Consider the following 144179-nt stretch of genomic DNA (forward strand, 5'->3'; position numbering starts at 1 on the left):
CTGCTTTCTGGTGTATGTTTGCATGACTTTTGACTTTTGGAGGTACGTACATTTCACATTGTTTTCTAAACACGATCCCAGAGCATTACTTTAGCGCTCTGTGAGCAAGACACAGCCAATATCGCAGACATTTTATCAATGCAAAAAGATACAGTATAGGTTAAATAACAAGATGGACAAGGACTCAAAAAGACAGATAAAGAAATAGATGGTTGTATAAAATGTCCATATTAAACAAACTGTAATGCACAAATATAAACACAACCTTTACTTCTATCATCTTCTCTGTAAGCAAATTCCAAACCTCCTCTGTAAAATTGCTTCCTCTGGTAAGTGTTGCTGCAGACAGACCCATGAAGGTCGCTGACAACCCGCTTTGGGTACATGAGGACACAAAGCCTCCTGCAAATGCTAAAACTGTAAACCCCAGTCTTCAGGTACATCAAACTAGTCTATTACTGCTGCAGCTGCAGCCAGAGATACCCCTGCTGCTTCTGAAATCCCCACAATGGAAGGACCCAGACCCAGTACATGCAAAACTGACTGTACAAAGTCTAAGACGGCTCCACCCAACACCATGGCACCACCCCAGATTTTAAACGCTCCACCACTTTTCCAAGATTCAAATAAAACCACTCATTTTACAGCTGCCGTAATGTGGACAGTTAAAACTCCAACAAAAGGCCCTCCAGTACAGCACTGTGTGTACTGCCTAACAAGGGCAAGGTAATGATTGGTTGATTTGCAACATTAAACATATTTGTAATGAAAAATGCCAGTGAAATAGAACCTTTATTTCTTTTCTGGCAATGCAAGAATACTAGGATGACATATGGAAAACAAAAAGGCAAGTTTTGATTTTGTTGACACAATAAATAAAGATAAAATAAACACCATTATAGGAAAGTCAGCTGGTTTATGAGTAACATCCACATTTTGAAGGCGAGCAACAATAAACGCACAAAGTAGGGATTTCGCTCCATTAACAACAAACACTTTCATGCTGTAACTGGAAATAAATGTCAGAGAGCTCCAGTCCCAGACCCAGATCGCACCCAGCAGCAGTGACAACTGTCATGCACACCGAACCCGCCAAAGTAAGAGCTTCTCCTTGTTCTGTTTTACTCCACTTTTAATAACCAGCTTGTATGTTTCTAATCCAATAAAGATGCCTGGTGGTAATAACCACAATGAGGAAGACGCAGTGAATTCTACCATCAACAGAGACACGAAAATATAATTCATGTTGTCACTATTGTTTATTGGTGAAATCAGATGCCCTCCACGTTCCAAAAGGACCCGAATGTCCTTTATGAAGATTTCCAACTGGTTCATCAGCCCAGTGTTGCCTGTCAGGATCTCCAGAGAATGAAACAGAAAGATTGCTGTCTGTCCCAGAATCACACCTCCTGACATCAGCCCAATGCAGAGGGTGGAAATTAAAGATGCCTGTCTTGAGGACAAGAGGATGACTTAGTGCACATGTGTCAAACTCAAGGCCCGCGGGCCACATGTGGCCCGCTACGTCATTTTATGTGGCCCTCTCCCCCCCACCACCGTTTTACAGCCCTATTGATTGACTTAAAATAGGTTTTGAGCACGAATTGACTATAAACTACATCTCCCATAATGCCTTCAGATTCTTACCAGCCAACATTATGGCTTCTTGCCACTAGAGTGCAGCAGAGTCACCTCAAGCTGATTATTAATTTTCCCAGCGAATAAAACTGAAACATCGACAAGCTAACAAGCTAAAGAGCGAAGTTCCGTGAAGTTTCAGTCTCCTGCCCCCTGATTTGATGCCGCAGCTTCGACTCCATGCAGCTCGTGTTTTGTCCATGTTTGGAAGCACCTATCTGAGCGAACAGATGTTTTCAATAATGAATTTAAACAAGACCAAGCACAGATCGCGCATTACTGACGAAAACCTACCCGCCATTTTGTGGATCGCCACAGAATAGAACTAAAACCAGACATCGACGAACTGACCAGGGGAAAACATTGGTAAGCACAAACAAACTAAATTTAAATAGAATGAATGTAAAACCAAAACTCAATATACTGGAATATGCATATAGTTTATTGATTTTGCTTGTTTTGTGTTTATTTACACAACACAACACAATGAGGATGTGTGAGTTGGTGACAGGGTGAAGAGGATCAGCTTTGTGTTCAAGGACAGGCAACATCACCTCATTGTTTTGTTCTTATGTGACATACATGTTCGTTGTGTAATAAATAACGAAAAAGTTTTGTGAATGAAGTTGAGAGTTAATATCAAAACTTGTTTTTATTCTTTGTCTGCTTATCTTTAAAGCAGACAAAGATTAATTTTCCCAGGGAATAAAACTGAAACATCAACAAGCTAACAAGCTAAAGAGCGAAGTTTAGCTGAGCAGTTTAAAAATACTGAGCATATTTTTAAACTGAGCAGTAATTTTGCATCCATGCAAATGTAATATTTAAAACTTGAATACATAAAATCAGTCATTTAACAATATGAGGTGTTTAATTTATTTTTAACATTGTATTTTAATACATTTATGCTAGGGTTGCCCAAGTCTAGTTTTCCAGACCTATCACTCTGCAACTTTAGATGCGTTCTTTCTCTAACACACCTGGATCATAAACTCATTCATAGGCCTCTACAGAACTGAGTTGCTGCTAATGAGGGAAGTCAACTTTTTGTCTGGGGTACGTTTTAGCAGGGACGCATCTAAAAGTTGCAGTCTGGAGGACTGCACTTGGGCATTCCTGATTTATACCGTCAATGTGGCCCTTTGAGGGTGGCCAATATGCTGAAGTGGCCCTTGGTGAAATTGAGTTTGACACCCCTGACTTAGTGCATATTATTTTCATGGGTACAGCTGATCACAAGCCAGTGTGTCAAAGGCAAGCATTTATTGTACACAATATTGTTCATCAACCTGAGTAATACTTCAACAGACATACACAGTCTCACACTTTTAACTTTCTTGAGGAGAACCAAGAGGACAGTTCAGTTTGTCTGTCAAACAAACAAATCCCTTTCAGTCACATTATTATATTTATTAGAAAAAAACCTTTTTAATTTGCAAATAATTAGCAGACTTTCTTAAATGTGTTTGCCTGTTAAGGTTGATGATTTCTGTTGTTTCATCTGGTCTGCACAAACTCTGTGCTTTGATCAGCTAAGATATTAGACAAACATACAGAGATAACTCAATTATCCTTAATTTACCTTATCCTTATCCAAAAGAACGGAGGTTCTGCGTTGTATCTGCACAAGTCGACGAGGCGGACTCGGCCCCGGAGCCTGTGCATGCGAAGCATTCTGAGTTGTTCTGTTTTGAGGAATTTTAATGAATCTGAATGTAATTCTGCTGTCTTTTTATCCTTAATTATCCTTTATTTGGTGTCTCCAAAGCTAAAAAAAAAAAAAAAGGTGATATTGACATTTCCAGTAAAACAAAGTCTTAATCTAGATCTGAGTTAAATATAAATAATTTACAGTGTCTTGCCAAATTACTCATATCACTTAAACTTTTAAAAGTTAGATTAGTGTGCAGAGAAAATGGCCTTCTAGTGGTCACTTCCATAAAGACTCCTGTATTTTCATAGGATAAAATATAGGAGGAAATACAGTCAATGTAAAAAGCATCTCTTATGTCTCAATATGGTGTACAGCAGCTAACATGTTGCTATTAGAGTGACTTAAGCCCATTTTGCCCTGCAGGGCCCGGCCCGGCCTGACCCAGCTCTGCCCGGCCCGGCCCGACCCGACCAGGCTTCAAAGCTGGGTCCGGCGTTTTTGCATTAGCGCTTCCAGCCCACTTCCTGAAACCCCGACAGTAAATGATACAAATCAGTGCTGTCCATTGCTGCTCCTATTTTCAACCCTTGGAATGATGTTGGGCCATCCTCGACTGCAGACCAATATAAAAATGTTAATGGTAGAAGTTTGGTGTGCCAGTACAAATGTCTGATTCAAATGGACAGTTATTTTTAGAATATTTTCTAAGGACAAGGTTTACTCTGGCAAGATAAATTTTCCCACATTGACCATGTTTTTGTTTTTCGTTTAATTTTTTTAGTAATAGGACTCTTGGCTCACATTGAACTCCATCAGGACATGTGACTCACCATCTGCTAAGTGGACTTTGCTGGCAGGGTCCTGCACCTTCAGTCTCATGGTGTTCTCAAGCCGAGTGAACAAGTAGCAGGCCGGCAAAGAGAGGTAATGTCTCTGGACTCTGCGCAATTCTTTTTGATGCATCTGCCTCGGCTGATTCTGTTGTTCATGTAGCAATGACTGTGCAGGAAAGACTCAGAGCGTCGTCAAGTCATGGCAACGTCTGTTCATTCAGTTTTAGTTTTCTGTATTTGGTGAGTAGCTGCTTGGACAGTTTGGTATTAAGCACAGAATGTACTTTTAAAGAGTTATGTCGCCCTCTACAGGACTAAAGGTAATAAGCAGATGAGCCACCTGCTTCTTCTAAACTCTCTTTGAATGAAATCTCTTTGTGATTTTTTTTTTCAAACCTGGTTGAATATGAGTGCACGTTGGATGTTGATTTGGATTTTGTGGGCCTTGGATCCAACTGACCCTGCCTCACTGTGACTCCGCCCACACTCTGCTCTGATTACTGGTCTCAATGGGTGAAGCTTCACCTCCATCCTCTGAATCCATATCCTCACACAGGATAACATTACTCACAACTTTTCTTCACTAAGCTGTTTACAGCCACTCATAGGAGTGTTGCACCTTGAAATACTAAATACGATAAGTTTAGCAGATGTGCAGTTCCGCCAGGTGTTTGCTAATTGTTGTTGGCTAGTCTGAAGGAGCTGAATGAGGAAGCACAGGGGCACTTTGTGAGGCGGAGAGCTTAAGAGGTGTGAATGTGCAATCATGTCATTTAAAGTCTACCACTTGATTGATTCCTTAATTGGATTTCATTGTAAAAATAAAAACAGACAGGGGCTGCACGATGGTGCAGTTGGAAGCACTGTTGCCTTGCAGCAAGAAGGTCCTGGGTTCAATTCCCGGCCCGGGGTCTTTCTGCATGTCTTCCCTGTGCATGGGTGGGTTCTCTCCGGGTTCTCCAGCTTCCTCCCACAGTCCAAAAACATGACTGTCAGGTTAATTGGTCTATCTAAATTCTCCCTAGGTGTGAGTGAGTGTGTGTCTGTCTCTGTGTTGCCCTGTGACAGACTGGGGTCCTGTCCAGGGTGTTCCCCGCCTCTCACCTGACACGTTAACTGGAGATGGGCACCAGACCCCAGTAGGGACAAGGGTGTAAGAAAATGGATGGATGGAAATAAAAACAGACGAAAATATGCATAGAAGTTAAATATTCAAAAACTGAGATATCAAAGGGTTTAGTCATACGAACATAGCTTAATGGCTTGTGACTTGTTAAAAGTTAAATGAAGTTTGTAGATTGAAGTAGGCAGAAGCAGTAAGCAGTGAAAGAGTTTCTGCAGAATTTTGATATATTTTAAAGATTTTCAATGTATTTCATTGGGAAACAAAGTTTAAATATTTAAAATATAATAGCTGAAATTACCAGAAGATGTAGCGTAACTCTCCCAAATGAAGCTGAACATTGTGATTATATAATTTGTTGAAATTAGTTGAAGTATGGTTAGGTTTTTAAGAATCATAAAATGTATGAAAAGAAATTCTCACTCGAAAGTATCAGTATTGGAATAGTTTTAGTGATACTGGTCCTGCATTTACTTAGTATCAGATCAATGCCAAGATATGGAATATAGCACATCAGGACCACTTTGTGTTTGTCTCATGAAATCAAATGGTTTATTATCTGTTAAATATTTGTTTTGGTATTTCTAGTCTTCAAAAACAACATGAAAAGACAGAAGTTTCAATTTAATCTGTAACCTAATTTCAAGCTCAATTTAATATCTCAGTTATGTGTTAATGTTAATACAAAATTTACCATTGTCAAATTGACTCTATGTGGAACACCAGGCAGAAGATGGCAAACAATTTGTCCACAATCCTTTCAATCCATAAAAGTTATGGTGATATAGACAAATATACACGTTCTGCGTTTGGCTCCTCGAGTGTAACTTTGTGGAAGTTACAGGCTGATAAATAAATTAGACAGCTCAAAGCAAAACAATACCTTCCACATTCTTTTCAGAGGAAATCATAAGACTCTAAATTATCATCACAGAGTGTGGAAATTCCACAAGTTCGTTGGACTTTGCCTTGTAGACTTGTCTGGACTGTGATTGGCTGGTCTGCCTGTCAATCATGATCAATGATCAACCAATCAGAGCCTTAATGTGTTGGAACTTTCTAGAGTTACAGGTGTTTTTTGTAGTAGCTTGCAGTAGTTCAATAGTTAAGCAACTGTATTATCAAAAAGGAATTATAAGTGTGATATTTGCTGATCATTTTTGTTTTGTTGCATCAAGAATTGTAAGTTGAGCGGCAATAAAAGGACGCCACATCTTTGAACGGATGCCTGCAGTTTTTTCAGATACAAATCACCACGCACTTTAGTTCACACAGCAAACCTAAATGGATTAAAAAAGCACAACGTGAAACTAATTAATTTAGATATAGTTTGTCACCTATAAAGAAACGTGCCATGGCCAGTTCTTCTGTTTATTTTGCAGTTTTTTGTTTTCATGTAATTTAATGTAAACAAGCTACAGGGAGCAAAAATAGTGAAAGTAATAGTAGAGTGGTAGTTATATGAAAGATTCCTCATTAATCTTGCTGTATAGCAAAAACTATTAAGTGCTAATATCAATGATGCATAGATCAACCTTTGCCCCAACACCCCATGTCCTCCTGTTACTAGTTGTCACAATAGACCTGTAGCTCTTTAGAAGACAGTTGATTATTTATACCACAAAGCTTTCTGCAGAGGCAGCTAGAGGCGCTGTGGTGGCTGGAAGGTTAGTTTGCAAATTTGCTTTGTATTTTACAACATAGTCAGTTTACAATTTAAAGGAAGAAAAAAACTTCTTGAAACAATTCTGACTCTGAGAAACAAGTTTTTTCACTGCTGGTAAACATACCCTGTTTGTCCCCATTCTTCACTATCTTTTGTCTTTGATGGATAGATGATCAGATTAACTGCAGAGAGTCTGCAGCTTTGCTGACAAAGTCTGAATGCTGATAATCAGGTTTTGTGTGTTGACCATGAGCTGTGGCTACTAAATAGTTTTATAGAGCCTGCAAGGTCTGTAATACTTGCACTTTTGGTATTGATCCAATACCAAGTAAATACATGGCTAGTATCAGAATACCAATTCTAGTACTGATATTTTTTCTTGAAATTTTATTATGTTTTTTTTTTTTGTTTTTTCTTTTTACAGATTTGACTTCAGATTCTGATTATGATAAAATACAGGGCAAAGATTTCAGGCAAATAAGTGTTTTTTATTTACTAACTACTATACAAGAAGGAAAATAAAGTACTGCTCCTTTTATCTTCTACTGCACACAGCAGTGTTACTGTGAAGCTGCATTCATTGGGTGATTAAAAAGATTGTATTTGAAAGAAAGCAGACATTTTGAATGCAAATCTTACAAAAGTATAAAATCCTGCTCTCACAATAAAAATGTAAGCTCTGGATATTTGGCATTTTAATTTTACATATGCCATGGAATGAGCTCTGTCAGGAAATTCCAGTAATTTGATCAACGTAGTAAAAGAAAAACTGCAAAAAACAATAATGATCTCATCACCCAAGTATTGATCCAATCCTAATACTTACTTACCTTGGTATCTATAGTTTAGATTGATACATCCAAACAGAACAATAAGTCTATAGGTGTAGAAAAATAGATTCTTCTAAAAACATCATGGTCACATTAAGTGTTTATTGAACATTTTTGAGAAGGCTTGTTTCAATCACTACATTTTGATTTTGCCTCTTATACTATCATGGGGATAGTTTGTTGGACACAAGAAAATATATACAAGTTTATGCCAATAAATTATTGTGCTTACCTAAATTAGAAGAAACAAGTAACGTTATGTAAATAAGCATAAAATTAATAACATAACCACACAAAACAATGCAGCTCTGGTAGATGTTTTCCAGTTAGGAGCTCACATGTTTACAGAGGGACTCAGTGACGTAGCTTCCTGAACATGCAGCTGTGCATGCAAATACGTATGGTGGCAATTGCAGGCAACTGCATACAAAAATAAGAAGACATAACAGTGCCCTCTGCTGGCAAAACTAAGGTAAAACAAAGAGGAGGAAAATTGCTGCAAAAAATTACTAAACATTATAAACCTTGGAGAAAATGTAGAATCAGAACCAAAACATGAATGTAAAATTGATTTAAAACATTGTATTCTGTTTCAGTCATTTCAGATGTCTTACACTGGAAATGATATTTGGTCGCTTCATAATTACTGGATTATTCTTAATAAAACGGCTCTGAGTGTTAAGGTTATCCCGAGTTATCTCTGTAGATAAGCTGCTATTAGCTCAGGTTGTTGGAGGACAAACTGACCTCACTTATTTCTTCTTTTACTGCTCTCTTCAATTTGCTGTTATTTCAACTGTTAACTTTATGTTTTGGCTCAGTTTTTTTCTCTTCAATGAAAGACTTTTGCCATATATATGTACTACATACTTATATTTTAGTATGTGGGAATTGTATTAATTTCACTGTCTGAGTTATAAGTTATGAATCTATTTTTAATACTCATGTGCCTTGAAATTGGGTCTCAGGGACAAATAAAGTTGTTTGAATTGAATTGAATTGAATTGAATTGAAGCTACATCTGGCTGGAGTTCTGTTTGGCTATGATACCTTCCTGGATGAGAGCATTTGCTGAGATGATGAATGAGATGTTGTATCCTGAAGGTGAAGTTCTGGAGGAGAAGGGTCTGTATACCTGACCTAAGTTCGGCAGCTGGTGGTGTACTCTTTGTATTTCTTGTCTCATGCAGGCAGAGGGCGGAGCGGCAGGTGAGTGGAAGGTGAGTTCTAGCAGTGGGTGTCTCAGAAGACTCCTTGGGGGGCGAGAAACTAAGAGGTCAGCACTGAAGACAGCAACACTTCAAAAAACACCTCTTTTGACCTACCTAACCTACCTACCTTACTGTATAATAAAAAATCTGCCGATGGAACTAGTACTTTTCAAGAATTATTGTTATGTGTTATGTATTCTGCAAGCAAAAAGGTCCAGGTGTTTTGCTAAGTTGGATGGTTGCCAGGGGTGATGAAAGGATTTCTCAAACGTGCATTAAAGAGTCAAGGTAACAGTCCATGTTTCTGACGAGGGAATAACAATATAACATGATGTAAAGCTCAAAAAAGTTGATTTTACATAATACTGCGCCTGTTGGACAAAATCATATAGCTGACTAAAAGTTACTTGTAAGTTAGTTTTGACCTATTTCAAGTGTACTGAGATATTTGTACTAGGCTCCTGCCTCAGCCAGCCTTTAGAGCAGGCTGCAGGTTGGAAGCTGCCATAGCTGCTGACACACACGGACACTCACCCCCACACACCCACCCACACACACTGGGTCTGTAGAAGTTGGCTTGCCTTTATTAATTCAAGCATTTGTTTAGATAATTTGATCTGGATGTTTCTGGGACTCTTGTGGGAACATTTGTCCGTTTGATAGGTGGCTTCATTGAGGCCACCCAACATGTGGAAAGGACATCTGTTAAGGTAAACTCAATTGCTCTCCACCCCACTATATTTTCAAAGGGATTTAGATCAGAGGGACACACAAAATGATCCAAATGAGACAGGTTGTTCTCCTGGAAAAAGTCCGTTCTGAGTCAGGCAGTGTGAACAACAGAACTGTCCTGCTCACAAACCCAGTTGTCACTGTACAGATAATGTAGCAGGGGGTTGTTTTCTGGGGTTCCACACACCCAGTCATGGTTTGAGCTGCCCGCACAATCTGAAAACTCCAGAAGGATCTGGATGTAGACAGTCATTAAGGTTGTCATATGGCATCTATTCTCTTCAGAGAACATAACTTTCTTTGACTTTTCAGTGTCTCAGTGTTTAAAGACATAAAAAAACAAACTTTTAAGATGTTTTCTCTTCTCTCAGATGCCATTTATGATGACATAATAGAGTCAACATCAGAAAGATGTTCATTTTGGTCAAAATTAGCTTGACTTTTCATGGACACCCAATCAGGTCTTGTGACTCTTTTAAGGTAATCCATGTTTGAATCCACCATTGATTTTTTGATACCAACTGTCCTACTATGTTCATACTCTGCAGCGATGGGTGATTGTGAGGCCTTCTTTGTGAAGCTCAACAATCCTGCCACATTCAAAGGCAGAAATCTTTTTGTCTTTAGCATCATCAGGACACAACAGGATGAATCAATGTCAGAATATGACTTTAGTTGGAGTCGAAATACAGTTTTCAAGATTTTCCACCAGCGTTTGGTGCCTGTTCCCTGTTCCTGAATTTTGCAGCAGGGCATGTGAATACTTGTCATTCTTTCCTGTGCTGATCAGATGTGATTCTCCATTCTTGTCTCATCTGGTCATAAAACTCTGTCCAGAATGCATTTGGCTTGTCCATTTAGGCATCTGCAAATGACGTTCAAGCTTATAGATGTTGACCCTGGAACAAGCGTTTCTTTCTCGGTTTGTCTTCCTCTTACTCCATGTTGATGATAAACTTGCTTAGACGGGGAAGAATTGCAGTACTGCTTCAGCAACTTTCAGTTTACTAAGACACTTACATTCTCTCATATACCCTTAATTCATCTGTAGTTGCGTTTTCATTACAAATGTGCACAAATCTTTGTTCCACTAATGTTGGAAAAGGACAATTTTGTAATTGTGGTGTTTCCATTAAATAAGAAACACAATTAAAATCACATGTAAATAAGCTTTTTTATTTAAAAACATGCCATGTCTTCCTACTTCTTCTACCACTTCTTGTCATCTTTTTCGCCTTTTCTGCCAGTAGTAACATCTGTTTGCTGATCATGTGATTTGTGTGATGCAGAATAAGTGTTTCCATTGCAGTTGTGTGAAATACACTAATTTTGATACAGCTGAAAACCCACCTCAGCCTTGCACAAAAACTTTTTATCAAAAAAGTTTTTTCCAAATTGGCATTAAATAAAATAAAATTCTTTTTGTAAATCCATTTTGCACAATTTTATGGCTAATAGAAACACAGCTACTGACTGCAAAAAGATCTTTGTGTGATCTTTAAAGTCAGTTTGTCTTTTCTGTTTCTTTGGAGCTGTTGATTCCATAGTTTAGGAATGAAGAACAGCAATAAAACTCTTACTGTTCTTAACTAAGCATCCAAACTGAACATCAAGACACAAAAGATGACAAACACAGCAGTCAACCTCACAATTCAGTTCAAAATCAGACTTTAATCAGGTCAAATGACCGTAAGTGGAGGATTAGCCTGGAATGTGCACACACAACAAGAATCTTCAAGACAGATGGACATGAGGACAGAAGGAACGCTTAAGGAGGAGGAAACAATGAGAGCAGGGTGGAATTCATAAACAGGTGGAAATACGAGGACAGACTGACTGGAATAGAGAAAACAAACAGGCCATGCTCACAGGCTTCAAAACGTAGAGACTGAATTCATAGAATCCTGTAAAGTCTTGAGTCTGTCATGCAGTTATTACAGAGAAAATATGGGCAACGCGGCTGACTTAGGTCAGAGCACAAACCAGGTTGTTGTATTTTGAAGAATTTCGCTTAATGGGTCAAAGGTTCATGAAGGTAGACTTTGAAATTAACCCAGTAGATGTACACATCACAACCATGCTATAATACTTGTAATATAATAAATTCATGTGCAGTTTGGCTTATTTCTGAATCATATTTTTATTTTAGATGTAGCAGAAAGATCGTTTGATGGACTCAACATTTTTGTTTTGTCAGAATATTTAGAATTACATGTATACTATAATGACAAAAGTATTCACTCATCTAGTTTAATAGATGAGACTTGATCCATGGGATTTAATATGAACAGTGACATACAGTAGTTCTGTATTCATCAAACATTACAATAAGCATAATACAGCAAGGAGAGTGCTGTTGTCCTGGAAACAGCATAGAATAGAATAGAAATATCATTTATTGTCCCATAATGGGGACATTTCTGTGCAACAGCAGCAAATAGACTCACACTAAAACAGTATAAAATATATATTACCAGAATAAACATACTGTATAGTAAGGGCACAATTTCAACATAAATAAATGTAGCTATAAAAATACTCCAGTCCAGAGGAATGTGCAACTGAGGTGGTTCATTTAAAAAAGATTACAAAATGCCAAACTCAGGCTTTGCGTAGTTTGTTCAACATTGAATTTATTTCCTCACTAGAAACAAACTCAAACGGAATGTTAAAATCACAGTTACAGAGAAAAATAGACTAATATCCAAATACAGCACTGCTACTGTCTGTGGCATTTGACCAGCCCCAAATGCCAAGAGTCTTTGTAATGACTTTCATGCAATAACACACTTTGTATTGTGTCAAAACAAGTTCACCTAATTTCCCTGGTGTGATTCTGTGGTGCATTAAAGTAGAACTCACACTGGAATTTTCATAAATAAAAACACCTCCAAAGTGATTAAAGCATCAAATGTTGGCAGTGTATAATTCAGAAGGCCTGAAACAGTAGAACCATTTGGAAATGGTTCTACTGTTTCCAAATGGTTTGTTTTAACAAACAGAACAACTTTAGTTTGAAAGGAAAAAATTATACAGTATATATAAAAATCTGGTTTCAACTGTATATACATGTAATACATATTGAGGACAATAGATGCACAATATCCTTTACTAAGATGTATATGATTTATATTTATGCAACTTGACCTCCAACCAGAGGTTAGTAGAGCAGCTAAAGATTGGACTCATGTAAGAGTTAAAAATGTATTTGTTCTTTATCCAGTGAAGCAACTGAATAAAGAATTGGTTCATAATACTGTTACTTAAAAATAATATTAACAGGTAGAAGTAAAACGCATGGCAGAGTAAAACTGCTCCACCATGTAAAGTTTTTTATTCAAAATCTTAGCAAATGTTATTACATTTAACTAGTTACCCTGACTACAAAACATAGAAATTATTTCTGGAAGACATGTCCAGATGTTTTGAGTCGGATGAACCATCACCAAGTTGGATGAACTTGCTGAAATTCTTGCAGTGCCAAAACATTCAGCAAGTGGTAAAGTTTTATTTTACCACTTTCTTTTTTCTGTAAACCACTCATGAGAGAAAATTCCCAACATCTCATGAGAGTGAATGACATTTCAACTTACCATTTCTACTAAAGGCTTGAATTGCCTGAACAACCGGGTGTCTGGTTCACAGAGGAAGGTGTGCCAGAAAAAAAACAACAAAAAAAACACTTAAAGGAATGCTCAGGAGTTAGATCATGAACAATAACATGTAATCAACAAATAAAAAAATCACAACAAAACAGTCAAAAACAATATCCATGTCAATGTCATTGCCCTGTGTACCTGCTGTTCTGCACATCACCGAGTGGAATAAGGCGTGTCAGCTGAAAAGTAAACTCATGGTCCTATAATTATTGTTTACGTCAAACACAGACGAAAAAGAACAAGGAGATTTTGGCTACAAGTTGGCAATAAGTTGCCTCTTATTTTGGAAACAGTTGCAGCCAGCCCTCTGAAGAAGTCAGATTACAAATTTTAGGGAAAGAATTTTCATCTTCACTGAGTTGAAACTTTTCTCAACATTTGATCTTGGTATCAAACAGAAACTTTGATACCATATATTCTCACCCTTCTCTTGTTTGTTGGCACATTTACAGTAAACAAGGAATTTGCAGCGGATGTGACTTTACTCATACATAAAATATGAACTTCCCCTTTTTGCTGTATATCAACACGGAAGCAATAACAGCTGCTTTATTCTCACCAAGAAGATATAAAGTTTCCAAATACATTTAATGAATTTTGATGAAGATTTTCTTTTTTGCTCAGTATGTTGTGTTTTAATTGAGCCAGTTTAGGAAGATACAAGGGCATTCCTGAAGCTGTATGTATTTGTTCTTACATCACTGCTTTAAAATCACAGCTGGTGGTTTCCAGAAAGAAGAATTGCTGACATTTTCTTTTAAAAAGGTCCTATGGATTTTTGCAGAGTATTTTCTGATCAATAGTAACCCCATTGCTGGTGTGACTTCCAGGCATCACAGATGATCTTGACTCTGGAATGTTGCTGTGCGAACAAGTTTGGCACCTCCTACCTCTGACTTAGATAAGAACAGGCAGCATTGTTTCTTGTTTGCTCTTTGCCGTACCTGTCTCTCCACCTGTGGATTCTCTTAATGAGAAATAAGGATAAGATACTAGTTGCTCACTTGGATGGATGAAAGGTTTTCTCAACAAGAGAGACAAACACGAAGAAAGAAACTACAACCAGAAGAGAAAAAAACTGCCATTCTTTTCAAGCTTCAGTATGTTTTTATCAAAGCAAGAGGATCAGCTTGCCCAGGAGCTGAGCTGTCCCATCTGTCTTCAGCTCTACAATGATCCAGTTGTTCTACCCTGTGGGCACAACTTCTGTCGAGCTTGCATCTCCAAGTCTGCTGACCCCACATACAGCGACAAAGAACCTCTACACTGCCCAGAGTGTCGCGAGACCTATGACGGCGTCGATACCCTGCAGAAAAATGTCAAACTTTCCAACATTGTCGAGGGTTTCCAAGACTCTTCCCAAAACATTTATGAAGAGATCCTGGATGTGATCAAACCTGCGAACCCAGAGGCAGACAATGTCATTTTCTGTGACCAATGCATAGATGACAAGACTCCGGCGGTGAAGACCTGTCTGAAGTGTGAGGTGTCGCTGTGCTACAGGCATCTCCAGAAGCACAACGAGAGGGAGTCCTTCAAGACTCACTCTCTGGTGGAACCTCAGAAGGATTTGGGGAGCAGGGCCTGCCCTGACCATAACCTTCCACTTGAGTACTTTTGTTCTAATGACATGAAGTCTCTGTGCATCACATGTTTGGAAGGCCATAACGAGAACCACGACGTCCTCACCATCAGTGTGGCAGAGGAGGAGATGAGACGAGCCTTGGAGAGCCGTGGCAAGGTAGTTTTTTATGTACCTGATTACATTTACTGTGTTTAGGACGCAAGAACTAGCAGATTTACACAAGACAATATATTTATTATGTACAGGTGGCAAATAAAAAAAAGGACAATGTGAAGTTTTTTTATGGTGTTCTAAGGACATTACCCTCGGACATTACCCTCAGTTCAGTGGTAAACACATTAGTTTTTATAATTCTAATGACTACTCTGGATTTTTTATCAGATTGCTGAGTTGGAATGACAAGAATATTCTGGGCAGAGATAAAGGCAGGGTCACATGGCCTCTATGAGGTTGGGGGGAAAACTCCTGGTCCCAATATGGTACACACGCAGTGTTTTGTAAAACATGACTGAGAACAATGCAAAAGCAGACACAACAGGTTATCGTTGATGAGAACAGTGTGATCACTTCTGACAAGTCATGCACAGTTCTAGGTTCTGCATGACTGCCTTAAAAATGCCAGTTGATCTTAATCTTTATTCAGTGTAGAATAAACACATCTATTAGAAGATATCTAGAAAAGAACATCAGTGTACATCCTTGGACTTGTTCTATGCTGTGCAAGAAAGTTGCATCCTGTTTTTCCAGATTCTCTTTCTGTCCATACGATGTAAATGTCAACACATTAACTGCATGTCTGCAGGTGGTTTCCAGCCGACTGCAACTGACAGAGTGCCTCCTTCAGAAGACACAAGAGGACCAGGGAGCCTCCGAGGCTGTCGGAGATAAAATGGTCAACAAGGCAGTCTCACTTATGGATAGTATGGCTTCAATAGTGGACAGGTAAGGCCCTGTATATTGATAGAAGCTTAAAATGGTGCTACTGTACATTAGATCTATTTAAATGCTGAACAAAAGCACAACACCAATGCTGGATTGGTATAAATTGGTGACTATTTACTTGTTGTCAAAGAATCATTGAACTTAGTGGCTATAAGAAATGGCCACTGTAATGGAGGCATCTGCCAACATGGATTCCAGTTGTGCGAATCCCATATGAAATTTCTTCACTGCCAGCTTTTCTAGGAAGGAATACAGTAAATATATGCCTTCAGAATAAAAGCCAACAGCTTTCAGACATGGTCAAACCAAAGTTGTAAACGTTTTACTGACCAAATGATGACGACATCCTCATGGTCCTCAGAATTTAAAATACTGCAGGCACTCACCACAATAAGACATGTCTTAATGTTACGTACAGGGTGAGAACCAATCAACAGGCTCAAAACAAATCTCACGGCCTTTTGAAGAAACTCATTTACACAACTTTGAGTGGCTATTTTTCTGCCTTCAGGTGTTAGCTAGCTGTGCTGAAGCAGTAGCTCGTTAGTAAACCAGAACAACTGGTGATTTGGTTTCAGGTGAGTTATTTTTAGCACAGTCCTGCTCTGCAACAGTTCTAGAGCTTATATAATTTTTAGCATTATATAGTCATGCTTGTAAATATCAATATATTTTCATATATAAATGAAAATATATGTAAAACAAAATAACAAACTGCATCCTCAGCAATCTTTACTCTTGCATAAGCTCAAATTAAAATGATAAATTAAAATGGCAAAGAAGCATGATGATTTCTGGATTAAGAGTTAAATGTTGATGCCAAAATTACTTTTGAACTATTAATGACTTGTTAAACTAATGCAGAAATACAAGACTAAAACATTTTTAGGACAGCGTTTGTGTATCAGCTTGCAGTGTATTCTGGAGAAATGACCTTTTGCTTTCACTTTAAAATGAAAGAGACCTTGCATTACGCAATGTACTGATTTGTCCAATTTACCGTGAGTACATCTAGTCTTTAGCTGCTGGTAATAACTTGAGTAGCAGGTTTAGCAAGTGACTTTTGTAGAAAAAAAATGTACACCCATCTTGGCACTTCACTAATGTGGTTAATGACAGTGATACAGTGATCCACCCATAAACCTTTTATTAGTTAATTCAGCAGACAGTAATAAGGAGGATTTAGTTACTTGATTTTAAAACTTTTATATAACATCAGGTGGTACAATCTTGTCAGAATGTTGGTGTCCAGCTAAAAAGCACGCCAGTTTTCATTGAGTTTTTCTTTTAAAATACTAATGTAAAGTGAAAATGACAACCTATTGGTGACATGACATTTTCAGGTTCAGGGAGCGACTGCGTTTGGTTTTGGAGGAGGAGAGAGGGCAGCGGCGCAAAAGCTGGCAGCTTGGAGTGAGTGCATTGGAGGAGCAGCTGCAGCTGCTGCAGGAGGCCCAGAACAGTGCATCCGAGGTGCTCAGCGAGACAGACACATGCGCCTTCATACACAGGTACAAACATAATCTGTCCTACATTTTACTGAGTGATTCTTACAGTGTCTTGCAAAAATATTTGGGCATTGGGGGGCATTGCCCGCCCACAGAGTCATCCGTGCCCCCCCTGGACTGGAAGCTGTTTGTTGTTTTTACCTTAGAATGGCCAACTTTCTGTTATTCCAATATCAATTTGATACAGTAGGGGCTTCCTCACTTCCCATATCTGTGCCCTCTGTCACTGTTTTCAGCAGTTAAAACTGTTTAATCTGTTGTTAACACGTCGTAACCTGTTTTTCCGAGCCGCCTTTAAACGCAACATGAGCGTTACTACGCTCGCGCTGGGTTTACACCTGTGCGGCTGCTGTGCAGAGCTGCACAGGTGTGTTAGAATCATGCGGCAAACCAGCAAAACGCAAAGAACTTTGCACAGTTTTCCCAACAAACTAACCGACTGAGTTGAGTAAAGCTGTTGGATGCAGGTAATGTTAGCTAAAAGATCACTAGCTAATAACAATACAGCACTTTAAGCTTGTTAACAAGTAGCCTGTAGACTACTGATGTAGTTGTCTACGTTCAGCTACGTAGATTCATTTTGCCCCCCCCACCCCAAAAAAAAAAGATAAGTAGATGCCCCCCCTGTTAAACTCGTCTGGAGCAGGGACTGTTTACAACCCTTAAGTTCCTAATGTGTTTTATTGGAATGTCATGTGATAGACCAACATCAAGTAATGTATCACTGTTAATTGGGTGGACAATACTTTTTTTTTTTAAAGTTTTCACAAATAATTTCTTCTAAAAATAGTGCTGAGCATAAGTTTTCAACATTCTTTAATCTAATATCTCATTCTAAAATCTAGCCCAACCAGCTGTGGAGTCTTGCGTGTTAACTCGACAACTACTAGTGAAGCACCTTACCTTAAACACTGTAAACATGTGAAAGAAGATACTCTAGTCAGATGAAGCCAAAATTGAATTTTTTGGTTCATGATGATTCTCAACTTGAGACTGACCAAAGGGAGTGATCGGCCCTTTGTAGAAAAAAATATGATGTATAGAGGAAAACAAACACTGCACATGACTCTGAGCACGTCACCACTGTGAAACATGGTGGTGGCAGCATCATACTATTGGAATGTTTTTTTTCAACAGGGACAAATAAGGTGTTCTGGGTTGATGGGAAGATGGATAGTGGTAAATCCAGTGCAAACCTGTAAGAAAACTTGATTTGATACAGAGGCGGAGATTTGTATTGTGGTTGAATGAAACATGCAGCCACAACAGCAATGTATTGTTTTAGATAAATATAGACTTGAAAATTGTGGTTCCATCTAGTCTGACTGAACTTGGTTTATTGCACTAAGAAGAGTTGTTAAGATTCCAGTCTTTATATGTGCAAAGCTGGGAGAGACAAACTTCAAAATACTTGTACAATTTAGTTGTATATGCTCTGAAAAATAGTTTCTTGCAGAAAAAGATATCTATGTGTGTGCTTATTAAAAGTCTAAGGTTTTCATGCATATTTTTATTTGCATTATGACTGGATATGATATAATTTTCTTTTTTTTTTTTGCTCATCAGATTCATGATGATTGAACAGAAAGTGAGAGATGCTGCCACAGGCAGTCTTCCCAGCACGATTTCCTCAAAGGTCGACCTGAACACCAAGCGTCTCCAGACAGACCTCAAAACCATCGACTTCCGCACAGAAATGGTCCGTCTCCTTGACACCCTTCACATCCTGCTCAACCCTCTGGAGGTCACATTCAACGTCTGCACTGCCCACCCCTGCTTGTTGGTGTCCAACGACCTGCACACAGTCAGATGCACCAGCTCCAAGCAGTCCTACGTAGACCACCCGGAGCGCTTCCTGAGTGCACCTCAGATCCTGTGCAGCCAGGGTTTTTCCACAGGCACGCATATCTGGGTGGCAGAAATGGGCAGCAGCTGCATGTGGTCCCTTGGCGCGTGCTACAAGACCATCCCTCGCCGTGGAGACCACAGCCGCCTGGGGAACAACTTGGTGTCCTGGAGACTACAGTGGAAAAACGGCAAGCTAACTGCGTACTCTTCATCTAGCAATGCTGGGCTGGGAGAGACGTTCCAACATCCATCTAAGATTGAGGTTGTGCTTGACTGTGAAGGTGGAACCCTATCTTTCCACACTATCCAATCACGCAGAGAACACCTTTACACCTTTAAGACTGTGTTTAAGGAGCCAGTTTACCCAGCTTTTAGTATCCATTCAAATACATCAGAGTCTTGGATCACTTTACAAAGTCAGATGTGACACCAACATTTGGTCTGTAACTTTCCCTGTGCATAGATATGTTTGGGGTATTCCTGTTTTTAGATCTTTATTCACACTTTTGTTCTTACTAAGTTTGTTTAAATGTTGACATGTAAGTAACTAAAGTAGTCCAGGTTTTCTCCCGGAAACTCATCAACCCAAACTAAGTGTCAGAAACTGGAAGTTCATGTTTTACTTTTTCATGAAAACACTAACGATGGCCTGCCTCAAAAGTGGGGTTTTGTATTCCTACTGTTCACCATCACAGATAATTTACTAATAATCAAAAAATTTGGAGAGGATAACATCCAATATTTGTAATGGAAACTCCATACTTTATTCCAGATTAACTTCAAGTTATTCACAAAGGTGTTTTTTTCTCATCTGCACATCAACATTTGTCTACAGTCAGCTAACGATAACTGACCTTAACAGACAGGTTGATCTATGCCTTTGTTACAGCCTGGCTGGATTACTGCAGTCTCTGTTGGAGATTTCCAACAGAATCCTGGACCAGATCCAGCAGGTCCAAAGCTCATTCCTTAGTCGACTAACATACACTAAGCCTTACCAACATATCACCCCCTGTCTCCCAAATCTCCACCGGCTGCCTGCCAAATACCACATCACTTACAAGATCTTCTCACCTGCAAATCCCTCAGTGTCCTAGGCAGTGGGCACCTGTCAGACCTTCTTCAATCAAACACACTGAGTCAGACCCAACAGTCCTGTGTGTCATGTGTTCATTTTCTGTCGCTTGCACCAACCTCTCTCTCATCTGAGTTACAAGATGCTCTTCAAAACGTTGTTTGACTTTACTCCTTGAGTTTAATTATGCACTCTATGTAAAACATCCCTGAGTTTCTTGAAAGACACTATGTAGATCTTAGGTATCATTGTTCTTATTACTATACAGTTTATATAAAGTAGCATGACTATTAAACTGACATTATTTAGCATTTTTATTTAATCATACAAGATGATGTGTGATTGGTTTACAAAAGCAGTCGTGATTATGATGTTTTTGTGGAGTACATGCAGTATGACACAGGTGTTTTGTACTTCTTACATTGTTTTGTTTAACTTCGACCAGGTTTCCTTTATGTGATGTAGTTTCTTTAAGCTAAGTGCATTTCCCCTTTGATTTGATTTTTTATTTTGCATACAGTAAACAGGAGACCGCTGACATTTAGCATAAGACATGTTTTGTGTTTGGGGTACAAATAAATTATTTGACACACAAAGTTTGTAATGGTTGTGTCTGTCACTGTCTTTGCCACTGTTGCGTAGAATGTATTGTCACATTCTGAGCCAGCCTGAGGTATAATTAAACTTTGGGTGTGTTGATCACATGGCCAGTTTGAGGCCAAAAGAACCACAATTAGAATTTACAGCTGGTTTTCTTATTTGAAGCCACTCCTATCTCTACTTGAGTTTTACATGATGTACAGATTCAAGTACCAACATATGAATAAACTCAAACACACCACCATCCTGACTGGTTGCAGGACAGCCCTCTAATATCTGTCTTAGTCCTTACACAACCTTGTTCTGGCCCCAGTGACATGTATCTTTTGCATAATTGAATTGTGACCAGGTCTTAGTTTGAAAAAAAATATTTAAAAGATTTAGTTAACTTATTTGTTTCTTTCTGAAACATGTAACATTAATTATTTTATGTACAGTTTAAACTTTATTTAACTAGTCCATTGGTAGTAGAAAATGCTTCAGGTTGGTTACACAAATGCATTTGGAGATACATGAAGAACGCTCCTCAAGCTAAAAAATCTGTGGGAAACTCAGACATAATTGAGCAGCCGAGTTCAGTAACTGATGACTGATACACTCCAGTAAAAGTTAACTGTAAGTTTTTGATTAAAAAGATAAATTTAAAAATCATTAGGTCATCAAAAAAATCAAATGTTCTATAGTTTTGATTGGCTTAGCTGGAACTGGGTCCCTGAATGAGATTCACCATCAGGACCTCATACAACGTTCGGCCGCCCATGGCCATGTGCAGGCTTTGCATGAATGAACTGCCAGTGGGGTTGCCAGGTTTAGATATAATCCCGTAAATATCAAACATTAATTTTACTCAATGAATTATACCTGTCGGCAGTTTGAAAAAAACACGGATGTCCAGTTAAGTCGCTTCTTTGGGTTGATTCATTTGTGGGAATCTATCCTCCAGGTTTGAAACGCCACAGAGAACGGAGGATATAATACAGAAAACTGGCAACCCGTACTCCCATCTGTCACACATTCTGTCATTGGGCAGGACACAAACACTGTTTCATGATAGCGCCAATATTCAGCTAGCAGCTAAAAAGTAAGGTAAAAGGGGAAAGCAGGAGGCATGGGCTCGGGAGAGAGTACGACCAGGAAAGTATCCTTCGGCGTGGACGATGAAGACAGAGTCAGGATTCTCCGCGGGATAAAGGTGATGCTAATTTAGCTAGCGTCCGATAAGTCATGCTGACGATAGTTTAATGCTGGCCAGCTGGAAGCTTGTTGCTCCAGAGCACATACACAACAAACCCTCAGACTGTGGGGAACGTCAGGTGTACCACCTGTGAAGGAGGATGGAGGAGCTGTGAAGGTGGTGGAGCAGGTTGATTCACGAGCCCTGGAGGGTCACTTTTCCTCTTCGCCAGACTTCATTGGATACAAGAGGGCCGTAGCAGTTCAACGTAATTATTCGCAAACTAATTTACGTAGCCGATGGCCAATTCAATGTGGAAATATGTAAGGTATATAGATAACATCGGCTTAAAACCGTTCTATCTAGACTAATATGCTTTACTTTCTTATGACACCTTATTATTTTGAGCGTTGTAGTATATTTACCAATTATGATGCGAAATGAACGTAAAGTACGGTCACTATTGTAGATGAACTTGCGTGCTGCATTGCTGCTTTGTCATGAATTCATTTGAGAAGTAAATGTCATCACAGCCTGTTTTGTATTTCTTTTGAGGGCTTAAAATGATTAGTTTTTGAATGGAGTTTGGTGAAAGGCTTAAGCACAGCAGTGCTGCATTCGAGGGCGAGTTTGCGTGTCGGAATTTTACATTATAATTAACCACAAGTAAGAAAGGACGGTAATTTTTGTGGTACATTGTGGCAAGACGTTTGGACAAAGTACAATGTGCCATTTGTCCTTTTAGTTGCTTTGTATGTCCATATTCCTGTTTTAAACGTTTCTTTTGGCTTACCAAATGAGACTCAACATTTCACGTGTTCCAGTCATGTTTGTGCAAATACCTATTTTAATGTAACTACTTAAAAATACTACACTGAACAGTAGTTTTTTTAAAACTACTGTTTAGTTGTTTAAAAAAATTACTGTTTTTTTTTTTTTTTTTTTGCTTTGACAACAAATGTAAGCTTATTCTCCTCTTGTTAACCAACATCTTCCACCCAATTTGTTAACTCACAAGCATCTGCGACCAGAATTTGTCCGTGCTGTTTTGTCCAGCCAGAGTTTTCTCTTTGGGGTTGTTTTCATGCATTTGTGGGATCACAGCAATTGATGCATTAATATTTGATTATTGTTTTTAAGACTTATTTCAGAATTTAGACTAACGACGCACTGGAATTTAAAAGATTCTATCTATTTCAGGAGTTAGGTTTTCTTAAGTTGTCCAAAAATATCTGTCAAGAGCTAAAAGTCAAAGTGATAACTGTGTTTGCCAACTCTGGCTGCACATTCAGATTTAATGAGTCATAGAGCGTGTCAGTGAATGGCCCTGCCCTCTGCGGTTTTATGTGTAGCTATGTTTAACCGTTTCCCATAGAAACATCCAAACGGCTGTATTAGTGGGACCTGGTCTGTATTTTCAGATTTAAGTTGCTCTGACCTGTTTCTCTTGAATAAATCTGCACCAAATATTGTGTATTATTGTTCCATATTATATTATCAATGTTTGTTGATTAAGATATGAAGTTGTTTGTAGACTGTTAGTTTGTATGCTCCATACCCAGCTCCTAAATGTCTCCTCTTTCTCCTGGCAGCTGTCAGAGGACGTTCTCCAGAGGATGAGAGGAGTGGCTAACATTCCTCCAGAATCCTCCTCTTCAGCCACAAGTCCTCAGAAAGAAAAAGGTAAAAGTTTGACTTTAACTTTTTGTTAGCAAAAGATCATATCTGAACTTTACTCTCTTGTTCATGTTGGACTTTAAAATGGAAAAACTTCAGAGTGTTCCGATCATTTCTAATTATAGCATGAAGAAGCAGAGTGTGTCAGTAACGAACTCTTGAAAACACAAACACACACACGCCCCCCCGCCCCCCACACACACAGCCACACACGCCCACACCCACCCCTAAATTCATATTTATAATATGAATCATAAATATGAATTATGCTCTTCAACATGTAGAATTCAGTCTTTGGAGCTTAATGCTCACCAGAGAAAGTACTGCATTGCTGAATTGTCACCGTTTCTCATATGAAATGTTTGGCTTTGTGACCAGGTGCCTCTCGCAGTGCCAGCTCAGCCTCTCAGGCCCAGCAGAGCCCCCCTCACCGGGCCCCGCCCAGCAGCAAGTCCGGGAAGACATTCGCTAAAGATGAACAGAGAAGGTGGGTAAGACGGTCAAATCCAAAACCCATTTATTCCTGGTACACAAACGCAGCATTGATGATCACATTTAGCTTTATGTATTGTCGCTACTCACTTATTAGTTGCCTGGAGGAGATAATGATGTCTTCTATTTAGTCTGCAGTCAATAACTTATGACAAGACAATTATTGTCCTATTACAAATAAAAAAATCTGCCAATGGAACTAGTCCTTTTTTCATCAATAATAAGGAGTTATTTAATCCTATCTTATTTTACTTCTATATCTTGCTGGAAAGTTACTTGTAACTTAGTTTTGTCTTATTTTAGCTGTACTAAGATATTTGCACTAGAAACTAGACCAACAATCCTTGGTAAGATTTTCTGCTTTTGCAGTGTACCTATTGTTGCTATTGACATTTTCTGCTCCTTGATAAATTATTGAAGTAGTTTTATTGCCTGTCACTGGTCACCTGTATCTAATGGGAAAATGCAGACTAGAACAATATGGAATATTTCCATCTTTAAACCAATCTGGACAAATACTTAGGGAAAGGAATAATATCCAATTTGTGGTTATGCATATAAAGCTTGACCACTGTAGAAATATCTTTCATTCATTCATAGTAAAATGTTATAGTTACATCTTTGAAAAAAGCTCACAAATGGCCTGAACTGTGAATATTTGACTTGCGGAGACATCTCAACCATTTGAGTGTAACAATAATAGTCAGGATTAAACATTTGTCAGGTCGTAAGAAAATGGAGCCTTTTCTGTAATAATTTATGATTTATGTTGTAATTTGTATTAGGTATGAGCGGCAGCAGACGATACTGAAGGATGAACTGGCCAAGATGGCAGAAAGAGAGAGGGAGGCAGCGAGAGAGGAGCTGGTTAAAACCATGAGCCGAGAACGACAACAAGCACGAAAGGAAGCAGAGAAGGCCAAAGAATTGGTACATACACACACATGCACGCACGCACCCCCCCACACACACAACAACCTCACAATGTCTCTCTTTGTTGGACACACCTTCTCAATCAAATCACAGTACCCAAAGTCCATCCTCCTGAGAAATCTTTCCCATAGTGTAATCTGTCTTAGAATAATTCTTTACTCAGAAGATAAAAGAATTCGAACATTTGACACAGATCCTCTCTGTCCAATCAGGCTGAGATTGAGCCTTTTTTTCTTTAAAGGTTTTGTTTGCTCTAGTGGCCTTTATTTGAAAGTAGTTTGACAGGAAAGCGGGTAATGAGAGAGGGAAGACATGCGGCAAATTTCACCAGGCCGGTAATCGAACCTGCGGCTATCGCCACGAGGACTAAGGGGCCATGGTTTGCCCCTGCACCACCACAGCATGTTAAAATGTATTATTTTCTTTCGTCTTCATTGTTCTGACTACTTTTTTGTACCTTATTCTGTAAAACACCGTACAGTTAAATTAAAAATACTTCTATAATCCTAGAAATAAAGTAAATTAATCAGATTTCATAATAATTGAGATCATCTCTGTATTATTTCAGTTTCTATAGAAACAAAAGTCTTGGTTCTGAGAAAAACATAAGAAGTAGAAGGTACTTGTTGTCTTTTCTGTCGCAACTACCAAATTTCTCATTGATATTAATTCTGCAGATTTACATGTAAAGTGCATTATAAATAAAATGTTATTAATAGGATATCCTGACATCACCACATTCAGTAGGAAAGTACATGTTATTTATGAATGTGATGGATTTCATCCTAGAACAATCACAGGGATAACCTGTAGGGGGAGCTGCTGTCTTTCATTTGCAGGAATGCGTTTTTAGTTTCTGTTCTCCTTTTTTTTCTTTTTCATTTTTTGTTTCTGCAGAATCAAGGTTTTACAAAAGTTCAGTGGTGTAACTGTTTTAAAAAAAAACTAATTAACTTGAGTGTCTGTGAGTTGGAGGAGATATGCTTTTGTGGAGTCAAGTCATGATTCAGTTTGCTGTCTTTTTTTTTTTCTCCAGCCAAATTGCAAGTTGGAGTGTTTTGTACTGACACAAATTGCTTCTCGGGTTTGCATTTGTAATTTCCATGGTGATACTCACTCTGCCTCACTCCTCCCTTCTTATCCTCACCTATTTCCTCCCTGTTTCTTTTCTATCTTTTCCTTGTCACCGTGTTCTGCCTCCCTCATCTTCTTGCTTTTCTGTCTTTCTTTCTCTCAGCCCCCCCCCCCCCCCCCCCCCCCCCCCCCTCCTTACCACCTCCATCCTCCATCTCCTTCTGTCTTTTTTTCTGTTTTCTATCCCAGCCCATCACTCTCTCCTTTCTGCCCTGGAGACAGTATTATCAGCGAAGTGCACGCGGTAAATTGCACCCTGAGAGTTTCCTGGGGTTGCAGATAGGAGTGGGGCAGCCTTGGAATTATAGTTGTGGAAAGGGGAGAGCTTGTTGTACACACCAGTTGGTGCCTTCATGTGACTCTCTCGCTCCCCTACTTCCACCCCCACCCTCTGTGTTGAGATGTGCTGTAGTGCCCGTCTTATCTCCACTCTAACATACTCCTACTTCTAATAAAAAGCCTGCTGGAGGGATGGCGTGAGCAGAATGACCGGTTGTGCGGACTGGACGTCCTTATGCTAAGGGCTCCTTGTAATTACTTTGTCCTGTGCCATGAATGCATATATGAAATGTGGGTAGATTTTTTTTTCTTTCATATTTTTAACTCATTTTTTATGAAGCCGGTAGCAGATCAGAAGGCATTTATCCTCTGGAGATCCAGTTTCACAAATCGGATCTTTTAAATCCAAGACAAAGTCACAAGAAAGTAGAATTTTTTTTTTCTCTTCCAGAGTTTCAAGAACAAAATTGCATCATTATGTTCTTCCAAATCCTGATTTTGAAGGTCTTGGAACTTGGTCTTGGGTTATAATTCGCACAGAACCTTTTTCCATGTGTGCTGTTCGAGAACAACAGGAGAGAACCAATGAAGACTTTTTAGTAGTTTTTATGAAGTATGAAATGTCTTGGTCAGAAAGAAGAAATTCGTCTGTCTGTGAGTGGTATTTATTTATTTGGTTGTTGTATTCTTTTCTCTTTAGAAGAGTTATGTCTTTAAAATTACAACACATCCGGGAAGTATGCAGTGCTACCCACATTTTATGTACATGTTTAAATTGTGTTAAATTCACCAGTTTTCTCAAAATTGTAAAAAAAAAAAAAAAATACATTCATGAGAGAAGGCTTCAGACTTTTACATGAGTAGCTTCCGTCAGACTTTTCTGTCCAGTTTTCAAAGTGTGTTCAGTGTTTTATTAGCCTGTCATGGGCCAGTTTCTTGTCTCAGGGTTTACCATGGTTTTAAGAACCTGCTATCTTAAAAACCTTAAAAATGTTCTGTCATATCGCTCCTGTGGTTTAAAGTCCCTTTAATAAAATCCTAGAGAAAGTTCTGGAGCTTGGAGCAGTCACCGGTCTGTTCCCTGTCTCGGCCCACTTACACTCATTTCTCATTCACATGAAAAGAAGCTGTCTTCTTCGAAAGTTATTTGCTGAGAGCTAAATTATACTGCTTACTTCTGTTGTCATCACACTCCTCTAAAGGTAAAGTTGGCATGCTAAAATCCTAGCATGGTGCAAGCTAGCCAGCAAAGCCTGACTAATTAGCCTGCTAATGTTAGCTTTCAGTGTTGCTCTGTGAGCAGCAGCATTAACAGTTAGCTGTTATAGTTAGCCACAGAAACTGGACATTTTACTCAATGTTATCATATCTCTTGCCTAACATTAGCAATTAGTGCAGCAGCTAGCATTATAAGTTAAAGAGAATGGTCTTTATGTGTTCCCTAGAGAATGTGGGCACTTTGTGCTGAGATCGACTAAAGGCTGCCAACATTTCTAAATCCAGCATGTTTCATAAGTAATCACTGTGCAGTAGACCCTATTTAAAGGCTATGTGGGAACTTCTTTTAGACATGACTCATTAAGTCTAGAGAGCTAATCCTAAATTTGCATGTAGATATTCTACAGTGTTTAGAGCAAGCTAAACTGCTGAGTCCAAATGGGGTTCTAACTTAGAAATCATTGTATGATGTTAACATGTCCCACATAAACCAAACTAATTTTGTAGAGCCACGATAGCCACAATAATTCAAAACAAAAATTGATGGTGTAAGAGTGAAAAATGATAATGTATTTATGCTGGATGAAAACAATTCTCATTTTAAACTTGCGTGTCATTAAGTCTTTTAGCTGTAGAACAGGCAGCAAACTCGCAACAGGCAGTTTATCAGTTTGACAAGATCCAACATTCAGTCTGTTTTCAAAAATGAAAAGTCATAAAAAGTGTTTCTTGTCCAGCATAAATCATAATTTAATAAAAGGAACAATATTTTCTCACAAACCAGATATTTGCAAAATGAAAAATACATACAAGTTGTTTTAAATATACATTATTATTATTATAGCAATTATGAAATACCCTGCTCATGTAGGAAAGATTATCTGAAATAAGTAAGTCATTTATTTCAATTCTAGCTCATTTCACAGATTTTGTGTTTTATTATTTAGTATTTTTTGTCCTGGCTAAGACAAGCCTACACCTAAACTTGTGATAAACATATTAAAATATATGTCAAGAAAAATACGTCTTTGGACCATTTAGTCAATATTAAGACATATTCACTCTGTCAACATTTAAAGACTTGAAAGTGTTGCCATATTTTCAGTGAAACAGGGAAAAGTTTCAGCAAGACTGACCATAAGGGAAGATTGGAAACACAAGCTTCCAGATGATTGAGTATTTACTATATAACTGGGTGGAAGAAGGATTTAAGGATGAAAAAGATGTGACTGAACATTTTGTGAAGAGTTGGAATGAAGAATATAGAGGAGGCGAGAATGAATTGAAAGAGGAGATGACACACTTTTCCTCAAAAGAAGGGAATGAACCAATGGATGAATAAGAAGTCTTTAAAAGTAATTTAACGTTTCCGAAGCATCAAGAGGAGGTGGAAGAGATTAGCGACAACGGGCGCCTGAAAAGGGAAGGGAGTACCTATTTGTAATGTTTCTTTAGGCAATTGGATTTCTAAAGGAAGAGGGTATTGCTATATGATTAAAAGGAAATTTGCAAGATGATTAAACATTTTGCACCATTAGGAGTTGCTGGAAAAGACTGACAGGAAGGAAGGGGGAGAAGGAGACGGATTGATGGAGCAAAATCTGAAGCATCAGACAAATAACATGAAAAGGATGAAAGGAAAGAGACTGACTGAATAAAATGACAGATGGTATAACTGTCAGAGAAACCCAAAAGGTTAGCTTCCACTTATTAACAGATGTGGATGAGGGAGCAAAATTGAATATTATTATTAAATATTATATAAATTTAAAACACCTCTTTTTAAAATGTCTGTGGGATGTAATCAAAAATGTAAATCTCTGGTAAGGATTTAATTAGCTTCTGTATTTCTTCCCATCTAAAATGGCTAAGATTTGGCATATGCATGTCACATCTGGTGCACATGATGAGAACATTACTTGAGATTTTCAAGGAGACTTTCTCTGTTTAAGCCTCTGACATTTAGTTTTGATGTGGTCCAGACTGTTGAATTCAGAGTGAACACCATGTTAATCTGAAACCTTCAGAATTATGATTGGAATTAGGAGTCTGGTAAGGGATTAAAAATATCTCAAAAGAATTTGATCCAGATCTGTTTTTGTCTTTTTTTTGTAGTAAGCAAACACTTTCTACACTTTTCCACTTACAGACTTTGAGTCTGTCAGTATTACCCTTCAGTCTTAAGGCATTGATGATGAAAGCTATCAAAAGCTTTTTGAATGATCAAAGCAGGTGGGTGTGGCCAAGCCTCAAAATCTGACTTCTCACCATGGAAGATGAAATTGCAAAAATGTCCACACACAAAGTTGTAGCTGACAAACTTTCTGTCAAGATGAAGTTGAGTTATGACAGACTGGGCTGGGTGGGTGCATTGAATTTTGATATCTCACCATTCCCATATGGTTGGCTCTAAAAATGCCATTTGCAACAAACAGAATAAGAATATTTGTCAACCTACAGTCAGATCAGATCAATGGGACTGCACTATAGCTTGAATCAACTGTGTGCTTAGAATGTTTATTATTGAATATTGTGGATTTGATGTACCTTCCTGTTGCATCAGATCTACACCAAGCCTATATAGTGACTTGATGACATTGCCCATAGGCTGGGTTAAAGTAAAAAAAAAAAAAATCACATATTTCTGTGGTGACAGTCTGTATGTTTCAAACCATCTAATAGATGATCATTTCAAACGACCTATTCCAAATACTACATTGAGTCTTCAATAATCCTTCACCACAGAATAGCAGGTGACTACAACTTCCTTCAGAAAGATTGGATTTTAACTGAACTGAACATAATTTTAAAGTCTTATTTTAATTGCCGCCGAGTGGCTACATGCGTGTAAGGCTCACTAAATGAATAAAGGTGGCAATGAGGAAAATTCATAGTAGTGAGAAAGCCTGGGTGGCATCTAGAGCAGGAGCTCCTCAGTGCTGCTTGACTTGTTTATATCTTTTGTTCAGTGAATAAACTGGGTTAATTTTTGTTGAGTGGACAGAATCTTAATACAGTGTATTATTTTATCCACATGACATTCTGTCAATAAAATGTTTTTTGGGTAAGAAACTTAAGAAAGGGAATAAGTAGCAAAGATTTGAATTCACCCAGAGTCAGATCCCTTGTTACTTCACTATGTTTTTTTCTTCTTGTTCTTCCTTGTGAAATTGAAAAGCAGAGCAAACAGAGTTTATCCTTGAGTGCTTGAATAAAAACGAGAGGTGAGGGGAGAGAGAAAACGCTACAGGTGACTCAGTTCTTTCCGTCCCTTTGTGGATGGGCGCTGCTCTGAGTCACAAGTCAGAGAGCCAGACAATGATGCGAGGCGTATGCTATTTACTGGCTTCCTCTCTTCTTCTCTCCATCACTTCTTCCTGTCTTTTGTTGCATCCGCATTGAACCGCCTGAACCTTTCATTCCTCCGTCCTTTTCTGCATCATGAGCCAAGGACCTCTCCCACTGCGCGGCTCCCAGAATGCTCTTTGTTAATGGCAAATCTTTTGCAGATTAATTTCAGAATGAGGGCAGGGAATAAGAGAATGAGAAGAAAGGAGGCAAGCCGAAGAGAAGGACTAAGAAGGATTTTCTCTTTTTTCCAGTGTGTTAATGGCCTTTGGGTGCCTGTTGAAAGCAAAAGAAGGTTATAAGTCACATTAGCATATGGTAAATTTCTCTCTCTGTTCTCGCAGAACAATTAGGAAGCCTATTTTATTAACTGCCCTTTACCTTTCTTCAGATGGAGCTTCAGCTAATAAAAATGTCATCCATGCTTTTTTTATGTGTTTGAACTTGTTTTGTCAAGCATAATTATATGCACTGCAACTCCTCGTTAAAAAGTCCATTTAGGATTCTTCAGTTGTTTAATGAAGCTATAGCTTTTTCAAATAATAATTTAATGGTTAAATAATAATTTAACAAAGCAAGTTCGCTAATTGAGTTCAAGCCTGGTTTAGGGTTTTTTGGATTAGTAGAATTGACATTTTTACTAACCCTAACCCTAGCTGAAAATTGTGGAGTGCCTTTAGTCGACAGCAGATGGCAGCAAAGCCACGTCCCAGTCTTTTTTTTGTATTCCTCCCTTTCCTTCCAATACTTCCCTCTGTTCTGATCATGTATGTTATCAGGTGAAAGATAAAGCCTGAAATGTTCCTGGAATGTATTAATGTCTTCTCCGTCACCTTACCTTGTACAGTAACCTTTTATTGCCTGCATTGCTTTCATTCTATTGTAATTGGCCTTGGACTGACACAGTGTCATGTAACTTTGTGCCATAATGTTCAGTGACATAAAATAGATGCTGGCGTTCTTTGTCTCACCTACGCTCTTACGGCTCGTGAGAGTACTGCTGTATTGTTACACAGGAAGTAATTAGGCCCATTTGCAACAGTTGACTGAGGGGGTTTTCAGTCTTCACAGAGGGCGCCTTTGAATTTCCAGACTTTGTGTTTTAGTTTCTCTGCAGCTATTAATGAGTCTTGAAATTCTGCAGAATCATGGGCTGTTAAAGTTGGGCTGAGATGAAATGAACAAGATCATCTTGTTGTTCATCAAGATGATCTTGTTCAAGAACAACAAGATTATTGTTGTTCTTTTATTTAACTGAAAATAATCCACTGATATATTTCGATTATTTAACCAAAAATAATCCACTTTTCCATTTTCAGTTTAGTCAGCGGAGAGTTTGTTTAATATTGATACAAAGTGTCTATAAATTACACCTTTTTGCCTCAGAAAGTTCAGAGCTAGTTATCTGTGGAATGCATGCTAGCATGGCTTACTTCTAACCAAGTTTGTTTGGTTTTCACCTTGCTTTCTTCTGAACACATGCAATTATTTCTCATTGTTTGAGATGCTGTTTGTTAAATCATCTTGTTGACTTGTAAAGCCCTAACCCTAACCCCTAACCCTAACCCACTTAGCAGGATACTTTTCTGCCATAATGGTAGCAACATCTCAGTAACAAATCATTATTATGACTTTTGAAACAATGGCACATGTGTTTTAAGGAGCTACTTTTCTAACGTCCTATTGCAAGTTAGAAATAGGAAGTTATTTACAAACTAACTAATATTAGTTTGCAATATTAGTACAAACTAATATTAGTAGCTGCAGTACTAATATTAGTTTGTACATGCACAATGTTACTTTATATTTAGTCTTCCTTACCTTTGCTCTTGGGGTTACGACCAATCAGCAGCAAGGAAGATGCATGGCGGTCTTAGAATGATTACAGCAGCTTCCCAAGCTGCATTTTTCTTCACATATTTTATATACCTTCAACAATAATATCTGCCAATACTGATCAGCAAATAGACAAGGGTCTAGCCAGATGTTTCCTCTGATTGGACAAACCTTCATCTTGTGTTTTTACCTGAAATCAAATAATCAGTTAAAGACTCTCCGGCTGATGGAGCGACATTGTTGTGTCTCCCTAACGCTCTAGAGAAACTCATTCAGTCTCTGGTTGTGAAACAGCTGCGTTGAGACACACGCACACACACAGAATTGATACAAACAGAGACAGATGGGACACGCTTCATTATAGCATTACATATGAGCTGGTGAATTGCTTGATGTTTTATCATGTACTCCTCAGACTGCTTATTTAGTTCGACATATGGCAGCACGCTGCTATTATGCCGTTTAGGTGAGTGAAAAAAAGGTCAAACGAGCTGTGTATAGCACATGTATTCTGCTTTCATGTCAGTCAAGAACATTTAAACACACTAGAGTAATTTTAAACTGTGTATGCATGCTATACAAAGGAAACTACTAACAAGTGTCTCATTTTACAAATGGAAAAACGTTAGTTTTTAAAAAAATTATTATTATTTTTTATTTGGCTATGTGGCATTAGAATCCAATCAAATGGCTTGGACCAGAGGGAGTTTTCATAATCAATGAAACATTAATCAGTAATCTGATGTGTAATGGCTGTAAAATGTAATGTCTCAATTGTTGACTGTGTTCTATGACTTGGTATTTTTGTGTTTTTATGATGTAAAGCAAATTGAAATACCTCGTTGCTGAAATGTGCTATGCAAATACAGTTTGATTTGATTTATTATGTTATCATAACCTTGTGAAAAAATATTACTGTTTCAACATAACATTCAATATAACATGCTATTTGTACAGAAATCTGTAAAAACAAAACAAACAAAAAAAACCTATTTGCTTTTATTTAAAACAGAAAAGCAACCACTATTCCTACTGCTGCCATAAATGTATTGGTTTTTACAGTTGTAATAATCATTTATGTTTCTGATATTGCTATTAGTATTACTGTGAGTGTTTGTTCCATGGGTTATTATACTTTTTCCTAGCAGACTTATATTAGCTGGCCAATAAGTCAAACTATCTGCTCAGTTAGCTAGCTCTCAGTCAGCTGCTTGGCAGAGAGTGAGTAGCATTTACACATTATGACTGATTGTGTTTCTTGTGATCAGGAAAAATTTCCAAATAGTCCAGTGTGTCTATTCTGTACACTGGTCACTCTGGTAATTTCTTTGTCATCTTTTTAAAAGCATTTTATACCGTAGGAGCAGCATGACAGAAGAGTTTGGACATTTTGACATTGAAATATTTAAAGACGTCGTATCTTGATAGCATTAAATGACCCATGCCTAATTTCACCACAAGTGTCATAATATTGATATTAATGAATTTGAAAGGACAATTTTGACACATCAACTAGCTGGTTGGTATCTGCTAATGGCACAAGAGTTAGCATCTGCCCCAGCTTACTGGTGCTAATCTGAAGGATTAGTTTTTATGGAACATTTTTAATCATTTTAGGTTGAAAATCATAATGATTTTTTACATGGTGAAACCAGAACTGGATAACTAGATAATTCTAGATGGAATAAAAATTCTTGAAAACACATTTTGACATTTACAAAACCAAAAAATATATTTTTGAAAACCAATATATTGGTAAAAAAGGAAGAACTTCAGTCCTTTTTATTTTTGGCATTTGGACCTCCTGTAGAGTATTTCATCCTGATTATAGATTAGTTAAAACTCAGAGACCCGTATTTGTAAAAATCTTCCATCTTGAGGTTTCTTAGATTTCTACCAAAATATCGCTAAAATCTCATCTTGCTTTGTTCTTAAAAACCTAATATCTCGTCTAGTGAACAGGATGCATCGTTACATCTTATTACATAATAGTTACTCGCCCCTTAAAATAATGCAGATTTTTTCAGGCCCATTTCAACATACTGATTCAGGATTGTTGTGCCAGGCATTTCTGAGAACAGCCCACAGAAAGGATCTCGATTGACCGATTTTGCTGATTTTGCTGCCATGTCCATTTAAGCCAAGGATTTGGTTGCACAACTAATCTTTTTTTCTTCTTAAGGGTAGCTTAGACGGAACTGAAACAGATAGCACATACTTATAGGCATATAATTGGGAGGAAAAATATGTACGAAAAGTCAAGTGTGATAAAGAGGAGAAAAGGAGCCTGATAAGACTTGGGGAAGGAAGGGAAATGTTGAGGCTGAAAGATGAGATGGCAGCAGTGGCATTGAAGCAAATAGCGTGAAGAAGGTGAATGACTGGCTGGATGGACGAGGAGGAAGAGGAGGAGGTGAAGAAGGCTGAGGTAGCAGATAAGCTTACTGTTGTATCAGTAATTGTAATCTGCAGAAGCTGACATGGGTTTGCATGTAAAGCCATTAGGGTGACTGTGTGCACAAAAGCTCGTTTTCTACAACTGCAACATCTGATAGGGAGGTGAGACGACCTGAAAAGTAGAAAAGGAAGGCAGACAGCAGGGGAATTTTGATCTTGGTTTATGTTTTAAGTTGGCATATTATATATATATATATATAAAAAACATTTTTGAAAGATAACTCTTCATGGTTCAGTTTTTATTTTCAGAACGTGAACTTAAAGAAAGCGTGCATGTTTTACTTGTCTACATGTTTGTGTCATTGTGTGCTTCATCTCTGCAGACGAAGAGCAGTTAAAGACAGGAACCGTACGGATGAATAGGAGGAGGAGCAGGAAGGAAGGAGGAGGAGAAGAGGCCGGTGGCCCATTTTATCCCTCTGTGTTTTCTGTGTAGCTGCCTGGCTGTAATTATCAGTTCGATTATTATTGAGTGCTAATTCACTGCCTCGCCGGGAGCTATGTGTTAAATAAACGCAGCCGAGTAAATAGATAGTGGGGCAGAAAGATGCAGTGGGAGAACAGACTGCCGCTGCTATCAGATGGCATCACAGCACACAAACTAGCCACAGGGGAAGAGGGAGATTTATTGGTGTATATTAATACGTGTCTGTCCCATGCCATACTCGCGAGCCAAAAACATTAGCGTTCTGTGGCCATGCGATGTGCTGATGATCCGTTGGACAGTTTAACATTAACGTACTGACGCTTTCGTCATCAGTTCCTTCTGGACTGGATCTGGTATTTGGCCCTCCGTAGCTGATATCACTGTGGCATATACCCGGCAGACACGCAGACTAACAACTCAACCATCCACCATCTGTTGTCCCTACAGCTCAATCTCAAAACTGCTGCATAGTATGCCTGTTGTAGATATGACTTTCTGCAAAAAGATTGGTTTTGCCTTTCTGAATTCCTTATGTTTGTATCTTTAGTTATGGTCTTTATTTTAAAAAAGGCCAAAAACTCTTGCTGAAAACAGCTCACAAGACCTTAACCAAATTGCCAAATGAATCTCAGTCTTATTGTGTTATTTATTAATTGAAATGCTTAAATTTTTGACCATGTCAAGTTTTGAGGGAGCAGTTGCTGCATAACAAGGTTTCTGCTGTTTTAAACAAAGACAAAGAGATTACAGACTTAATATTCCACCCTGTCTGGAGTGTCACTAAAATTGCAATCTCAGGTGAATGTAAATATTTATCCTAAATTTGAGATTTTGTTTTCTCTTTTGAAAGACTTCCAGCATTTCCAACCCCTGTTATTCAGTGACTGAGGTTTGAAGCTCCAAAGCATAAAACAGAGCAATGTGGCTGTACTCTTTTTATCCTTCCTGTTGTCTCCTCAAAATGTCTTGATCTGTCTCCGCAAGTCACAGAAAATGCAGTATTCTATTATTTAAAAGTGACTTAATTTTTTAAACAGGCAACTTTCAGTCTTCTTCTCTCAGTAAACGCATCCTCACAGAACAGTGTTATCAGCAAAATCTGGTAGAGCTTAGGTATTGAGAGTTTGCCAATTGGAAAAGATCATCAGATTGTAGAGCTTTGTAACTGAACAGTCAACATTCAGGAATTATTTAGATGAAAATCATCAATTTCAGGGCACCAACCTGCCTGGTGAAACCAGCTCCTCGTTCTACACTATTTGCTTTGTTCAGACGGCCTGGGGCTTTTGCTGCTACTGAGAAACTTCACCCAGTCCCTAACGTTTGCCCGTGATGTATGTTATGTGCAGGTTCAACCCTATGAAGCTTAAAGGAAATTCCCTCACTGTAAACAACCATTCTCCACTCCAGGAGAGCAGTGTCGCTCTGAACGAGGTGGCTGCTAATGTCAATGGCTGCTAATGTTAATTCAGTATCAGGAAGCGTGACCAACACAGACCGACGGCTTCGTTCACTTCCCCCACTGCCATTGCTAAAGCAACAGGCAGACAACAAAACAGCGTAGAAAATCAACGTTGCTGTTGTCATCTCCAGTTTGCTGTTTGGCTTGGTTAAAATTCTACCTAAGAAATCCAGAAATCCCAGACTGTGCTGTGAAGTGAGATTTGAATCAAGTGGAATTGCACAGGAACACAATAGCTAGGCTAGTCACCAGCTAATTTCTCTGTGCTTTTCTACCCCCAGTAGACAACAAGTCTTGGAAAACAATGAAATCGGCCTAGTAGGGACACTTTCTGGTGCAAGCTTTGCACCTTCCTTAATGCCTTAGTATAATTTAATGGAAGCATTGCAGCCTTTTTCCTTTTATGTAATGAAAATTATGATATTGTACCTTGTCTGTTGGAAACAACAAATAGATTTGTTTTAATATTTACAGTCTAATGGCATTTCTATATTTCTTTTTTATTGTTTGTCATTGGGCAAAACACAATGTGAAGCACTAGAACAGTTGCTGTACACAACTTACCTCCAATCCTATGGATAGGTAAACCTGTTCAGGTAATCCTCCTCTGGTGTTATCATGTCACAGTTAATAAACTGCATGGCGAGGACTCTGGAGACTGATGTCAACATCTCAGAGGTTGCTAGGGCCACGCCGCCGTGCAGCTGGTGGCGTGACATTTAGACAGCTGCAGCCAAATCAGGGGGAGCAAGGAATGACCAAGCAGCGCTGACACACGTCCCACTGACTCCTTCCACATCTAATTAAGGACATACCCCAATATTATTCCCTTGCTATCTGTCCGAGGATTCACATACTTTGAAAAAAGCATAGTAATTGTTTTAGTCATATATTTGGATATAATGTTTGACTGTATTTTTTTAATATGGTGTTGCTAAAGGGGCAGTGTATGTGTGTATATATAAATATATAAAGTATGACTTAAAAGAAATCTAACTTTTTGGGCTTCTGCCTTTTTAAAAACTTCGGCTCCCGGGAGTCATCACAACATGACTCCTTTTACAAGTGTTGCTCTGAGAAGTAGCTCCTATAATGACCTCAGCAGATATGCATCTCTGCCAGGTGTTTGCTAATTGCTGCTGGCTAGTCTGAAGGAGCTGAGTGGGGGAGTCATGGTGGAGAACTGCACTGTCAGGCGGAAACTTGGAAACTGCAGCTCAGAGGAGGATCTTTTTCCTTGACGGCGCTGCTTGGTCCTCCCAGGTTTTTTGTGCAGCTGAACGGTTGCCATGGAGATGAAAGTATTTCTCAGGCATGCATGAAACAATCAAGGCAACACTCCAGGTATTACAACATGTAAAGTTCCAAAAAGTGTGATTTTAAATACCACTGACCCTTTAATCATTTATCAGCTCACTAGTTAGGGTTAGTCTTTTTTAATAGATTTTAGTTTATTTGCTGCATACGGTAAGTGTTCCTCATGGGGCCACTGTGGGGTCTCCGTAATTCTTTGCAGTTTTTGGCTTGTTTAATATAAAACCAGAATAATTCCAGGTAACAAGTGAGCAGATTTAGTTTAGCTGCCAGATGCTTTAACAGATCCTGCTCCCACATGCTCTCCCTGTCTCATTCTAATTCTTTTTCTGTCTTCCTTTTGTCATTTTTTTCCCCGTTTGATATTTGTTACCTGTTAGACATGTCTCCCGTTATCCTTCGTCGTTTTCATTCTGACTTTCTTTCACTCACTCTCGCTTGATTTTTGTGTTTCACACTTTTACATATTTTCCTCCCCATCACCGGCTTCTAAATAGATGCTTCAGACCTCCAGCTGTGCACTGAATCGATTCATATGCAGAAGAAGCCTAAAGAGGGAAGGATATATGGTAATGCATTTTTGAGCTAATCTGCTGTTTAGCTCATGGCTACTAGCTGTTGTATTTAATTAGACTTCATGTTAATAACATGAAGTTGCTTTGCTGTTCTGTTTCTTATATAATTTGTCGCCTTAATTTAATATCATTTTTTTCTACCCTGTTTTTTTTGTACTCAACCTATGAGACTTTATTTTTCAATAATTTAGAAGAAAATTCAAGCAAGAAAAGTCATTTTGTACCCAGTGTGACAGCAGTGCAAGTCTGATTACTTGTGTAAAGCCTGTGTGAGGTATGAATTGTGATGTGGTTTGAGGCAAAACAAAAATGGATCCTACTTTTTTTGTTTGTTTGTGTGTGTTCTGCTTTGTGATTTAATATCTCAGCAAATTGCTTTGCTTTGTGGTTGGATTGAGTAAAATAAGCTCATTATGAGTTTGATATCGCAATTAAAAAAAAAGCATTCAAATGAACAAATACCCCACTCTATCACTCAGTAAGATTAAAATTTCTCTGTGGACAGTTAAAAGCTGAGTTGTTAAGAGAGCTGTGAAACCTATCCTTTTTTTAGATTATCACTTCAGTGGGTTGCAATAAGATAAAACACTATTTATCTATACTGTATATCAAAACTCCAAAGGGAATTTAAAACATTCTTCATGCTCAAATGTTGATTGAGTCTCATTAAAAAATACTTTAACAACACTGACTTTTTCCTCAAGATACTGGCAGGGAAAGCGTACATGGAATGACATAACCAAGTTGCAGGCATAGTGTACAGAAACATCTGTGCAGAATATGGACTGGAAACCCCGAGATCAAAGTGGGAAACGCCTCCAAAGGTGGCGGAGAACGCCAGAGCTAAGATCCTGTGGGACTTCCAGATCCAGACGGACAAAATGGTAATGGCAAACCAACCAGACATTGTCGTAGTGGATAAACAACAGAGGAAAGCCGTTGTCGTAGATGTAGCAATACCAAGCGACTGCAACATCAGGAAAAAGGAGCACGAGAAACTAGAGAAATACCAGGGCCTCAGGGAGGAACTGGAGAGGGCCTGGAAGGTGAAGACCACAGTGGTGCCTGTGGTCATCGGGGCCCTCGGGGCAGTCACCCCCAAACTGGACCAATGGCTACAACAGATCCCAGGAACAACATCAGACATCTCAGTCCAGAAATGTGCAGTCCTTGGCACAACCAAGATACTGCGCAGAACCCTCAAGCTCCCAGGCCTCTGGTAGAGGACCCGAGCTCAGAGGATAAGAACCACCCACGGTGGGTGAGAAGGGAATTTTATATATATATATATATATATATATAAATTCTGTCACTGTAAAGTAACAGAAAAAGGAAAAAGAAAACATATTTGCTAGATTTTCTTACAGTATATTGAAAATGTTTTGAACTACAATCTTTCTGCACCGTTACATTCATAATATTGTATTAACTACATTTTTTCTGTTCTTTTCTATCATAAGATAAAATAAAATATGTCTGGGTGTATCAAGCTCAGCAGATACGTACACTAACAACTGCAAGAAAATGTAATAATTATACCATAATTACCACATTGTGGTATAATGTGGTAATTGGTAGCTTTTTCTAGACGATTTCTGAGTTTTTTGGCAGAAATTTATTTCTTTAAAGTCCTGTAAAGTGGCCCTAATATGCCGTCATGGCTTTGAGCTTGTAAGTCCAGGATGTCCTCCTCCGCCGTGCGTTGGAGTGCTTACATGGTGTGATGCGTTGTGTGTAAAGTCACGCCTGGCCGGCCGTTATCTACCGCAGACTTGCAGGTCCCTGAAGGGACACAAGAGGAGTCATCTGATTCACTTGCAATTTCTTCTGTGACTGCAAATTAAAACTGGACCAACACAGACGGACGCAGATAGGAAGGGAAGTTGTTAATTCCCCCCCTGCCTTAATTAAATCTGCTCTTTTTCTGCCTAATCCTACCAAACAGATACTTTTTCCAGCACCTTAAATGAACAAAAAAAAGCAATTTGATCTTCTTCTCGGTTTTAACTTGCAGCAGCTGCCTCGAACATCAGAAACACTCTTGCTCTTTGCCGCACTTATGTTTATGAAACACAAACGATTGGCGCCGATTTGATTTGGCGTTCATCAGCTCTGTTAATGATGATGAATCTCGCTCTGTGTGTGTGTGTGTGTGTTGGTGTGTGTGGGGGTGTGCGTGTAGACAGCCCTCACCTCAGTTGCTCAGCTCTGCCTTTCAGTGCCACTGTGTTCACCGTAACACTAGAGCTTTCTAAATATTGATTGGCATTAATTTCCTCAGAGTACCAGATGTGCAACTTTTAGTACGTTAGGGTACTTCAAACAGTGACAGGCTGTCTGTATAAGAGATGCTGTGAAGTTATTATGTTTTCCTCTATATGGAGTTTTCAGGTGTGATTGAAAACAAGTTAAAGAAAAAAAAGACCCCCAAAGCATTCAGTGTTGATGATGAGACTTTGTAGGAACGCTGGACTGTTCAGAAAGCTATTTATACGGTACGGTTTTATGTGGAATGTAGCTGTAATTGTGCTGATGATTTGCCCATTTTTCTTTTCAAAATAATCCCAACTCTGTCTGATAGGAATGAGACTTTGCTTCACATTTCCATTTTCAATTAGGTCTTGACTTTGATATGAAAATACATTAAAATGCCATGACATAAGTCACTATAAATTGTAATTCTGGTTGTAAATAGGGGTGCACCAAAGGCCAATCAGTAATCTTTAAAAGAAGTGATTTTGGCTGATGCATGTTTTTTGTGCTGAATAAAGTCATAAAGTCACATATTTAGCAACAGTGAGGTGACTACTGCTACCCGTGTGACCCGGTGGGCAGCTGTGTCAGTCAGTTCTCTCTTGACAGAACAAAAGGGGACAGTGACTGATTTTCAGACGTTTGCAGAGGTAGACAAGATCGTTTTCATATGTAAGCATTGTCTGTTCATCTGTACCCAAAATTAAGGAAATTATGGCCAATGGATGAGTGCCCCCTAGTTTTAAGTCTGTTGTTTTTGTTCTACTTGAAGGTAATTGTTCACACTCGTCCCAACTCTCTTGAGAATTTGGACAAACTGAGGACATTGGCCATTTTTGGGCCAATGTTGTCACGTGAGTAATACTTGCAACCAAGTTTTCTTTTAATGAAGAAAAAAATTAAAAGGCCTTTTTTTCAATGCACAACTGTGAACTAAGCATGCAATTTTTTTTAATTTAAAAGTAGTCAGACTTTTTCTTCCTGCGAAGGGTTGTGTGAATCACTGTAGGTCATCAGCTTGAAAAGGGTTTGGCATTCTAGCTTCATTAAAATTAAGACATCAAGTTTGCAAATTATTTTGGGGGAGGGGGGCAGAGAGGACAACAAAACATGAAGAAAATAGTTCATTCTTGTAACATGATTTGGGTCGTTTTTTCAAATTTAAAATAAATGAATTAAATCAGACTTACATGCACAACAGTTTGTTTTTGTGTAGCTGTGTTCCTTTTTACTGTGAAATTAAAAACGAGTCAACAAACCATAGTCAGAAAATCCATTTTGTATTGTACCTAATATTTTTCAATGTAAAAACATTTAATTTGTCTGTATTAATTTTGTCCTAATTAAAAATAAAAAAAACTTTATCTACCTCTACCAGCTGTACTGAGGTGGGCCGAATTTGTATCGGCAATTGGCTCTTAATTATGGGTATTGAATTAAATGGAGCAGAAATTAAATGCATACCAAGAGTTTTTAGTTTATTTTTATATATGTATATATACATTTTGAATATCCTTTTCCTTCAACTTCACAGGAATGGTTTATCACATTATTTTGCAATAAAATACATTAAGGTTTCTTTTTCTAGCATGCCGAAGTGTTAAAAAATTAAACAATAATAAAGCACTAAAGTCTGAACTTTTGATGGAATTGTGATGAAATGTATTTCACTTTTTCTTTTTTCTAACGTTTGTCTTGCATGTTTAAGGAGTGTAAAATATATCACAATCAGTGTAACAAAAGCTCCCAATTTGATGTTGTTTACACACATCAAAGATTTCAGATAGATTTCCTCATTGCAATCACCTTAACTGCTCTCTTCTACAATCAGCGCTTTGTCTACGCAGGTACAGCGAGGCTCGTGTGGAAACTCTGAGTTAAATTGTTTTGCAAAGCAACAAAAGCTCCACAGTAAATCCCCTCTGTAATAGCAACTTTTTCAACTAAAAAATAAAAAGTCATATGCAATAATAGCCAGAAATTACCATGTGATATTCTTTACACATGTCCAAAGCCCGTTTTGTTTCTGATCTTGTCACACTCACTGTAAGAACAGGAAAACCAGTTTATGGGAGGACCAAAGCTGGTTTCTATTTTGCTGAACAGGTTGGCATGTTTGAAAATGGGACTTTTGCAGATTTTAGAGCAAAACAGTGGAACGCTTTTTGTGAAACATTATGCTCTGTCACATCTATGAAGTATGTGTGTCAGCAGTGATGTATGGAAACTGGATGAACTGGGTTAAAATGACGCATTGCAAATGCCTGAAGATGGCCTAACTGTCTTGGGATGAAAGTTCAAACCCTTTCAAACCATCAATAAGTGCTTAATTAGTCAAACATTAATCAGTAAATCAACTGGATGTCCCTGTCATGCCAACTACCCCATTAATAAGAACACTAGAATATTTCTCCAGCACACGTCTGGATAAATATTCCAGATTGTATGGTTTGTTATACTAATTTCCCTTGTATTGTATTTAATATGCACAACCCAAAAGCTGAAATGTGTGGCAGGCAGCTTCCTCTCACTCCTCTTCTTTGCTCTTTCTCTACCACCGTTTGTAGTCTGCAGATGAGATGGAGGCCATGGTAAGCTTCATGACAGTCCTGCACTGTTGGCCTTTTCATCTTTGCCTCAGTCTTCTTTTGTTTCTCATCGTCCTCTTCAACATGTAGGGGGGCTAGACAGGAAAAAAAAAACAAAGAAACTGCTTTTCATAATACGCTGATTGTAGTAATTGTCAATGATTTCTGTTGGAATGAAAATCCTTCTGGACATCTAGAGGAGTAAAGTATCTAGAATTTGGAGCATATTTGGGTAAAATTCACTTAATAACTGATCAGTTTTTGGAATCAAATGAAGCCCCTCGCTGCTTTTATTTCTTCCTATCCATCTTTCTTGCTTATTTTGTTTGACCTTGCTCTCTTTTCATGGTTTCGTGCAACATTTCCAAGTATGTCTCCATATTGCATGTGTACATTAAGGACTCTTCTTTAAAAAATTGAATTTTCCCTTCCTTGTCAAGTGTCCTGCATGCTTGTTGAATGTTTATCAGCATTCTTTTGCAGATGTGCTTGCTTTTGTGAATCTATGTGTTCCTTTTCAGCGCAACAGGGTGATTGTGGCACGCATCCACCCACTAGAGCGCACGAAATAGATGTGTAGAGATACGCTGACCGATAGAGACGGAAGCAGAAAAAGCAAACTTTTGATTTGAAGGTTACGGCTTTTTTCTCCCTTTGTGGTGCGTGGATTTCCAGCGTGCGGCCATGCTGTAGAGTCCAACCTCTGAGAAGTCATTGACCATACATAATCTGTTGGAGACCTTGAATTCAACAAAATGCTGGATGGAAATAAAAAGTGCATTCTTGCAAGTAAATGATTTTTTTAAGGGACGTTGAAGTATAATTTTTAAAACCAGCAGTAACATGAAAGGAAACAATGTTAATCCGCTGCTGTGCATAAAGATCTGCCAGGACACAGACCACACTGGTATTCAAACCATATTCTTTTACCGTAAAGCCCAGCAGTGAATATGAAACATTTAATACAGGATATTACATGGATTTCCCTCACTGAAAGTCTCTTGATGCTTTGGCTTGATGCTAAAACTATAGCCGTAAAGGTAGAAACATACTTATGACATTTCTTCTACCTTGTCAGATTTTCCTACCATATCACATCTAGATAGCTGTGTCTATCAAGTGATGCTATCTTAGGAAGCTGCTAGATCAGCTGTTGAGGCTTGTGAACGGTGCAGTTACGTCTCTTTGTCCTGGTAGTTGCCACGGAGATGAATATAAATGACTTTGCAGGCTGACCTTCTTGGTGTTACTGCTTCATGCAACACGGCTGCCTCTATCAACCTGGATTTACACACATTTTTTCATTTTTAAGAGTGGATGACAAGGAAGACCATCCATGTTCATTTCTGCTGTAGTTCTAGGACAGTTTCCACGCTGGGTATTAATGTCCATCAGTTTATTTGGGGTTTGAACTATTATAATAGTCAGTCTACTGTAATTCTGTCCTATCATCATCGTTGTTCTGGAGCAGGCGGTGTTAGTGTGTAGAAAAACCACATCAGTGAAGGATCTATGATCTATGGCCTGATTTTCTTTCAAAGGTTTGTTAATGCATGCAAACATGAAACCTTCGAATAAATAATAAAAATTTGATGGATTCTGTCAGAAAGCTGAAATGGTTGTCCTGGGGTGTTTCAGCAGATTAATGACAGGATATGATCAACAGGTTAATGGTTCAGCAGACACAAAATCAACCGTCTTCCAGCCTTCAATCATCGCACAGTGTTTTAGCATCTTTATAAAGTTAAATTGTTTGATTTAGAAAAATACTTATTAAAAAAGAACAATTGGGAGTCGTGAAATTGTATTCCAGCGTTACACTATGTTTCTAACAATAATTTATTGAATATTAAATCTGCAAAACAACAGATTCATTATCCAGTAAAAAAATGCAGATAAGGACAAAATAAATGAAATCAAAACAAAACTTTATTGTGTTTTGAACCAACCGCATGATACCCACATGACCTTTTCCGATGCCTTTTCAGCCGACCGCTCTGTCTCTGTGTGTATTTCGCTTGCAGGCTCAGCAGCTCCAGAAGAAAGACTCGCAGCTGAAAGCGCTGGATGCCTTCTACAAGGAGCAGCTGGCTCAGCTGGAGCAGAGGGTACGACATTCACACATGTTTCACAGACCTGCAGAAACCTGCCTCGTTCAGAAGCGTTCACAGAAACCCCGGCCTGCTGTGCTGAGCAGCAAACCTCAGAAGAACACCGAAAATCTGGACAGGAAGAGCTGTTTCACATGTGCACATTCCAACAGATGCATGATCAACTGTAGTCACATAAACCCAAGGTCAAACAGGCTTTTTGCATTTCTGTGTGCAAACGTACTTGCATGTGTAATGATTTAAAGGATTCATGCAAATTTTCTCTACAGCATTATTATGACAAAACATCTGATGCATTGCTTGTAGCCTTCCCAGTGGGAATGTTGAGCTATAAGCTACACCAGCAGGTTGCTCCACAGCATCCATAATAATAAGCTTTATCTCCATTAAAGATGATTTTGTGCAGCAAAGAAAACTAAAGCGATAAATAAAATGGTCTGAAACGTTCCTCCTGCCCCCCAACGTGAAAAACTACTGTAGAGAACGTTTAAACAAGCTTGTTCATCAAAATAGGTTCCCAACTAAACATTACATGGAAGAAGTGACTCCCTGAGGCCTTTCCGGTGCGATTCAACAGGCAGCAGAGATTGAAGCCAGCCGGAGCATCTCCGGAGAGCCTTTACAAGACCTTCCATTTCCTTTCATCTTCCGTTTGACATTTGCCAGGTAGAAAAGGTGCAGTTTCAAGTCAAGTCTCAGTCTCACCAGGCACCATGCGGAGAACCTTTACAAGGTGCTCTCCGGGGAAAGCTGTCTTCCATTTCTCAAATAGAAAAGACCTTTAAAGGACATTATGTTTAAAACCTAAGTATTGTGTTCTGTTTACCCTGGTTAATTCAGGCCTGTTCAGCATCCAGAGTAAATGGAGAGTCTGTGTTCTAATCAGCCAGCTGTCTTTGGGCAGACTCCTTAACTTCAGTACACCAGTTAATTTTTGTAGTTACCTTAGAATAAGGGTGCATTCGCAGCAGCCCTGTTTAGTCCACATTAATTGAATTCAGGTTGGTTTGCTTAGAAAGTCTGGTTCGTTTGGAGAGGAGTGAATGCACTATCGAACTCTGATGAGGACTGAAAAAGCAAACTACTTGGTCTTGGTTTGGCTGAAGTGAACTCTGGTGCAGTTTGTATACATATGTGTAAGCAAATGGACTGGAGATCGCTCCAAAAGCAGGAAGCAAACTACAGCACAAGGCATTGTGGGTCACTAGAGCCAAAATAAATGCACTAGTCTCGCACTGCAGGGAGGGATGGCTGGTCTTTTACTACAGACAAAAGAGAAATCCTACAACCGCTAAAATCTGACTCCATTTCTGTTTACATTTTGTGAGGAAGGAAGTTGCGCTCAGTGTCTTGTTCAGAGATTTTTGTGTTGTTTCCTTCAGTGGTTCTTGTTGCAGCACCACCACAGGAGAGGAGGTGAACAGGTTTTTCAAAAGGTTTGGATCATTTGTCAGTGCAGCGTGAAAGAGAACTACACCAACATAAAAATGTAACAAATGCTCCAATTTTGGCTCCCCACTGAACCGAGTCTACTGGATTATTGTGTGAAAACTCCCTAAAATACATAAAGCATCAAGGACTTTATGTGGTTTTAAAACTGTATTTGGGTAACTGTTAAATCTAGAGGCAACATAAGCTGTGTTTTCATTAACCATAAAATTGCAAAATTGAAATTACCAAAATACATTTACGTAATAGAAACAAGGCAATTTCTAAAAAATGTTTTGGTAAAGTTTTGTAGAGCAGCTGGTGGTGTGGAAAACACAGACCACAAATCACTGTGGCTTGATAAGATGTGGAAAAACTCAAAGAAATATTTCCTCCTTTTGCCACATCCATGCTTATGCAAAGGCAGAGTCACATACAGGTCTTTGGTGTCATGCGGGCGGCTATTTGTGTTCATCTCATTAGTAACAGGTTGGATTTAGAGAGCGAGCCATTGGCTGGCAGGCTGGCATACGGGTGGCACAAGCTGTGTTTGCCATGGAGCTCAGGATGTTTGCAGACAGACCTCTCTGTGTGGCTGTGTGTGTTAAGATGGAGTGAGATGTTATTTGCCTAAATACTGTGTACTCAGGTGCACATGTACAGTATGGGCAGATTCATGTATCGCTCTGAGCGCTCAGTTTGTTTGCAGTCATGGATTCCTTCGCTCAAAATGCAGCCCAGTCGGTCCCGGACACTTCATGGTGAAAGCATTTTCATTTTATTTAAAATATATCAGCTCGGGTTGAAAACAATGTAAAATCTGTACCAATATAATCAAAGACAGTGTATGCTCTGTACTGATCGTTGCATTGTAGGCATGGGACTTTTTCTGATAAAGATAAAATATATATAGTATGACAATGGTTTCACTACCCCAAAAAAAGTAAGAAATTGATTCCAGTCCATGTATCTGCTGCAGGGTGGGCTGGCGCCCGTCTCCAGTGATCGAGAGTCAGTGTCCACACTGGACAGGTTGGCAGTTCGTCACATTGCATCATGGCAACACCACGACAAACAGCCGTGCACACATGTATCTGTTCCTTAGGGAAATTTAGAGTAACCAATAAAGCTAACAGTCATGTTTTACCTGGTGAGAACCTGCAAGATGAAAATGCCTACATTTATATGGATTTTAACACCACTTCAAATTTTTTTGTATTGATTATATTTTAATGTTAGCCAATTCACAGATTACAAAAGTTGGGAATGAAACAAGTTAGGAATGAAATGGTGCTTTCAGCCACTCTTGAGTAGGGCTGTAATTCATCGACTACCTCGATTATTACAATTTCTCGAGGCAAATTATCTGCCTCGAATCTTTGTTAAATTATGTTTTAATATTCAGTGCCAAGTGTTTCGACCGGATAACTGATTGTTGCACCGTCAATGAGTTACTGAAGATTGCTGGCTGTTGGCACAATGCAGAGGGACCAGATGTCGCCTTTTCCCGTGTCCAGTTTGTCATGTTGGGGACGGAGAGGCTTCCTTAAAGCATCTGGTGTGATGCGCGGAACACAACAGCCTTTCTCCAAGAGCTGCTGCTTTATTCTTTTTATTATTAAATTTAATACAATTTCAGATTTTTGCGTAATTTTTGTGTAGGTTGACTTAAAAAATGAGCTGTTATTACTGCAGGTCAGTTTTCTAAGCTACAAAAAAGTAATTGTTAGGGATGCAAAAATATGGAAAATTTGGGCTGATATTGACATCCAATATTAATACTGCTATTATGGCAGTATTTACCAATGTTTCATTTTATTATTATTTTTTAAATAATCATCAGAATAATCAATAGATGACTCGATTACTAAAATAATCATTTACAACAGCCCTACTGTTGAGCTATAGAGGTCTGTCTTAGATTACCAATCAGATAAAAGCATGTCTGTTTTAAATTTCTTACTCCTGATTTTCTCGTGCACTGGTGTTTTTATGAGGGGTCGACATTTTCTAACTTCCAGGCCCCACCATTTAATATCTAATTCCTCCTTTTTTCTCTCCTGTTTCTCTCACTGGTGGTCTTGCTGTCTTTCTGACTCTTTCGCACACACTCCTGTCATAATGGAGCGTATTTTGAAGCTTGTGGAAATAGAGCGTACAGAAAGAGATAATAATCCTCCTCCAAGTCTGACAGGTTGCTTGACAGGCTGTCAGGAAGGCCTCTTCGAAGAGCACTGGAAATATCTGCACACTAAACACACATCCACTGCTTTCTTCCAAATCAAACGCAGTGGCACTCCTTTTATTTGTGACCAGGCAGCGAGGGGGCTGGTGGGGATTCCTGCATGGAAAGGTGCAGACACTTCCTTATTGTTGAGCTTCCAACATTTGGGAGGTTGTTGTATTAACTACCATTCTGTTCCAGCAGACGTCTTATGCTAACCTTAAATCATGTCTTCATTATAAAATGAAGAGATATACATTTTGGCGGCTTATCCTCCCACGCAAAATTGAAAATTTAGTGCACATCCTCATGTGAATGTGTATATTTATGCATATACTGATGACATATTGCAGATATTGTGTGATCCCGACAAGATGGAGACATTCTGGCCTTTTGATCAATACCTCGAGTTCCCCGCACTCCCCCTCCAAAGCACCATATTAAAACTTGACTTTTCTGCTGTGTTGCACTTTCTTATGGAAATGCACCCACTCTGGGCCTTATGCACACCAAGTCAAAGTTGAACGCTTTCATCCCGTAAAAAGCTATCTGCTCAATATGCTGCACCGAAAGCTTCGGATCTGCTTATTAGTTTAGCTTGTTAGCAGCGTTTCCACCGAGGCTGCACCCCATCTGGAGATGAAGATATGAGTTTCATAATAAGTTAATGGTACTAAACATTGCAGAGCTGCTGCTGACATTCCTGTTGCCTCATTATTTTGTCCTGGGCTAAAGAAGTACTTGTGCATTCCTCAAACGGTGGTAAACACCCACAGTGAAGTCTCTGCAGCAGCCTTTATTAAAGTCTGAAGAGTCCAGAAGAAGGTGCTGAGAGACAATAAAAAGCACTTGAAAATTATTTTGATGCTAATGTGAATTTGTACGAAAAATACCTTTCCCAATTTTGTCTGCTACCTTGTGATGCACTTACACACACCGTTCAGGCATAACATTATGACCATGATGGAAAGTGAATAATACTGTTATCTCTTCATCTCAGCGTCTGTTAGTCGGTGCAGCAGCTGCAGGGATCATGTCGTGTCGGCCAGGTGACAGAGTTTTTCCAAAACTTCCTCTTCTAGGTGCTTCAAGTCTGCAGTGTTGTTGTTGATTTCATCAAATCATCAACTTTGTGGACTTAGGTCCACCCAAGCGTTTTGCACAGCTGAATGGTTGCCATGGAGATTAAGATTTCAACACTCCAGGTATGTTTATGATGAGGGAATAACTTTATAATGTTATGTAAATGTCAGAAAAGTTCATTTTATATAATACTGGCCCTTTAAAAGCATACTAAACTCTAGATCATGATCAGTCTTTTCCGTACATAGTAGACTGCTTGTTAGTGGGCCGTTTTCTCCATGGTTACTAATGATTAGACCTGTACCTTCTCCATAAGGCAATATTTGAGTGCTTACTTTAGTTACTAAGTAAGTAAGAAGATTTTACTAGTAATCTCCTTACCTAGTAAAAATGTTCAGTGTAAATCTGATTACACAGAGGGCTGCCAGTCCTGATGGCTGCTATCCATCGGCGTAGCTTTCCTCATCAAAAGGTTTACAATAAAATGACAAGTTTGGTTTGTAAACCAAACAGTAAACCGCGCAGCGCGCTATGACAATATTTATGGTATCAAACAGTATCAAAAGCTGTTTTGACGCCGTCATGGCTTTCTGAAGAGCGTGGCGTGACGTCCAAAGGGATAGTAGGAAGAAGAAGCTTTCAAGCCCTCTTCCCCATTCTGATGCTCCCTTTGAGCATCAGCAACTTGTTTTCACCAAGCCTAGACACATGAATGGACCGAGTTGCTGAAATGTTGCTTGATGAGTGCAGATGTTTACATGACCTTGAATAGCTACAGTACTTTTGATAACACAGTGCAAGCATATCGCGCAGGACGCAAAACAACATAATGACACAAAGACATAGTGTGTGCAAACATCAGCCCATGTACAGTAGAGGCCAGGGTCGAAGTGAAAAACTCATTTTGTGTTGTTCAGTGAGCGCTGCTGCTGCAGTCAGGTCAAGCAGAGAAAAGGAGGGTCTGAGGGGGTTAAAAGCCTCTACACACCTTTAGAACTGTTTCTGAAAGATCAAAGAATGTGTGCATATGTACTGTAAATGAGAGGGAGAGATGGAGGAGGAACACAGACAGGAGAGTGAGAGAAATGAGACCTTGAGAGTTTTTGGATCTGCCTGAAGAGCATCATTTGTTCAATCTGAAGTTTTCTCCCAGGTTTCATCACAAATCTGTTCATTTATTGGTTTTTGTTCTTCCATAAGCTTTTATATTAGGAACCTCATTAGTATTCCTCTCTGTTACCTGTGTGACGGTCTTTATTTTGTTTGACTGGTATGCCTTTTTACAGTAATTGCAGCAATTTTTGATGAATTCCTAACATTATTAGAAATTAACCGAAGAAACAAATATGTCTAATTGGTTTAGAAACTGGGGGATCCACGCCAGATTTCCCCGTGTATAATATTTCAGAGGCGTGTTCCTGTAGGTGTAGGTTGGTTGCAAACATGTGTAGACAGCTGGTGAAAATTATTGCTTGCAATCATAATCAGTGGGGAAGCAGAAATCTGTTTGGCTATTGATGGCTGATGAATGCAAAGTACAGCTGCTTCCACCTTTTCACATCTAACGAGCTTCTTGACTCCCTGTGTCAGTTTTGTTCTTCTCTGGCTCTACGTACTTGTTTATAATATTCCACGCCTTTGAATTTTCCTCCTTTTTAAGAAGTCTTAGCTGTTAATCAGTCTTTTTAAGATGCTCCACTTATTAGCGTCTTTTTGTTTTTCCCCAAAGCGCGTCAAAAACCGCAACACTGTCACGTAGTCTGGAGTTTGAAAGGGAAATGGATAAATGAATACCCTTATGGGGCTGCTGCAATGCTAAATGCTTTCGTGTTTAAATACATCGTACAGGAGAACAATGACACTTTAGAAAGGAGTAAAGGGTGGAGTTTATTAGTTTGTTTGTAGGGGTAAAAGAAGCAAAAAAATACATGAACAGACATTTCATACTACTTACAGTATAATGGTTAAATGTTATGCTTAAATTAGACAATAATGGGGTGCAGGTGGAATATTATTTTTAGTCGATGCATCAAGGGAACAAAGATTTAGATCTAGGAAACATTTCTAGTCTTAAGCATTTTATTGATCAAAACATTTGAGTGCCTCTAACTTGGCTAAATGCTGGTGTCATTTAGCCAAGTTAGCAAGTTAGCATTTAGCCAAGTAATTCAGCTTCCCATGCTGCATTTGCTCTTGAATATTTTAGATATGCTTTCTGAAAAAAACAAATAGGCAAAATTTTTCCTGATAATTTGAAGTTATGTTCCACAGAAAAATCTGCGAATCTGCCAATACTGAACCATGAATAGATAGAGCTAATTGAGTTGTATTGACATTTCATGCAGCTACATTGTAACTGGTTTGTAGCACTTCAAAGTGCAAAACAAGAAACGGCATTAAGAAACAAAAAACACAGTAAGAAATTTACTGAAAAAGATCTTAATCAAGGCCAGGATGGAAAAACAAAACTACAGTAAGTGTCAAGAGAAAGACACAATGCTACATCTGCAGAAGACTCTTAAAGACCACAAACATTTCATTTATTGCTTTTTTTTCTTATATCATGGCCTGAAATTGATGTAGGTGTTTGGAGCGTAGGATCCTTAGTATCAATGTTTGGACCAAGTAAGTAAAGTTTATTTATAAAGCGCTTTTCACAGACATAAAATCACAAAGCGCTGTGCAATAAAAATCAACCTTAAAACCATACAAAACATAAAACCAACTGAAGAAACTCAGTAAAATCAAGAGATTAAAGCCTCGGAAAATAAAAATGTACTTGTGGTGCAGACCTTCAACTACTTTAGACAGGCGTCTGTTTAGTACATTATCAAATATCTAGTTACTTAACACACAGATGCAGCTCTGTGTCGAATAATGGTGAAAATTCACACTGTACTTCCTTGTGGTTCTGTTCTGAAGGAGCATGTATAATCAACAACAAAAGTAGTCTGAGCACGGAGCCCTGAGGTGCTCCTGGAGTAACTTAAAACCAAGAAGGACATCTATGAATGATTTACATGAATCAACTCAGGTCTGCCTATAGTTAAAACCTGGTGAAGTTTATTTAATATAATCAACGCCATGAAACATTGTAATCTTTTACCAAAACAGGAATCTCTTTATTTTACATGATTTTTTTCATTAATATTTTCACATATTGCATTTATTAATTCAATTTATACCCATAGCTTTTACTTTTTCTCCTCTTTTTTTATACTACCTGCCTTGCAGTGCTTTCAGTTTTATTTTTCCTCCACATTTTTCTTTCCAAGATGGTGCAGTTTGCTGGGTAAATATTTGGGGGATGCTGCGTGTTGAAAGGCCTAAGCTCGGGGGATCTGCAGAGGAGAGGCTGCAGTTGTTGTGGATTAGCTGATTGTTTTTTCATAATACCACTGCCGGCATGCACAACTTTTGGTCCTCACCAGACACACTGCAAAGGCAGAAATCTTGATTTTTCTACAAAAAAGAATAAAAATGTATGAGTAATGCAGCTTATCAGTGCCGAGATTTAGTTTTACAGCAAGGGACTGGAATTGCTAAGTCTTATTCAGGTTGCATGTAGAAATCTTCAACATTCTGTTAGTTTTATGATAAAGAAATGCTATTAAGTTGAGTTGTTTTGGTCTGTAGCCTGGAATGAGGGAAAATGGAATAGAGAGAGATTAAAGAAAGCAGCTGTAGATGAGCAAAAGAACATTTCAAGGAAACAAAATAAAAGGTGGAAATGAGCAAAAGCAAGGGAATTATAAGATAAAAAAATGTGAGTTGTTTTTAAAAAGTGAATATTTCATCTGATATGTTATTAATGTTGTTTACTGGGCAAACACTTCCACTTCAGGGGTTCTTTCTGCGCAAATCGACAAAAAAAATGTGATGTGTTTATTTCCCTTCTGCCTGTTCAAAAGACAAACAAATGCATCTCTCTAATAATCTGACTAACAATCATTTTCTTTCTGTCTCTTTTTGTTGTTTTGGCAAAAATCTCTGTAGAATTTTGAGAGATTCAAGGAGAGTAAAGATCAATTCCACCAAGCCGCCTCCGTGACAGAAGCAAGCTTCAGGTGAGAAGTGCACACAAATCATCCAAAATGCCCTCGCTTTTCCCGAGTCATCATCCCAACAGAGAAAGTTTGACAAATATGTCTGAGTATGCACACACTCATTCCTGCCTATGTGCACTTTAACAACCACAAACCCAATTTGTAGCTACAAAAGCTGGGAAATATTATAGCCTGCAGCCTCTGGAAACACTCTACCAACATCCGCATGCAGAATTGCATTAACCCAACAGACTAATGAATAGTGTGAGGCAGCTATTTAAATTTTTTTTTCTGTCTTACCTACTTAAACGTTTACAGTCTCTGGAGCAAACTAACCCGTGTGATAAATGTTTTAATTGGTTGCTTTAATTAAACAGAATTCAACAATAGCCTGTTTCACCATCCTCACTTCTCACTCTGGAAGTGTAATGAGCCACAGCCGGAAAAAAGATACCTAATTATTGCCACTGCAGAGTACAACACACAAATTTAATTGCCATTAGAGACCAGACCTTGACTTGTCGTTAAACGACAAGAGCCCTCAAAATGAAAAAAGCCAAAAAGCTGAAGTCCTCAGAGAAACTACAAGGAAGTGTTCTCGTCTCTGAGGGCGGGCTTTTCTGCTTTTGGGTTAATTTTTCACTTTATATTAATGAAGTTCTCCCCATGTTGCTGAGCAGAGATGATTTTTAATTTGTTTCTTTTAAAATTTTTATTCTATTTTTTGCTGTGGCTTTGAATACTCTTTATTTAGTTGTTTCCATCTTTCTTAATAGAAAAAGTATGTAACAATAGAAAGTCCAGTACATGCACTACTCACAAAAAGTTCAGAATATTTGGCTTAAAACTTATGGCATTACATTTACGGATAACATAAAGACGTCATGTTACGATTATATTATAGAATAAAAGTACAACATTTAAGGAGAAGCATACAATTAGGATTTCCTGAAAGTTCAAACAATGTAACTGGAAGAAAAGCCTTCAATGGTGGAGAGTAGGCCTCCTGTTGTTGTCAATGCCTCTATCTCATGCTGTTCACAGGTCGACTTATTGTCTGGTGAGACATGGCATCCCACTTTTCTTGAAGGGCAAAAATGTCACAATTCAGAGACAACAAATATACCACAAATAAGCACCTATGGTATGAAACTCCTGTAGCTGCAGTCTATATATCTGAGTCACATAACTTAACTTCATTCACTCACCTCTGAACGTTGAGTGCTTGAAGCTGCTCCAAACTGCCAACCTTTTTTCTGACTCGATAACTCGACTATTTATCTGACAACTGGGAGGCATTTAGTATTGGAGCGTTGAACTTTCAGCCCAACATGGTCAAGCACTCATTTGACAGCAAAAAGTAACTTCCTCTGTCTCTATACAGAGAAAATTTTACATTCTTCTTCTCAGTGGACATGCAATATATGAAATGGAAGTTTAATAGAATCATAGAAGTCTAGTTTTTGTTTTTCAAAGTCCTTTATAGTTTTTACATGATTAAAAGTCAGTCTTCTATTGGAAATTATTGTGCTCTTATGTTAAAAACAGCAGATCTTTTCCAGTTGTCACAGTGGACTGTCTCTATAACCAGCCCTTTCCTTGTAACACAGAACATTGGACAGACAAATAGTCCATTATTTTACTCCTGGAAATGTAAGCAAACACTCTCTGCAGATCCCACTGTGACCACAGATTGAATGAGCATGATCCATTTTTCACTCGTTTGACTGCAGAGCACATCAGGTACATATATAATAGCCCAACGGTCTGCCAGGCACCTTAAACATTGTGATGCAGGTTTTGTCACCTAGCAGATCCTTAAGCTAAAATGTGTAGTTCTGGTCCTATGCAACTGGTGTCTGGCATGTTTCTGAATGTTCATCTGTGGTCAGACACATGAATCAAATAGTTGCTCAGACTACCACTAGGTTCTGCAGAACCCTGTGTATGACCCATCCATTTAAATCAAGTGTTTACAATAAAAATATATGTAAAACATGACATTGACCGAACACGTCTCATTAGTTTTCACCATCTATACCAGGGGTGTCAAACTCAATTTCACCAAGGGCCACTTCAGCATATTGGCCACCCTCAAAGGGCCACATTGACGGTATAAATCAGGAATGCCCAAGTGCAGTCCTCCAGACTGCAACTTGTAGATGCGTCCCTGCTAAAACATACCCCAGACAAAAAGTTGACTTCCCTCATTAGCAGCAACTCAGTTCTGTAGAGGCCTATGAATGAGTTTATGATCCAGGTGTGTTAGAGAAAGAACACATCTAAAGTTGCAGAGTGATAGGTCTGGAAAACTAGACTTGGGCAACCCTAGCATAAATGTATTAAAATACAATGTTAAAAATAAATTAAACACCTCATATTGTTAAATGACTGATTTTATGTATTCAAGTTTTAAATATTACATTTGCATGGATGCAAAATTACTGCTCAGTTTAAAAATATGCTCAGTATTTTTAAACTGCTCAGCTAAACTTCGCTCTTTAGCTTGTTAGCTTGTTGATGTTTCAGTTTTATTCCCTGGGAAAATTAATCTTTGTCTGCTTTAAAGATAAGCAGACAAAGAATAAAAACAAGTTTTGATATTAACTCTCAACTTCATTCACAAAACTTTTTCGTTATTTATTACACAACGAACATGTATGTCACATAAGAACAAAACAATGAGGTGATGTTGCCTGTCCTTGAACACAAAGCTGATCCTCTTCACCCTGTCACCAACTCACACACTTCCTCATTGTGTTCTGTAAATAAACAAAACACAAGCAAAATCAATAAACTATATGCATATTCCAGTATACTGAGTTTTGGTTTTACATTCATTCTATTTAAATTTAGTTTATTCGTGCTTACCAATGTTTTCCCCTGGTCAGTTCGTCGATGTCTGGTTTTAGTTCTATTCTGTGGAAATCCGCAAAATGGCGGGTAGGTTTTCGTCAGTAATGCGCGATCTGGTCTTGGTCTTGTTTAAATTCATTATTGAAAACATCTGTTCGCACAGATAGGTGCTTCCAAACATGGACAAAACACGAGCTGCGTGGAGTCGAAGCTGCGGCATCAAATCAGGGGGCAGGAGACGGTAAAAGTCCTCGATTGAAACTTCACGGAACTTCGCTCTTTAGCTTGTTAGCTTGTCGATGTCCATCCATCCATCCATCCATCCATCCATCCATCTTCTTCCGCTTATCCGAGGTCGGGTCGCGGGGGTAGCAGCTTCAGAAGGGAGGCCCAGACTTCCCTCTCCCCAGCCACTTCTTCTAGCTCCTCCGGGGGAATCCCGAGGCGTTCCCAGGCCAGCCGAGAGACATAGTCCCTCCAGCGTGTCCTGGGTCTTCCCCGGGGCCTCCTCCCGGTGGGACGTGCCCGGAACACCTCACCAGGGAGGCGTCCAGGAGGCATCCTGACCAGATGCCCGAGCCACCTCAACTGGCTCCTCTCGATGTGAAGGAGCAGACTCTGAGTCCCTCCCGGATGACTGAGCTTCTCACCCTATCTCTAAGGGAGAGCCCAGCCACCCTACGGAGAAAACCCATTTCGGCCGCTTGTATCCGCGATCTCGTTCTTTCGGTCATGACCCAAAGCTCATGACCATAGATGAGGGTGGGAACGTAGATTGACCGGTAAATCGAGAGCTTCGCTTTTTGGCTCAGCTCTCTCTTCACCACGACGGACCGGTACAGCGCCCGCTTGACAGCAGACGCTGCGCCAATCCGCCTGTCGATCTCCCGCTCCCTTCTTCCCCCATTCGTGAACAAGATCCCGAGATACTTAAACTCCTCCACTTGGGGCAGGACACCCCCCCTGACCCGGAGAAGGCACTCTACCCTTTTCCGGCTCAAGACCATGGCCTCGGATTTGGAGGCACTGATCCCCATCCCGGCCGCTTCACACTCGGCTGCGAACCGCTCCAGCGAGAGCTGCAGATCACGATCTGATGAAGCCAAAAGGACCACATCGTCTGCGAAAAGCAGAGATGAGATCCTAAGGCCACCAAATCGGATCCCCTCAACACCTTGGCTGCGCCTAGAAATTCTGTCCATGAAAGTGATGAACAGAATCGGTGACAAAGGGCAGCCCTGGCGGAGTCCAACTCTCACCGGAAACGACCCCGACTTACTGCCGGCAATGCGGACCAGACTCTGACACCGGTCATACAGGGACCTGACAGCCCGTATCAAAGGGCCCGGTACCCCATACTCCTGGAGAACCCCCCACAGGGCTCCCCGAGGGACACGGTCGAACGCCTTCTCCAAGTCCACAAAACACATGTAGACTGGTTGGGCGAACTCCCATGCACCCTCCAGGACCCTGCCGAGGGTGTAGAGCTGGTCCAGCGTTCCACGACCAGGACGAAAACCACACTGCTCTTCCTGAATCCGAGGTTCGACTATCCGACGGACCCTCCTCTCCAGGACCCCTGAATAGACCTTGCCAGGGAGGCTTAAGAGTGTGACCCCTCTATAATTGGAGCACACCCTCCGGTCCCCCTTTTTGAACAGGGGGACCACCACCCCAGTCTGCCAATCCAGGGGAACTGCCCCCGATGTCCATGCGACATTGCAGAGTCGCGTCAACCAACACAACCCTACAACATCCAGAGCCTTAAGGAACTCCGGGCGGATCTCATCCACCCCCGGGGCCTTGCCACCGAGGAGCTTTTTAACCACCTCGGCGACCTCGCCCCCAGAGATTGGAGAGCCCAACCCAGAGTCCCCAGGCTCCGCTTCCTCAGTGGAAGGCATGTTGGTGGGATTGAGGAGGTCTTCGAAGTACTCTGCCCACCGGCCCACAACGTCCCGAGTAGAGGTCAGCAGCACACCATCCCCACTATAAACAGTGTTGGTGCTGCACCGCTTCCCCCCCCTGAGACGCCGGATGGTGGACCAGAATCGCCTCGAAGCCGTACGGAAGTCTTTCTCCATGGCCTCTCCAAACTCCTCCCACGCCCGAGTTTTTGCCTCAGCAACCGCCCGAGCCGCATGCCGCTTCGCCCGCCGGTACCCATCAGCTGCTTCCGGAGTCCCACAGGCCAAAAAGGCCCGATAGGACTCCTTCTTCAGCCTGACGGCATCCCTCACCGAAGGTGTCCACCAGCGGGTTCGAGGGTTGCCGCCGCGACAGGCACCGACAACCTTGCGGCCACAGCTCCGATCGGCCGCCTCGACAATGGAGGCACGGAACACGGTCCACTCAGACTCCATGTCCCCCACCTCCCCCGGGACGTGTTCGAAGTTTTGCCGGAGATGGGAGTTAAAGCTCCGTCTCACAGGGGATTCCGCCAGACGTTCCCAGCAGACCCTCACAACACGTTTGGGCCTGCCAGGTCTGACCGGCTTTCGCCCCCACCACCGGAGCCAACTCACCACCAGGTAGTGGTCAGTGGACAGCTCCGCACCTCTCTTCACCCGAGTGTCCAAGACATACGGCCGCAGATCCGATGAGACGATGACAAAGTCGATCATCGAACTGCGGCCTAGGGTGTCCTGGTGCCAAGTGCACATATGGACACCCTTATGCTTGAACATGGTGTTCGTTATGGACAATCCATGGCGAGCACAGAAGTCCAGCAACAGAACACCGCTCGAGTTCAGGTCGGGCGGGCCGTTCCTCCCAACCACGCCCCTCCAGGTCTCACTGTCATTGCCCACGTGAGCGTTGAAGTCCCCCAGCAGAACAAGGGAGTCCCCAGGAGGAGCACTCTCCAGTACCCCCTCTAAGGACTCCAAAAAGGGTGGGTAATCTGAACTGTTGTTCGGCCCGTAAGCACAAACGACAGTCAGAACCCGTCCCCCCACCCGTAGGCGGAGGGATGCTACCCTCTCGTTCACCGGGGTAAACCCCAACGTACAGGCGCCGAGATGGGGAGCAACAAGTATGCCCACTCCTGCCCGACGCCTCTCACCTTGGGCAACTCCAGAGTGGAAGTATGTCCAGCCCCTCTCAAGGAGACTGGTTCCAGAACCAGAGCCGTGCATCGAGGTGAGACCGACTATTTCTAGCCGGAACCTCTCGACCTCACGCACTAGCTCCGGCTCCTTCCCCACCAGAGAGGTGACATTCCACGTCCCAAGAGCCAGTTTCTGCAACCGAGGATCGGACCGCCAGGGTCCCCTCCCTCTGCTGCCACCCATCCCACACTGCACCCGACCCCTTTGGCCCCTCCCACGGGTGGTGGGCCCATGGGAGGGGGGGCCCATGTTTCCTCTTTGGGCTGAGCCCGGCCGGGCTCCATGGGTAAAAGCCCGGCCACCAGACGCTCGCCATCGTGCCCCCCCTCCAGGCCTGGCTCCAGAGTGGGGCCCCGGTGACCCGCGTCCGGGCAAGGGAACACCAAGTCCAATGTTTTTATCCATCATTGGGGTCTTCGGGCTGCGCTTTGTCTGGTCCCTCACCTAGGACCTGTCTGCCTTGGGTGACCCTACCAGGGGCATGGAGCCCCAGACAGCATAGCTCCTAGGATCATTGGGACACTCAAACCCCTCCACCACGATAAGGTGGCAGCCCATGGAGGAGGCTTGTCGATGTTTCAGTTTTATTCGCTGGGAAAATTAATAATCAGCTTGAGGTGACTCTGCTGCACTCTAGTGGCGAGAAGCCGTAATGTTGGCTGGTAAGAATTTGAAGGCATTATGGGAGATGTAGTTTGTAGTCAATTCGTGCTCAAAACCTATTTTAAGTCAATCAATGGGGCTGTAAAACGGTGGTGGGGGGGAGAGGGCCACATAAAATGACGTAGCGGGCCACATGTGGCCCGCGGGCCTTGAGTTTGACACATGTGATCTATACCAATGCTTTACCTCTATGTTCTGGTATATAAGTCTGTGCTGTGTGGCAATTCACTAGTTAATCGTTGCACTAGAAACTGTGCTCTCTTGAACAGTAAGTTTGAGTGAGTTGCATGTTTGTGTGGATGCTTTCATCTATGTGCTGAGTTGAGAACAAGGTTTGCAACTCGCTGTGCTCAGAATGTCAAAAATCAGTGGAGCATAACCAGAACAACTACAGTAACATTTCCAGCCTTTCTTTTTCTGACTTTCTGTACATTTCTTCTTTGCTCCACCTTACAAACTCTCTACCAACTTATTTTTTATTAATAATTTCAAAAAATTAAAAGTCGAGAAGTTATGTTGCACTGATTATTAAGTATTTAGACCAGAGCGATTCTAAGTTCTTAATGCAGACATTGAGTCTGCACTGATCTTTACACAGATTAATGTTCATTATCTACATTTCCTATCATGAGTTTTTTGCTTTTAGTCAATCAGATTGAAATGTTTTGAAAAATTTGCCCTTTAGCAGTGGTGTGCATATTTTATTCTGAATTTTCCATCAATTTTACTCTGATTAATTTAGATGGAAATGTGGTTTTGATGCAAAGACTATTTTGCTTTCATTACTGTAAGTTGTTTAAAATATAAGGATCAAAATAAATAACATATTTTCTCAACATTTAATACAATAAAATAATATGGGATTCCCAAACTTTTGCATGCCAGGGCCTTCCAAACAGCACTAGCTTCTGGCTGGGGCCCTTCTTTACAAACCAACAGACAATCCTACAAAATCTGTAAGAAACATCAACTTTTACAATATTTTTCTACTTTTATGCTGTGTTCTCAATAATTATTGCGTTTGTCTATCATAAATGCTGCCTCACCTCACTGATTGTCACCTAGCGTAGCTGACCATTTTCTGCTAGCTTGAGGAGCAAAGCAGCTTGATAAATTCGACTGGCAGCCAATCAAAAGGATATATGATGTCAAATAGAGATTTTATTATTAAAAATTGATATTTTCTGATTAAAAATTGTTCATTTTTTTTGTTTTGTTTGTTATATATATTTTTCTCATCTTCCTTCCTCCTGGTGCCTCTAAAGCTACATGTACAGATTGCCTAGTGGCCGACTGCTGACTGAACCAAATACCTGAAAGTCAGACTAGCATCGTAGAAAAATAATAAGAAACACATTTTAGAAATTGAGTTTGTGGTGGTTCTGCCATTTGACTTAACAACCATGAATCCCTTAAAGACCTGGTGCAGAATGTTCTCTCCCTAAGAAATATCTGTCATGTGAAGATGACAAAGTACATCTAGCTGTTGATTTACAAAATAAAAAGAATTGACTTGCCCCATTCCTGTTGTGTTTCTAGAGGATATGTTGCATGTGAATGTGTCAGGAGGAAATCTTTCTCTCCAGAGCATAAAGCATTAGAATGAGGCCACAACGAGTCGGGCAGATGCCCATGTCAGACTGGCCAGGTTATCATCCGAGCCATCCTAACTAGACCAGCTGTCTGTTATAGCGGTGTTGGAACAAGGCTTAATAGCAGCCTGTGTCAGATAGACTCCCAGCCTCTGTCAAGGATACGATTGTGCAGCAGTAGCTCTGCAAACACTGCAAACATCGGCAAGCTAAATCAACAGCCCTGGTTAAAGAATGCCTTCTACTTATGATTCAATCTAACAAGTATGCTTCAGTTATATATTTTGAAGGAAATTTTAAGTCACGGTTCCCTGAGTGGGATCTTGTATGCTGAATTGTAACAATTTTCTGGGATTTTTTGGGTTTGTTTGTTTTTTGACATGTTTTGGAGTCAAAATGTTATAGTTTTATGCCAAGCATTTGAGCCTGTCACTTCATCCATCCAAATCAGTTTCTGCAGACATGAAACATAAATGTGAAAAGTCTTAAAATAAGGCATCTATTTTTTTACTTGTTTATGGAATTGAAAGCAAACTTTCTTGTTACATTATATACTACCAGTTCCCTCAGCGTAGTGCATCTTTAACAATGCATCTTTACCGAGGTCTTGTGTTTACTGTATGAGCAGAGTGTGATTTATTCTCCTCAGCTCTGGAAGCAACTCCCAGAAAACCTAAGATGTTCACTAACGGCTGATTTTTTTTTTTGAGTCAGAACTGAAAATATTATTGCAGATTTCCATAACGATTTAATTTTTCTGTCCTTGTTTGGACTGGTTTCTGAAAGGAGTCCAGTGGAAAACCTGGTATTCATGGAAGTTAGGAACCAAAACTGCCAGCGTATAATTGAAATCTATGAATATTTGAAATCTCCTTTAGAAAGACTTATAACTGCTTCTTCCCCAAACAAAGTTAATTCTGTCATGTTGTCCACTTGGAGCCTGTAAACAAACAAACATCTTCCGATTATTCAGACACTAAGCTAACCTACAGAATGCTGCTCCCCTCTTCTCCCTCATTAATGCACCAGTTTTCAGCTTTGCTTCACCATTTCAGAAGGGTTTTCTAATAATCAGTTAGCTTATCAGTGATTAGCAGAATCACTATTGATGCAGAGGACTGGCAGATGATGATAATAAGCCTGTGAAGAAAAATTGCATCTTTCTACAGTGTTTTTAAACTGGATGAAATGTTTGTGTATTGCATGAAATTGTGTTTATCTGTGGGAAAACAAATGAATTTGTATGTGATTCCAAACTTTTGAATTGTTGGGTGAAAAAGTTGATGAGTTTCACGAGTTAAGGAATTAACTAACTAAAAAATAAACTGTAAAAGTTTTCAAAAGTCTTAGATGTAACTTAATGTCACCCTTTCCAATATACATGATAAATCATCTGTGTTTTTTCCCAGCTTAATGTATTATATATTCTGTACAATTCAACTATAAACCAAAACCAACAATAAAAAATGAATCTGCAATAAACAACTACTGTCTTAGTAAGGTTCTCCAAACATTAACGTAATTGCAGTATGTTAACTGTGGCTTTCACAGAGCAAAACAAAAAACCTTTTTTTTTTTATTCCCCACAATTTATGAAAAGACAAGGTGTTATGGTGTTACGTCACACTAGGCAAAAACTGTTGAGAAGATTGACGGCAGCTTTTCAGAAGCTGCAGAAACTATTCTTTCTTCACATTCATACCTATTTAAAGTGGTTTAAAACTTTGTGGGAGGATGTATTGTGGTTCAACCAAGCTTATTGTTATTAAAACACAGCATCATCAAGGGATAACCAAAGTAAAAAAAAACTGTGATAGAAGCATCATCACATTCTGGGGTTGTTTTTCTTCAGATGGAACTGGGAGCTCAGAAAACGTTGGATGAAATTAGCTAAAGTTACAAATACATTTTGACAGCACAAGATCCCACAAGCTGATAAATTTAGAAGGATTTTGCAAATATTATCAAGTCAACATGTGGGATGGTAATAGATGCTACCTAAGAAGTAGAATTTAGGCTTATGGCCCGGGCCTGACCCAAACCCAACCTGACATTTGTGCGAGGCCAAAATGATTTGCTTGATGGTCAGATTAGGTCAAACTTGGGCTTCTGTGGCCGATTTATTAAGATCAGAAAATGAACAGCACAGAGAAAATTAAGCAGAAATGCACAGTATAAAGTATAAAGATAGTTAATCTACTTGTATATACTGTAGTCTATATAGAGGAGTAGAGAGTTTATTCTTTTGAAGAACTAAAGAAATTAAGGTGCAGAAGTTAATTAGACTGTAACAAGCACAGCACACTGCGCAAAACACATGCAGCTGCATCCTGTTCCACTCCTATCAGTCACACATCCCAGAAGTTTTGCACCTGACTCACCCTGCAGGGGCAAAAAGGAGAGGGAAGACATTAAACAACAAAACTAATTTATCCATAAAGTTACACTGCTTCCTCAAATTATAGCCTGAAAACAAAAGCAGTGAAATCTTAACAAAAAAAAATATCTGGTTTACTTTGGACTCGGGCCTCTAATGAAAGTTAGTCAGATTGCATCGGGCTCAGACACAATGTCTATGGGTTTGGGTCAGGCTTAATGGTTTCTGAGACTGGATTTAAACTTTACAGTAAAGACTATGAAATTGAGTCACTTGTTTCATTAAAGTGTTAAATTAAGGGTCTGCACCTTATGTTACCAGGTTATTTAAACTTTTTGTTTCCTATATTTTTCCCCAAATGATTGTTTTGTGAAAAAAACTGTCTAAAATGATTATTTTCAAATCTTTACAACCCAAAGGCCTGTACACGTCTGTAAGGTTGTGTGGAGTACGAGATCGTTTTCATGCGCACACAGTTTGGATAATCAATATTTAATTGAATTTTAATGGCAGAATAATGATCCTTGAAAGTTGCTCTCAACAATTCATCATTTTCGAAAATTACCAGTAACTCTTTCTGGTCTTTCCTCATGTCAGTGGACAGAATACAAAAAAATCATTACAACATGATTTGTTCTGTTAAATGCAGGCCCATTCATTCATCTCAGCCGTTGTTGTGACCTCCTCGTATACGTTTACAAGAGGCAAAGTGAAGTCTGAGCACCAGTATATAGAAGACCCTCTTTCCCTGGCTGTGGATGCGATAAATACGGAGGGATGGTAGAGGATGATTGAAGGAGTGTACAGATACAAGATAGAGGAGGAGAGGATGTGTACCTTCAGTCAATTGAAAAGCTGTCAAGGTGCAGGTGCATACAAGCTACAAGCTGAAGATAAGAAGCAGCCCTTTCTCTCTAGCTGTTTTCTACTTCACCTTTCCTGCGCTCCCTCTTGTTAACATCTTTCCCTTTCTCTTTTTCACCACAGCACCGGGATTAATCAGACCAGTAATGGTAAAGCAGTCTGTTCGGGAAGCGTCCAGCATGTCAAAAGTCAATTCCTGCCTCAGTAGATAAGACAGAGCCTGTTTGCCTGGCTATATGGTTTTATATGTGGATCCATTTAGTAGTTTGCACCTCTTGGCTTTTACAAATCAGTACAAAATGTTACATTCTTTCCTATTCAAACTCGGCAAATTGGAATTTACAAAAAAAATGCATCTGCTATAAATTTGAGGTTTGACTTTTGTAAAAGTTGAATTTAAAAGTAATCAATCTGAAGTCAGAGCCAGCAGGTAATTAACCCAGTTTAACGAGAGGCTAAATCTGTCAAAGTGTAATTAGTCAATTTACACACTTCAGTAATACCATGAAGAAAGAAAATAACAATAAAAAGTAATTATTTGTAATTCATTGTTATCCCCTTTTAATTAAAAGTACAATGTCAACAAAGCAAATATTAAAAAATACAGAACAAGATTTTCAGGTTAATGGTTAAACACAGTGAAACATTCAGGTGACATTTGATTTCAAAGAAAAATGGCTTGGTCACAATTAAATGAAGGTACTTATCAGTGTGTGAATTCAACAAGGACATTACTATCTACAATATACGTATATTAGTGCTGAAATGTGAGTATTTTCTCAGCAGCACTAAGGAAGAACTGTGTTCACCTACTGATGCCAGTTCATATTATGTACAGCTGAAGAGTCTCTCTTTTTTCATCAGGAGAACGGATCGTCTCACCGTGTTCTGTCTGACTCTTTGTCAATAAGAGAGTTGACCCAAGTCCAGATTTTTATATCTGTAAATCTCCCTAAAGAATACATGGATATACATTTTCTCTCCGACTAGGGTTGGCTAGTGATGTATAATTACTGTGTGTAATTTAAGGTAGTTTCAGAAGACTTTTTTGTTTGTCTTTTTTTTAATTTCCTGAAATGGCATCATAGAACAAAACAATCTAAGCAACTCCTACACAGATAAACAAATGAAAAGTTTATTAAAATGATATAAATGTTACAGAACCAACACATCCTTATTATGTTAGAGATCAGCCTACCTCATTCAGTCTGCACACACCATGCAGCAGGATGCAGCGTTTCCAGCTGATCCCATCCAAGGTTCTGCTTGTAGTCCAGGGAGAGTTTCATATTTTTTATTATCTTATACTCACAGAATCTCCATGATTTTCACTCAGTCTGCTTTTATCCTTCGAGAACCACTGTTTCCCAAGTTTAGATTTAAGATTTGGGTTATAAACTGGGTTCAGCATGTACATATGTGCTGTTTCACTTTAAGCAATCAGAGTTTAAAGAACTAAAGCAAAAATGTGACTTTTCTTTTGGTGAACACTATTGCGTATGTTTTCTTGCTCTTTTAACACTGGCCTAAATCTGTATGGATTTACTCAAAGATGTCAAGTGGATTAATTTCACCTGAAATTAGTGGGAGAGAAGGAGGAACAGCATGGTGTTAAAATTCTAAATCAATTTTCTTTTTATTCTACTTTTCATCTAAGCCAGTGGTGCCCATAGTGGGTCCTGGAGGGCTGGCATCATGCATGTTTTTGTTCTCTCCCTGGTTTAAGGCACCTGGACCAAATGATGTCTCATTAAAAGGCCTAAGAAGAACATTGATTTGTTAAAAAGGTTTACCTCCACCAGGAAGAGAACGAAAACATGCAGGATGCCGGCCCTCAAGGACCCACTTTGGGCACCACTGATCTAAGCAGTGAGACTTTTTTGTAATAGTTTGAAGTAGTCTTGATAAATCAGTCAGCAGTAGGTTTTTAATGTTTTTTACTGGCTTTTTATTTACTCATTTGCAATTTCACAGTGGATAAAGAAGTCTGAGCCATAAAAAGTGCCTCTGTGCGTCAATACGATCTGAAAATTGTGCCTTTACAAAATCTAAGCAAAGACCTGAGACAGAACCTGAGTGCCTCTGCTCCTTTGGAGATGTCAAGTCTTGGGTGTTAAGGTGTCAACTGTCAAACCGTCTCTCAAACCCACACAAAAAACATACTCAGCAGTACTTGTGTTATATACTAGTGTAAGCGGAGCAGACGTGGATTGTTTCAAGCCCTGTAACACATACAGTACATACCCACAGGAGCAAAGGAGGCTGGTGTGAACTGGAACTGTGAGCAAGGTGTGATGTATGGCTGCTGCAGTCATACAGTGTGTGAGGACAGACACAAAACACAGACTGACAGATCCCTGTTTTATCTGACTGGTGAACTGGGCTTTAACAATAGTTGTATAAATTTGTAGCATTTTAAGAGCCTGATAAATATTAGTTAGCATTCGCAAGACTGAATTATCCATAAGTCCATTTATTGTTGCCTAACATGGTCGACTCTGTTGGTGTTTAAACTTAGCAGGGATCCTTTGAGTTGTTTATTTAGTGTGAAATAAATCACACATTAACAAATTTATGTCCTGAGATTAGAAACACCCTTAACTATTTTTAACCCTCCTGAGGTCTTAAGAGATGAGGTCAGTTAGACTCTGATCTTTTTACCATGTGCGCGGTCCGGCGAGGTCACACTGGGTGCGATTTTACAAGGTTTTTTAGTGTGGTTTCAGGAACTGATGGTTTGACAGGAAAACCCTACCTGCTTCCCCGCTGTCCCACCGTGACATTTGCAGCTCTCCTCCTGAGCATCATTCTAACACTGCAGGAGAGTTAAAATGATTAAAACTACAGTATTTCCAATTTAGCTGCTGCTTATACAAAACATGTTGAATAATCCAAGCATTAATTGGAGTACAACTATTTAATTTAGGAAACAAAAATCCTGTGTTGTAGAATAATAATGGTAATTATATTGCTAAAAATTCTTTGTACAGCTCTTGTTAGCCAGCTGAGCAGCATTTACTCAAAGCTTACAACATTTCACATGTTGGACTCATACAGAGAGATGCATCTTTAGCTGTTTCTATTTGCACAATCTCTCTGTAGACTGTCTGAGTCCGCTCTTCTCTTCAGCTCATCCCACAGGTGTTTGACAAGATTTAGGTCAGGAAACTGACATGGTCATGACAAAAGGTCCACTTTATGTCTGGTAAGTTATTTCTATATGCCATAGATTTTGTATATTATCCTTCTGATAGAGCCGATCCATTTTCAGTTTTCTGCTGGAGCCTACCAGACATTCATGACTATCTAACAAGCTTTTCCACATATTCAGGCCTTGTCTCGTGCCAAACCAGACTTTAGCCTTGGTTGCTCATTTGACCAAAGCACAATTTTCCACTGGTTGCTATGGTGATCCGAGGATGCCACTCTTTGCCACAGCTCTCTAATAGGGAGCTTTTGAGATGTTTCTGTCTCTCTTACGCTCCTGCTCACTATGTGTGGTGAGAAGATAATTATCCTGGACCTGCAGCTAAAAGAAATGGGCCTCTGTGTCATTGCTTATTTATACCCCAGGAAAACAGAAAGTCATGGCGGACAAATTCAGAGTTGTTTGAGGAACCAGTAATTGCTCCACCAGTGATTGTTTTGATTCAGAACAATTATTTTCTCCGTAGAACAAATGCACTCAAATTAAAGCTTGGATTCCTCTGTGCAAGATTGTGCTATTGTAATAAAAACTGAATATCCATATCTTTACTAGGGCTTTCCAATTGCAACAAGCAATAAATTAATTAATCTCATAATGAATTAAAACAAGGTCAATAATTTCCATCTGCAAGATTTATTGGTTTTCTCTTTTCTCTCTTTCTACCAAAAGCTGCAGGATAAAAGTCTTCTGTCTGCTGCTTTGGTCTCAAAATAGATTTTTGAAAATTTTGTTTACAGAAACTCTGTAGTTTATTTTATTTGTTGTTTTATTTATTTTAGATATTTAAAATGTCTTCCACTTTTAAATGTTCATTAGAATTTACAGTTTATTGATCTTTGAGAATGTGTTCTAGAATTATGTCATCACCATTTTATTAGTTGAAAATGTTCTGAAAACAAAAATATTATCATTCATTGCAATAACTTCTGGGACAATTTATTGTCCAATAAAATCAGAAATTGACAATTATTTAAGTTAAACATGTTTAAATAATCAAATTGTCGACGTTCTCAACTCTTTGTGTTGCATGAGTTGAGCTTTTTCTACCCTTTTATTTCACTAAGGTTCCACAGTCTGATTACTGTATGAAAATAAAATATAAAGCCAGAAGCCCAAAATCGTAGCCTGTCATAGTCATAAAATGAGTCTGAAATTGTCTTTTCTCTGTTTGCCTTTTGTGTGGGTCTGACTCTTTGAGATGTTAATAAGATTTTCTAATTACTCTAAAACACAGTGCAGATTCCTGTCCTCTGTAGTTGAAAGGACAGAAATAAAATGATGCGTGGGGAAAAACAGAGCTTTATATGTTTAGCCAGAGCCATTAAGGGAGACACAAAAGCATCACTCTTCATCCGTAGCTTGACTCGGAGGCGATAAAAGCATCTTCCTTATCAGCCTTGTAGCCTTGCCATATGACTTTGTAGTTTGCTGCATGTTTCTGTGTCTTCTCTATTCTCCAGTTTGTCTTCATTCATTTCGTTTCCATCTTTTTTTTTTGTTTTTCTCAGTTTTTGGTCCAGAAGTCTGAGGCCTCGTCTGTTCCACCCACTACTGTCTTCTCCGTCGGCGATTAAATATAAAGAACCGCGCCATTAATTAAGCAACTAATCTCGCTGTTTATGTTTTGTCATATTTGCTGCTTACAGATGCGTGGAGAGCTCCCTCCCCTCCAAACAACGAATGCTTCCTCACGCATTAAAACATTTAACAGCTACGGCTCTGTACGCCACTCAGCTGAGAGGGGAAAAAAGAAACCCTCGCCACATCCAGCTCGCTTTTTATTATTTATTTCTGCAAGCGCTTCAGTTAATACTGTTGATTTAAAGCCTCACCTTCAATTTGGTGTAGAATGTGGACAGAGCTTTAGCTTTTTTGCTGCAGCTGAACCAATTTTCTGCTTCAAGCGCCTTTAATAAACCTCGTAGCACTATCAGGAGGCTTCAGCTTCCCTGATGAAGGCCATTTATTTCAAATTAAAGGAGAGTTTCTTATCTTCTGTGGACTCAAATAGAAGGGGGGTGCGAAGGAGATAAAGACGGCGTGCTTTGGTGTCGCACTGTCTGTGTAGTTAATGCGGTGACCAGGAAGGAGGAGGCGAGTCGGAAAAGCAAAAAAGACCCAAGTTGGAGGGAAGACAAAAAATAAGAGTGAAGGAAGGAGGATTAAACTGGCAACATAAAGGAGAAGCATTTGTGTGAATCTGATAGGCTGTCATCTTTTTAAACAATTATCTAACGGAATGCCATTGGATCCTTTCTTCTTGCCTTCTCCATCACTTTATCTCAATTTGTTTTTTTTTTCCTGTTTCTCTCATCATTTACGTGTATTTTTCCTCTTTAAACGTCGCCACCCAGATAAACTCTGTTGTTGCTAGCGTCCGTGCAGATACAGGCACGCTGTAATTGAAATGACTGAGGTCAGCTCTCCTCCACAGTCAAAAGCAAAATGAGTCTTTAATTTAGCTTTCAATTAAACGTGCCGTTAAACGCCCCTCTCAGAGCAGGTGTGTGTGCGAGGAGTAAAGCATTAACACGATGCCACATAAAGTGTGTGTGTGATTTTTGATCTCTAAAGTAGAGTGTGTGCATTCGTACACGTGCCTCCCTGTACCTGTGTGGGCGTACGCAGCTCGTTTGTCTCTACTTCAATCAGTCAGAATCTATTACAGCAAGACGTCGAGGCAGCAAAGCCGTCATCCTTAACACTCACACAGATAGACAGCCAGAGAAAAAAAATTATAATACAGCCCACATATCAAATTAAGCTCAGCTAATTCAATCTCTCAGAGCTCACTTTTTTGCTGTATTTGATCAGAATGAGCCTACCCACTCAATTAAGTGTGATTTAGAGCTAATTGTGTGATTTACAGTGAAGCACGTACCATCCACCCCACTCGTTGTTAAGCAGGTTCCCATCGGTGGAGCCGTAACTTGTTTTTCATCTTTCTTTTATCATTTTTTTTCTATTTAAACACTTCAATTCTCAGTAGACCTTTTTTAAATCTTGAAGAATTGTCACACTAGAAGAAGAAGTGAGATTGAACATGCTTTAAAAACTTTAAATATAAAACAACTCTTGTCTTACTGAGTGTGGGTAGACATTTAAAAATGAATCATAACAGATCCTAAATATCTTTTAAAAAGATCATAGAAACCATTTGTATCACAGGTTTGATTGGTGTCCATTAATTTGTAACATTAATGTTAGGATGGCATAATCCTAACATTAAGCCATGTTAGGACTAATGTTGGGATGTTATTACATTAATCCTAATGTTATAATTAATGGAGGGCATAGTTCTGCTAATGCTGCATTTTCATTTAGCGCTTTTGCTAACTTTGGATACATTTAACATACTAAAGTTTCCCTAATTGAATATTTCCAAATAAATTCAGTTGAAAACAGTTTAAGACAACCAAAAACTGCAATAAATATTGGTACAAATATTTACCCTACATGATTTTTTTTGACATTTTACAAGCACAATGCATTTTATTTAGGTTTTATTCAACAAACCAACAGAAGGCAGCAGGAACATTGCTTGCAATTTCCTATAAATAAAAACCTCAAATGTGGAGCAAACATATGTATTCACCTTTACTCCAAAAAATTTACACTGATAACACATTTTAAGAATTCTTTAAGTAGTTAGACGTTTATTCATGCTCTTATTTTGAAGGGGTGAAGACTGTTTACATTGCAGCTCCATTTCCTCTCCAACATGTAAATTGTATGTTAAAATGAAACTGGGGCTTTAAGGGTAGTCTGTCAAGCGATTAGCGCTTGTTGTAACGATTAATGATTAATCCAGCTGACAAGATGAAGATGAAAACAACACTGGGTTCACAAGGAGACAAGACAGTGTCTGTGGGAAAACTACAAAATTCACTCTGTTGTTTTCTCAGTTAAAAGTTTGCAGTCTTCAACTTGTTTAAAATAAATTCTAATGACTGTAAAATAACCCATCTGTAATTGATTAATCCATATTATGTGATTTCACTTCTCTGAATAGATACATATTGACCAACCCTTAACACATTTTAGTAGAATCAGTTTGCAAATAATAATTATTTAAGACGCTAAACCGACCTTAACTCTTACCCACTTTCTGTAAACGGTTGATTATAAAACAGTTACAGCTCTTTGCAGAAAACCTTGAAATTTCAGCACATTTTGAAGGCACTGAAGATGGGATTCTAATTTTGGATGCTCTGAATATTAGATTTCTTGACCGTGATTGAGATTTAAACAGTGAAATCAGTGTTTTGGAAACTGGATAACCCTAAATTGACTTGGGGTAGGCAGTAATTTATCAAATAATATCCAAAAGTGGTGATGAAAAGTCATTTTAGTTGGTAGGAACGATGTCTCACTGCAGTCGAGTTGCTATGTCTGCCCCTTCCAACTGCACATATCAGACAGAGAGGCAATAAAGTCCACAACTCATTCCTGCAGCTTTACTGGTTTATGTTGCAGCAGTCAGTCACATTTATGTACAGGAGAGAAAATGTAGTTCTTTGTCTCTCTAAACATAAATCCGTCTCTGTGTTTTTGTCTCTGTGTTTTTTTTCTGCAGGTCTCGAAACACGGCTCCTGTGTGTCCTGGCCTGCAGGCGCAGATTTTATCCTGCTACAAGGACAACAAAGACCAGACCTTAAACTGTTCAGACTTGGTTAAAGAATACATGCAGTGTATAAATGCTGCAAAGAAGGTGAGATTTTTTTTCTCTAAATCTGGAAGGGGTAGAAATAGGAATATCAGAGGAGGATATAGACTAGGACTATATCTGCATGGATGGTGTATTCATCATCTGTGTGAGCTAGTTTAGGTTGATTTGCTTTTATGATGCAGGATGAGGAATCTTTAATAAATTCAAAGAAGTGGAACAACAAGAATAAAAATGTTTCCAGTGGCACATTAATGAACTTTTGGGGAACTTTTTGGGGTCCTTTTTTTTTTAGTTTAGACACATTTTCCTGTGTGTTTTCCAACAATATTCCTGAGAAGTGAAAGACTGCGAGCGATAATAATTGCTGTCAGAGTGTGTGCTTGGGAAATGTCATTGATAACAGCTTGCAGAGCGAATATCTGATGTGAAAATACAAAATCAAAGTTTCCTCAGCAGAATCTGTGCTGTTTTCCTCTGAAAGTTGTGAAAATGACAGCTTTTCAGAATGACAGCGTTACTTTAAGATAAGTTCACCTTGTCACCAGAGAGCTAATTTTGGGACAACTTGGGGAATCACAAGAAGGCAGAGTCAGAAAACTTGGGGAATCACAAGAAGGCAGAGTCAGAAAAACAAAACAATAAACCCCAGATAGTGTTATTCTGCCTTTTGATACATTCTGAATGTGATCTTAACTGCATTAGCATTGCAGTGAGTATGTGAGGTTTGGGACTGAAGCAAATGTAATGATGGTTGCAGCAATAATAACTTCAGTTTCTACATTTGGACTGTATAAAGATATTAAATCAAATTGCTTGTGCTCTATATTATCTGAGTACAAATGGGATTTTGTAATAAGAATGCCGGATTATGTGCCTTGCCATTTGATATTTTGGCATATTTAATCTTTTTAATCTCTAAAACGGCTTATGAAAACTTTATTTCTCATTTAGAGACCAGGAAGTCGTTCTCAAGCTCCAGAAATGATTGCTTTTTGCTTAATATTTCAGCTACAAATACCTTTTGTTGATTATATTAGGAGTTATGCTTTGTGAAAGTATTCACACCACCTGAACATTTGATCAATTTCCAAAACAAACTCCAACATATATTTTTGGGATTTTTTGTGGTATTTGTATGCAAAGTAGAGCAAAATTGTCACAAAGGAAAATAAAACGATTTTCAAATTTGTAACAAGTATAAAATGTTTGGCATGAGTTTGTTTTCAGCCTCCTGAATAAAAACTAGGTAGAAACATCTTTTATTGCCATTATGGCTGCGTCCACACAGCCCACCACTCATGGCTCTGACTACGCATCAAGACAGACAGTCAATTCTCCACAGAATGGCCATCGCCATTATTTGTTCTTTCTTTTCATTAGCTGCCCTCGTGTTAGGATTTTGTGACAGACTTTAAAGTTGGTCCATAGATGGCGGCATCCATAAGTACTTCCTCAAACAGCTGCACAGACAAATCCTCACTTTACCTGTCCATTAAAACTGCTTTTGTTATTTGTGGTCAGCCAATAAGCAATTAATTTTAAGCATCAAGGGAAACCAAAAAAGTTACAGTATACATGCTTTTACTAACACTGATGTCTTTTTAGCTGCTTTTTTTCTTGCATGGTCTGAAATGGTGTTAGAACCGCTGCTTTATTCTTCATCTGCAGATAAATGAAGTTTGTTCCCAACTGCAGCAGATTAAAATTCCCGTAAACTCAAAGAGAAAATAAGAGGAGAGTGATGAGAAGCTGAAAGAGTATTGGTATCCTGCACTTCTAAGGCTTCTGCTGTAAAGGCATTTTGAAGCTATAGCTGCTTATCATGTCAGATAACAAGAAGTGAAAAAAAAGAAAAACACTACTACAGTTGATCAGGGAGAATGTGTGTATGTGTGTGTTTGTTGTGTGAGAATAGCTTGATTCATTGCTGCGTGTTTTACCCCGCACAGCCGGGACTTTCATCTTGATTGGCCCCGGAGGCACATTGCTAACTTTCACTCCTGTCGGTGGGAAACTTTTGAAACTTCTTCCTGATTATGTGTCTTTAAAAGTCGTTGCTGTTAGTTTTGTTCTTACTGACAACTTTTCCTCCTGTGTAGAAGCAGATTCTGGATAGAGCTGCACAGCATGTTAGGAAAACATGCAGTAGTTTTCCTGAATGCAAGACTCAAATTAGTCAATTGTCTAGGAAGCTGTTGGGGTAAAATATTATTTTAATCTCGAAAAGATTTTATTGTCTTTCTTTGGCAACTTAATGACTTCACCACTTTACCTTCTTATATGCATACATTAAGATGTTGAGTCCACAGTTAAGATCTGATTGCTCAACATTGGCAGTATTATGTCTGTTCCAGTTTATAACACAATCAAGTAACTGTTACCTTCAGGTGTTATAAAAATTCTGTATACATCGAACCTTTCAGACATAGCTTTACGTTTGCATCTTTTAAGTCATAAAAGAAATTTGACTTCACAATTTTTCTCTTTGAAATGGGGCCTGTTTCACTCTTTGTGAAATAAACAAGCTCTTTTTTGATGGAACGATCTGGTGACATAAAAATGCAACTTTTTTGTTTTCATATTGTTTAAACTAAGTTATTTTTGTTTTTATTTTTTGTATGATCACACAACAATAATCTTTCTTTTCTCAAACATTCACAACATCATGTAAGAAAAAAAAACGAATGTGCTCTTTTGATCCATAATCTTTCTTTTTCTTTTTCTATGTGTTAAATGGATGAAAGAGAACTTAACTAGAACAGAAATCAGTCCTGTTTCTTTTTTGTCATTCCAAGGAATCGACTGTGATGTGTTTTGATCAGTGTCACAGCGGGTCAGTGGACAGGCCTCATATCACAGATGTCTCCCTGCTGGGTTATGCAACCATCTTCCTACACTCACGCATACACACACATGTGGGCGTGTGCGTGCGTGTGTGTGTGTGATAGTCTGCTTAAATGCATGCGAATTTGATGAAAAACGAGGGGAGGATCCCACGAAGCCAGCGGAGTGGAAGCAAATAACCTCTAGTCATTATCCGCTGGGAAGCGCGGCTCGACATGCTCACCGCTACGCGGAATGCGAACACGCTGCCCAGACGCTCGGCGGGTTTCTGTAGTCATTTATCTGCGCTCTCGGAGGCGAACATATTCACAAAACGCACCGAATTTCTACAGTCACTGTGGGATTCTTAAGTTATTTAGTGTCAGACTTAGAAGCAGCCAGGTTGTGATCAGGTTCAGAGACTTGGTTTACAGCAGAGCAAATAGATGAAGGAAATAAGGCGAACTGACATGGGGAAGGATAAAAAGCTGTGGGAGAAGTTTGGAAAAATCAATTGGGAGACAATAGAGGGAAAATAAGTGGAAAAAATATGAGGAAATGAACTGCATTCCATCATTCAGTAGCTTTTAGATCCATCTTCATAAGGAGCTGTTTGAAGTAAATGTGATCTTTATGAAATTATCAGCCAGTGTAGTGGAATTACATCTACAGTTTCAGCTTTTACTATGTAACAAAACAATGCATGTGCTCATATCATATTAGTTTGTGCAGTGATGTGGTTATTATAACTACAGATGCATTAATCCGGTATCAGTATCTGTATCGGTGCCAATATTGAAAAGAAATCTAGATTGTGTATTATGACTATGTGCCCGATCTATAATGGCATATCTATTCCATCTCTGTTTCAGTGAGCTGTGCTGGTGCAGAGTTACCAAATAAATTTGTAATTCAGCACATTTATGTCTGTGTCTTTAGTCAGTTCAGCTTAATTTGTATTGGATCAGTACCAGCCAATACTAAACCTCAAATATCCACATCGGAAGTAAAAAAAAGTGTATCGTGCATCCCAAAGTAAAATCTGATTGGATTTATAAAAACTCACAAATTGAGAGATGGCGTGTTCAGCACCATGTAAGTGCTGAAAGAAGAAAAGGAGGGGAAAAGCAAAAGCAAGAGATAAGTAATTACTCTCCAACATCCAGAGAGACAAGTGGAGCCTCAGCAAGGCCAGACTGTGGTCAACTCCAAGTTCACACCTTCAGTAACGTCAAATGCCGTTATTTTCCTCCTTAAGCAGGGCCAACCGCTGAGACACATGCACACGTTCACATTTATATCCAAAGCCCTGCTGAGGGTTACACAGGTGTAGCAGGCTTTGGTCTAATACCCTGGGAGTTACTCCTGAAGTTAAAGCTGCCCATCAGACCGAGGAGGAGGGGGGAAATAAACAGAACCACACAGAGAGAAGTGAGAGAGACAATCAGAGAGCAGAAAAACATTTCAGTTGAAAACAGCAGAGGGATCCAGACGGAGATTTAGAAACACTTCTTCGTTTGTGCATCTGGCTCTATTCCCACTTGGAGAAAATCACAGAAGTCACTTCTTATTCCGTTTGAAGTTTTACTATAAATTTTCCTCTGACAGAATGACACATTTTAATTAAACCATAAAGTAATAGTTTTAGGGGTTTTTTCAGTTTCTCGCAAAGCCCAAAATTTTAATGAAATTCAGTTTATGTGGATATTTGTGGCCGCATACGTTTTAAGACACAGGGGACAGCAGTTAACTTTGTTCTGGGAAACAAAACATGAATTTTAGAGGCCGACCAAAGCTAGCATAATATAGTTAGCTAAATAATTATAATAAAACAGGACATGAAAATTGTGTCTTCTGGTTGCTGGTAAAACTGAGATCACGAAGTAGGATTGTTGGAGTTATGTGTTTTTTTTTTCAAACGATCCTCTGTATGAAGGTCCAGTATGATTTAGAGGTGCATCGATTGCAGTTTTCTTCTTTCTAAAGCCTAATCTGGCGATTCTGATTGTGGCAAATACATTTTTTTTTAAATATACTGTAAGTGACGCTGTCAGGTATTAAAGGTCACTTTCAGTGCGCCAATCTTGTTTCACTGCAAACTTAAAAAAATGATAACGTCTCTCATTTGCACATGATGTCATGCTTTCACATTCAAATGACAAGTTTAGAGCACTTTGGTCCAAAATACTAAATTTACTAAAGTGCACAGCTGTATTCTTCTTTTACAAATTCAACTTTCACTAAAATCTGATCCTCTCCCTTTCTTGTGAACCCACCCTCATTTATCATCTTGTGAACTAAATTTTTCATTGAATCAAACTAGAGGATCGGCATGACATCGCTTCTGGTCAATAAATAAATATTACTGGATATAAACAACTGATATTTATTTTTATCTTGTTGCCATCTCTTTCTCGTTGTTTTTTACCCAAAGATGTCAAAACATTAGTAAAATATATTTAATATCTGTAAATATTGGTTATCGAGCATAACTGCGATATTCATATTGGATATTGATATCAGCCCAAATTTTTATACTGAGCCTGCAGACCAGTAGGGGTTCACTCCCAGTTTTCCAGGAACCACTCTTTGAGAAAGATTGAAATAGAGAGGTATTGGATCAAACTTCTCCAGTTTCTTCACCACACACACATTCAGCTCTTCTGCTGAACTACCGCACCTTTATTTTTTATTTTTGTCACTTTATTATGAGGCGTTGGATGAGAAGTATCATCAAATTCTTTTCTGTAGCTGTAACAAATATCATCTGGTTGTTTGGCGGCCATTTTCTGTGTTGTGATTGGTGTATTTGTATAAGGCTCTGTGGTAAGACACCTGAAAGTAGTGGCTAAAAATAATTGCTTCATCAACTTTTGATGATGGTATTTTCAGACAGAAATGCTGTTGACAGCCTGACAATAAATACGTTTCTGTAGCCTCAGTCTGAATGTTGGCTGATTTTTAGCAAGGCCAGTGAATCACAGTGGAATGCTGTAAAATCTAATATTGATTTTTTCTGTAGGTTTCTTTTTGTTTTGGTTGTTGTTTTTCTATTTTCTTTAATGTCAGTGGTGTTGCTGATTGAACAAAGATCACAACAGCTCAGTCACTCCACTGGTATCTATCAGTACCAACAAGCAAGAAGAGAAACACAAAGGAGAAGTGGAGGATAAGTAACTGGATTATTGAAGAGTATAAGATAAACATAAAGCCAAACTTCAGTGGTTATAGTGGTAGATGAAAGGCTTTTAGAGAAACACTAAAAGCAGTGGAGAAGGGAGAAAGATAAAGAAAGATTTCATAGCATTAAGGCAAAGCCAAAGAGCGCAATAAAGAAGAAACAATTAGCTGTAAGGTGAAAGCTGAAAGGAAGTGCTGACAGGTGGAAGCTGGAAATTGGTTCAAAGAAACAGATATTTTAATAGGCTTCATCTAAAGGCAGAGCAAGAGGGTGAAAAAGCAAAAAACTGTACTTGTTATGAGTACTTAGAAGTGAAATAGTACAAAACATAAATGATAAAAAGAGTATAATGGAGAAAAGAGACGAAAGGGCAAAATGCGAGCAAGCAGAGGTGGGAAAAGAAGATGAGGGCAAACAAAAATAAAAAAATGTCAGAAAAGTTGAAGATAAATATGGTGATGAGGAGCAGCTTGAGTATAAAGAACAGTTAAGGAGACAGAAGGAGGGAGATGAATTAAAGAAGAGGTAAAGATGAAGCAATTTTTTCTACTTTTTGCTGTGTTAGGCAATTTCTGATTTAATATGCCTATTTTTAAAGAACTTACAGTTAGGTTTAGTTTGCTGTGAGGATGTTTTAAACACTGAGCACACTTCTGCTAATGTGCTAATAGCCGAGCTATTTTTTCACTTGGCGTCTTTGCTAAATCTGAAAATGTTTAGCGGTACTTAGCTTCCCCTAAATAAATGTTTCCCCTATAAATAAAGTAGTTTGACGTTTATATTCATGCTCTTATTTTGAAGTGGACTGTTTACGCAGCAATTCCATTTCCTTTACTAATGTTCTTTGTTTTAAAGTAACTTATTGAGCATCTGGCAAATATACAACAAATGTTCACGGAATTTTGTGAACAGACAAAAATTTCAATCTCTTCTTTTGCAGAGCTGGTAGAGATGTACCCCGAAGTAACCTTTTATTTTAGTAGCAAAAGCAACGTTCTCATGCACTACTTTGTGCTGCTCTGTCACATAAAAATCCCAGTGAAAGTACATTACAGTTTGTGCTTATAATGTGTCAAAATGTGAAAGAGTTCAGGGGGTGTGAATACTTGTGTGAAATGCCTTCCACATAGGGAGAAGGGTTAGAGGTAGGCCCAGGATAAAGAGACGTGTAGAGGAACAGCAGTAGACAGTCGGCCCCTCTGCGGTCGACACTAATGAAGAAGAATGAGGGGCCTCTGCTGCTGGTTGGACCTGCTGCTGTCCGCGCGCGCACACACACACACACACACACACACACGCACACACAGATTTTCCCTTATGTACACCTCAAGTTTTGACACAAAAATCTGTGAAGCGTACAACTAGCTGAACTCCACTCACCTCATATTGCTGCGCATGAATAAATATTACAAAGTGTCTGGGAGCTTCATGAAAGTAGGCCTAATTATCAACTAGATTTGTCTTGGTTGTTCAGAGAGAAGTCAAAACGTGTTCAGAGGAGTCCGACTTCCTGCTCCCAAATTGCTTTAGGTTGCTTTAATTGGGGCTAAAACCTCAGAACCATATCTGTTTTTTCCCCTTTTTGCAGAGTACATTTTGTTTTTGGTTTTTGAGGGATTTTTTTTCAGTCAATATACAGCAGAGCATAGTATATTATAGTATATGACCAAACTTTATCTTTACACTTTCCATTTGTAACACTGAGCCATTGACTTGATTATATTTTTGAAGGTTATATTCCTTTTTGGTCCCTTTTGTTACATTCATGTCACTGGCATGCTCTCTTTTAGAAGTCTGTGTGAATCTTGGACTCTACAACAGCAAAAAACAGAAAAAGAAGGAATACATACTTTGTCCCAGTTGGCTTTTTTATAAAAAAATGGATACATGATAGACACTTTATCTTCTTTTTTTCCTCAAAATGTTGTGTTGTATAGAATAATTCAGTGAAAAATCTGGAGATTTGACTCTAGTCAGCCATGACCTTGTCACATTATCCCAGGGGAAGCCGAACAAAAAGCAGACTGAAACAATGATGGACAAATATGGGATGCCAGGATTCCCCTATATAAAAAAGTAATAAATGTGACAAACTTCTGTAGATTCTTAATGACTACAGATATACCACAAAGCTCTGATGTTTAATTGGGGAGGTATGTTCCATCTGTTTCCACTCTTTTCCCTCCATTTCTTGTTTGCTGCTTTCCATTGCAGGCAGGAATTGGCCTGCTAAGGAAAGGAATAACAACTGAACAAAAAGGGATGAGTTGTTTCCTGCATGCAGTTCTCCTGCTTGCCTTCATCTCTTAATCTGCTGCTGCCGTCCAGAAATATTAACCCTAACCCATAATAATACTAAATATTTGTAATCCTACCCGTTGTATTTCTGCATTTTCTTTTACATTGCAGCACAGAACATCAAAATCATTTTATTTGCATTTTCTGAAAGATCGTCACAATGTAGCAGCATACAACTTTATACCTGGTCAAGTAGAAGTATTGGTGCATCCTGTAGATTTACATTAAAATAAGCTTTTTCATTTTAACAAGAAGTTTCTTCTGTCATTAATAATATCAATGTTTTAGAGAATATTTTGGAGCTCTAATCTGATAGAGAATCTTGAAAGGAATTTTATAGTTTAGTCCAGAGAAGCTAAAAAACAGGAGGCAAAGAGAACTTCCAGCCTCAAAGACTTGGATGTCAACACCAAAGAAAAATTTCCAAATACCAACAGAAACGGTCAAAAAGCTGGTCAGCAGATGGGTAAATGTTAATTGCAAAGCATTATCCCAAACTTAGAAAATTTTAGTCATTATCTTAAAATAGAGAAGGTATTGATAACTGGAAACCCAATAGCCTTTCATCAAAACTAGCCAACCTTTTCAGAAGAGGATTAAGATGTTTTCATATCTGATAGTCCTGTAGACTTTGTTCTGTTGGGGACCAAAATTGCAACATTTGTTACAATTTCAGCTGTTGGCTTTCAGACTGCACTGTGTCAAATGAACAAAATCGTTAGAAAAGCCTGTTCTCTCTCATTCACGCGAGACACATAGGTGTGTTTTGGTTGTATTTACCCAGAATGCCTTATGCCATAGTCTGCTTCAGGGTTTTGGAGTAGTCTCTGGTCCGCTTGGCGTTCACATGCATTCAAACCGCACCAGAGTTCATTTCAACCGAACCCAGACCGAGGTTTGTAAGCGGACCAGAGTTTTGCTTTTTTGGTCTGCATCAGAGTCCAATTGCATGAAACGAACCGAGCTTTCTGGAGAAACAAATTAGATTTCGATTAAAAGCGGACCAAACAGAGCTGGTGTGAATACACCTTCAATGAGAGAAACAGGAAAAACACTCTGGAGGAGCGCCGTAGCTCAGGTGTGAGAAACTGTTAACAGGACAACTCTTAGTCATTCACTCTACAAATCTGGCCTTTTTGTGGAAGAATGGCAACAAGAAAGTCATTTTTGAAAGATAACTGTAAGAACAGCTTTTAAAGTTTGTCACAAGTCATTCAGGGGACACAGAAGAGACGTAGGAGAGGCTGCTCCTTTCAGATGAGATCAAAATTAAATTCTTTTGACCTACTTGGAAACGACTGTGTCTGTCGGAAAACGGACACCATACATCACCCTGAACATGTTGTTTAGCAGGTTTTTTTTCACAGGGACAGAGAAAATGTTCATGATTGGATGATGGATGAGGCTAAATACAAAGCAAGCCTGCAGGGAAATTTGTTAAAGGCCAAAAAAGACTTGAAACTGGGGCAGAGGTCTACCTCCCAGCAGGGCAGTGGGCATAAATCTGTAGTCACTGCCACAGTGGAATGGTTTACATAAAATGACATTCATATTTTAGAATAGTCTTGTCAAAGTCCAGAAGAATCTGGGATAAAACTTTGTGTACTTAGTGTTTGCAAATCAACTAGTTATTTTAAGAAGCACTGAATTAGAGAAAATCAAATTTAATTCGGTGTTTTCCTATTCAGCTAAATACCAAAACATTTAGATATGTAACAAAGTATAACAAACCATTAAATTTTCCATCCAAGCAACAGTTTGCAGTTCATCAATACTGTCCATATTGATGAAAAAATATAATTTGTAGGTCTACTCTAGAGTCTCGTTCTCACAGCTGGAGTGAGAGTGAGGTATGTCTGGGTAGAATGCAGAGAACGCCAGACGTGAGTAAAATCTGCTCTGGAACATGTTGTGTTTAGTTTACCTTGAGAATTTCAGAGCAGGCTCATTGATTGCTGCTACACGGTTGATACGTTTAGCTGCATCCACGACATTAACGAGCAAAACAACCTACTCCTTGGAGAGTATGGTGAAGAAGCTATTCTTCTTCACAGGAAGTGTGTTTCTGTAAAACCATCTTGGCACATTCTGGTGATATTGAGTACCTCTGACCAGTTAGTTGATCAACCTGATCAACTCAAAGAATTGACAAACCCAGCGAATAGCTCGGTTGCTACATGAAGTCTGTGGTAAACATTTCTGGAAAATGTCTTGATTGAGTCCAAAACTATTTTCATTCAACAAAGAAGTTGTTTTCTGAGCTGAAATGACAAACATGTCTCTAAATCTGCCAGAGATGTGAGATCTTGTTACATGTATATGGTTATGCACTTTATTTTGGGTTTGTTTTGGGTGTATGATCAATTATCATTAGATTTGCATCCCTTTTAGGCATAACAAGCCTTCAGATGATGAGTTTCCATGATGTTTTTGTAGTAAAGGTCTTTGTATCTACACTGTTAGTACTTTAAGTGACATAACGTCTTTGCTCATTGTCTGAAGTCCAACCTTTTTAACTTTTCTTTGTTGCTGCAATCAAAAGAATTCATGTCATTAAGCTTTCCAGCAAGTAGGATTTATTTCATAATTTATCAAACCTCTTCCTGGAACACATTGATCACAATCCAAGGTGCACAAATCAAATCAAACTGAAAAACCTGGTTTGTTTGTGCCATGCCACACTCCACAGCTTGTTAGCCAGCAGCACGGTAAGCTTAAACCTCTGATTGGGACAGTTTCGCCATAGCAAGTGATTTTTTTTCTTCTTCTTCTGCTAGGAACCATGCTGAGCACCTCCCATTGAAGGTCTAACCACTTTATGCAGTGATCAGAGGGATAATATTTCTGCTTTCCAATCCAATCAGAGTAACATGATTTATTCATTTTTGTTTTTTTACTTTTTTGACCACGGTTGATTTTTTGTTGTTGTTGTTTTCCAAACTGAATTTTGCACTTGTTGACTTAAAAAAAAAACTGCGTTGCTGGCAGTCATGGACTTTTGAGGGAGAGAAACAAACAAAAACATGCTGCAGATAGCAAATTGCCTATTAGCGATCTATCCCAGTGTCTCACTGTGGAGTGTTTTTATCCTTTTAATATTTCAATAACTTTTGTTTAATGTATCAATCGCAGTCAATGTTTTTGGCTCTAATTATCGACTTTGTCAAACCATCACACAAAATCATAACTTCGACTTCTGATTGTTGTTGCTTCTCATGACTATGAGCTATACTAAAGATGGTAGATCAAAGTGATTGGAGGCTTTTCTGGGATTAGGAAGAAGTGGACACGCCCCACACGCAGAGGTCTGCCATTGGTGTTAGTGTTAGCTATCAAATGATCAAAATAGCACATTAAATCTTAAATGTACTTTAGTGCTTTGCTAAAAAACCTAGATAGGCTGCACTGACCAGAACATAATTAAAACAACCCATCTCACATCTATCCAGGTGACTGTTGTAGATGTTTTTACACCTGTTAATATTGTAAGGGACACATTTAAAAGTATTCTTATGCCACTGCTCAGGATTCGTTTGAAAGTTTCAAAACCTTGTCAGATGTAGTGCTCTTTAGTTGCCTTTTTTGAGCTGTTTTAGTGAGATCTTTTGACAATTCCTCTCCTCCTACCATCACCTTGTATTTACCTCCTTTCTCTGTCCAAAACTCTATTTCTGCTCTTGGTCTTTGTCTTTCTTGATGTATTCTGTTTTGTCTCTTGTTCGACTTTTTCCATGCCCCCTCTCCTTCTCTCTCTTTTTTGTCTGTTTTTCATTTTTCCTCCCCCTTCTCTGCAGTAGACTTATTGATTTTATTTTCATAGTGTTGGTAGTTGTTCCCCTTGTCATAAACTATCAGTGTTGCCTCCTTTCATGCTGGCATTGATCACTGTGCAGCCAATCACAACCAATCTCCACAAGGCATCATTATCTGCTCTTACTGTTTCTCTTTTGTTGCTTATCTGTCTTGCATCGTCTGCTCTGTGGAGTATATTTTTCAATCGGGCAATTCAAAGGTTTGGCGAAATAACAGGGTTGTTCATGTTGGTATTTATGTCATTATTTTTGTCCCCTTCTTTTGTCTTGTTTTTTTAGGTTAGGTCCTCGTGTTTTGTCACAATGTGTCATTGGGTGAAATTACAACTTTCATATAAAAACTTTAGTAAAAAATATGTTCCTTTGTTTGTCCATCTGTCCATCTTTTGTGATATTGACATTAGCTGAGATACAAAGACTTTTCTCTACTCTTCATCAGAGTTATTTAAAGAATTCCTGAATCATTCCCAAACCAGCTGTGAGATATATTATGGTCCTAGACCACTTCCAACTAAAGCCTCTACAGGAGGGCTTTCATGCCCATTTCCTGAACTATCATAACTGGCACCTTACCAGTAACTGGCAACTCTACACTGAGCTGCTTTTGTTTCATCAAAACAAAAGGGGGTGATCAAAGCATATCAAAAAATTAATCAAAAGAAATTTGTTCAAATTTTTAAGCTATCTATAAGTGAAAAAAAAATCCTGTTATTTCTGTATTTTACTGAGAAGTGAGCAAAACAATCTAGGGATGTACAAAATACTTACCAACTGTACTTTTCTTTTAAGTCTTTTCGTACAATTATAAGTGAACTATCACTGCCATCCACTGACTGTTATAAAAAAAATCTTAAGGCATTTCTTCTTGGCACAGTTTTTTTTGTTCGCTTTCTAGGATAGAAAATCTCTCTTTTATTCAACTCGTTAAATAATTTTTATCCACTGTAATTGCTTGTTTTATTTTTTAGACGTTTTTAGCCCTTTGAGATCTCAAAATAAGAATATCTAAAAATTTCACTACCTTTTCAACACCCTGAAAAAAACCACACCACTGACTTCAAATATCGGTTTTTAATATAACCCTAGCTTTATATATCAGTATCGGCCAATACCGATGTTGGTGCCGATATATCGTGCAACCCTAAATATTTCAGATAAAATAGATGCTTAAAAAAATTATATTTTTTTTTACTATTTTCATAGTATGTAGGTAGACCTGTCGCGATAAACAATAAATCAATTAATCGCACAATAAATGAAAACTATCGACGTCATTTTAATTATCGGCATTATCGTCTCTTCCGGCCTTTTTCTCTTTCTGTTGATGACACTGAATGAAAAAAGGCTCAACTCCGGTGCTCTCCACTGACCCTCCCTTCCTCATTTCCTTAGTGTAAAGCCCAGTACACTCTATACATTGTAACGTTGGCGGCCGATTGGCGGCCCATTTTTAAAACCTGACAGACCACACAATAGCCGACAGAAATCCTAGGTATAACGGTTCGATCACGTTCGGTCCTGCCATGTGGTGTCCAACAATGGGCACAAAATAATGGCTACAAGTCCAGTTAACTAATTTTAAAACCAGGCATTAATCAGTGCTTTACTACAATCTACCTGCAATGCATGTGGCTAGTGTCATTCCTGACTGAATGAAAATCATTATAACCTATTTACGTCACGTTAACGAAGAACAGCTGAAAAGTTACCGAGTTTATCAACTGCGGTAGCAGTTTCACTCCAACTCCTCCTCTTGTCATTTCTATATTATTTGCACAAAATGTTGAATAAACATTAATGTTGTTTCCACATATAATCTCCAATGTCGTTGAACTTCCGGTTGCACTGTGTCAGCTGTTTGGGAATCCCCTCCATAATTTCCCCTCAGAAAGCACGCAGGGGATTCCGGGCTTTCTGATTGGCTACCTGTCACATTTCACAGGCTGCGTTAAGATCCCAGTCGGAAAACCCCTGATTTTTATTTCAGAGCGGCCACAACGGTCTACTGTAACACACCACACACTACAGGAGGATTGGTTACAAAATCTTAAAACGTCCAACGTTCTAAGATTGTCATAAGGGGAAAATCGGGGCAAAAAATCGTGTAGTGTGAACTATTGCATCAGGTAGTCGGATGTGCAAACCTTTCTATTTAAATCTAATTATTACTGAAGGGCAACATAATATACAGACTTCATAATCTGCACTCTTTTGGTTGAATGCAGTATTTATTTCCACTTTGGCTTTATGTTGTTTAGTTTTTATTCAAGTACATTTTTTGTTTATGGAGACTGAGAATCCATTTTATTTTTGTTTTTGGTTGTTTTGTTTATTTTGTTTATCAGTTCCAGTGTTAAATGTTCCTTTGAAAATAAAGTGTATCTATCTTTGGCAGGAAATCACATGCATTATTACATCATTTCCATTAAATCAGTGTAAAAAGGTCTTCAAACAATATTATCGTTTATCGCAATAATTTTTGAGACAATCGCTCAGCAAAATTTGTTATTGTGACAAGCCTACATATAGGCAATTTTTAAAAATATTTCTGAAACTCGCCAAGAAAACTCGCACAGACTGACTTCATAGATGTTTCAGGATGGCTGAACATCTTCATTAACTTAATGTACTGTTAAATGCAGCTGAGCCTCGAATGTCAGAAGTCACACTTAACACAGAATGTGGAAATGAAAAGTGTTAATAAAGGTGAGGAACAATGCATGTCTTAAAGCGGGTGTTATCTATTTTTAGTAGTGATAGAATGAAGTCATTTGAACAACCTACAGTAAGGCATGCCAATCTATTTTTTTCATGATGTTCAAGCATCTTTATTTTCAGTGTGAAGAGATTGCAAACTTTTTGAACTTTTTCCACTTTGAAAGTTGAAATAATTTTCACTTTTTCTTTGTTCGTCCTCTCTCTCTCTCTCTCTCTCTCTCTCTCTCTCTCTCTCTCTCTCTCTCTCTCGTTGATTTTTGTCGCTGCTCTCTGGTTCTTGATCGAACACGAAGTTGAATTCCAGCCTACGGTTTCTCTCTCCAGTCTCAGAAAAAATCAGAGGTTTCCATGTTGACAACTCCTCCCCCACTGGAGGATTTTTATTCCCCAGCTTTTGTGCCCTCTCGCTTGCTGTACACTGACCTTTCTGAGTTCTGCCAATCTATCGGCTCGCGCCAGCCGGACCCCCTGCTCTGCCCCCCCTCGGTGTCTCCTCCAGCAGGGGCTCTTGGGAACAATTCGCCGACGTCCTGTACTGTGTTGTATTGAAAGCGACCTCAGCTATATAAGGAATTGACACGTCTATTTTTACCTTTTTTTTTTTCTTTTTTTTGGCTTTCGGGGCACACTCTAGTCAGTGTTTCACTATCCCACCCCCTGCGCGTTCTCAGGAAGAACTTTTGTGGAACCCGGACCACCAGCCGGGATAAGAGAGGAAAGCAGCAGGGCTTTTAGGTGGGTTTTTCTCTGGCTTTTGTCGCCTTCAAACAGCTGCAACATTATCGAAACAGTCCACTTTCCACCAGCCTCTTTTGTGTCCCGTTGTCAGTCAATTCGTCTGTCCCTCCCCGCTTCTTTTTTTGACGATTTGAAGCGTGATTTTCCTTTGTGATTACTTTCCAATTCACATGCAGTACTCCCTAGGAGATTGATTTTTTTGTGTGGGCGTGTGTGTGTTCCCCTTTCTTCTCTGGCCTTTTTGTAAATAAATAAATATCAGTGTGTTTTTGTTTGTTCCTTACAGCTATGTTGACAAGTTCTCTTTCATGTGGAACTTTGGAAATTGTTTGTTTCTAGAGCCGTGCTGCAGCTATTTAAGTGTTTTTACCTTGCAGATTTTTCAAAAGGTGGCTTGGTTTTTGTGTTTTATTAGCCAAATGTTGAATTCACAGGGTTTCCATCACTTCCTTCACCTGTTGTAATGTGCATTTCTATCCAAGGCATCTGCTACAGTTATTCAACCTTGCGAAAATACAGATGCATGCAAAATAATTCATGGTTTTCAATAAAAATTCTTGTAGAAGTAGTTCAGTGCGATTCGAGCTCCAAGTTCTTTGCGCAATTGATTTTCCAGCTTTGTTGATCTACAGACTGGAAGCTCAGTCAGACTGCAACATCAGCTTTCAACTTTTTATACAACTGGGTTTACAGTGGCTCTCAGTAAAATCATTCCTGAACTATTTCAACATACAATGGGGTGAGAAACATGGATTTAAAGTTTTATTACAATATTTGGTAACACTTTATTTGATGTGTTGTGAATAAGACTGTCATGGCACCGTCATATACATGACATAACACCTGTCACGAACATGAGCAAGTCTTCATGAATATTTTTGACTGTTGTCAAAAAGTGTCATTCGGTAAATCATGACACTTTTAATACAAAGTTGACATTATTCAAACTGTCTTTGTTATGACAACTTGACATTAACCTAGAAATCATGATCTGACATAAATTTGTTATTAATTTATTATCTCTGCTGTTTATGGTTTTGATTTGTGTCATTTAGCTGCAAGTGTGTAAAAATCTGAAAAATGAAACCTGAACCTCTGAGCTTTACTTCAGATTCAGCAGCTTCCCCATAATAACCTGAAGGCTGGGTCATGAAGTTGAATGACAGACAGCGCCTTTTAAAAAATAAATATTTTTCTTGTTTTTCAGTTGAGCTCTATCAATCAATCAATCAATCACATTTTATTTGTATAGCACATTTCAACAACAAGGCATTTCAAAGTGCTTTACATCATAAACACAAAAACACAAAGTCATGCAACATGGAATCAACAATCAAAACATGACATTAAGTCAAGTGGCATCATTAAGGTTATTGATTACGTTTCAAATACAAATCTAAACAGGTGGGTTTTTTGTTGAGATTTAAAGGAAGTCAGTGTTTCAGCTGTTTTACAGTTTTCTGGAAGTTTGTTCCAGATTTGTGGTGCATAGAAGCTGAAAGCTGCTTCTCTCCATTTGGTTCTGGTTCTGGGGATGCAGCCCAGACCAGAACCTGAAGACCTGAGGGGTCTGGAAAGTTGGTACAACAGCAGCAGATCTTTGATGTATTGTGGTGCTAAGCCGTTCAGTGATTTATAAACTAACAACAGTATTTTAAAGTTTATTCTCTGAGCTACAGGGAGCCAGTTTGAAACTGGTGTTATGTTCTCTATCTTCCTATTATATAAATGTCACATTAAAGGCTGAAAAGATTTTGAAATCATTCAGAAATATTCAGTTTTACTTATTATCACAAAAACCTGACATTTTAATCCAGTTGTGCAGACTTTTTAGAGCTATTGTAGGACTGAACTTTGACTAGGCCATTTTGACACAAATATAATTTGGTTTGGTTCCATTGCAGCTCTGGCTGGTTGTTTAGGGTCTTTAATTCACAGAGGATTAATGTTAACACCAGGTAAAAACAGCTTTTCACTCAAAACTTCTTCTCAGATGTCAGTTCTTATTTCCCTTCGTGTTGTTCTGGTTCCTGCCTTCTCCCCCAAAGTGTGAACTTGCCGATAGTCGAACCCTAACAGGAACTATGTTAGTGTGTGTTGTCCTCCATCTCCATCCCTCCATCCCTCAGTAGTGGATTGGTCAGGTCTATCAACCACAGAACCTCAGCTCATCACCTGGGAGTTCCAATCGCCTGCCAGTCATCAGATAAAATGGATTTCCAATTGAGTCAAGGCTCCCAAGCTGGATTCTGCAGAATGGAGGTGGTGGTGGTTGGTGGTGGGGGGGCTGACTTCTTCTGCTTCCCTGCCTTTACCGACTTCTTGCTAGTTATTTGTTTTTCTCTTTCTATCTCTGTGCTGATCGCCCTCTGTCCCGCTTCTCCTCTCTGCAGCCCCTGCAGTGTAGTGTGTTGATCTGCTGGCCAGAGCCGCATGAAATGGAAACAGCCTCATTGTAAGAGAGCCGCATCCAAACCGCTGAAGTACGCAGTAACCGCGGTAACTTTTCATGGCCGGCGCCCGCTTCGGCTAGCAAGTTTTCACCTAATACAGAAAAACAAATATGAAAGAGCAGAAAGGTACTTTCATCCAGGATGGTACGTTTTATTTGGATTTTGCATTCTCTATAACTCTGCAAATATATATTCAGTAGTGCTATCAATTAATCACACAAGTGCTCACTAATCACTATTAATCACTACCTTGAAATGCAAAAAATGCACATTATCAAAAACATGTTTAAGAAAATCTTTTTTTTGTCTCAAACTAAATATTTCAGTTTATAGGTTTTTATATTCAGGGAGGTTTAAAAGAAGTCATTTTGTTTCAACTTAATTTAAAAATATTAACTATCCACTGATTGTGTCTGAGTGGAAGGATAATTGAGCTACTGTGACGTAGGCAACGCACAGCAGGTGAGAAGGTAATAATACCATTAATCTGCATCATGTAACATTAATACATTAAACATTTTAGATTAATCACATGCACTCTAATATTTGGTGATATATTTGAACAGAAACAGAAACCCGCAAAGGTTTTCAAAATTGCTGTAATGGACACTTGCCATCCATTGTTTCTGTAAAGAATGATTGAAAAATGTCAGCAAACCTGGTAGAGAGAAACTCCCAATGACTGGGAGCTGTAATTGAAACAAAAAGCATGACTGAGGGCAGCTAAATACAAATGCACACCAAACATTTCAAACTTTTCATTTGTAAAGAATTGAAAACTTTTTCTCTTTTCTTCTGCTTCTCACTGGGTGCTGCTCTGTGTTGGTCTGTCACACAAAATCCTGAAAAATCCATTGATGTTTGTGGCTTAAATGTGACAGTGTGAAGGAAGTTTAAGAGACTTTGTGTTCAATTCACTTTGATTTCACATTTACACTGTGATTACTACTAAACGGAACTACTGTAGTTGCATATTGTTTATTGGTCTAAAAGTCCAGTCTGTTGTCTGGGTTTTATTTATATTATTGCATTTGATCTTCTTAAGAACAGTGAGCTGTTAAAAAGGAAACACATAACAGGAAGGAGAATGAGAGGTGAGTCGGTAAAGCAGAAGGTTTAAAAGAGTTAAGCTGTATTGATCACTGTGTGGTTTTAATGATTTCTGTAACACAGCTGGAGGATCTGAGAGTCAAAACTCTGTTTTATCTATGCAGAGGTTCCAGCACACTGTTATCTGTTTGAACAGGATGCCACACAAAACACTCAAAGGCTTTTGATTTTTTGTTATTTTTAATCTGGAAAATCACAATACATTTCTAGATTTTCTGAGTTTTAAATAATAATCTGTTAAAATACTTTCTCAAATATTCCTAATCCTGCAGTACAGAGGGCTAAAAATAACACAATAAATATAAATAATTAAATAACTATTTATTATCATTTATGACGATTAATCAAATTAGTTTATTCTAATTATGTAATTCATACAGATACTGCTGTATGAATGCAACAATTAACTTGTTTAATAAATATACAATTAAACAAATGTAAAAATAATTTAATTTAATCCAGTTGTGTTGAAACATTTAGAATCACTAAAGTATTTATTGAAATGTTTTCCGTTCTGCTGTATATTATGAAGCAGTTTGTCAAATGGATCCCAACATCTGATTGGCTGCTCAGCAACTCAACTGAAATCTAAGGCAGAAGGGTTAGCCCCGCCCACCGACTTTGAACAAAGCTGAAAATGAATTCATGTTTTAACCAAAGGACTATGAAACCTAATGAACAAATTAAATACTTACATATTTTCATATATATTTAGTATATAATAGGCAGTTTTTTCAAATTTCATTTTTATTAGTCATTTATTAGTATATGGATGTATTTGTTAAATGTACCTCCATTTTTAAATTTTGACATTTGTGCAGGTACTGTATGTGTTGATGAATTGTGCCACTTTTGGCCTTCAGAAAAAACCAAATCTATTTTGATCAAGTATCAGTTATTGGAATTTGACTTTGAGATTAAATAGAAGTGCAAATATTTTTGCTTTGTTTAACAAAATAAGTAATAATAATAACTTGGCCTCTGATACCTTCATATTTAATCAGTGATTGTTTTTCACACCAGTTGAAAAAAAAGTGTCTAATCCAAACAGCGAAACGTAAATTTGACTCTGAGCCCGGTCTTCCTGAATATGACTGTATCCATTCGGCGTATGTTTATGTTTTAATACGGGAGCAGCCGCCATAACGTGTGTTAAACCTGATAATATACCTGACAGAATATCATCTACGTGTGAAAAACACCGGAGGCAAAGTGAAAATCTGCAGCCTGTCTGCTTCATTATTCGCTGCTTTTCTCTGCTGGAAATATTTTCTTTACTGAGATCTTCCACCATAACCATGAACCGTCAGGTTAAACATTGTTTCTATTCAAAGCCTCCATCTAATTTATATGGATCTATAGATATAAAGAGACGTTCCCATTGACAGCCTGCCAGCCCCTAGAAACCGGTCTGTTCCTCATATTTTCAAACTCTTTCCTTCTGAATAAATCACCGCTCTAAAAATACATCATCCAGCTCCAGTTCAATATTTTGATAGGCTGCTCCTAAAGTTTGTATGGTTGGATGTTTCCATGGTGCTACAGCTCCTGTCACACCTGCTACTTATCTAGGAAGCTTTTCTCAGAATCACTTTGCCATTTTTGAACAAAGTCATCGTTCGTTTCAGAGATCCTGGTCGTTTTGATGGAAGGAGTTGGATTATGTTGTCAAAGTGAACAAGTTGTAATAGTAGGTGTTACTTTTAGACTTTAAATGCATTACATTTTAAAGGCTCCATCACCAGCTGAAATGCACCACCTTGCAAAAGTCCTTTCCTCTTTACAGCCAGAGATATTATTGGTTTCTGTTGGGATTTTCTGATGTAGACCAACACTAGTTAGTACGTGATGTTAACTGTGGGCAGTTAAATCTGTGTTTTTCAACTTTTAAAAATTATTTAAAAATATATTAAAAATCCATTGCTCAACAAATACAATAAGGTTTGATTATGGTTGTTCATTTTCTTTTATGAGTTTGTCTGCAGACTCAGCTGGAATTAATTGGAGATATGTTTAAAAAAAAACATATTTTTGATTTTGATTAATTTTCTCTGATTTTGTGTGGTTTTTTGGGGGGGTTTTACTTGTGTATAGAAAGGTTAAGAATGGCCTAAATTGTTATGAGAAGCTGTTTTTGTTCCTATGGTGGTTAATTTAACTTGACCTAAATAAGTCACTAAAAAAAAAAAAATATATATATACAGTATATATACAGTATGTATATGTGTGTGTGTGTGTGTCTGCAAATACCTTCTTTCAGCGTTGGTTTTCTTCTTCACCTCTCTACCATTGAGGTCCGCTTTGGGGATCTAATATGTTGACAGTTTTTTCCCCCACCTGAGCAGTTTAACTCTGCAGCTCATCTAGTGTTACCGTGAAGCTAGAATGGGATTGTATTGTATTTGAGGATAAATGAATTAAAACTCTTATCTATCATATAAAACTCCATTAAAAAAGAGCAAATTGAAAACATGTAGGAAAGTCTGAGTACTTCTACTGTAAAACTTTCCTCTGAGTTGCGGTTTGAAGAGTCAGTGAGGATTCCTTCTCTCCATTACTGAGATAATCTCTACCTTTACTAAATCTGACCTTTCAGATGTGGTCAGTTAAAGGTGGAAATGTGTGAATGGAAAAGTCACAGCCATCCCCCCTAAGAGCATCTTAAAGGTCAGATGGTTTTGTACGGTTGCAACAATTCTAACTTTCTTTTTCCCCCATTTTCTCCCGTAGAACCTGCTGGTCAACCATGGATGAAAAGTGGGAGAAAGAAGAAGAAGAAAAGTTGTATTCCATGGAGACTTTTTCATTAGCCACTATGAGTAGCGTTCGCTTTGCTCCTGCTTGGACTAAGAAGAGAGATGATTTGCTTTTAGCATGCCTTGTCCATAAATTTTTATTATGCTATTTATCTACAGTATCATGTGTTTCAGCACTGCACTTCTCTGCTGCAGGGAAGCTTTAAAATGATGGTGTGTGTTTGCTTGGTGGTGCAGGGATACGTTCAGGGTCACTCCTCCATCTGCCAAAGCGAGGAGTCAGTTCACGTCCAAACCTCTGCTGCTTCTGAAGTCATGAAAGGAACAAGGAAAAAAAATCAGATGTGTTTGCTGAATGCAGTGTGTAGGAATTATGTTTTGAGCTTGATCTGAGAAAAGAGAGAATTTTTGCTTTCGAGTTTCATGGTTTTGTATCGTTCCAAAAACATGGGAGAACGCTCAGGTAATCCTGGAATCAACTTTAACGTGTCATATGTGTCTGAATAAACGAGCTTATTAAACCGTTCATTTGACCGACTGACATATTTTTCTTTCCAAACTGCTAAACCAACGTGTTTGTCTTTTCTGACCATAAATTGTCAAAAATATTTATGTATTTATATCCCACAAGTTTACCTAAAGTAAACTTAAGAAAAAGAAAACAAGTGTTAACAGAGGGCTGTGATGCCAACATTGTCTCAACTTGTGATGCCACATTATGTGATAACATTACAGTATATAACAACGTCATAAAATCAGGCTTCAAAATGTTAGACTACATTTTTAAAACAGTATTATGTAATAATCGACACAAAATGTAATAAAACCCCGGGAAGCCCAAGCACTAAGCCCTGTGGTGCCCCATGATGAACTGTGGTAATAGCTTTATTACATTTTGTGAAAATTATTACAAAATGCAGAAGTTCACCATTTTTATATAATGATAAAAATAGAAATGATAATGTAGTAATGCAGCACATAATGTGATAAAATATCACAAACAGTTTTGTGTCCATCCTAGTCACCATACTTCTACTGACATCTTGTCAGTCCTATATGCGTTTAAATGGAAACTTTGATCAATAAATGAAAAAAAACGTTTATTTGCCTCTTCAGACTCACAGCCAGAACCCTCGATATTAATCTACATGTCATTCAAAACGCGTTCAAGGATTTTATTACATTTTGCGTCAATATTACATAGTACGGTTTTTAATTATGATTTATTACATATTAAAACTCGATTTTATTACATTTTTACATATTGTGGCGTTGATAAAACCTGTATCTGTGAGGAGTAGGATGAACACCAGTGCAGTCTTGGCTGGACAGGAACCTCAGCAGCCAGGAAGAACAATTTATCACCGACTGCTGCCTGCAGGACTGATTTCATCCGTTGTCCTTTTGTTAAACCATCAGTGGAATGGTGTGTAATTTATTTACAAAGTCTATCATGTATTCCACCTTCTGACTTTCTTCCTCCTCCTTTTTTCCCATCTGGCCTCTTTTATGTGGGAACAGAAGGGGTTGAAGGATGTAACAGTCTTGAGTGTGGTGATGCACTAGAGGAGCAGAGGTTACTGATGAAACCCTGATGAAGTTCCTGCTGTAATATCAGTATTGTGCATGTCTGCAGTGTCCTGATTGCTTCAGCTCACACAGAGGAATTACTGAAAGTTATGCACAGAATCCAAGCTTTCTGCTTTGAATTCTGTTAGCTACTCTGTTGATTACAAATTATTTTAGTGCAAAATGAAAGCTGCCATTATTTCCTCCTAGTACATATATGTTTGAAAAGTTTTTGTTCCAATTTCAGAATAAGTCTCAAATCTATGAAATAAGTAGAATTGAGACTTTTATCAGTACATGTGATCCCGCCTACCTAAAATACAGAACTGCTATAGATTTGGCATATTTTACCATATTGGAATGTGACTTTTATGGTTTAATCATTCGAGTCAACATCCAGAAATCTCAGTAAATGCTGTGAATGACTTTGAAAATGTATAAAATATGCTATGTACCTCGGGAAATATATAAACATGCATTTATGTTGAAAGAAAACAGGTAGAATAACACAAATATTGTTAAATTTCTGAATAATTTCAACAGGAAATGCTCATTTTGAATTCATTTCGAAGCAGAAAAACTGTATTTATTAACTGGGAATGATCATTATTTTTGAGGTAAGTGAAGCTTATTTGCTTCTGAAACAACCAAAAGTTTTTTAATACAAAGTTTATTTCAGTTTGTGTGGTCATTATCAGGAAGTTCCAGCAAACAGCCACAGTTTGGCATAAACTACTGATAGCCCACAGAAGAAGCAGAACTGTTTTTGAAATTGCAGATTTTTTTTCACAATTTGCAATAAAATGCAAAGAAATTTTATTTATAGGTGACTAAGTTTACTTTAAGTGTCCAACATAAACTGTACAAAAGTCTGGTTAGGAACTTTAAAACCATTATAGTGTTTCTGTTTACAGTAATCAGAAAATGATGTATTTACCAAGCATCAGTTTTCATTTCAGCATGAAGACGAGGAACAAGAGAAATCTGTCATCGAGGCAAATTACAGGTTAATTAAGCCGACCTGTAAGTAGAGAAAACAGAAGAAAACGTTGCTTGAAGTTTTGCCTGGCTGCCCTGAAGAACCTTTAACCTGGATGATTAAACTTGTTGCTGCTGTCGTTAATAAATCTAAAACTAGTTTTGTTTTAGGTACAGGATTGTATAAATGCAAAGCTTTGAATGCATGTGGGCTATTCATTATCATAAACCATTCTTTAGTATTTAGTTCTTTAGAACTGTGTTGCTCATGGTGGCAGCAGGTTGGAGAAAGTTAGATCTGATTTATCCTTTTTTTTGTCGAGGCATTGTGTGTGTGTGTGTGTGTGTGTGTGTGTGCGTGCGTGTGTGTGTGTGTGTTTGGACAATAATTCTCTGGTTTTAGAAGCTGTGCAGCTGGAAGGTTTTTTTTTGCTCTTATTTTCTTAAGTTTTGAACAGTTGTTAGGATGTGTAACCATGGCAACAAGATGCTATTTTTTACAACTGGGAGCAACAGGTATTTGGATGATTGAGTTTCAACATTTAATTTCGTTTTGTGATCAAGTATTTTTTTTAACTGAAATGAACTGAATATGAGGAAAGCTGAAGTTTTATCAGTTCAATTCAGTTTATTTATGTTGTGCCAAACTACAGAAAATGTCATCTCAAAGCGATTTCCAATTCATTCCATCAATTGTATAGTCACATTAAGATGTAATTACATACAGTGCATTGGAATGTAATGTTATTTTAAAAGTCACCTGAGTGTCATTGCTGACCATGTCCATTTATTTCAGCACCACAGTGTAGCCATCTACTGAAGGCTGCTTCCTGCACGATGAAGCACCATGACGAAAGAATGAAATCAACTCAAACTGATATATCAAGCATGAGCTTGTGTGTCCTCCAGATGTCACTCAAATGGACCAACTTTGGGATGTGACGCATCAGGAGGTTTTCATCGTGGATGTGCTGCTGCTGAAGAGTTTAGCAGCGACTACATGATGCTGTCATTTTCCAGAATAATATCTGAGAGGGATGTCTCTGACATCCTGTGAAACCTTCGTCAGGAGCTATTAAAGAAATAGGGTTCAACATTACTACCAGGGTGTAACCTTATAAAATTGCCACTCAGTGACTATTAAACACAACTGGCCTGAGCACTAAACCCTGAGGTACCCCACAACTAACTGTGGTATATCATGAAGATGGTTCATTAACGAGAACAAAATTAAATCTTTTGGATTAAATGACTCTTTGCATGTGATGTTACGCTCTTCAGAAAGCATCCCACTCCACCAGGATGGATGAAGTCAAAACAGCCTAACTCTGCAAAACTGACACTTTGTCGCCTAATATCGCTTTTAATCTACCAAGCTACACTGTACACTGTGGAATTTATATAAAAACTATGTAAAATCACAACAGAAAAATATTGTGAACTCTCAAAGATTTTTTTCCAATTTATTTCCAAGGTGCCATGCAAACAGACAAGGATGCAAAGCAAACGTGTCACCTTATTGTAAACCTTTTGATGAGGAAAGAAGGTGGTGATGGATGGCAGCCGTCAATCATAAGAACCGGCAGCCCTCAATGTAAGATGATTAACTTTCATAAACTTCATAACTATGATTAGTAAGATGCAGTCAAACACTGTATTTGAGAGAAGGCACACATCTAATCATTAGTAACCATGGAGAAAATGTCCCACCATCATGTAGCCATTCATGCACAAATCTATCTATCTATCTATCTATCTATCTATCTATCTATCTATCTATCTATCTATCTATCTATCTATCTATCTATCTATCTATCTATCTATCTATCTATCTATCTATCTATCTATCTATCTATCTATCTATCTATCTATCTATCTATCTATCTATCTATATACAGTATATATATATATATATATATATATATATATATATATATATATATACTGTATATATTTGTATGCTTTTAGATCTGGTGTAAGGGGGAAACTGAAGGTGGAGAAAGTCATGTGGTGTGAATTCAGACAAAATCTGTGATTTGTTCAAATCAACAAACATGGAAGGGAAAAGCTTTGGGTCGTTTTTAAGTTAACTATTTCCAGCTTTTGTAAATAGTCATCTATGAGCCATAACTAGGCGTTCTACTTCCATAGACAAATGATCTTGACTTGAACAAGAAGAAATCACAGTAACATCGGCAAAAACAACTTTGGAAAACAACCGAAATTCGAATCTGTGTTCGATACTCCCATCACTTCTGACATCTGTCATGGCGCCTCGACATTATGATGTAATTTCAAAGTGTCAATATAAGCCTCTGAATAAGGTTGTGAACGCACCTGTGCGTTCACAACAGGAAAAAGGACATTGTTACCCAGCAAGACTTCATGTATGAGCAGTGATTAATTACCGAGAAATTTAAACCAGAGTTCAGTAAAAGTTGCTCCACTATGAGTTAGTTTGCTAAAGATTCAATTTATTTTTCTCACTCTGCACAAAATGAAACAGTAGTAATTACAATGTCTTTGTCCTTCAGACTTACGTTTTTTTTTGTTTTGTTTTTTTTTTCAACAAAATAAAGCTTGTTTTAGAGAAGAAGAGCAGTGATGAAGTGAAACTGGATGGACTGATTAACCGGAACCGTTTGAATGGAGAGGCTGCCACTGAGAGCAACAATGAGACGCACCCAGGTGTGCAATAATGCTCTTGATTGACTAAATGTAACAAATTGGACTCACATTTTTTCCAGCTAAAGGTAGTTTTTCTTTGAATTGTAGCTTTAAATCCGTCCTGAGCTCGTGGTAATTGGCTTGGAGCGAAGAGTTGGCCCGCTACACACACGCGCGCACACGCACACCTTCATTTGGGCACTCGCGGCCAATCTTAATAAAAGAAACGACACGTTGGAGGGAGAGAGACAGAGAGTGGGGTGGAGGATGCGGTCACGCAGATGTTGCTACGGTAACAGCGGCGAGCTCGGGCTGGGAGCTGCAAGGCAGCAGGTTTGAAAGGAGAGGCGAGGAGGACGACGGCCGACGCATTCAAATGTGTCCTCGCGCTCTCCCTGTTGATCCCATGTCATACCCAATTACCGCCGCGGCTCGGAGGAGGAGGGAGCGCGTGGAGAATACAGAGGAGACCGGAGCATTCAGGTGTCGAGGCACACCGTTCAGAAAGATATGGCAGTGTGTGTGTGGGGTGTGTGTGTGTTGAGGTTAACACCTACGCCTGTCATTACTTGTTTAACTAGGCGAAGGTTGTGCCAAATATCTCTCTATCTGCAGCTTGAAGGAAAATCTGTGTAAAGCTGGTGAAGGTTTCACAATCTGATGGAAATGTTTGGAGGAGAAGGTCTCTGGCTGGAACACACACACACACGCCCACCCCCGCCCACACACACACACACACACAGCTCTGAATGCACACCTCTTTGTTGCTCTGTAGCTGTTAGTTTTGAGAGGCATGTTTGATTAAAACATTTCATTTTCTTTTAATGACAGGAGAAGAAAACAGGGCTGTTTTGTGATGTGACATTTTATGGTTTCACAGGTTGCTCTCTCCGTTATTTATTTAACCTTAGATAATGGGAAAAGGCCTGCAGCGTTGTTGACCGAGGCCCAGGATGTTAATGCCTCTACTTACAGCTAAGCCATTTGGAATCATGTTCATTCAACCACGAAGTTTGTTTCCAAAAGAATCTGAGACTGGAGTCTCACAAAAGAGAGGAAAGAGATGTTGTTTTTTTTTACACTTCTTTAAAAATTGATAAAAATGACTTTTACCCTTCTCAATAATAAATGTGAAAATCTTTACTGGAGTTACAGTATCTATATTATTCTTGACTAACATCTTTGCATGTTGCCACTGCTGTTTCGATGGTTTATATTTGGTGATGAGATCCAAGTCTTTGAGGTTCAAAGGCCTCCTCGCCAGCACCCTAATCTTTAGCTCCTACCACAGATTCTCTGTGATTATAGTCAGGATTCAAACTAGGCCTCGTCTTAACATTAATAACATTTCCAGAGAAAGCATTTTGGTAAAATTAAAAGATTACTTTTTCTTCATTTCCCACGATCTGAATCTGAACTAGCTACCTTGATGAGCTAGTTGGACGCCTAGCCCCTTTCTTCTCCACCGGAGCAGCCAGCTGTCAGTGCTGCATAGAGTCTTTGAGACTCGTTGCCCTGACTCTAAGCTTTTTGACTTGAACAGTGTTTACTGCAGAGCAGTTTGCTGTGCAAGTCGGTGCCTCACTGAGTTTGCGTTGTTAGTTGTAAAAATGTATCATTGGTGCAGACCTCCACTTTGAGTCCACTTCAAGTACGCACAAACCTCCAAGGTGATAAGTACGACCAACTGTGTTGGGGGAAACATGAAACTGCTACTGCGCATGTTAAACATCAAAGTATTGCTAGCTAACCAAACAGTGAGTTAGTTGAGCTAGAAACCTTTCTTAGCTGGGCTAAAGCCTTTTCTCTGCCTACATCCCCAGAATGCAGCCCAGTTCTGGGTCAGAGATCAGTGAGATGATCAAAATTCAATCTGACTTATTTTCTTTTGACTTTGATCATGTGCCTATCTTGATAGATATTGTAAGTATTTTATTGCATAGCCCTGCTACACATAGTACCACTGCTACTAATGCCTAGTAGTCTTGGGGTCTATATATATAGGGGTCTTGTCTGCGGTATTCTGAGTGCTACTCTGGTTTGCTATGGTGAAGAAAGCTTTGGGCCAAAACGTGAACAGTGAGTTGGATGATGGCTGTGCTCAGGTTAGCAGGAGGCAGAGTTGCCGATTGTAGTCAGATGAGACATTTGGGTCATCTGAAATTTTGAAGTTTTTCCAGACCGAGAGAGAATCTAGAACAGACGTTACCTGCTTGACAGAAGACAATGAATGGATAGTAGGAACTGTTATTCATTATCTTTATTTCTGCTGTGCTTCTCACCTTTTCACTGCAGTTTTCTGCAAAAATGTCATTTTTAAAAAATGTAGCCAGTTATTGGATTATCAAGGTTTGGTACTCTTCTAGTCTCCTTACCTCACAGACTTATCTTAGTTCTTGGTTTTTGTCTTTATATTCATCTTGCATATAAAGCTAATTTGATTTCTAGCTAACCTCCTGAGACCCAGCAATACATTTTTGTCCTCTGTGGAGGACATAGGTTTTTTGTTCATAACTCTGAAACCATACATGCCACTGTGTTAAATCCTGTTGGTCCTTAGAGAGGACATCCTGGGCCTCGAAATGTGTTCATATTTGCCACAAGAGAGTCCCGATGTCCTCTCCAAAGGACATACTCTAAAAAATAAATAAAAACATGTTTTGAAATTTTTTCAATTGTAGAGATGTTTTTTCACTCCAAAGAGTCATGTAGTGTAAAAAAAAAATTCAAAAACTTTTCTTTCTCTGGGTCTCAGGAGGATATTTAGCACTTAGGGAAATGTTCATTTGCACAGAAATGTCACCATCTGCAACGATGTCTACTCTCTGTTCTTACACTGCTAGTCTGTAGATCCGAATTCTACAGATCCGTCTCTAAATTTACTATTTACTGTGATACTTTATTTTGACCTCTATTTTTGTATGCGTTCTTCTCTTTCTCTCTCTTTGCTTTAATTTTTTCCTAACCACAACAAAACCAAGTCAAATTCCTTGTGTGTAAAAATATTTAGCCAATATATTTGATTCTGATACTGAAATCTGATAAAACAATTTTCACTGTTCACCACTCTGTTTCCTATTGGTCTTTGAATACATTAACTTTGACAGCAGGATCTAATCAGACTCTGTTACCTGAAACCATATTGGGTACCAATCTGGAAAGCATCACAGCAGCATAAAACGGATTACCGTGTCAAATCTGATTCTGTTTAGCGTAAAAACAGACTTCAAACTCCATGTACTGATGTAAAACTGAACTATTTACTAAAACAGTTTAACCAGCTCATTTGGGGATTTAAGAAACTGAATTTGTCACTTTTGATTTTGATACAGGATCACAAGTCTGATTTGTTTCTCTCGGGGTGTGTGCGTGTGTGTGTGTAGGCGTGTGTGTGTGCGTGCATACATCCATCCCCACACTCCAAAAATCCACGGGTTTACCCTCACTCAGACACTTGCCACAAGGGAAATCAATGAGAGTTTCTGCTACCTCTCCTCTACATCAGATTATCAGAAACATTGACATCTATTAGCCCAACACTCCATCTGTTCAGCACTCCTGTCTGAATCTGTGTCCATCCTTTGCAAAGGCTTTCCCGACTACATTACTCCACCGATTAAAGACTTCCCTGTCTTTAATGCCACTAAAAACGGAGGAAAGGTGGCCGGGATGAGGGGAGCGACAGGAATACGGTGGTCAGGAGAGAACGGTGTGCTTAACCCCGGCTGCTACACAGAGCCAGCAAAATGTTCAGCGAGAGGATGATTTAATCCCTCTGTAGTAGTCCGGATTAATCCTCTGATTTCTCACCGCCTTGCTCTTCTCTGCGAGCCTCGCTGTCGATTTCTCTCCCTCTCATCCCTTTCTTATCCTCTCTTTCTCTTGCTTTAATTCATCTGGTACAGAGTGGCTTAATGCTGTTAAATGTGGCGACTTCCCTTTATCTGTGCGTTGTCATTATTCTCTCTTAGGGACAAAGGATTCCTATAGTGAAGCTTCCTGGCAGAGCGACGGTTCAGACGTCAGTGTGCATTCACTGCATGCAGCTGAGGCTCATCGTCACACTTCATTGCTGTCAATTAGCCAGTTAACATGCGGGACGTTTGGAGATACGTAATGAATGTTCAAGTTTCCATCTTGAACATTATGAAGTAATTTTTGTTAGGTTCTTTAAAAAGCATTTATCAATATCAGAAGTAGTTTTTAATATGGACGACATGACTCACCGCCCAGGGCGTTGGTCTCTCAGGGAACGGTATAAGGACCCTGAAAAAAATTATGTTAATTAGTCTCAAAATGTTTTTTTGTTTTTTTTTAAATAGCTGTCTGTGACGTCCAGACAATGAGGATTGGAGATTGTAAGAAAATCTGTCCATTCAATGCAAATTGCAAATCCTGCTGAATTTGGTTTTGGATTCAAGATTCTTTTGGAGTGGCAAATGTTATTTTTTTTATTTTTTTTTATCTTGAATAAAACTGTGATTTAGCTGTTAATGCCTGAATTTATTTACAATAATTAAAAACATTAATATTTTATTATTTGTTTTGCTGCTAAGCATATTATACATGTTGTAAAAATTGTTAATTTCAATATAGCACCGGCAAAACACAGATTAGGTGTTAAGTATCAAAATTAGGCATTAGATGTGTACAGTACTGCATATTTTGATATCGACAAAATACTAAGTAAATATCGAGCCAGTACCACCTATTCTGATACCAATTGTTATTTAAATGTCATCAAACTTTTGATCTTTAGTCGTTTTTGTGGATTTTTTTATTATTTCGTTAGAACCTATGACAGCATTTACACAAAGTATGTAGCTGTCTACAAAATAATATATGATCATGTAAATAATATATTTACATGATAAACAGAAACCACATAAAAACAGAACAATTTTGTATGCATTGTTTTCTAGATAAACAGAGCAAATAAATAGCTTTTGAGAGCAAATCAAAGCAAAGTCTTTTTTTACAGTAGAGTTGAGAAACTGTGATCCAAAACTAACATTTTAAGAGGAAATCTGAAACTAAAATATTGGTCTTACCGCGCTAGTATCGATCCAATACTGATACACACTTGGTATCGATATTATCAATATTTTGGCTCAATCTTCCTGTTTCTATTAGACATAACTGAGTAAATTTTTGACCACTAGATGGCGACAAAGTGGATTCAATACCATTATTGCTTTGTGTAAAATACACATGTACAGGAAGTAGTGGTACGCCACCTTGGCTATTTGGGTGGTTTGAGACTTATTCATGATAATCTACAATGAGTAACTCATCTATTTACTTATGAACAAAGAAACATTTTATTGCCTTTTTTGGCATCAGGAACACTTTGCAGTAACACCAGTGTGAAGAAAATGTAACCAACAAAAAAATCAACTTGGACCAAAGTAAATAAACTAGTAATGTAAACATTGTATTGGCAGCTTAATATCCTGATTGTAGCATTATGGTTAATCCAAAAGCTTGAATGAATCTGAAAACATCTGGAAGAAGTTGGGGACTCTGTTGAGACAAAATGTCACAATTTGGTTTGAACAAAAGTCATGTTTTACTTCCTACGTTGTACAACTTTTTTGACTCACTGGGATGCTGGTGAGGGACATCATTTCCTCAAGTCTGTCACAATCTGATCAGGGGCATCTGAGATGGTCTTTGTCACACGCAGGCAGACAGACGGACTGATGACTGGAGACTCACTGCCGGTGCAGCAGCCTTGTTAAATTTTAACTAACTGACTCCAGCTCACCTGGTGTCAGACTATTTGCCCTCACAGTCACTGTCACGTTGCTCACTATACATGAAATTCACCTTGTTAGGCAATTCAGATTTGCTGTGTCCTTATTATTCCGACCTAGATTTTTCAGGAATAAAAAAAAAAAAAAGTCAACAGGAGAAAAGTCACATTATCAAACAGGCTTGTTAAATCTGAACCAGTTGCGAATGTCTGGGTTGCGGTGCATTCCCACTGGAGCCACGTGCTCCAGCGCAGAACACCAGCAGATTGCCCCACATGCATTTAGATCACTTTTAGGTTCACAGAACGGTGACAAGTTGGGTTTTTTCCAAAAATTATACAACTGTTGAATGTGTTCTTATCATTTCTTGCCTGTGAAGCTTTAAACCAGTCAACTTTTTATTGGTTTCTTAATTTACAGCAGCAAGAAAAACACTGCAAACAAAATCATAATGGCACATTTGAAAACATTTAGTTTTCACACGAGGTTCTTAATTTGTAATTGCTTTACATAATTTTTACATTCAGGAAGAAAAACTTTTAAAATAGATTTTGTTGCTGTTCCTAGAAAAAGCGCTGTAATATAGCGACTTGTAAAGATTTAGACACTAAAGTTTATTTAAAACAATTCAGCAAGAAATGATTATAATTACAACATTCTGGGGCTTTTTACTGATTTTATGTCTTTCACTCTTAAATAACAAAAGGCAAAGATGCTGCATTTATGTAGGAGTTTTCAACACTTGGGTTGCATAAGCAAGATTTATGCTTTCAGAAGACACCTGAATGCATCATCATACATTTTTTCCCCCTTTTTTTTAACCCCTCCAGGGGTCTTTTTTGTGGGCTCTAGTGTCCCTTATATGATAGTAGGCTGACAGGAAACGGGGAAGGAGAGGGGGGAAGACATGCGGCAAATATCGTCGGGTCCGGGAGTCGAACCCGCGACGGCCACGTCGAGGACTCAAGGCCTCCAAATACGGGTCGCCACTACGCCACCACGGCACGCCCCCCAGCATCATCATACATTTTACTTCAAATATTTAAAGGCTAATCTGGAGAAGTTGTGCATTAACTTATTATGATTATAGCTAATGGAGTGTTGGTTCTTACTCTTCACCATTTAATATCCAAGCATTTCCAATTGTTGTATTTTCTTTCCTGGATGATGCACGAAAACTGGTGATTCGCTCTAAATATTTTAGCACTTATATTTAGTGCAAGGAACTCCTTTTATGATGTAGCAACTAGTGACAAATATTGCCTATTTTCTTATGTTATTGTTCCAATTTTTCTCAGCAAATATGAAGTGCTGCTGTGGCGCCTCCCATATCTCAAAGCAGAAGATGCTTTTAACCAACTCTGCAAACTGGGTTTTGCCACCAACACAGTTTTCCTTTCCATTCAATCTTCCATTAACATGACTGGATCTGTTTGGTAAAAACCTGCTGTTTTTACCAAACAGATCAGCAGTTTTAACTATAAGTTGGTTGGCCATAACGTGGCCATACTGTAATATAACCCCGTGGTTTCTGTTTTTCTTACTTTTTAATTTTTGGAGAAAATATGTGAATAATCAAATTTAACACTAATGAATGCTTGTAAATGATAACTGTGAGTAAAGAATTTCATGTTTTGAATGGATTAACTGAAATATATTTTCTTTCTTCTTATAATTCAATTGTTGACAGACATCCTGATTCATGTCCTATTGCTCCCCATAAATTGTGTTTTGAAGCATCAAGTGATTCTATGAGACAGGAGGATATAAAATGTTGTATGAGTCAGGCTCCAGCTGCTTTTTTGGCTCCTTTTACCTTGCAGACAGTGGAGCTAATGGAAAAAGTGTCTCCTGATTAACTCCCAGAAAATGTTTTTTCTTGAGGCAATAACAACTATTCTCATTAGCACTGAGCAATTAAAGCTTCACAAGTTACTTAGAATGCTTTCTGTTCATGAAGATGTGAGGTTTATGATGCAGTGTTTTAAAGTAAAGCACAAAAAGGCTTAAAATGCACATAAATATTCAGCTGATGACTTGGATAGTATATAGAAAACAGTAGGTGTTATTTTCAAGTGGGCATTTATCGTACCGTTTATTGTACTAAATTTGTTAACATGATAATTTCCACATGATAAATTTTAAATGATATTTGAAATCCTCCTAAAATTGTCAGGATTGTTAATTAAAAAAAAAATTCTACAGTTTTTTCATTGAGAGCATCAATAAGTATCAATAAAGTTATAAATATGAATAAACTGTGAGCAGTTTAGTCATACAAATCACACTTCCTTATGAAACTATTGTCTAAAAAAAGCATATTACAGATTTTTTTTCCAAGAGCAGTATTAGTGGCCCTATGTAAAAAAATAAGTAATAAATATTTCTTATTGTTACTTTTATTGTTATCACAAAAGTGCTATAAAATATTGTGATTAAACTTTATGTCCACCCTTACTATGAATAATGTTGAAAATAATGTTAAAATCATTACCATGAATTAATAGACTTACTGTATTTCATATGTTTTCTACCAGTAAGTTGAAGCTTTATTTACACCATGAGCTCAAAGTCAGGAAGCCCTCTGCCTGAGTCTTTAGTAAATTACTGAATATTTGGACTTAACTCATGTAGCTGAAAGGTTCAGCACACCTCCATCACACTCTCATGGATTACTGCCAGATCAATAGAAGATGGCCGTCTATACAAGTAGTTCTTACACACTGTAATCTTCATCAGACTGAACCGAAGAGTTGTGTGTTTTATGTATTTGTTTCTCTCAACACTGTGAAAACGCCTCAGGAATTCCTCTATTTGTTTCAATGCTTTATGAAGCTTGCAGTAATAATGTTTGGCGGTAACACAGTCTATTCGTTCAGTCGCCTGTTATGGGGACAAACAAATGCTCAATGTCAAAAACTCCCAGGAATTTTCATCATGGTGTGTCTCGCCCCACGAGGCTCGGCGAAATCCTTGGCTTGTGCAACGCTTCTGTCAGAGAGGCTCATGCTCTGATTGTGTGACCCTGCGTCCGGCGGGGACAGCTGATCGCCGCTTCATCCACTTTATCCTTGTGAGCTGCTCTCTCCCGGAGATATTGAGACACGGTCCGATAATTCTGCCATGACTCTGCTGGGCTGTCCGAGGCGGAACGAAAAAAATAAACCTTGGGTTTCTCTGAAGATCGACAGGTAACCGCCGGTGCCTCGCTAAGGTGTTCACAACCCAATTAGTTTACGTTGCGGCCACAAACCTCAGTGTGTTGCTTCAAAACATAACATCCCAATAAAATACAAGGTAGAGCATGAATTGCCAGGGTTTTAACAGGTTTTTGAAATTAAGCTGAAAAGAATAGCATGTGTATATTTTCATCCTGTTCGACTTTGATCCCCCTAAATAAAACACAGTTCAAACAATCACATACTAAGTCACCAATGTATTGATTAGAGTCCCCCTGTGAGAGCATTCCACAGTGCTCTCTTAAAGGGACAGTACTATGTATTTTCCAGTAGAGATGCAGAAAAAAAAATCAATTCTATGGAAAATCCTAATTCCTACTGCTGGGAATACTGAATTGATTCAAAAGGCTCAAAGATTGACTCCAGTCTGTTTTGTTTTTTGTAACATTTGTTTTAATTAAAAGTTATGTTTGTTTACTTCTTTTTTCCTCTTGTCAGTCGCATAATTTAAATAAAATCTCTACATGGTCTGAGTGGAAAACTGGTTTCTAATCAAAAATCCTTTCTGAACTGAATTGTGATCCTAAAGATCGGAATAGGATTCATATCTCTATTTTCCAAGCACATACTCTTTAATTACTATGTTTTGTTCAGTTTTTATCAAAATGCTGAACATATCAAATAAAACCTAAGGAAAATCTGACTTTGTAATTTAACGCCTTGAAATTGAGCCTCTGTGTCTTTAAGGAGCTTTGCTCTTTCTGGCACTTTGCCTTCAGGAAGTCGTGACAATACTCCTCTATCTGACGTTTCACTAAGAAGCTTGTAAAATGAACTCAGCATATGTGCAGTCCCACCAGGTGTTTGTTGATTGCTACTGCTGCTAGTCTGAAGGAGCTGAGGGGGGAGTTGTGTGTGAGGCATGTTTTCCATTCAAACTGTGTGTTCTACAACTTTGTGTTTTTTGTGTGTGTTTTTATGATGTAAAGCACTTTGTACTGTCTTGTTGCTGAAATGTACAAATTAACTTGATTGATTGATTTTGGGGCGGTGACGACACATCTCTGTAAAGAGAATGGTTGCCATGGGAGATCAAAGGATTTCTCAATTATGCATGAAAGAAGCAAAGCAACACTGCACGTATGAGAACAACTTTATAATATGATGTAAAGCTAAAAAAAGGTGATTTTACATAATAATGGCCTAGTCAAAGTATTGTTTCTTTAAAGTATTTGGTGGGTCTCTACTGAACAGTAGGTGCTACCACTGAACCATCTGTTGGAACCAGAGTTTACATATTTTAGTCCAAATGAGAATCCGTAGCAAGAGTTGGAAGTGGATTTTTTACAGAAGCTTTCTATCCAAACTCGGCTCATTATTGGGGCCTGCCATGCAAAGCAATGGCAGGAACCTATTGCTATTCTCCCAAGAAAAGTTTCTTTATTATTGGGGCCTGCCATGCAAAGCAATGGCAGGAACCTATTACTATTGTCGGAGAGAAGCGTCTCTTTAATATTATTATTGGGGCCTGCCATGCAAAGCAATGGCAGGAACCTATTGCTATTCTCCCAAGAAAAGTTTCTTTATTATTGGGGCCTGCCATGCAAAGCAATGGCAGGAACCTATTACTATTGTCGGAGAGAAGCGTCTCTTTAAGTTTCTTCTTTATTTTTCTTCCGTCACCGTTAATGCGGCTCGTACCGCTGGGTGCACACCTACAAATGAGGTATCAAAACGTGCAGAAAATTCACGCCATTGGAGCTATTATTTTTGGTGGGATTTGGGCTTAACGTGGCGACATAATTCGCAAAAAACTGCGAAAAAAACCCCCATTATAAGTCAATGGGAAAAATCCTGGAAATACCCTATTTTTGAGGATTTGCTGTGTCGTCACAAATTCACCTAGAAATGCCATTCAAATTTCATTTTGTAGATACGTCTGTGATCTCTTTGAAAGTGAAGACGGCTCGTCGATACCAGTTACGGTTTGTCCACAATTTGCCTCTAAGCGACCCAAAGTTTCTCATTTTTCTTCAAATTAGAGTGACAGCCCATCTCGGTTCATATCTGGGCACAACATTTCTTTCTCTCATCGCTGTAAATGCTCTGAGTGAGGTACAGATATGAATCTCGGGACTATCGCAGAAGACACATTGAACTGTCATACGCTTAAAACGCTTTTCGAATATGTATTACGGTTCCCGAACAAGAAGGATTTGTTTCCAATGCTTTTTTTCAGTAAAGTGTGTTTGCTCAAACACACTTGTGTGTTTGAGAGCTCACAGCTCAGAGCTCACACCTGCTGAGACCATTATTTGCCATAGCAACGGAACTCAAGAGGCTATTGGCTGCTCATTAGGACTACAAAAACGCATCACTGTAGTTCTATCTACCCTCAGTTGAAACAGATCAGGACTGAGAACTGGCCTTTAGAACTACCTGCTGCTATCGGCTGTATATAACTGATTTAACTCAGTAACTGTTACACATGGGATTAGTTTGGAACTTTAAAATGGAGCATAATAATAATTTCAAAATAAAAGCCTTGAATATTTTACATGACGTAATTGCTCTTTTTGGCCGTATATGACTTTTTCATCCAAAGCAATGTTACACATGGGATTAGTTCGGAACTTTAAAATGGAGCATAATAATAATTTCAAAATAAAAGCCTTGAATATTTTTACATCAGGTAATTGCTGTTTTTGGCCGTATATGACTTTTTCATCCAAAGCACTGTTACACATGGGATTAGTTTGGAACTTTAAAATGGAGCATAATAATAATTTCAAAATAAAAGCCCTGAATATTTTTACATCATGTAATTGCTCTTTTTGGCTTTATCTGACTTTTCCATCCAAAGCACTGTTACACATGGGATTAGTTTGGAACTTTAAAATTAAGCATACTGAAAATTTCAAAATAAAAGCCTTGAATATTTTACATGACGTAATTGCTCTTTTTGGCCGTATATGACTTTTTCATCCAAAGCACTGTTACACGTGGTATTAGTTTGGCCCTCTGAAATGAAGCATACTGAAAATTTCAAAATAAAAGCCTTGAATATTTTTACATCATGTAATTGCTTTTTTTGGCCGTATATGACTTTTTCATCCAAAGCACTGTTACACATGGGATTAGTTTGGAACTTTAAAATGGAGCATAATAATAATTTCAAAATAAAAGCCTTGAATATTTTTACATGAGGTAATAGCTCTTTTTGGCTTTTTTTGACTTTTTCATCCAAAGCACTGTTACACGTGGTATTAGTTCGGAACTTAAAAATGAAGCATACTGAAAATTTCAAAATAAAAGCCTTGCATTTTTTTACATCAGCTACTTGTGTTTTGAGCATTATATAACTATTTTAACCCAAGGACTATTACGCATGGGATTAGTTTGGCCCTTTGAAATGAAGTTTAACAAAACTTCCAAAATAAAAGCCTTGAATATTTTTACATCAGGTAATTGCTGTTTTTGGCTTTATTTGACGTTTTCATCCAAAGCACTGTTACACATGGGATTACTTTGGAACTTTAAAATGGAGAATAATAATAATTTCAAAATAAAAGCCTTGAATATTTTTACATCAGGTAATTGCTGTTTTTGGCTTTATATGACTTTTTCATCCAAAGCACTGTTACACGTGGGATTACTTTGGAACTTTAAAATGGAGAATAATAATAATTTCAAAATAAAAGCCTTGAATAGTTTTACATCAGGTAATTGCTGTTTTTGGCTTTATATGACTTTTTCATCCAAAGCACTGTTACACATGGGATTACTTTGGAACTTTAAAATGGAGAATAATAATAATTTCAAAATAAAAGCCTTGAATATTTTTACATCAGGTAATTGCTGTTTTTGGCCGTATATGACTTTTTCATCCAAAGCACTGTTACACATGGGATTAGTTTGGAACTTTAAAATGGAGCATAATAATAATTTCAAAATAAAAGCCTTGAATATTTTTACATGAGGTAATAGCTCTTTTTGGCTTTTTTTGACTTTTTCATCCAAAGCACTCTTACACGTGGTATTAGTTCGGAACTTAAAAATGAAGCATACTGAAAATTTCAAAATAAAAGCCTTGCATTTTTTTACATCAGCTACTTGTGTTTTGAGCATTATATAACTATTTTAACCCAAGGACTATTACGCATGGGATTAGTTTGGCCCTTTGAAATGAAGTTTAACAAAACTTCCAAAATAAAAGCCTTGAATATTTTTACATCAGGTAATTGCTGTTTTTGGCTTTATTTGACGTTTTCATCCAAAGCACTGTTACACATAGGATTAGTTTGGAACTTTAAAATGGAGCATAATAATAATTTCAAAATAAAAGCCTTGAATATTTTTACATCAGGTAATTGCTCTTTTTGGCTTTATTTGACTTTTTCATCCAAAGCACTGTTACACGTGGTATTAGTTTGGCCCTTTAAAATGAAGCATACTGAAAATTTCAAAATAAAAGCCTTGAATAATTTTACATCAGGTAATTGCTGTTTTTGGCTTTATGTGACTTTTTCATCCAAAGCACTGTTACACATGGGATTAGTTTGGAACTTTAAAATTAAGCATACTGAAAATTTCAAAATAAAAGCCTTGAATATTTTACATGACGTAATTGCTTTTTTTGGCCGTATATGACTTTTTCATCAAAAGCACTCTTACACGTGGTATTAGTTCAGAACTTTAAAATGAAGCATACTGAAAATTTCAAAATAAAAGCCTTGAATATTTTTACATCAGGTAATTGCTCTTTTTGGCTTCATTTGACTTTTTCATCCAAAGCACTGTTACACATGGTATTAGTTTGTCCCTTTGAAATGAAGCATACTGAAAATTTCAAAATAAAAGCCTTGAATATTTTTACATGACGTAATTGCTCTTTTTGGCTTTATTTGACTTTTTCATCCAAAGCACTGTTACACGTGGTATTAGTTTGGCCCTTTGAAATGAAGCATACTGAAAATTTCAAAATAAAAGCCTTGAATACTTTTACATCAGCTACTTGTGTTTTGAGCATTATATAACTATTTTAACCCAAGGACTATTACGCATGGGATTAGTTTGGCCCTTTGAAATGAAGCATACTGAAACTTCCAAAATAAAAGCCTTGACAACATTTTAAATCGTACCGAATGGTGCACGTCCGCCTCGCTTAACGTTCTTGCGGTTCTCCGCGTGCCACTGGTGACGTCGCGGCGTTCTTTGGCGTCGACGCCGATTTGTGGCGCGACGACGCCGGGCCCGAACCCCACGGGGGCGCCTTGGCAGGCCCCGTCTAAATTTCTTCCGAAATTTTCTAGTTGGGGCCTGCCATGCAAAGCAATGGCAGGAACCTATTACTCTACACCCAACAAAGTGTCTCTTTAATATTATTATAATTCTTTATTTTTCTTCCGTAACCGTTAATGCGGCTCGTACCGCTGGGTGCACACCTACAAATGAGGTATCAAAACGTGCAGAAAATTCACGCCATTGGAGCTATTACTTCTGGTGGGATTTGGGCTTAACGTGGCGACATAATTCGCAAAAAACTACGAAAAAACCCCCATTATAACTCAATGGGAAAAATCCTAGAAATACCCTATTTTTGAGGATTTGCTGTGTCGTCACAAATTCACCTAGAAATGCCATTCAAATTTCATTTTGTAGATACGTCTGTGATCTCTTCGAAAGTGAAGACGGCTCGTCGATACCAGTTACGGTTTGTCCACAATTTGCCTCTAAGCGACCCAAACTTTCTCATTTTTGCTGAAATTACAGTGACAGCCGATCTCGGTTCAGATCTGGGCATAACATTTCTTTCTCTCATCACTGTAAATGCTCTGAGTGAGGTACAGATATGAATCTCGGGACTATCGCAGAAGACACATTGAACTGTCATACGCTCGAAACGCTTTTCGAATATGTATTACGGTTCCCGAACAAGAAGGATTTGTTTCCAATGCTTTTTTTCAGTAAAGTGTGTTTGCTCAAACACACTTGTGTGTTTGAGAGCTCACAGCTCACAGCTCACACCTGCTGAGACCATTATTTGCCATAGCAACGGAACTCAAGAGGCTATTGGCTGCTGATTTGGACTACGAATACGCATCGCTGTAGTTCTATCTATCCTCAGTTGAAACAGATCAGGACTGAGAACTGGCCTTTAGAACTACTGCTGCTATGGGCTGTATATAACTGATTTAACTCAGTAACTGTTACACATGGGATTAGTTTGGAACTTTAAAATGGAGCATAATAATAATTTCAAAATAAAAGCCTTGAATAGTTTTACATCAGGTAATTGCTGTTTTTGGCTTTATTTGACGTTTTCATCCAAAGCACTGTTACACATGGGATTACTTTGGAACTTTAAAATGGAGAATAATAATAATTTCAAAATAAAAGCCTTGAATATTTTTACATCAGGTAATTGCTTTTTTTGGCCGTATATGACTTTTTCATCACAAGCAATGTTACACATGGGATTAGTTTGGAACTTTAAAATGGAGAATAATAATTTCAAAATAAAAGCCTTGAATATTTTTACATCAGGTAATTGCTGTTTTTGGCTTTATTTGACGTTTTCATCCAAAGCACTGTTACACATGGGATTACTTTGGAACTTTAAAATGGAGAATAATAATAATTTCAAAATAAAAGCCTTGAATATTTTTACATCAGGTAATTGCTGTTTTTGGCTTTATATGACTTTTTCATCCAAAGCACTGTTACACATGGGATTAGTTTGGAACTTTAAAATGGAGCATAATAATAATTTCAAAATAAAAGCCTTGAATATTTTTACATCAGGTAATTGCTCTTTTTGGCTTTATTTGACTTTTTCATCCAAAGCACTGTTACACGTGGTATTAGTTTGGCCCTTTGAAATGAAGCATTCTGAAAATTTCAAAATAAAAGCCTTGAATAATTTTACATGACGTAATTGCTCTTTTTGGCTTTATTTGACTTTTTCATCCAAAGCACTGTTACACGTGGTATTAGTTTGGCCCTTTGAAATGAAGCATACTGAAAATTTCAAAATAAAAGCCTTGAATATTTTTTACATCAGCTACTTGTGTTTTGAGCATTATATAACTATTTTAACCCAAGGACTATTACGCATGGGATTAGTTTGGCCCTTTGAAATGAAGTTTAACAAAACTTCCAAAATAAAAGCCTTGACAACATTTTAAATCGTACCGAACGGTGCACGTCCGCCTCGCTTAACGTTCTTGCGGTTCTCCGCGTGCCACTGCTTACGTCGCGGCGTTCTTTGGCGTCGACGCCGATTTGTGGCGCGACGACGCCGGGCCCGAACCCCACGGCCGCGCCTTGGCAGGCCCCGGCTAAATTTCTTCCGAAATTTTCTAGTTGGGGCCTGCCATGCAAAGCAATGGCAGGAACCTATTGTTATTGTCGGAGAAAGTGTTTCTTTATTCTTCTTTATTTTTCTTCCGTAACCGTTAATGCGGCTCATACCGCTTGGTGCACACCTACAAATGAGGTATCAAAACCTGCAGAAAATTCACGCCATTCCAGCTATTACTTCTGGTGGGATTTGGCCTTAACGTGGCGACATAATTCGCAAAAAACTACGAAAAAAACCCCATTATAACTCAATGGGAAAAATCCTAGAAATACCCTATTTTTGAGGATTTGCTGTGTCGTCACAAATTCACCTAGAAATGCCATTCAAATTTCATTTTGTAGATACGTCTGTGATCTCTTCGAAAGTGAAGACGGCTCGTCGATACCAGTTACGGTTTGTCCACAATTTGCCTCTAAGCGACCCAAAGTTTCTCATTTTTCCTAAAGTTAGAGTGCGTCTCTGGCTGCTTAGAGTGAGAGATGAAGACAACTTTTTCAGCCCAAATCATTTTTGAAATCGCCATCACGCCCACAAATATCGCACGATTAGTATCAAAATCGGTCCTGACATTGATACGCCTGTCTGCTCCGGTAAAATGTTTTCGAAATTTATCTAGACCGTACGGTTTTCTGTCACGGTGCTTCAGAGCAAAGTCATGCGACAGGATTTTCTGAGGCTGTCTGAGGCTCTCTCCCATGTATTTGAATAGAATTTCAGATCTGGGCACAACATTTCTTTCTCTCATCACTGTAAATGCTCTGAGTGAGGTACAGATATGAATCTCGGGACTATCGCAGACGACACATAGGCCTCTCATACGCTCGAAACGCTTTTCGAATATGTATTACGGTTCCCGAACAAGAAGGATTTGTTTCCAATGCTTTTTTTCAGTAAACCGTGTTGGCTCAAACACACAATTGTGTGTTTGAGCATGTATGACTCACAGCTCACACCTGCTGAGACCATTATTTACCATGGCAACGGAACTCAAGAGGCTGTTGGCTGCTGATTTGGACTACAAATTCGCATCGCTGTAGTTCTATCTATCCTCAGTTGAAACAGATCAGGACTGAGAACTGGCCTTTACAACTACTTGCTGCTTTGGGCTGTATATAACTGATTTAACTCAGTAACTGTTACACATGGGATTATTTTGGAACTTTAAAATTAAGCATACTGAAAATTTCAAAATAAAAGCCTTGAATATTTTTACATCAGGTAATTGCTCTTTTTGGCTTTATTTGACTTTTTCATCCAAACCACTCTTACACGTGGTATTAGTTCAGAACTTTAAAATGAAGCATACTGAAAATTTCAAAATAAAAGCCTTGAATATTTTTACATGACGTAATTGCTCTTTTTGGCTTTATTTGACTTTTTCATCCAAAGCACTCTTACACGTGGTATTAGTTCAGAACTTTAAAATGAAGCATACTGAAAATTTCAAAATAAAAGCCTTGAATATTTTTACATCATGTAATTGCTCTTTTTGGCTTTATTTGACTTTTTCATCCAAAGCACTGTTACACATGGTATTAGTTTGGCCCTTTGAAATGAAGCATACTGAAAATTTCAAAATAAAAGCCTTGAATATTTTTACATGACGTAATTGCTCTTTTTGGCTTTATTTGACTTTTTCATCCAAAGCACTCTTACACGTGGTATTAGTTCGGAACTTTAAAATGAAGCATACTGAAAATTTCAAAATAAAAGCCTTGAATATTTTTACATCAGCTACTTGTGTTTTGAGCATTATATAACTATTTTAACCCAAGGACTATTACGCATGGGATTAGTTTGGCCCTTTGAAATGAAGTTTAACAAAACTTCCAAAATAAAAGCCTTGAGAAAATTTTAAATCGTACCGAATGGTGCACGTCCACCTCACTTAACGTTCTTGCGGTTCTCCGCATGCCACTGATTACGTAGCGGCGTTCTTTAGCGTCGATGCAAATTTGTGGCGTGACGACGCCGGGCCCAAACCCCACGGGCGCGCCTTGGCAGGCCCCGGCTAAATTTCTTCAGAAATTTTGTTTTTCTAGTTATTATTATAATTCTTTATTTTTCATCCGTAACCGTTAATGCGGCTCATACCGCTGCGTGCACACCTACAAAAGAGGTATCAAAACCTGCAGAAAATTCACGCCATTCCAGCTATTACTTTTGGTGGGATTCGGGATGAACATGGCGACATAATTCGCAAAAAACTACGAAAAAAACCCCATTATAAGTCAATGGGGAAAATCCATTGAAAACCCTAATACCCTACTGGCTAAAACAGAGAATTGTCTCCCCCAGCTGGCTCAAATGAAGTATTGTAAGTCTGAAAAGCGAAAAGAGCAAGTATGAAAAAAAAAAGATTGTGCCTTGGATATACTGGATTAAACAAAACTTTAAATTTGATTGGTAAACATCCAACAGGTAGATGTGAGTGTGGTATGGATATGGAAACAGTAGAACATGTAATAATTAATTGTGGAAAATATAAAGCAAGTACAATAAATTAGGAAATATGATATAGAGACATTTAAACTTAATAAGATATTAATTAAACACAAAATAAATAAAGCGGTTATTACATGTTTGAAGGTAACAGGATTATATGTAAGACTTTAGATTGGGGAGCGGTTAACTGAAACGTGGGGCGTGCTAACCCCCTGCGCCACCACAGCACGCCCCATGAATATTTATGTTATTTCATAAAATTTCTTAAGAAAACTAAACTGATAGAAAGGATTTAGTGTTTTTTTTTTTTAAGTTGCGCCCTGATCCACACTCCATACCAGTAGGTGGCGGTAATGCACACCATTAAGTTGCTTGCCAACCGCCATTAAAAACAAAAAGAAGAAGAAGAGCTTTCTGCTTCCGACTGCTTGGTTAAGGTAAGAAGTGTTTGTGTTCTGTCCATAAAATATACTATTTAATTTCATTACTATATTATTAGAACTGCTTACAGTTGTTAAATGTAATGTGTTCTTTAAGAAATGTGATCGATTTTAAAAGTTTGACTGCTGTGGGATATTTTGTTGTGGCTCTGATAGCGTAGCTGCTAGCTTGATGGAACCACAATTTGTTCACATGTTAGCACTTTGCTAACTGGCTTTCGTGAAACCTGTTAGGCTACAAAATCTCTGTTAACATCAATCTGATCAGCTGAAATAAGGCAATTTTGTTTTACCTCAACCTAGAGCTATTGTGACTTGCAGAAATTGCCACAAATAACCGGAACTAGCATATTAAGCTACTTCACTGAATCAGTTGCTTCGGATACAGATACTCTCAGCTGCCGTCTTGTGCCGACAGTGAAAAACAGCAGAACTACATAATATTAGCTTGGTATGATGTAAATTATAATTTTTGTTTGAATTACATAAAATAACTTCATGATCTGAGTTTTTTTTCGTTATGCTTGGCCTATCAATAATTTCAAATAATAAAACATAAAATATCTGGGTTTATTTTGTTCATCCGAACCAGAACCTCCAGGTTCTCCGTTGTAGAGTTTTACTGAAAATCAGCGGAGAAATATCTGTAGCGCAGCAGCTGCGGTACAGTCTGCCCACTAGAGTAGAACTGAACCGAACCAAACATGAACGTATTTCATCGCCTAACGAAAGACAAGGAAGCAAAGAGATTTCGGCTAAAGAAATCTGAACTTGATTACATTGCAGCATCCTTTAGCGTCGATGCCAATTTGTAGCGTGACGACGCCGGGCACAAACCAGACGGGCGCGCCTTGGCAGGCCCCGGCTAAATTTCTTCAGAAATTTTGTTTTTCTAGTTATAGAACTTTATTTTTCTTCCGTAACCGTTAATGCGGCTCGTACCGCTGGGTGCACACCTACAAATGAGGTATCAAAACGTGCAGAAAATTCACGCCATTCCAGCTATTACTTCTGGTGGGATTTGGGCTTAACGTGGCGACATAATTCGCAAAAAACTACGAAAAAAACCCCATTATAACTCAATGGGAAAAATCCTAGAAATACCCTATTTTTGAGGATTTGCTGTGTCGTCACAAATTCACCTAGAAATGCCATTCAAATTTCATTTTGTAGATACGTCTGTGATCTCTTCGAAAGTGAAGATGGCTCGTCGATACCAGTTACGGTTTGTCCACAATTTGCCTCTAAGCGACCCAAACTTTCTCATTTTTGCTGAAATTACAGTGACAGCCCATCTCGGTTCATATCTGGGCACAACATTTCTTTCTCTCATCGCTGTAAATGCTCTGAGTGAGGTACAGATATGAATCTCGGGACTATCGCAGAAGACACATTGAACTGTCATACGCTTAAAACGCTTTTCGAATATGTATTACGGTTCCCGAACAAGAAGGATTTGTTTCCAATGCTTTTTTTCAGTAAAGTGTGTTTGCTCAAACACACTTGTGTGTTTGAGAGCTCACAGCTCAGAGCTCACACCTGCTGAGACCATTATTTGCCATAGCAACGGAACTCAAGAGGCTATTGGCTGCTGATTTGGACTACGAATACGCATCACTGTAGTTCTATCTATCCTCAGTTGAAACAGATCAGGACTGAGAACTGGCCTTTAGAACTACTGCTGCTATGGGCTGTATATAACTGATTTAACTCAGTAACTGTTACACATGGGATTAGTTTGGAACTTTAAAATTAAGCATATTGAAAATTTCAAAATAAAAGCCCTGAATATTTTTACATGACGTAATTGCTCTTTTTGGCTTTATTTGACTTTTCCATCCAAAGCACTGTTACACATGGGATTACTTTGGAACTTTAAAATGGAGCATAATAATAATTTCAAAATAAAAGCCTTGAATATTTTTACATCATGTAATTGCTCTTTTTGGCTGTATATGACTTTTTCATCCAAAGCACTGTTACACATGGTATTAGTTCGGAACTTTAAAATGGAGCATAATAATAATTTCAAAATAAAAGCCTTGAATATTTTTACATCATGCAATTGCTGTTTTTGGCTTTGTATGACTTTTTCATCCAAAGCACTGTTACACATGGGATTAGTTCGGAACTTTAAAATTAAGCATAATAATAATTTCAAAATAAAAGCCCTCAATATTTTTACATGACGTAATTGCTCTTTTTGGCTTTATTTGACGTTTTCATCCAAAGCACTCTTACACGTGGTATTAGTTCAGAACTTTAAAATGAAGCAAACTGAAAATTTCAAAATAAAAGCCTTGAATATTCTTAAATCATGTAATTGCTCTTTTTGGCTTTATTTGACTTTTTCATACAAAGCACTGTTACACATGGTATTAGTTTGGCCCTTTGAAATGAAGCTTAACAAAAATTTCAAACTTTAAAATGAAGCAAACTGAAAATTTCAAAATAAAAGCCTTGAATATTCTTAAATCATGTAATTGCTGTTTTTGGCTTTATGTGACTTTTTCATCCAAAGCACTGTTACACATGGCATTAGTTTGGAACTTTAAAATTAAGCATACTGAAAATTTCAAAATAAAAGCCTTGGAACTTTAAAATTAAGCATATTGAAAATTTCAAAATAAAAGCCCTGAATATTTTTACATGACGTAATTGCTCTTTTTGGCTTTATTTGACTTTTCCATCCAAAGCACTGTTACACATGGGATTACTTTGGAACTTTAAAATGGAGCATAATAATAATTTCAAAATAAAAGCCTTGAATATTTTTACATCATGTAATTGCTCTTTTTGGCTGTATATGACTTTTTCATCCAAAGCACTGTTACACATGGTATTAGTTCGGAACTTTAAAATGGAGCATAATAATAATTTCAAAATAAAAGCCTTGAATATTTTTACATCATGCAATTGCTGTTTTTGGCTTTGTATGACTTTTTCATCCAAAGCACTGTTACACATGGGATTAGTTCGGAACTTTAAAATTAAGCATAATAATAATTTCAAAATAAAAGCCCTCAATATTTTTACATGACGTAATTGCTCTTTTTGGCTTTATTTGACGTTTTCATCCAAAGCACTCTTACACGTGGTATTAGTTCAGAACTTTAAAATGAAGCAAACTGAAAATTTCAAAATAAAAGCCTTGAATATTCTTAAATCATGTAATTGCTCTTTTTGGCTTTATTTGACTTTTTCATACAAAGCACTGTTACACATGGTATTAGTTTGGCCCTTTGAAATGAAGCTTAACAAAAATTTCAAACTTTAAAATGAAGCAAACTGAAAATTTCAAAATAAAAGCCTTGAATATTCTTAAATCATGTAATTGCTGTTTTTGGCTTTATGTGACTTTTTCATCCAAAGCACTGTTACACATGGCATTAGTTTGGAACTTTAAAATTAAGCATACTGAAAATTTCAAAATAAAAGCCTTGAATATTTTACATGACGTAATTGCTTTTTTTGGCCGTATATGACTTTTTCATCCAAAGCAATGTTACACATGGGATTAGTTTTGAACTTTAAAATTAAGCATACTGAAAATTTCAAAATAAAAGCCTTGAATATTTTTACATCAGGTAATTGCTCTTTTTGGCTTTATTTGACTTTTCCATCCAAAGCACTGTTACACATGGGATTACTTTGGAACTTTAAAATGGAGCATAATAATAATTTCAAAATAAAAGCCTTGAATATTTTTACATCATGTAATTGCTCTTTTTGGCTGTATATGACTTTTTCATCCAAAGCACTGTTACACATGGTATTAGTTCGGAACTTTAAAATGGAGCATAATAATAATTTCAAAATAAAAGCCTTGAATATTTTTACATCATGCAATTGCTGTTTTTGGCTTTGTATGACTTTTTCATCCAAAGCACTGTTACACATGGGATTAGTTCGGAACTTTAAAATTAAGCATAATAATAATTTCAAAATAAAAGCCCTCAATATTTTTACATGACGTAATTGCTCTTTTTGGCTTTATTTGACGTTTTCATCCAAAGCACTCTTACACGTGGTATTAGTTCAGAACTTTAAAATGAAGCAAACTGAAAATTTCAAAATAAAAGCCTTGAATATTCTTAAATCATGTAATTGCTCTTTTTGGCTTTATTTGACTTTTTCATACAAAGCACTGTTACACATGGTATTAGTTTGGCCCTTTGAAATGAAGCTTAACAAAAATTTCAAACTTTAAAATGAAGCAAACTGAAAATTTCAAAATAAAAGCCTTGAATATTCTTAAATCATGTAATTGCTGTTTTTGGCTTTATGTGACTTTTTCATCCAAAGCACTGTTACACATGGCATTAGTTTGGAACTTTAAAATTAAGCATACTGAAAATTTCAAAATAAAAGCCTTGAATATTTTACATGACGTAATTGCTTTTTTTGGCCGTATATGACTTTTTCATCCAAAGCAATGTTACACATGGGATTAGTTTTGAACTTTAAAATTAAGCATACTGAAAATTTCAAAATAAAAGCTTTGAATATTTTACATGACGTAATTGCTTTTTTTGGCCGTATATGACTTTTTCATCCAAAGCAATGTTACACATGGGATTAGTTTTGAACTTTAAAATTAAGCATATTGAACATTTCACAATAAAAGCCCTGAATATTTTTACATGACGTAATTGCTCTTTTTGGCTTTATGTGACTTTTTCATCCAAAGCACTGTTACACGTGGTATTAGTTTGGCCCTCTGAAATGAAGCATACTGAAAATTTCAAAATAAAAGCCTTGAATATTTTTACATCATGTAATTGCTCTTTTTGGCCGTATATGACTTTTTCATCCAAAGCACTGTTACACATGGGATTAGTTCGGAACTTTGAAATGGAGCATAATAATAATTTCAAAATAAAAGCCTTGAATATTTTTACATCAGGTAATTGCTGTTTTTGGCTTTATTTGACTTTTTCATCCAAAGCACTGTTACACATGGGATTAGTTTGGAACTTTAAAATTAAGCATACTGAAAATTTCACAATAAAAGCCCTGAATATTTTTACATGGCGTAATTGCTGTTTTTGCCTTTATTTGACTTTTTCATCCAAAGCACTGTTACACGTGGTATGAGTTCAGAACTTTAAAATTAAGCATACTGAAAATTTCAAAATAAAAGCCTTGAATATTTTACATGACGTAATTGCTCTTTTTGGCCGTATATGACTTTTTCATCCAAAGCAATGTTACACATGGGATTAGTTCGGAACTTTAAAATGGAGCATAATAATAATTTCAAAATAAAAGCCTTGAATATTTTTACATCAGGTAATTGCTCTTTTTGGCTTTATTTGACTTTTTCATACAAAGCACTGTTACACATGGTATTAGTTTGGCCCTTTGAAATGAAGCTTAACAAAAATTTCAAACTTTAAAATGAAGCAAACTGAAAATTTCAAAATAAAAGCCTTGAATATTCTTAAATCATGTAATTGCTGTTTTTGGCTTTATGTGACTTTTTCATCCAAAGCACTGTTACACATGGCATTAGTTTGGAACTTTAAAATTAAGCATACTGAAAATTTCAAAATAAAAGCCTTGAATATTTTACATGACGTAATTGCTTTTTTTGGCCGTATATGACTTTTTCATCCAAAGCAATGTTACACATGGGATTAGTTTTGAACTTTAAAATTAAGCATACTGAAAATTTCAAAATAAAAGCTTTGAATATTTTACATGACGTAATTGCTTTTTTTGGCCGTATATGACTTTTTCATCCAAAGCAATGTTACACATGGGATTAGTTTTGAACTTTAAAATTAAGCATATTGAACATTTCACAATAAAAGCCCTGAATATTTTTACATGACGTAATTGCTGTTTTTGGCTTTATGTGACTTTTTCATCCAAAGCACTGTTACACATGGGATTAGTTTGGAACTTTAAAATTAAGCATACTAAAAATTTCAAAATAAAAGCCTTGAATATTTTACATGACGTAATTGCTTTTTTTGGCCGTATATGACTTTTTCATCCAAAGCACTGTTACACATGGGATTAGTTCGGAAATTTAAAATGGAGCATACTGAAAATTTCAAAATAAAAGCCTTGAATATTTTTACATCAGCTACTTGTGTTTTGAGCATTATATAACTATTTTAACCCAAGGACTATTACGCATGGGATTAGTTTGGCCCTTTGAAATGAAGTTTAACAAAACTTCCAAAATAAAAGCCTCGAGAAAATTTTAAATCGTACCGAACGGTGCACGTCCGCCTCACTTAACGTTCTTGCGGTTCTCCGCGTGCCACTGATCACGTCGCGGCGTTCTTTGGCGTCGACGCCGATTTGTGGCGCGACGACGCCGGGCCCAAAACCCCACGGGCGCGCCTTGGCAGGCCCCGTCTAAATTTCTTCCGAAATTTTCTAGTAGAACTTTATTTTTCTTCCGTAACCGTTAATGCGGCTCATACCGCTGGGTGCACACCTACAAATGAGGTATCAAAACGTGCAGAAAATTCACGCCATTCCAGCTATTACTTTTGGTGGGATTTGGGCTTAACGTGGCGACATAATTCGCAAAAAACTACGAAAAAAACCCCATTATAACTCAATGGGAAAAATCCTAGAAATACCCTATTTTTGAGGATTTGCTGTGTCGTCACAAATTCACCTAGAAATGCCATTCAAATTTCATTTTGTAGATACGTCTGTGATCTCTTCGAAAGTGAAGACGGCTCGTCGATACCAGTTACGGTTTGTCCACAATTTGCCTCTAAGCGACCCAAAGTTTCTCATTTTTGCTCAAATTACAGTGACAGCCGCTCTCGGATCAGATATGGGCACAACATTTCTTTCTCTCATCACTGTAAATGCTCTGAGTGAGGTACAGATATGAATCTCGGGACTATCGCAGAAGACACATTGAACTGTCATACGCTTAAAACGCTTTTCGAATATGTATTACGGTTCCCGAACAAGAAGGATTTGTTTCCAATGCTTTTTTTCAGTAAAGTGTGTTTGCTCAAACACACTTGTGTGTTTGAGAGCTCACAGCTCAGAGCTCACACCTGCTGAGACCATTATTTACCATAGCAACGGAACTCAAGAGGCTATTGGCTGCTGGTTAGGACTACGAATACGCATCGCTGTAGTTCTATCTATCCTCAGTTGAAACAGATCAGGACTGAGAACTGGCCTTTACAACTACTTGCTGCTTTGGGCTGTATATAACTGATTTAACTCAGTAACTGTTACACATGGGATTAGTTTTACACTTTAAAATTAAGCATATTGAAAATTTCACAATAAAAGCCCTGAATATTTTTACATGACGTAATTGCTCTTTTTTGGCTTTATTTGACTTTTTCATCCAAAGCACTGTTACACATGGTATTAGTTTGGCCCTTTAAAATGAAGCTTAACAAAAATTTCTAAATAAAAGCCTTGAATATTTTTACATCAGCTACTTGTGTTTTGAGCATTATATAACTATTTTAACCGAAGGACTATTACGCATGGGATTAGTTTGGCCCTTTGAAATGAAGCATCCTGCAAATTTCAAAATAAAAGCCTTGAATATTTTTACATGACGTAATTGCTCTTTTTGGCTTTATTTGACTTTTTCATCCAAAGCACTGTTACACATGGTATTAGTTTGGCCCTTTGAAATGAATATTAACAAAAATTTCTAAATAAAAGCCTTGAATATTTTTACATCATGTAATTGCTCTTTTTGGCTTTATTTGACTTTTTCATCCAAAGCACTGTTACACGTGGTATTAGTTTGGCCCTTTGAAATGAAGCTTAACAAAAGTTTCAAAATAAAAGCCTTGAATATTTTTACATGACGTAATTGCTCTTTTTGGCTTTATTTGACTTTTTCATCCAAAGCACTCTTACACGTGGTATTAGTTCAGAACTTTAAAATGAAGCATACTGAAAATTTCAAAATAAAAGCCTTGAATATTTTTACATCATGTAATTGCTCTTTTTGGCTTTATTTGACTTTTTCATCCAAAGCACTGTTACACATGGTATTAGTTTGGAACTTTAAAATGGAGCATAATAATAATTTCAAAATAAAAGCCTTGAATATTTTTACATCATGTAATTGCTGTTTTTGGCTTTATTTGACTTTTTCATCCAAAGCACTGTTACACATGGTATTAGTTTGGAACTTTAAAATGGAGCATAATAATAATTTCAAAATAAAAGCCTTGAATATTTTTACATGACGTAATTGCTGTTTGTGGCTTTATGTGACTTTTTCATCCAAAGCACTGTTATACATGGGATTAGTTTGGAACTTTAAAATTAAGCATACTGAAAATTTCAAAATAAAAGCCTTGAATATTTTACATGACGTAATTGCTTTTTTTGGCCGTATATGACTTTTTCATCCAAAGCACTGTTACACATGGTATTAGTTCGGAACTTTGAAATGAAGCATACTGAAAATTTCAAAATAAAAGCCTTGAATATTTTTACATCAGCTACTTGTGTTTTGAGCATTATATAACTATTTTAACCCAAGGACTATTACGCATGTTATTAGTTTGGGCCTTTGAAATGAAGTTTAACAAAACTTCCAAAATAAAAGCCTTGACAACATTTTAAATCGTACCGAATGGTGTACGTCCGCCTCGCTTAACGTTCTTGCGGTTCTCCGCGTGCCACTGATTACGTCGCGGCGTTCTTTAGCGTCGACGCCAATTTGTGGCGTGACGACGCCGGGCCCAAGCCCGACGGGCGCGCCTTGGCAGGCCCCGGCTAAATTTCTTCAGAAATTTTGTTTTTCTAGTTTAGCAAAAATAATTGACAAAGACTCAGTCTCCAGATGTGTAGCTGGGAGAGACGCACTCTAAGGCTCTACATCTACAAACGGTATTCTCACTGGGCAGAATAGAATTGTGCACCACAATTTGAAAGTGTATATATTGCATTTTATTTATGTAAAGTATAATATACTGTATCCACTGTCTTCCAACCTCAGAGTACTGCACTGGTTTGTGTTGACCTATTTAAATGACAATAAAATACACTGAGGATTTTGTTGTGACAAAATGGGGAAAACTCAAAAGTTTTTGACTGAATCTCCTCTTGAAAAGGGGAAAAAAAAAAAAATCAGCCTTTGAGTCTCATTATAAAAGTGTAGACGAGCAACAAAAGACTTTAACAATCAAGTCTGTGTTAGTGAAAGACTACACTGGAGCACATCTACAGCATTGAGGTTTCACAAGCTTACCTTTGATCCTAATATTCATCTAATTCAATCTTTTTAATGAGAAACCCAAAAAATGAGCGCAGGGAAAAATGTGAGAGCGCACTCTGGGCCGAAGACTTCCTGTTGCTTTTTGCTTATTATTCAACCAGAACCATTAAGGACAATTTTTGATGTGAATCACCTGAAGAAGTTGCCAGGGGAGTTAAAATAAAACCAGCATGATATCACATCAGTTGCTACCAGCAACCAGACAGATGAATTAGTCCAGTCTTAAAAAATTAAAGTTAGGACTGCAGGTGGGGGAGAATGGAGATGTTTCTCACATCTGAACAGATGTGCAGTAAATTCCATTACATGACCTCATGTTTCTTAATGTGTCTTTTAAAAGGACCTTCCTTCATATGATGGGGGTTCAAAGCTCAGTTTGGGACTTTCTCTGTCTGCTCCTCATAGGCTACATTCACACATCAGGTGAATGCGACTCAAAGCCATTTCTTTTTGCCCATATTTAACAAATATCCAACTTTTTCACCACAGTCTGAACCGCCCAGTTCAGATCTTTTCACCCAAAAAATAAATTCAACCTGTGCCACTTCCTGTGCCATAAATGGAACAAAGTCGCATACGTATCCGATTGTTAAAGCATTTCAAAGCTGTCTGAACAGTCATGTCGCATTTTATCTGACTTTAAAGACATTGTCGTGAGATGTTCAGCAAGTCATCTCTACCATGTCTAGATAGATATATTCATAGAGAAGGATAGGCACATGGACTTCATGTACAAATATAGATTAGAGCTTACACAGTTTGTAATTTGAAAAAAGGACAGATGAGATAAAAAGAAATGTTTTGAAAAATGATATTTGAACTTCTTGTCACTGCATTACTAAACAGTATGGAAATGATTAAAACATATTTAGAAACTTTTAAAACAATTACATGCCTCAATTATGTTCAAAGTTGAGATATAAGCTTCTATTTCATGTTCCTTTGTATTTTGTATTTGTAGAATTTGACTCCATAAAAGTTATCACCTGACCAGTTTCACTGCACCTCACTGTTAACTTCAAATTAGTGTGAGAAATCTTGCAAGTTTAGGGAATAACAAACAAAACCCAAACAACCAGAAAATAATTGTTTTGAAGTTATTTTCTATCTCTAAAGTATTAGGTTTGATAGTTTAATCATCCATGTTTTTGCTGATTCAAGTCAATTTAATATTTAATATTGTTTTTTTTAAAAATAGATAGATGAATGGATGGATGGACAAACAGACAGATGGAAAATCTTTTATTTTATTATTAGTAGAAGAAAATCTTAAATTTGACTGTATGATAAATAATATTGCATGGTGAAATAAAAAGCAGAGTGTAGAGGGACATTGAGTCTGCTTAGCTGCATCATAAAAAAAAAAACGAATCAAAATTTAACGTTAAGCCAGTAGCTAAAATCACTATTTATTTGCTGGCAGCCAGTCTTATGCTCTCTCACACTGCCTCGCGGACATATCATTATTTACCCAATTATAAGGCAACACTGCATTTTTTATGTCTATATCCACCATCTCTGTTTAAAGATGTATGACACGGTATCAGACTCACCTCTACCAATGGTCTTTTGATTAGGAGAAAAGAACCTGACATCATGTTCAGAGCAAAGCTAGTTGTTTATTCCTCACTCATTCTCCCAGTCTTTGTATAAACTTTGACACTCAGTCTGTTTTTGTTTTAGGTTTTTATATTTGAACTTTTGAACCCGCTAATGTAAGTTATGTCACTGGTGTTCCAGCTGTTTGTTGTGTACAAAGATGGGTCTAAGTCAGTGATAAGAATCATGGATGGAAAAATTAACAGCAACAATGAACAAACAGAAAACAACAGGTTGTTTATGTCTATGTTTGTTGCATGTCATGAAAATGTCTGGAATTAGCTTAATTGCTAAGGTTAAGCAATTAAGCTAAAATGTCAGCATTCTACTTCCAGCCATTCTGTCGGTAGTAGAATATGGGTTATCTGTAGCATTCTTACTATCACTTACAACAGTATATGAGCTATACTTAGCTAAAATCCTAAACTTAGCTAAAATTACGTCAATATTGTGTGGGCTATCACTGAAAGAAGTTGAGTCACTTCTTTCAGTATGCTAATGTTAGCATTCATATTGAAATTAGTTAGAATTAGTTAGAATCAGGCTTGGCGGCATGGCAGGCACTGCCCGCCCACAGAGTCAGCCTTCCTGGACTGGAAGCTGTTTGTTGTTTTTGCCTTAATGTGGCCAACTCTATATTATTCATATATCAAATTGATACAATACTTCCCATAGCTGTACCTTCTGTCACTTTTCAGCAGTTAAAACTGTTTAATCCATTGTTAACACGTCGTAACCTGCTTTTCCGCCTTTAAACACAACATGAGCGCTAAGACGCTCGCGCTGGGTTTACACCTGTGCGAAGACTCGCTGCTGCTGCTGTACTGAGCTGCACAGGTGTGTTAGAATCAAACCAGCAAAACACAATAAACTTTGCACAGTTTTATCCCCCAAACTAACCGACTGAGTTGAGTAAAGCTGTTGGATACAGATAATGTTATCTAAATGATGACTAGCTAATAACAATACAGCACCTTAAGTTTGTTAACAAGTAGCCTGTAGGCTACTGATGTGTTCAAAAGTGGATAGTACTTGTTAAATTCACTTGAGTAACTCTTTTGGAAAAAACTTACTTATAAGAGTAGTTTTACTGGACTGTACCTTTTTCTTTTACTTGAGTAATATTATTATTGCTACGTAGATTCATTTTGCCCCCCCCTGTTAAACTCGTCTGGAGCCAGGACTGGTTAGAATGCAAAATTTAGCTTAAATGCTGTCATTAGCAATTTTGCGAGGTAATACAGTACTATGACTTTTCTTAGTTTCATAACCATCTGATTTTTAAGTTAAAATCAGAACAAATTACGCGTCAAGGTATTAATATGATTCTTCTGACTTGACCTAAAGCTTCTCATTCTGCTGCTGCAGAAATGATAGATAATAACAGTTTCATTTAGTTATATGAATCAGGGGTAAGACAGTGAGAGGATGTACTAGAAGTGAGTGTCACTATTTCACATACATGTTTTATGGACTCATGGCATTTATTTAAAGAGCTTCAGCAATACATAATTCAAAGATCCTGGTTAAATTTATAACTTAATCGCAGTTAGACAGATTGCTACTGAGATCAAACTTAAGCTGAAATTAGAGTAAACATGTTTTTTTGTTTTTTCATTTCATGTCATGTTCACGCTGTGATTCTCCTCTCTTCCTTTCAAATCAGTTCCATTCAGCTGAGCCTGGCCTGATTACCTCTCTGCTCCCACCTGTGCCCTCCTCTAGCTAAACTCCCTCAATCTCTGCTTGTCCATCAGATTATCAAAGCTGTGTTAGCAGAATTACAGCATTCTTTCCCTGGTCTAATTACTCCTCTTGTGCCTGATCTTGTTCCCTATATGATGGTGAGTGATTTTAAATGTTGGCTACAATTTTCTGATGTTTTACTATTTGAAAGCCACTTCTAGTCTATTTTTAATTAGCCACATTAGCTGCCCCAGTAGTTAGCCTGATGACTAACATGATGACTCAGGCCTTGCACACATGTACAGAAAAGAAAAGTTTTCATCAAAATGGACTGTTGTTTTAAACATGTCAGACCCATAGGGGGCAGTGTAGCATAAAGCTAAAACCTGTCAACCAATCAAATGGCTTCAAAAAACACCACGACTTAATGTTAGGAATTAAACATGGCACCAGGCAGTGACCTTTAAATAGCATATTAGAATATGAAGTTGTTGAAATATATAAGATAATTTTTAATGCTATATAACAGACTTTTTGTGAGGCTGAAAGAGGCAGATGGAGTGTTGAGTAAGTCATATTACCTTTAAAACAGTGACTTTCTTCACCATTAGACAAAAATGAAGTGAAAACACTCGTTCCTTCTCTTAATGAGTAGCAAGAGCTGCTGGTTGCCTTCCCTGTGGCAAAGCTCCTACAGCTGATCCAGTCCTCGCCCAGCAGTCCCTCCCAGCTGCACTCGGAGCATGAGTTAATGTAAGCTTTTTTCAGTTAAAACAGTTGGTCTATTTTGATTTTGTGTACAAGCTTAAAGATAAAAACCAAACTAGACATTGAAAACACTAACCTGTATAACAATGAATGGATAGATTAAACTTCAACTCCACCAGAGTGGACTTTTTTTTTTTTACCAGATCTAATTCTTTAAGAGGATGGAATTATGGAACAAAGGTTTATTCACAGTTCTAAACATATTTTGGTGTTTTTACTTTATTTTACTCTCCTCTCTCCTGTAGCAACCATTACAACAACAACAGGCACATGGCAAATCATGGAGACCATCCTTTAGAAACATCCCAGTGACTTCCTGGAGTCAGATTTCAGGGCTTGGATCCATCCTGGATCATTATGAAGTGATGGTTTGAACTTCCCTCTTCTCCTTGGTGTTCTGGGATTTGGGGTCATAGTTCAGATGTTATTTGAGCTATGAGATGCTAATCAGCTGCTTCAAGTGGTAAAAACAATACCTTCAGTTACACCATCTTCATTAACACACATTTTAACAGTCTGTTTTCTTTGCTACAGTCACCTCAATACAAAATAAGAATTCAATACTGTCTAGTATTGACAGTATTGTGTGACAATTGCATTCTCAAAGTCACATCACTTCTAAATAAATCTGAAGGGGAAAAAAGTCCAAATTAAATGGATTGTCACTGTTCTTATGAGCATAAGTTGGCATTGATAGTAAAATATAATCAGGAAAGTTGGACAAGAAGAGACAGTGATGCATTAGAGGAAATATGGAGCTGCAGAAAAGAGGATTTATACTTCTATACATGGAGCAAAGACCTGTCCAGGTACGCTATGGTGGGAAATAGAAAACCTGTCTGTTTAGGTTTTTATTATTTACAATGAGGAAAAGCTATCATGACACACACACACACCCACACACACATGATGTCCTATTATCCTTTCCTCCAACACACAGAAGCTGTAGGTACAGATAAATGTACCAGCTTTTGCTTTAATCTATTCAAACAGTTAATCATGTTAGGCTATACTTTGTTAAAGTCTTATTTCAGACAAATATTGCAATATTAAATTTCAGGCTTAAGCAGCCCTCTGGGAAGAATGGCTCTGTAATTTCCACCCTGGCCTTCTAAATTTGTGTGGGCTGACTTAATTGGAGTTAAGTCTTATCAAAACCTTGTAGTATTCTTCGAGCCTAACTAGAGGTTGCTATGGCAACATGCCAGCAGGCAACAGAGGTTGCAGGAATAGGAAAAACATCCATGCAGCCGGAGACATGGGACAGACTTCTGAAACCTGTTAATGAGCTGGATTTTTTTCTTCTTTGTTTGTAAACAATTTTAAAGCTGGCAGAACACAAACGTGTGTCTGTTATTCTTAGTTTTTTATGAATACAAAACTTACCAAATAGACTCTTTAATAGCTGAATAACCATACGCTCAAACCCTTTTCTATTCAGGCTCCCTGAGAACTTTTTCTATGACTCCAAAGCAACTTGTTCAAACCAAACCTGCCAAGTAAGCCAGGAAATATGAAGCAAAACTCACCAGATCATTTCTACCTCCAACACATGGTGCAGGGCTGCGATTTTCCTCTGGACAACTTTGTTGAGCTTGCAGCGAAGAGCTGTGTTGGGGTTTTGTTTTTGTTTTTTTCTCACTCAGAGGCTTGGATTTTACCAAACATCACGTTGCACTTTGTAGTTAGATCCTGCAGCTCATATCAGATCTGTAGGCAAACAACTCCACTGCAGAGCTTTGAAGAAATCTGAGCAAAAAGAGAGAAAAACTTTTTTCTCTGTGTTATTTTCCCCACAGTGAATTACCCAGAGTTGTGATGTAGCTTTAAATTAGTTTTGTATGAAAGTACAGTAAGTTTCTGTCCACTGCTAAATTATGGAGGATTTTCCATCACATCCTACACCTGGGATCTCATCACTTGCCTTCCCTAGTTTAGCTCATCTGCTCCCTTTGCTTCCATGTTCAAAAAATGTCGTGCAGAGAGATTGTGTCTCTTTTAACTGAAAAGCTGCTTTGGATACAACATTAACATCATTCTGAGTTAAAAATGTGGAAGTAAATCTAAGAAAATCTTCATGTGTGTTTGAAAGCTAAATATGGTTTTTGTTTAAAGGGACAGTATTATGTATTTTCCCAGCACATAAGAATAGAGAATATACATTTAAAAACAAAAATATTGTCTGTATTGCGTATTTCTTAAAAGAAATGTGCCTTCATAATTTAGCAACTTGAAACTGGGGCTCTGTCTCTTTAAGACGCGTGACAGAAGCTCAGATGGAGACTTTATTGAAATAGGCGGAGCTTTGTGAGAGCAAGTGTTTAGGCAGCCCAAAATGGTTGCCATGGGAGATTCAAGGGTTTTTCAAACATGCATTAAAGAATCAAAGCAACACTCCAGGTATGTTTTTCATGAGGAAATAATTAAATAACATCATTAGAACTTTACACCATTAGACCATGATGTTAAGCTCCATTTTAAGTCAATTTTTATATAACAACCCTCCTATTACAGCGCGATTTCTGCATAAATATTTACACACCTTAAACATCTCCACGTTATCTAGTTACACCTATAAACTAGATAGATTTATAGGTGCAACCTATAACCTATAACCTTTGGGGGTTGTCTGGTATTCTTGTGAAGTTAAACAAGTGCAAAACGGATTCCCAGCAGCATGATTCTGCCACCACCGACTGTGGACATGTTTTTTTACGGTGATTCAAAGTGTTTTTTTTCTATCACAGTGTTTTCCATAAATGTCAAATATTGGTTTCATCTTACCAAAGCAACTTCTTATATGTATTTACTGTTTTCCTTTCATGATTTGTGTCAAATTAAAGCTTTCCCTCAACAATGCTTCCTACTTGGAATTTTTAGATAAAGGAAACTCTGAGCAGCTGTATTGATATTGATTAAATTACACACAGGTGGACTTACTTTACCAATTATGTGACCTAAAGGTAATTTGTTGCTCTGAATTTTATTTGGGGGTTTACTGTAAAAAAATAAAATAAAATAAGTTGATGCATGTCACATTTTGGGGATTATTACATGTAAAAATAATTTTGAAAGTCATCTATCATTTCCCTTCCACTCACATTACATGAATATTTCTGCAAGATGCTGCAGATGATGGAGTTAATAATTAGGCTTTGGCCTTGAATGTGGCTCCACTGTGTTAAAGCTGCGCTGTGCAGGCTGTTAGTGTGGGAACAATAGATGGCAGCCTTGGCTTCACTTTCCCGCTCACACATGAGCCTCAGTGCAGGCCTGACGGGAGCAAGCAGAGCTACACTGTTTCATAAATGTGACATATTTCAATGTGAAATATTTAAAAAGTGGTATACATTAATAATTTTTTTCACAATCACAAAAACATAATCTGTGAATTGATCTGTTATTTTTATTTGTATGCAAGATTTTCACTGGAGTTTTCATAAACTCTTCATGTTTGTTCACGCAGCATCATAAAATTGTGGGACCTACTGTAAAAAAAATCCCCTCTGTTCACTTACATGCAATGAGACTGAGAATATGAAAGCTGGAGGTAGGATGGACCAATAACAGGAGAGGCTGAAGAAATGAAATGGGAACCCTTCACTGAAATATAGAAAGGTAAAGAAAGAACAAATGAACAAATGATGCTGGAGAAAAATGGCAGAGAAAAGATTACATGTATACAAATATTAAATTTTTTTGTTCATTTGTTGGAAATGAAGATAAAAATGACAAAGAAGAAAACGGAATGATGGATTGAGAGACAAAACATAAAACGGGAGTTGCGGAGAGCTGGGAGTTGGAAATTAAAAACAGAAGAGCAGAAGTAATAACTGAGAGTAAATACAAGCTAAGAACAAATGTAATGGAGAGCGCGGGGAATGCAGTAAATATGAGGCGCAGGAAAGACAAAAAAAATCACAGAAGGAGATGAAAAGAAGAAAAGGAATAACTAAAGAGGAGGTGAACATGTAAAATTCATGCAAAAGCGTAAAAAAAAATAAGCAGAACAAAGCAAATGAGATGCTTCAAAGAGACTGGGAGCAGGGCAAGGTCAAGGGTCAGATTCATGTGTAAATTCATAAAAAAACACACAATGTTTATGCAGACATGGGTCCTCTTAGTAAAACCCCATTAGTTCTCGTTGCATTTTGCAAATCATAATGGACGTTTTTAGATTATGAAGCTGTGCATATGCTGGGTCCGTTCTGATACGGTAGGAGAAACCTGTACACTTTTTAAATTCATTTTTCCTAACCAATCATGTAAATTGTTTAAGATAATTCTTAGAAGGGTGTAGAGACCAATAATGTAACAACAGTCAGTAAAATAACTTAACAATAACTTTGCATTCTAATTTGAATATAAAATAATACAAAATCATGTATTTTTGCAGTTTTTGCACATTTCTTGCTCATCAAACACACAGCGGACGGAATACTCTTATTATTCATTATGTGTGGTCCCTTTCATTAATAAGGAATTATAAGAGCCAATTAGTGACTTATTTGTTGTGGAAAAAAAATCTGTTTTACAATATTGTTTATTTAATTAGATATGTTTAAATGAATGATTTCATGGATGCAGTGTTTAATTGATGTGAAGAGCGTTTTGTAGTTCAATCACTCAGTGGTGCTGGAATCCTGATTATGTTATGATCATGTAATGTAATGTAATGTAACAGGTTTATGACCTGCAGGTGTTATGCAGGCCTTAACTTTTTAACAATTATTAAATTATCAGCTTTATTACATGTTTCCAAAGATTCTCTTCAAATGTGGATGGACAGTAAGGTTCAAAACGTCCAAAGTTCTTTGGAGAGAAGAATTTTCATAAGAATCTGGGAGGTAATTATTACCTGATCATTTTCACAGAACGGCCTTTTTTATGGACAATAATTACTGCAAAATCTAAACACACATTTTTAAATTGTGAATCATAAACTGTGAATATACAGTGAATATAAAGTTATGTTGATAATATGATATCCAGAAACGGCTTTTAGCATCGATTTGAGTAAGGTTTATTTTCTTTCCAATTGAACTCTCATTGTTTTAATGTAGGAGATGTGAACCAATAATTCATCTGTTGTTTATGGACTCTAGAGTAAAGAAGGTGAAAAATGAATTGAGTATGAAGGGATTACATAGAAGTAAAGATAAAAAGCAACAAAACAAGAAAAAAGGATGAAACATTCTAACAGCAGTTTTTATGTAGAGGTAAACCTTGAAAAAGCTGAGAGACAGAAAGGTTGTGGTTGTATAAAAATTAGTTGTGGAACATTTACAAGGACTTCTCCTTTCATTACTTTGTGCTTCTTCTTACCAACACTGGAGCACTTAGTTGTCTTAACATTTCATGTGGTTGAAGGATACAGAAAGCATGACCTTTGACCTCTGTAGGAGGCGCTAGCATGAGGTGGTTTTTCAGCTGTATCAAAATTGGTTTATTTCACCATATTGCAATGGAAACACTTTTTCTGCATCACATGAGTCACATGATCAACAACTGGATGCTGCCGCTGCAGTAAACCCTGAAGAAGACGACAGGAAGTAGCTGGAGGACGATGGAGACGTTATTTTTAATGACTTATCACATGAACAAACTTATTCATGTGGGATTTTAGTAATATAGTTTTGCATTATTTGTTGTATTATTATTGTTTTGTGTTTGGGAATGTGGCTTCCACTCAACCACACTCACAAACTTACACATTCAAACACCGACAGGCAGACCGGTAGGCAACCCGGGGTTAAGTGCCTTGCCCAGGGGTACATTGACAGGTGGTTTTGCAAGACTACTCCTGTCTCCAGTAAGCCATGACTGCCATAGTGTGCTAGCATCTAATAGTTGGAGACTGAGTGACCCCAGGATGAAACTCTTCTGCAGTTCTCAGTGAGCTTTGGAGATTTTAGACCGTCTTTAAAGGAGAACTATTAAAGGAAAACTTCCTTTTTGCCTGTGTTTGTAATTCCAGCATCTTTGGTCAGCTGGTTTAGCTGCTGCTTGTGCTGCTTTGTTGTTGACAGGAACCACTGGCTGTGCAGGGGCCTCTACTAATGCCTTTCAAAGATGTCTGGTTGTATAACTATTTGCAGAGTAAATGTTGAGTTGGAGGCTCATTTAGATTTAAAGTGACAGAAGTCCTAAAACAGTTCATTCTGAAAGGAGCTGAAAAAAGGCAGAACTGAGCAGACTGAAATCTCATGATCTAAGAATGATTTTGCGCAAAAAAATTAATGAAAATGTTTTGTATAGAACATGAATCTATTCTAACTTGTCAAAAAACTTGTTAAAATCAGATACATAGAGTTTCTATGCATCTGATTGGAAAGAAAAATTTGAGTAAAAGCAAAGCTGAAGAAGAGAAAGGAGAGGTGATGCAGGAGGAACAACAGGAGGAGCAGGAGTAGTGACACCCAAAGGGAGGTGAAGCAGGAAACCCAGAGGACCATGGGAGGGAACAGCAGATGCCAGCTATACAACCGCGCGCCACTAATCTGTGTCTGTCATGCTCCACATATGAAACACCAAGCGATGACCGCTGTGATTCACTACTGCTGGCAACAAACCAGCCACTGGCAACTTTGTGTGAGGGTGTGTGTGTGTGTGTTTGACTTTCCATTCAGAGCAGAGAGTTCCTTTTAGCAGCAGATTTGCTCTGACGTGATTCACGATGACCTGCCTCCCGGCTGGCAACAAGGGACGCACACGCAGACACTTAGAACGCTTTGAGTCACCAGAATGAAATTCGATTTACACTTTGCATCTGAATTCAGCGGGAATGTGAAGCCGCTCGGGGTGACGCTGTGTGGCACACCAGCTCAACTGATAAGAAAATGAGGAAAAGTGTCTCAAACCCACACTTTTTTTTGTGTGTGTGAAACTCTGTCACCAGAGCGGTGCATGGGCGACTTTGGCCTTGTGCCTTCTGTGTGAGCATCGAAAGGTCTAACACAGTCACACACATGCACACACACACCCACAGGCCCAAACGCAGGAAGAAAGAGAGATAGAGAGAGGGAGAGAGAGAGGCACACACAGCCGTCATTTTCTATCCATGTCCACAGCAATGGACCCCAAGCCACCCAGCCAAGTAGCCACTAATGGAGGCTTGATTGACAGGTGGGGACACACAAACCATAACTGTGACTCACCTTTTCAAAGCCTTATGTGTCCATGTGTGAGCATGGATAACCCCTTCTTTCTAATGGACTCAGTGGCTGCAGGTACAGATGAGAAAAGCGAAAGAACATCAGTGGAAAAATGTGACGACTCGCATAGCAACTGGATCCAAACTGGAGCGTGGAATAATCTGGTTGTGCATTAGAGTAAATTAAGTTGTCTGGCATTTTGTGTATCTTATTGTTCCTTTAATATTTCCTTAATTAGCCCATTTATTCAGAAATAAAAGTATCTTATTAGCATTTTATGCAGAGGAGGAGAAAGTACTCCAACACCTTATCCAAGTAAAAGTACCAAGAGACAAAATGCACTAAATGAAAGTACTTGCTTTTAAAAATGCTTAAAGCATTGAAAGTTGAATGTCTTCCCTAAAGCAAATGGTCTTTATTGTGTTGTATGTATATTTATGTATGTATGTGTGCATATATATTGTATGTATATTTGCTTTGGTCTTTTTTGTTCAATCAGTAGTGTCCGGTCAGGTAATGCTTGTTCTTATTGTGTTTGCCCTCAAAGATTACTTGTGTGATTACTGGACTTGTGATTTTGTGCATCAGGATTTCAAATTCAATTTACTTCATATTTAAAAATACTTTATTGATCCCAAAGGAAAATTGAATTCAAGAATGAATTATACAATCTGGTATGACAGGCAGAGTTAAAAGCCACTATCTAAAATAAGAAAGATTAACCCTTTGATTATGCCTTTTTAAGTTTTTATTATTTTTTTTATTTTTAGTACTATGCATTTCCAGGCCCATAGTGCCATTTTATAGCACAATCAAGGAAATTTGTTATATTGTTTTTCTAAAAATGCTTCACAGAAAATATGGAAAGAAATCAGAAGGGAGGAAGAAATATGGCTTAAAAGAAATTAGACTTTTTAATGTAATGGCTTGAAATTGGGCCTCTGTCTCTTTAAAAAATCTCCTACTCTTTTTGAATCTCTGCCTTCAGAAAGTCATCACAGCATTGTTCCTGTATTGACTCTTTAATAACATTTTTATCAGTGTTTCACTGAGAAGTAACTTGCATAATGATCTCAGCTGATGTGTAGTTTCTCCAGGTTTTTGCTAATTGCTGCAGGCTAGTCTGACGGAGCTGAGTGGGGGAGTCTGGGGAAGAGTAGCTCTGTGAGGTGGCACCTCAGTAACTAGAAGAGGGAGCTGCACCTCGAAGGCGGGGCTAGATTCACCCCGATGTTTTCCGCAGCTGAACGGTTGGCATGGAGATTAAAGGATTTCCTAGACATGCATGAAAGAATCAAAGCAAAACTCCAGGTTTGCTTTTGATGAGAGAATAAATAAATCAAAACCAATGTGTTATTTTTACTGCAGTAAACACATTAAATTAAAAGTTGTCTGCCTGAAAAAAGGGACATCAGACACAACTGACAAGTAATAGGTACAAAAAATGTTGTGCCTGTTTTTCTGTTTTGTCATTGAATCCACAGTTAAAAAAAGTCCTGTATATTTAATCTTTCTAATGAGTCAAGAATACTTGGATTTACTAGTATTCAAATTTCAAAACGTGGACCTGAAAGTCGTTCTTTGAACAGATTAACTTGAATGGATTACTTTCAAACTACTAAACAGTTGAAAATATGCAATATGACATGGATGTAACATGTGATGCAATATTGTCAAAATGTATTGGAGTAGGAAGTACAGATTCTTAATCTAAGATATAACACAGTGCCTGTACTTTGCTACATTCCACCACTGATTTTACATGGCAGACAGACTCAAAGTATCAATAAACTTGGTTAGTGTTAGTAAATAATACATTCATAACTTTATCATTATCAAAACCCTGAAAGGTACAGTGTGTGTTTTTTTTAGGAAGACCTTCTGTGTATGTTACTGGATGTATATTGAGAGACTAATATTTTCATCCATTGTGTTTTTTTTATTTTTAATTAACTTCATTTCATTCTTTAACTCTCGATGCTTCACTTTCGAATCACGCCCCAGACTCTCAGTAAGAGTTTGGAATTTGCTCAGTCTGTATCATGTTGCTGCTGCTCATTACGCCTCCTTAATTCATTAATTCATTGCTCTCACCTGCCTCTGCTCCTGCTGGCTGCTGGTTGCTCCCACCTGTGCTGCTGTCTATATAAACTCCTGCTCTCCACTCAGTCAGTGTGAGAAGTTCTGCTGTTAATACTTAGTCCAGCTTTCAATCAGGCCATGTTTGTATTCCTGATCAATTGCCTGACCTGTTTTCTGCCTCCTGACCTTTGAATGCCACATGTCTGCTCTATGTACCAGAACCCTGATTACTTCCCTAGTTTGTTTTTGGATCTGCCCTGTTACCAATATGGTCTGTTTACCTGACAGCTGAGCTTTAGATTAGACCAGTGGTGCCCACACTGGGTCCTGGAGGGCTGGCATCTGTATGTTATCATTCTCTCTCTGGTGGTAGTAACAACCTCCTCTTCTTCTTCTTCTGTTGGGTTTTATGGCAGTTTACACACTTTGCGCATTACCGCCATCAACTGGACAGAGATGTAACTTCAGAAATTAATTTTTTACTATACATTTTCAAATAAAAAAATAAAAAAATTTACTAAATTATATGCACACTTATACACTCACACACATACATACTAAATCCTCTCAGCTAATTTTGTATCTTTTAAATATTTAATAAGTGCTTGAATTATGTCATGTGATCGATGCTTCCCTATAAATTATCCATAGTTACTAAACTCCCCATTACCCTTTCCAGTTCTTTCCAAACAACCTCCTCAGCAGGTCAGTGTTCTTCTTAGGCCTCTAATGAACCATCATTTGATCCAGGTGTGTTAAACCAGGGAGAGAACTAAAACATGCAGGATGCCGGCCCTCCAGGACCCACTTTGGGTGCCACTGGATTAGACCAAGCCATCACCCCCCCTTACACTATGGTGAGATCCAATCACTGGATTGCTACATTACTGGTTTCCAGCATATATAGTGGTTTTACCTCTAGATGGTCCTGTGGGTGATATAGTCCCCGGTAAAAGAAAAGGATATTAACCAATCCTGTTACAACCACGAGGCTCCACTTTTTTTCTTTTTTTTTTTCTTTTGCTCTGGTTGCCTTTATTTGATAGCGGCCAGACAGGAA

At 38.1% G+C, this 144179-nt stretch overlaps 2 protein-coding genes across 3 annotated transcripts; both read left to right on the forward strand.

The window, feature by feature from the left end:
- Positions 1-14282: 14282 nt before the first annotated feature.
- On the forward strand, positions 14283-20887 carry LOC111606171 (E3 ubiquitin-protein ligase TRIM7-like). The gene is made up of 4 exons (XM_023325981.1): positions 14283-15087; positions 15734-15873; positions 17217-17384; positions 18948-20887. The coding sequence occupies exons 1-4, from the start codon at positions 14359-14361 to the stop codon at positions 19654-19656; spliced, it is 1746 nt and encodes a 581-aa protein (XP_023181749.1). The 5' UTR covers positions 14283-14358; the 3' UTR covers positions 19657-20887.
- A 1007-nt stretch (positions 20888-21894) lies between these two features.
- LOC102230928 (MICOS complex subunit mic25a-like) lies at positions 21895-96725 on the forward strand. 2 transcript variants are annotated; one of them, XM_023339842.1, is made up of 9 exons: positions 21895-22096; positions 23671-23761; positions 24134-24242; positions 25033-25177; positions 44051-44074; positions 46096-46179; positions 54914-54984; positions 74210-74345; positions 96167-96725. In XM_023339842.1, exons 1-9 carry the CDS (start codon positions 22013-22015, stop codon positions 96188-96190), a joined length of 768 nt encoding a protein of 255 aa, XP_023195610.1. In that variant the 5' UTR covers positions 21895-22012; the 3' UTR covers positions 96191-96725. The 2 variants fall into 2 exon arrangements, with proteins under 2 accessions (XP_023195610.1, XP_023195620.1); XM_023339852.1 differs by lacking the exon at positions 44051-44074.
- Positions 96726-144179: the final 47454 nt, after the last annotated feature.

Source organism: Xiphophorus maculatus, chromosome 1, assembly GCF_002775205.1.
Source record: "Xiphophorus maculatus strain JP 163 A chromosome 1, X_maculatus-5.0-male, whole genome shotgun sequence".
NCBI lineage: Eukaryota > Metazoa > Chordata > Actinopteri > Cyprinodontiformes > Poeciliidae > Xiphophorus > Xiphophorus maculatus.

Bases quoted from the DNA above. Each gene is read 5' to 3' on its own strand.
- LOC111606171 (XM_023325981.1), top strand. From the start codon at position 14,359: ATGAAAGGTTTTCTCAACAAGAGAGACAAACACGAAGAAAGAAACTAC. The intron at 15,088-15,733 runs GTAGTTTTTTAT...GCATGTCTGCAG, and splicing joins CCTTGGAGAGCCGTGGCAAG to GTGGTTTCCAGCCGACTGCA. The intron at 17,385-18,947 runs GTACAAACATAA...TTTGCTCATCAG, and splicing joins ACATGCGCCTTCATACACAG to ATTCATGATGATTGAACAGA.
- LOC102230928 (XM_023339842.1), top strand. From the start codon at position 22,013: ATGGGCTCGGGAGAGAGTACGACCAGGAAAGTATCCTTCGGCGTGGAC. The intron at 46,180-54,913 runs GTACGACATTCA...AAATCTCTGTAG, and splicing joins TGGCTCAGCTGGAGCAGAGG to AATTTTGAGAGATTCAAGGA. The intron at 74,346-96,166 runs GTGAGATTTTTT...TTTCTCCCGTAG, and splicing joins GTATAAATGCTGCAAAGAAG to AACCTGCTGGTCAACCATGG.